This window comes from Sarcophilus harrisii, chromosome 3 (genome assembly GCF_902635505.1).
Source record: "Sarcophilus harrisii chromosome 3, mSarHar1.11, whole genome shotgun sequence".
Classification (NCBI taxonomy): domain Eukaryota; kingdom Metazoa; phylum Chordata; class Mammalia; order Dasyuromorphia; family Dasyuridae; genus Sarcophilus; species Sarcophilus harrisii.
Genome location: NC_045428.1, coordinates 571,548,745 through 571,690,682, shown reverse-complemented (window position 1 = coordinate 571,690,682; position 141,938 = coordinate 571,548,745). Strand labels below are relative to the sequence as shown.

The window sequence follows — 141,938 nt, the reverse complement described above, 5'->3', positions numbered from 1 at the left end:
ATGTAACTCCTTGAGAGGCTATTTTTATCTTTGTATCTCTAGTGCTTAGCACATGGTTGATTCTCCATAAATGTTTACTGAATTGAACACAGAGAATTTTATATTCACTGATTCCAAACAACCCAGTTAAACAGGTCTTGCAAGTATCATTAGCATAATTTTATAGACAAGAATCCAAAGATCGTGAGATAAAGCTATAGCCTTGGTGAAAGTAGGTTACCTGGAAACTGTTTTCCAACACCATGTTGATTTATATTGTTTGCTATTCCGCTACTTGCGTGTACAATTCATGTTTGTTACACCACATCGAGCCTGCACTGACTGAGGGGAGGGTCATCCCTAATAGCCTCTGCGTTATTGCTATGTGCTTGTGTAATACCTCCCATGCTGATGGGTTTGTGCATAATAAGACCCTTCAGCCCAGAAACCCGCTAGCAACCCCCATTTCCCTTTGGTGCTTTTCATCTCCCTCCCTGAGATGTCAGGTAGGGCGTGATCATCTATCTCCTTTTTAGTGCTTTCACCTCCTTCCCTGAGAAGTTAGGGAGGCTGTGATCACCTCCCCTTGGGGGCTCTGACCTCCCTGAGGAGTCAGGGATGGCATGACCACCGGTGTTCTAAAATAAAAGAAAGCGGGAAATGTAATGGGCTGAGGTTTGAGCTGATGCACTGAGGTCCCAAGTACATGAGGCTAGATAGTAATTGGGCTATACTCTATTAATATACATGATTGGATAAAGAATGGTCCCTGCCCACTCTCCGTGCAAGTCCTGATGTGTTGTATAGGAAATGACGATTTTGGTGGGTGGAGGCAGAGAGAGAGAGAGGAAGAGAAGCTGGGGGAGATTGGGCTGGGTTCGAGACTCCGAGCTGCTGGTTGTGTGGCTGCTGGTCGAGCTAGCTTCTTGACTCAGCTGCACACATTGCTATCGCCGATTCTCTTCCACCTCCGATCCTTCTTCACTGAGAATAAAGACTGACGATTTTCCCCTAACCTGCATTCCTGTCTCGTGCTGATCTTAAAATACACGATCTTCACAGGAAAGTAGTTGGGGGAAAACAGGAAAGTCTTCCTGTAGAAAATGACACCTGAGATGCACCTTGAAATAAGTAAGGGATTTTACAGCAGCCATTTCTGATTCTTTTTCTCATAGGTCATTGGTTAGAAGCAATAAGTATTCCTAAAGACAAGTTCTTCTTCGCCAGGTCTTGCTATATGCTGTAATCACGGGATAACAATTTCCAAGAGAGATCTTCACTTTTCATCTATAGTTTAAAGCTGTTAGGTAAAAATTTGGAAGTAAATGAACAACCATATCATTAAAAATTGTTAGCCAAAAATATGCAAGTAATGTATTATACCACAAAGCCCCACAAGAGAGTCCTAAGAAGAAAGCGCTGCCTTGTCTTGGGAAATGGGAGGTTCATCACTAAGGTCTTTATGAAGAGATTAGATGACCCAGACCTGAAACTCAGAATAGTGAATATAATAATAGAGTAGCAAATACAAAATGAATCCACAATTAATACTATCTCCATTTGACTTGATGAGGCATCAAGGGATTAAAAGATTTACCCAAGTTCTAGGTCTCTTTCTATTGCACATTTAAAAGTTTCTCAGATCTAATATCCTATTTTCTTTCATTATGTATTATTTCAAGGCTCCTCTTAGATCTGGCATTCTGTGTTCTAAGGTCTTCTTCCAGCTCTAAAAACCTATGTTCTAAGGGCTCTTCCCAGCATTTAATAAGCCTATGAATTTCTAGATTGTTTCTCCCTCAAAGAGGGGGAAAAATCTCTAAATTTCTCAAGACTTAATCCTCAGTTTTGGTCATTGGGCTCCATAGCTAGAGTTTAGGGAGTAATAGAAGCTGCCTGAGTATTGCATATTTTCTACAAGTCTCAGATGCTGGAGAAATCCAATTAACAAAAGCCTCTTTGTTCTGCTTAAACAAGAGAAAATGGGAGAGAGAAAAAGCTCTTCTCAGAGCTAACATATTTTTCCCAAGATTCTATGTTCTAAGGTCATTTCAGCTCTGACATTGTGTTCTGAGGGCTATATGTGATACTTATAGGGTATCAAAGGTTATATCTGACCCCTTCCAAATAAAGTTGAGAGGCACCTGACAGACCTTCTCCCCATTTAGATGCTTCAAATTGAGAGTTTCACAGCTGTTTTTATACTTTGAGAACTAGAATTCCCTTTATAATCCAAATTCTATGATTCTGGGATAACATTCTGATAATGTCAATGGGAGCTTTGTTCTTCAAATTAGGCTTATAGAACATACTTGTAACATTAGAAGCTAGACTCATATGGCTGACAGGTTTCAAAGAACAATGTCCAAGTTCTTTAGAAAAAAATTTCTTAGAAAATTTCAGTCCCTAGGACAGGGGTGGGGAATCTTTTTTTCTGCCAATGACTATTTGGATATTTATAACATCATTCAAGGGCAAGACAAAACTATCAGCTTATAGGACTCGAGCAATGAGAGTTGTACCTAGCTTTCAGCTCAACATCACCTTCGGTTGCCTTAACAAATAATTTCCTGGGCCTTAAACAGCCATGGGCAGGACATTTTCCCCATTCCTGCTCTAAGAGCTAAAAGGGACCTTTGGCACTGGATGTCAGAGCTGGGAAGGACCTTTTAAAAAGAGATCACTTATTAGGCCCCTTAAAACAAGATTCTAGAGCTAAGAGTTTAACAGATCGAAAAGCTGGGAAATGCCTTAATGTTAATACTAAAAAAGATCTTTAAAAAATTATGGCTAAAAGGAACCTAAGTTCGAGCTGGAAGGGATCTCTGCTAAAAAGCTTTTCCTTTGACAGGTTCAACTTAAGTATTGTTTATCATTCAACAAACACTTAAGAACTTTGGAACCAATTGGAAGACATGGGAGATACTGGCACAGGACCACCATGATGTACCCACATCAGAGAAGGCACTGTGCTCTATGAGCAAACCAGAGCTGCAGGAGCTTAAAAGAATTGTGAGACTTACAAATTTAAGAGACTTCTCCAGTCCAAATGTTCATGTGGACCACCTGTGGTAGAATCTTCTGAGCTTGTATGGTTTAATCAGTCAGACATACTGAACTCCAACATAATAATGTCATTTTAATTCACTTTAACAATGAAGGACGACAACTCTACTAACCAACCATTAAACACCTACTATATGCCAGGTACTATGCTTGATCTTGGGAATATAAACACAAAAATTAAACTGTCTCAAGTCCTCAAGGTGCTTCCATTCCATCAGAGGAGATGTGTCCATATAAAAATACATACAAAATCAACACAACTTGGAGGAGGCACTAGTAGCTGGTGTTCAAGAGGGGACAGGTGGGAGAAGTCACGGAAGCTTTATGGATGAATCGGCATCTGAGCCATCTTAAAGCCTTCTCAAAGCCTTAAAGGAAGGGAATTCAATAAGCAGAGATGCTGGTAGTACTAGAAATGGGATAACAGAGAAACACAGATTTTAAAATTGGAAGACACTTTAGAAGTCACCTAATACAACCCCCTCATCTTATGGATAAGAAACTGAAGCCTAGAGGATTGAACTAACTTGTTAAATAGTAGATCCAAGGCTCAGTTGCAGGCCCTCCTATGTCAAATCCAGAAATCTTTCCACTGTATTATGCTTCATGCAAGGGTGGGAGAGTAGAGCCCAAAACGAGGAATGGCAAGTACACAGGTTTGGCTAGAACCAAACATGAAGGGGAGAGAATGGAAAATGGCTGGAAGATTGCCCCAGTATTAAAAACTCCATAGTTGGGTCTAACTTGCATTTTGTTCACTAAGCAATATAGGCCTGGAGTTTTCCCAGCAGGAAAGGTGATCAGAACTGTGCATTTAGCTTACTCTGAACAAGTTGCAAAAATATAAATTTAAGAGGGTACTAGAAGCAATTGTGTGGCTCCTGCCTTATTTCAAGTGAGAGCTGAAGATTTGAAATGAAAATTGAAGTTGGGGACTATTGAATATGTTGCCATTGACTTAGAACTGAGGGATTTATAGACAAGGAAACTAACGCATGGCGAAGTGAATCTGCTTAGGGCCACAAAGATAGCAAGTAGTTTTGATATCCCATCACTTTTCCTCTTCTAAGACCTCCCTCCTCTCCCCACTAGGGCTACAGTGTCATTACTTAGGGAGGCAGTTGTAAAACAGTGGGGTAAGGCTGGATATAGTCAGAGGACCTAGACTTGAACCCTCGTGCTGCCTCCTAACTCAGGCAGACTATTTTATCCCTTTTTGTCGCAGTTCCTCATCTGTCAAATCATTAAGCTAGATTAGGTCCAAATATCAAGTCTCCTACATTTCAAATATCTGTATGGAAACTTGCAAATATCCAAATTTACTGTAGTTTTATTGATTCACCATATACCCAATGGTACTTCTATGCCCAAGATTTAGAGGGACATAGATTTCCTCTCCTTGAACAAGTTGTAATCTATTTGAATCAAGAGAAGGCAAACAAAATGATCAAATTAGAGGTTTGGGTTTGAAGCCACTTATGTGGCTTGCCTAGGTCTGTTTTTACTTGTAAAATGCAGGTGTTGGAAGATTGAGAACAAGAAGGGTCCTTCCTCAAAGGTCATCTAGTCCTTATTTACAAGTGAAGGAACTGAGGCCCAAGAAGGGTAAATGAGCTGCCCAAGATCACACTGAAAATAAATGTGATTCAAGAATTTATTAAGCTTACTAGGAGACACGCACCTGACTTCAGATCTAATCCGTTTCTAAGCAATGTCCAAATTTTGCAGGAACAGGCCTGGGATGGGCTTTTTCTGACACTTTATACTTGAGAACTGCATTTATAGTGGACCAGATTCTTCTCCTGTTAAGTAGAAGCCTATCTGGGAATGGAGAAGTAACTGAAAACAGATCATTTTTCCTGGGCACTCCTGGTGAGCGACTCAAATCCCATTTCTTGAGTATCTCAGAATTTGGGGTCACTGAAAAGATGCCTGCTAGAGTCTCACACGCACGCAGAGAGAACCAGTGTGACATTGGACAGCACACAGCAAACTATGACCCTGTATGCCATGATCCTCTGGGCCTCGGGTGTCTCACCTGTAAAGTGGGGATTCGGATGAGCCCACTCACCTTACAGGGCTATAGGGAAGATTGAGATAATGTATCCCAACTGCTTAGCCAATCTGTATCGTATTGGTATGGTATTAAAAAGGGAACTGGGTGCTCTCTCTACACCCATTCTGATAACAATAACTGGAAACGGGACTGGGCTCCTCCCAGAAGACTCTGGATGCGTTTGTTTTGGCCAGCCGTGGTGACTTGCACAAAGTTTCATTCATCCAGGCTAACCAGGAAATACAAAAATCAAAGCGCTCATCAGGGCTGACCAACCACAACCAAAGGGCCTACTTCTGATTGGGAAGGGGCCTAGCCCACTTAGGAAGGAACTGAGACTAGCCTACCCACTTGTTGGAAGGTGTTGTTCAGTATACTTTGGACAGTGAGGGGAAGTGACAAGACTTTAAGACAGGTGCTATTCACACACAAAACGTGACACCATACATATCTGAAAGGTATTTATTCAAAAACAAAACAAAAAAGCTTTGGTATCTGAAAACTCAACAATCATCGGTCACTAGAAAGCCAATACTCCCCCTCCCAAGCCCATCCCCAAACAGCCAGAAAATACAAAAACACACAAATCTCTGTAGGCTAAGAAAGTTAGCATTCCAAATCTAATCCAGTAATGCCACATCTTCCAAGCAGGCTGTGTGGCCCCTTCTGCCTGGACCCTGAATGAACCATGCTAGCAACATACAGCCAAGCTTTCTAATGGTCAAACAGCTCCAAAATCATTTCAGTGATCTGCTATCTAAAGTGGAGGCTGAAACATCCAAAATTTCCAGGCAAAAATAAATTAAAAGTTCACTCAAGGAAAAAGACATTAAATTAGGAAAAAGTAATTTTTCTAGCTGAGATTTCCAAAAAGGAGAATAGGATAAGGAGATGGGAGAGGAAGATAGAAAAGGGGGAAATCTGAAGGTCAATTTCAAGTAATTTCCAAATAGGTTCACTTTATTAAGGTGGAAGTTTACAAAACATCAAAACGGCCTCTCTCCCTTCCTTATCCCCAAAGTGACACGCATTCATTCCAATGTAAAATTCCTGAACGGCCACAAACACTTCCGAGTCACTGGTTTTCCCCCAACAAGGCACAATAGGGTTGTTGCTTTCAAAGGGTCCCTTGTTCGCAGCAGCAGGACTTTTCGGGTGCTGGGTGTCTTGTGCAAATGGAGGCTGAAAGCGGTACTGTTAATTCACTCAGACACTGGGATCTTCCTGTTCAATCAATAAAACAAGGTGTTACTGTTCGCCGCCAACTCCTGGTCACAGCTACAGAACTATTAAGGCAGGATACTGATCAGAGCTCTGAGTAGCAGCTAACCCTGGCTTGGATTCAACCTTGCAACTAGCTACCAGCCTAGTATAGCAGTGCCAGAGGAATGATGAAAAAGGGCACTGCCGGCCACCAAGCCGTGGATTGAGAAATGCAGGTCAAGAGGGTATTTTGGTGGCCCGGGAAATGGGCGCCTGCAAGAATGGGCAAAGAGAGATTTAAAAAAAAAAAAAAAAAAAAAAAAAACCTAACCTAGTAACTTAAGCCGCTGATCCTGACTTGGTTGCATGGAGCCCAGGTGTAGGTGTGGGGCAGAACAGCCCTAGCTGGTTTAGGCAGGGCTGACGCCAAGTAATGTATGAACACCTGCTCCCACAACCGGAGGAGGCCTTCTATATACTACTTTCCAAGCTGCTCTCCTATCATGAGAGACAGGGATGGTTTCCAAGTGCCTGATGCCTCCTCTTCCATTTTTGCAGTAAAGGAGCTATTTCTTTCTCTACCCTCACACATGAGTTGGCCATTAAGCAAGTCACTCTTTTAGAGGCTACAGTGATGTTTTCTCCTTTTCCAGCACCATTAAGCAAGTTCTGCTGAGGCCTTTCTGGGTCCCCTAAGGCTACCCCATTATTAGTACTCATGGAAAAATTTGTATTGCAGCTTGATCCAAAAGAATAGCTAGTTTTGTGGCATATTCTTCCCTGCCAATGGGAGAAGGCAAGACACTTAGCTTCTCTATCACTAAGTTTGCATCTCAGGACAGAACAGAGGAAGCAATTTGTAGCTCAGGTCCCACCAACCACATTCAATTGTTTATAGGTTATAGTCCTCGCTACACTAATCCCTTAGGCCCATCCCAGTCCTTTAGCAGCCCAAGGGACTCTTCCTAGGGCCCTGCTACAGGGTAGCTACACAAGACTAACACTCCACCACCATCCCCCCAAAAAGGGGGCCATTTTATGGGACAGTCATCCAGGAACAAAGGAGCTAAATTCCCTGGCGGTCCTTGCTATGACAGGACCAGATGCTCAGAGGTGGTCAAGGACTCCTGACAGGCAGTAAGATGCTATCCTTGTTCTGACCATGGGTATCACAATGGTCTGGAGGTGGGTGCCACCATCAAATAAAAACCAAGGGAAGGAAACACCCAAGCTACTGGGAAGCCTCCAAGGTCCACTGCTCTCCTAACTACCCAGCACCTGGGAGGTGGACTGCCATCTCTCTGCCCTTCCTGCCAGCTGCTGAGAGCCCTTTGGTCTGCAGCAAGTGAGGAAGCCATCACCGCCCCACTCCTTTGGCCTTCCCAGCACAGGAAGCACAAGGACTACTTGAAGAAAGAAGGTATCATCATGCTTCCGGATGTGCCCCACCCTCAGAGCTAGGATCACCCTGGGCACAGAACAAGCCCAAAGAGCAGCTAGCGGCAGCAGCTTTATTATACCTTACTCCTGAAGAGCGACTTGGCTCCGGGCCCACAGTATTCATTGTAGATGAGTTTGAACAGAAAAAGGTGGAACAATGTGATGAGGGAGGCCACACTGAACCAGAAGAGGAAGGGTAGGCCGGGGTACTGTTTGGCCATGTGCTCCTCGTGGGCCAGAATTGCTTTCAGGTGCAGAGTGTGCCTCAGATCTTGCAAATGTAACAGATCTGTGGAGATGTAGAGGAGGGGGGTGATCGGCTGGGTCACCATGACAGGGAAAGTGTGACCTTGGGGCTCTGAGGTCAGTTCCACAGGCTCGTTCAGGCACCCAGCCTCACAGGCATAGATCTTGACCGGTGGGCTGTGGGGTTTGACAGACACATGCAGGAATGGCTTTCCCTCTCCATCAAGAAGGACAGCCAAGTTGATATGATCAGTCTTGTAGTGAATTCCATGTAAGATGTAGCTGTTGTGGAGCACATCAGGATCTGCCTGGAACTGAAGGTGGTTTTCTGTGAACTGCAGACCCCCAAAACTGAGCACCATTCCTTGCATAATCCCAGGGGCCCCCACCTTCACCAAACCCTTGCACCCCCGTTTCTGGAGTGTTAACTTCCACACATCAGAGAGCTGTAGGATCTGGAGAACACTGGACAACTTTTCTGGCCAAAGGTTCTCTGCATGCATGGTTGCATGACCACTGAAGCAGTGGTCCTCATAATTCAGAGTTGACTCCATCTGGTCTCGTTCCCATCGGCTTAGGGTAGGACTCAGCAGTGGTGCTGGTGAGCAGGACAGCATGTAATACAGTGTCAAGTTGACAGTCAGGCTAGATGGTGTGTGAGCATCATTGATTTTCTTCATTTCAACCCCTGTAACAATAACAGAAGGAAATAAGCTATGAATGGAGAAACAAAGGGGTTTTCACTTGGGGATGGAGAAAACTGAAAAAATCTCAGAGGCCACCTAACTGGATCAACAGACAAGAATCCTCTCTATTACATCTATGCTGTCATGTAAGCTCTACCATACTGCCACCAATGATGAGAAACTTGTTTGCTAGCTTTCAAGTTCAGTCCTTTCTGAGCATCATCTCATCTCCTCCTCACAAAATATTCCAAGTTCCTTTAACTGATACTCATATGGCATTCATCCTGGATGCCCTCCTGCTTTTTTCAATGTTCTTACTAAAATTCAATGCCTAAGCCTTAAAAAATAGTCCAAATATGGCCTGACCTGAGTAGACTCCATCACACCATATTCTAAACACTCTGGTTCTTTTAATGCAGCCTAAAATCACATTAGCTTTCTAGGCCTTAGTTCTGAACTCATACTGAACTTGCAATCTACTAAATGCCCCAAATTTTCTTTCAAGAGCAAAAGACATTTAGCCAGCAGGCCTTGGTTTGATCCACCCAGTACTAGTGGTATTCCAGTACTTATCCAACCACCTTGGAGAGCAATTTGGAATGATGCCCAAAGGGCTATCAAACTGCATACCCTTTGATCCAGCAGTGTCTTTACTGGGCCTGTAACCCAAAGAGGTCATTAAAAAGGGAAAAGAATGTGCAAAAATGTTTGTGGCAGCCTTGTAAGACAAGGAAGTATTAAGTGAGTGGGTACTCACCAGTTGGGGAATGGCTGAGAAAGTTATGGTATGTGAAAATAATGGAATGTTCTATAAGAAACAATCAGCAGGCTGATTTCAGAAAGGCCTGGAGAGACTTAGATGAACTGATGTTAAATGAAGTGAGTAGAACCAAAAGAACATCGTACAAAGCAACAAGATTATGTGATGATCAATTCTGATGGACGGGTCACTTTTCAACAATGAGGTGATTCAGGCCAGTTCCAACAAACTTATGATGGAGAGAGCCTCTGCATGCAGAGAGAGAGAACTATGGGGACTGAATGTGGATCTTTCTCATTTTTTTTTGGCAGTACGATAAACGTGGAAATACGTATAGAAGAATTGCACATGTTTAACATATACCGAATTATCTGTTATCTAGGGGAGGAGGGGAGGGGAAAGGAAGGAGAAATATTTGGAACACAAGGTTTTCCTGATACCAGAGAGTAAGCTTTTTAAAAAACTGCTTCAGAGCAGATCCACACTTCTTCCTACCCTGTTTACAGCTCCAAAAAAGACAACCAAAATTCATCCCAAACATCCCATTCCACATAAAAGACTTCAAATGACTGGTCTGCTACACCACAAATCTTGCTCTTCTATTTTAGGAAGTATCCCATTTTAAAGCATCCAAATAAAGCAGATGACTTACAAGAATATATAGAATGAAGAGAAAACCCACTTTTCCTCTGATTTGCTGACTTTTTACCATGGAGTGGCAGCGATTCAGGCACGGGGAAGTAAGGGTCACGACCCCCGCAGCATCAAGGACACCCACGCCCACCGCCGGGCTCTGACTGGCCTGATCTCTCCCCACCCCTTCCTACCCGCAGCTCCCGCAGCAGGTCCCCGGCCCGTACCCGAGGCAAAGAGCTGGGCCCAGAGCTGCTGGTGGTCCAGGAGCAGATCGGCCACGGGGACCTCCATGAGCTCCAAAATCTCCTTTCGGGCCATGTCCTGCAGGGCCTTCAGTTCCTTCATCTCTTTGGCGCCCTTGGCCTTCAGCGCCCGCAGCTCCAGGGGCTCCGAGATGTAGACCACCCACAGCACGGCCTCGTCCAGCAGCGACCTGGGGGCCACCTGCAGCAGGTCCACCAGCTTCTTGGCGGCCACCACCACCAGGTTGACCTTGCCGTTGGGCAGGGGAGGCGAGTGTCCCGAGTGCAGCAGGAACTGGTGGTCGCCGGCCTTCTCCAGCGAGCTGGTGAAGGTCCTGAGGGGAGGCCTGGGAGTGGGCCCGACGGTCCAGAGCGCTGCCACGCGCTCGGTGGGGTTGTGGATGTGGATGCGCTGCACGTAGAGGTGCGGCCGCGCCCGGTGCGCCAGGAAGTCCTCCTGCAGCAGCACGCACTGGGCCCCGGCCCCCGCCGGCGCCGCCGGGCCCCCGAGCCCCGCCGCCCCCCCGGCCGCGGCCCCGGGCGGCGGCTCAGACGGCTGCAGGCAGCGCACGCGGCGCACCAGGCCCTGGCGCAGGAGCAGCGCGGAGGCGCCCGCCTCGGCCTGCGCGCTCAGCGGCCGCAGCTGCACGAAGGGCGCCAGCTCCGGGGCCACGGGCGGCTGCCGCTCGCCGGGCGTCACCCACAGCCGGTTGCGGCTCACGTCCAGGGCCAGGAAGCCGTTGCCCACCAGCGCGGGCGGCTCGGCCGAGGGCAACTCCGGGGCCGCGGCGCCGTCAGAGGCCCGGGAGCTCAGCGGCACCGCCTCGCCGCGCTCCTGCAGCGCCCGCCACGCGCGAGTGGCCGCCTCCACGCAGGCCTGGGGCGCCGCGGCGCGGGGCTCGCCGGGGCCCGAGTTCCAGGGCAGCAGATGCAGGCCCGGCCCGGTCCCGGGACCCGTCCGCCTCGCCCGCCCGCCCAAGTACCACGAGAGCAGCAGCAAGAAGCCGAGTAACCCTAGCACGCGGCGGGCCCAGCTACTGGACAGCAGCCCCGGCAGCCCCTTGAGCCGCTGCTGCAGCCACATCGGGCCGCCGCCGGGCCGCTCCGGCCACTGCCGCCGCCGCCGCCGCCGCCGCCACCACCACCACTATTCCCAGCTTCCGCTCGACACTCTGCGCAGGCGCTGTCAACGCCTTCAGTTTCCGCCCGTCGCCCTGCGCAGCCGCCGCTGTTCCCTTCAGCTTCCGCCTGCCGCTCTGCGCAGCCGCCGAAGTCCTCTTCAGCTTCCGCTCGACTTTCTGCGCAACCGTCACCTTTCCCTTCAGCTTCCGCTCGCTGTTGTGCGCAGTCGCCGATGCCTCCAGCTCGTCAGAGAGGGCCTGGGCCTAGCCCGGCCCGCCCCCCACCGGAAAGCGCCACCAGAAGATGTCCTGAAGCCGAACATTTTGCGACGGATTGGGAAAACTTGAGGGCAAGGGAGGGAGGGTTCAGGGAAAGTAGATGGATTCGAGGAGAGAGGAAGAGGAGGGGCCAGAGAAAAGAAAGCAAATCGGCGAGCCCGAAAGGAGGGGGAGAAGCCAAAGGGGAAAAGTGAGGAGTCAGAGGAGAGAGGGAGGGGCTGCGGACGGTAGTGCTAGAAAAGGAGAGGGGCGGAGCCAGAGAGGATGGAAGGAGGGATCAGAACGGAGGAGGAGACACCTGAGAGGAGGGAGAGGAGTCAGAGGAGAAATGAAGAGCTGGGAAAAAAAGGGAGGGAAGGAAAGATCCGAGAGGAGGGAAGGGAGGAGTCAGGGAGGGGCGGGAGGGGGTAGAGCCAGAGAGGAGTGATGGGAAGGGCCATAGAAGGAGAGGGGAGGGGCCAAAGAGGAAAAGGGGAGGGGCCAGAGAGGAGAAAGGTAAGGGCTGGAGGGGGCGGAGAGGAGGGAAGGGAAATATTAGGTAGGGAAGGGTAAGGGAAAAAAAATAGCCAGAGATGAGAGGTTGGGGGGTGGGGGTGGGAAGAGAACAAACAAAACAAGGAAGGGAGGGGTAAAGAAAATGGGGAGTTTGATAAGTGAGTGGAAGAGAAAGAGGAAGACCTAGAAGAGCAATTAATTGTGCAGTTTGACAATAGGAAGAGACCTGAAAGACCGTACAATCCACCCGTTTCTGAAAATGAATCCCTTCTACAACATCCCACCCCTGCTAGAAAACTTCCAGTTTGGGCTCTCTCATGGGCAGACCACTTTATCTCCGGATATCCTTAGGAATGGTTCCCCTCCCACTCTCCGCCCCCCTACTTTTCACTGCTCCTTCCTCTGCTCTCTGAGCTCCTGCAGATCTTGGCTAGTTTCTCCCCCATCTGACAGCCCTTAGAAGACCTGAGGTCTGCTCTCTAGTTCCCGATCAGCCTTCTCTTCTCCGGGCTAGACGGCACAATTGCTCTCACTTGTTCCTGGTATGTCTTGGTTTTCAATTTTTTCATTATCATGGTCACCCTTCTTTTTACACACCCAGTGCTTAGCTCAGTGCCTGGCATATAGTAGGTGCTTAATAAATGTTCACTGATAGATTGGTTGAGCCTTCTTTGAATGATCTCCACCTTGTCAATGTGTTCCCTAAAATGTGATTCCCAGTACTGAACGCAGTACTCTGGATGTAGTCTAAGCAAGAGGATTGTTGCCTCTATCACCATCACTACCAGCTCCCCCACTGCCCGGTTGTCATCACCCTAAGACAAACCTTGTAAGAATTATAGTACTCTCTCAACCAGTTTCTCTAGAATTCTATAACTTCTTCAAATAGAAGAATTGGAAACAATCTGCAGGGCCATCTAATCCAGATGGTATGGTGCATAGATCTCTCAACATGGAATCAGGAAGACCTGAGTTCAAATCGTGATTCAAACATTTACTAGCTGTGTAATCATTCTATTTCTGAGTGGTCAACCAATACCTTCAGAAAGAAAGAAGATCAGAAAACAAAAGAGGAAGAAGAAATGGAAGGGGATGATAGAATTTCAAGCTATCCACCAGCTCCTTCCCTATTGTGTATTTTCAAATCAGGTGAGACTCCCTACCAAAAGGAGCTCTTGCTTTGGACTCTGGGGTTCAGTCTGACAGGGGTCTGATCCCAAAGGGAGAAAATGAGACGTTTCTCAAACTCTGCTTCATTATGTCCCTATTTAGAAATTCCTGGGAGAGTGTCTACAGCAGAGTTTAACTATGGTTCATGTCTTGGGTCGGTATTAAAAGAGAATCTCTTCCAGAAAAGATACTCATTTTACAAAGCACATAGTAGGTATAGAACTTACTCAATCAGAACAGAAGTACTTAAAATACAAAGGACTCATAATTGTACATTATCAAATAGTTGAAAATAATAATACCCCATTAAACCTATATAGGAGGTAAGAAATACTTTGGAGTACAATGGAGTACAATGAGCAAAATCCACATCTTCTGGCTAGCCAGAAGTTATGGATTATCTTAGTCTTTTTAGCACCAGTATTCTCCTGGAGTGGTCATTTCCTCCAGGAAGTAGTGTAATTACAAGACACACCTGTTATTAGGCAAATACAGTCAACCCAGGAACTCCCAGAACTCTGAAATTACCAGTAAGGTTGGAAACATTAGGATATCACTATTTAATGACTGGTGCTCAAGGAAAGAAACTAAGACTAGGCTGTCAGAGACTTGAGATCCAACCTCAGGCTAACCAAAGTTAGCACATGTTCTCAAATCCTCCTTTCTCTCCCCAGTTGAAAATTCAAAGAGGTAACCTTAATCCCAAGAAACATGCTCAAAATAGGGGGACAGCTTAGGTACCAGTCATCTTCCACACAACACCCTAATCATGATGACCAAGGGGTCAATCAGAAATGAACTTTAGCAAGGACACAAGTACATTTTTTAACAAAATGGATCAGAGCAAATATCCAAATCTTTCTTCGAATGGGTTCAGTTTATCCCTCCCACCGTATTTTTTTCCTTTTCAAATATTTACTTCCAATTATTTATAAAGACAATTTTAAAGAATTTTTTGGTTAGAGAAGAAAGATGAGACTGGTGACTTTTTTCCACTTGGCACTAACATCAAATCATAGTCTGCTTACTGACACCTTATGTAATTGTCAATAACATAAGCATTTAAATAAAATATGACTTAAACTTTTGGAAAAAAAATTTTTGAGTTCCACATTTTCTCTTCTATAAGACAGTAAGGAATTTAATATAGGTTCTATATGTGCAATTGTGTAAAACATATTTCCAGATTCATTAGTTGTGAAAGAAGAAACAAACCAAAAGAAAAAACACAAAAAGAAAGTGAAAATAGTGTGTTTTGATCTGCATTCAGATTCCATCAGTTCTTTCTCTAGATATGAATGGCATTTTCCAACATGAGTCCTTTGAAATTGATAAGAAAAACAAAGCATCATAGTTATTCTTCACACAACATTGCTGTTACTGTGTATTTGGTTCTAATCACTTTGCATTGCTTTCATGTACATCTTTTCCGGTTTTTCTGAAATCTACTTATCTTTTTTTAAAGAGTACAATAATATTCAATCGCAATCACAAATTGTTCAGCCATTTCCCAATGAATGGGCATCCCCTCAATTTTCAATTCTTTGCCATTACAAAAAGAAATACTATGAATATTTTTGTACATGTCGGTCCCTTTCTCTTTTCTATGACCTCTTTGGGACACAGACTACTTCACTTGAACCAATTATTACCACTCAACTACCATCCTACAACTCTTCCCTTTCTGAGTCAATCTCCTAGAAAAAGCCATCTAAACCCCTTGCCTCTGAATGCATGATAAAACTATTTTCTCTCTCTACAAAATAAGACCTGGGAACTATCTTTATATTTAATGACAACCTCCTTCTGGCTTCTGGTTTTGTTTATTGCACTGAAGAACTCATTGTCTTGTAAGGAAACCCATTCTACTTTTAGATGGCTTCTCTTATTATTAAAAATCTGGTGGGGCTGTCCCTCCTATCTTGCATGCTTTGTTCTTCCTCCTCAGTCTCTTCAAGTTTCACTGCTAGGCACATAGTAAGCACTCAGTAAATACTGGTAGACTGACTTTAGATAATATTTGACAGATACCCTCTTGGAATTTACCCTAATTCAGACTACCAGTAAAGAGAATCAATCAAAGGAAAGGAGGAATGTAGATTAGCACGTTTCAGAATGAGTTCAGCCAATCGAGCGAGCTCTAAGAGCTCCTCTTTTGAAATCCCAAGAAAGCCGGTGCCTGTGCCTTTAAACTGCTGGCAAGCTTGAGGACAGAAGGAGCACGTGTTGCACGTACTGGTAGTAACATCTGGGTTGGCAACAGCTGCTTCTTAAAAAGGCAGACCTTGAGTCTGAATGAAGTTTGGGTGAAGTCCAGGATTCAGAACTTTGGAGAAGGCAGGAAGATGAAATCACTGCCTGGGGGGATGGGAGGGAAAACTGTAGTGAGAAGAAGCAACCGAGCTTTCTGAAACTGTGCTGGAGACAAACCAACTGGACTGAACCAAAATCCAAAACAAGACAAAAACAAAAAAACCCCTTAGATTCCCAGGATGAATTGATTGTTTACCAGTCACTGCCTCAGTGGCTACTGTCCTAAGAAGCCACTTTCCTGGGAAGATTTTGTAGGATCTTCCCTGGACTTTCTAAAATTTGACATATCCTGCTCCCTGCATTCCCTCCCCTCTACATCTGGCATCCTTTTCTGGCTCCTTCCTGCTGTGGGAGCTGTATTCACATCAAATTGTTTATGAAGAAGTACTTAGAGATAGGAAGGAGAAAATGTCATTGTGGTGATCTTAATACCTGCTTGTACCTCCCCTAGTTGCCTTATGTCTGTTTTATATGTATTCTATAGCTATTTTATGCGTGTGCATGTTTCCCTCTTTAGAATGTAAGCCAATGTAAGGCAGATACTGTTTCAAACTTTTTTCTTTGTATCTCTGGTATCTAGTTTACTGCTTGTGCATTGTAGGCACTTAGTGCTTGTTGCTTGCTTGCTTAATTTCAATCCTTAAAAGAATGCAAACTTCTTGTGGGAGGACCTGGCTTTTTTTTTTTTTTAAATCTTTGTATCCCCAGGGGCAGCTAGGTGGTACAGTAGACAGGGTGCTGGATCTGGAGTCAGAAAGACTCATCTTCCTGAGTTCAAATATGACCTCAGACACTTACTAGCTGTGTGACCCTGGGCAAGCCACTTAATCTCAGTTTAAATGAGGTGGGGAAGGAAATGATAAACCACTTCAAAACCCCAAATGGAACCACGAAGAATCAGATGGGTTTAACAATCCCAAGCCCCTAGTACAATGTTTTGAATGAATTGAGGTTAGAATTTATGGTCTCTCCAATGAAGGAAATTCCCTTCATGCAAAAGACCAGCACTTTATTGACTATATATTGCCTTTCATGAATGTTTGTTAAATTGAATGAACTTTGAGACACTCGGGAGAAAAGAAGCAATTTCCCTGGAGATGGAAGGAGATGCTGGCCAGTTTCAGTTGGGCAATGTAGCTCCTTGCTTTCTTTCCCTCTGTTCTGTGCACATAGGGAATCATATCCTAATTTCTGGTACTCTGCTGAAAAGAATACAAATTTTGATCACTGAAACCTAACAAGATATAACAATTTATAGGCTAGATTTCCTTTTTATGGATCATGGCTTAAACCCAAATCACACTGGCTTTTATTGATTGGTCAGCGATAGGTCTCAGCCCAAGACTCCCTAGGTCATTGTTTGGATTCTAATGGCTCAGTGAGTGTATATAGCAATTATTTCTGTTTTAGTCAGAAATCCTAAGGCTCTACCTCTTCCAGAATGATTTTTTTAATTAGGTAAAAAAAATCATTCTTTGTCATATTTTTATCTAGACTTGATCACTGATGTTGCCTCAGACAAACTGAGGATTGGGAAAGACTTAGCTCAAAAAGGCCAGTGCCTCCCATTGCATCCACTGCATCTGTGGTCATCCTGATCTATATCTTGCCACTGGACTCCCATGACTCTGGAAGAGAAAGTGAGACTAGTGCCTCTGCACAGCCCTCCCTCACTTCAATCTGATTCACTTGACACGAGATCTTCCTAATGTCATGGACCTCTTCAAGAAGGAAGGACAAGTGTCTATTCTGTGCAGAATGAATGAAAAAAAAACAAAAAACATTAAGTTGCTTACTATGAACCTGGCACCGTGATAACAAATTTGTTGGGAAAGATGTTTTGGCTAGAGAAGGCCTAGGAATTTTTCCTAGACAATTTTTCCAGAAAGGTAGTGCTGATTTTATTTCTGCAAGAGAGATAAAGTTTGAATAAGACAGCCCTGTCCTTTCAAGGATTTAGCCAGGATGAGCAATGGGATCAGATCTCTACAATTCTCAAAATTAGGGAAATGGCTTCCATTGGAGAACTGCCCACAGCTGATTTCAAGGGAAAATAAAACTAGATTTGGAGTCAGAGGACGTGATCTGGCTCTTGGCAGCTTGGACAAATCACTTCTCCTCCTCCTCCGGAGCCTCAGTTTCTCCAATTGTAAAGTGGAGGGGGCTTGGCTAGAAAGGCCACTAAAGCCCCTCCCGGTTCTGACTCTGCACACCTGGCACAGTGCTAACGTGGTGGGCTAAGTGGGAAAGGGGAGGGGGTGACTGAGGCTCTTTGGCCAACCCGGCCCCTCCTGCAGTACCCCAATTCCCCGTCCACGCCCCGAGCCCCTCCCCGGGTCCGTTCGGGGCGGGGCGGGGCGGAGCTGGCGGGTTCCTTGCGTGGCAGACCGAGGCCGGCCGAAGTTTCCAGCAATCTCTGCCGCTGTCCCTCCCAGCTTTGTCCGCTGCAGCCAGCGGTTCGGGCTCCCCGCTGAGCGAGCCCCCAAGCAGCAGTCCCCGGCTCCCCTACCCGGGCTGCGAGCCCTCCGACCGCCGGGATGCGGCCCCTGCTGCTGGGGCCGCTGCTGGCCTCCGTCTGCTGGCTCATGCTGGCCGAAGCCAAGAGCGACCAGAAGCCAGAGGGTAAGGGGCTTGGGAGGTGTGTGTGTGTGTGTGGGGGGGGGGTGATCGAGGGGCCTGGAGGCAGGGGCCTGTCCCCTCCCCCGGGAGCCTCAGCCTTCCCAGCCTGAAGTCGGCGCTGGGGCACTCATTGGGTGGGAGTCGGGGGCGGGGAGCAGATGAGCAGGGTGGGAGGCGGCTATTGGCTGCCCTGGCGGCCTTAGGGCATGGAGCTCTGGACTCTGACCCCGACCCCCGGTGGGCATCAAGCCCAGGCATGGCCAGGGCTGCCCCGTGGTCTCCAGCCCTGTGACAGCGTGTGGAAACAAGCCCGTTCCGGTCATCGTCGGCCCTGCCCTGACACTTAGCTGCTGGGTGATCTTGGGCCGGGCATTCATTTCCTCTCCCGGGGGCCAAGTCGCCTCATCTCTAAAACGAGGGGCTTGCACTCGAGGCTGTCGCTGGAAGGCCCTTGGGGTCCCGGGATTCTCCTCGGTGACTCCTGAACCTCCTGGAGCCCTTTGCCACTCCGCCTCCTGGGAGAGGCGGAGCTACCTCCGTGCTGGGCTTGGAGGCTCTCCGAAGTGCCCAGAAATCCCCTGCCCGAGGGAGGGAGCCGAACTCCGCGGCCCTACCCCGGCCGGTCCCAGCACGCCGGCCTCCCTCGGGCTCTTTGGGCCGTCCTTGGCTTGAAATGAGGGCTGCCGGTTTAGGCGTGGAGAAAGGAGAGAGCCACTGCAGCCAGTTTAAATGGCTTTGAAGAAGTTAGGGGTTCGAGCCCACACTCCTTAAACCTGGGGCGCAACTAGCAACCCCCCAGTTAACAGGCATGTATTTGGCACAGTCTGTGTGCCAGGGTGAATTGAGGAGGGTTAGGTGGTGGGCAAAGGGAGAGCAGGAGAGAGAGAAGGGTGGGGGGAGAAAAAGAGAAGGAGGGGAGAGAAGAGGAAGAGAGAGGATGGAAAGGGGAGAGGGGAGGGAAGAATCGGGCATAAGAGAGAGAAATCTCTGCAAAGGAACAGTGGTGGGAGATGGAAAGCAATGTAGTCAACAATTAATGCACAAGCAGGCTCACACCTTTGCACATACACACACCTCTTGCCAGGTGCCAAGGTTACAACTTGGCTGAAAATAATGTGCTATGTGACCTTCAACTAATTATTTCCTCTTTCCTCCTGGACCAGATGGTTGCTTCCAACTCTGAGATGCTGGGTACCGAGGGCCCTCCCAGCTTTGACATACTGGGTTCTAAGGACTCTCCCAGCTCTGACATTCTGTGTTCTAAGGCCCTTCCCAGCTCTGACATTCTGGGTTCTAAGGCCCTTCCCAGATCTGACATTCTGGGTTCTAAGGGCCCTCCCAGTCATTCTGGGTTTTAAGGGCTCTTCCAGCCATCCTGGATTCTGAGGGCCCTCCCAGCTCTGACACTCTATGTTCTAAGGCCCTTCCCAGCTCTAAGATTATGGGTTCCAACGACCCTCTGAGCTCTGACATTCTGGGTACTAATAGTCTTCCCAACTCCGAGATTATGAGTACCAAGGGCCCTCTCAGTTAACATTCTGGATTCCAAGGGCCCTCCCAGCTCTGACATCTTGGGTTCTAAGGACCCAGCTCTGAGATTATGAGTACTAAGGCCCCTCCCAGCTTTGAGATCCTGGATTCTAAGGCCCCTCCCAGCTTTGAGATCCTGGATTCTAAGGGCCCTCCCAGCTCTGATATTCTCTGTTCTAAGGTTCCACCCATTCACTCTTCTGAGCTCTCCCTTCTCTGTGTTCTAAAAACTTTGCTAATTCTACCATTATTCATTCTACGGTCTTTAGCAGCTCTGGCAGTCTATTGTAAGACCCTTCCCAGTCCTGACATTCTCTGCTCTAGTTGGTTGTGTAGATGGGGTCCTTTAGCTTCTGTGTCCAAAGCATCCTCTTGGGCTGTTAGCCTCCCAGGCTTTTTCTTCAGCTCATGTCTCCCTTCTGCAGGAGGTTTTTCCTGCTCCCTCTTGCTATTGGGACTTTCCTCAGGTTATCTGCCAATTTCCTGGTCTTATCTTGTATGTGCCCAGTAGCCTGCAAATTTCCACATTCAAATGCAGGCTCCTTGAGGGCCCAGGCAGCTTCTTCCTTCCCCTGTATTCCCAATGCCTAGCACAGTGTCTAGCATATCTGATAACTGCTTCTTGACTGACTGTAGCTTTTCATCAAAGACCCAGCAGTGGAGCAACCATTTCTTATTCATTTGAGCCCTAGAGTTGCCTAATGAATAACTCCTTGTATTTCTTAAGTCATCCAACTTACCCTCACCCCCCACTCCCACCGCAACATGATCTCACTCATCTTCAGACTGTCTTTTGGGAGACAGGGAGGAAGGAAAGGGAGGGGACAGACACTGACCATCAGCCCCGTACACCGAGACACAGAGATTTAGTGACTAATCCCATATTGGAGCCCAGATATTTGTTCATTCATTCATTCATTCATTCATTCATCTATCCATCCCTTCATTCATTAATTTATTCATGGCACACTCATTTTCTAATAGTTACAAGACTTATCACGTGGTTGGCTGCATGGCGCTGAAATTTTTGGCCACGGCCTGTCTTAGAGACCATCCCTTTGGTTAAAGGGGGTTATCTACCTGAGGAGGAAAGACTACCCACACCAAAAAAAATTACAGATCCCTGAAGTTTTGCTTGCATTACTCCTTTTTATATATTAATATATGTAATATATGTAAAATATCTTTGATATATAAATATATGTGTATATTTAAGTATACATATTTATAGATTTTATGCTGCTTTATGTTTTTAAATCAGAGATTTCCTAATATCTCTCTCCAATCCCATCCAATGATCCTTCCCTTGTTGCAAAGGACAATTAAACAAAAACAATGACATAGTGGCTTTGATTGCATTGTGTACCTGTAGGGCTCTAAAAGGGGGAATTACATTTTTAAAAATCTTTTTTCTAGCACCAAGATTAGCTATTACAATTCCACATATTTCTTTATGAATTAATTTTTTGATGTCTTTTTTCAGTCATTCAAATTTCCATATATCTCTTGTAACAAAAATGAAAAATGAAAGAGGAAAAAAAACCCAAGCAGCAAAAGTAACCAACATCTCCGTTGAGTCTCACAGTGTTTGCAGTATTCCATAACCATTGCCTCTTACTTTTACAAAGAAGAGAGGGAAGTATTCTTCCTCCTTTCCTATTCAGGCCACACTCAGACATAATCATTACATGCACAGTTTGTATGTGTTATTTTTTAAGACAAGAATATTTGCAAAGGTCTAGAACAGGGGTCCTCAAACTACAGCCTGCGGGCCAGATGCGGCAGCTGAGGACAATTATCCCTCTCACTCAGGGCTATGAAGTTTCTTTATTGAAAGGCCCACAAAACAAAGTTTTTGTTTTTACTATAGTCTTGGACTCCAACAGTCTGAGGGACAGTGAACTGGCCCCCTATTTAAAAAGTTTGAGGACCCCTGGTCTAGAAGCTAGTGAGGAATGTGGAGAAGCACTGGTCTCCACCTTCATGGACTTTACCATTTGGCAAAATAAAATAACATTATTGAAGGAAGAATGAAGTGAGTCACAAGGGAGAAAGGGACGTTCATTTGGGAAATAGTTTTCTGTCTTTGTCTTTGGAGTCACAAAAATTGGCCTCCAAGTCTCGACTTGGACACGTACTGGTTTTGTGATGGTGAGCATGTCACTTGCCTCCCAGGTACCTCTCTAAGACTGTTTTGTTCTTGAATGAGCTTTTTTGTTTGCTTCTGTGTTTTCATTTCAGTCTGTCTATTAGAGTGACTCAAATGCAGACAAATAACAGTATAAAACAAATATACAAGACAGATTAGCCAGGTAGACAAAGTTCCAGATCTGAAGTCAGAAAGGTTCTTTCTAAATTCAAATCTGGCCTCAGATACTAAATGTATGACTCTGGCCAAGTCACTTCACCCTGTTTTCTCAGTTTCCTCATCTGTAAAATGAGCTGGAGAAGGAGATAGCAAACCATTCTAGTATTTTTGCCAAGAAAACCCCTTGGTCCTTGGAGTCATGAAGAGTCAGACACAACTCAACAACAATAATAACATATATGCATATGTATATACATCTAGGTATATATGTGTATACATCTAAATATGTAAATGTATATACATCTAGATATATATATGTATAAGTATATATATATGTGTGTGTGTATGTAAATGTATACATATAATATATAATACATGTATATATGTGTACTTATACACACACACACACACATATAAGTAGCTCCCCTCCTTTCTACATCTCTCTGTTGGCTAAAACTATAAGAGTCTCCATCTGGGGAACCCGCCAGGCTGATGAAATTTCAGAGCCAAACCATTTCTTATCTTGCCCGGGTCACTCAGCCGGTCGGCAATGTAGCCAGGGACTCAAGTCCAGGATCTCTGTGTCTGAGCTTCCCAGACAAAGGCCCACTTGCCCGACCAGCTGGGCTCAGAGAAGTCCTTTGTCTGCCTTTGGTTAAAAAAAATAAACTGGATTATTGGCACCTGCACAAGCAGACCTGGTGTCTGCTGCTCATCTGAGAATCCGCAGCTTCCTCCCTCTGGCTCTACTTCCCTAAGGGTCATTTCAGGACCCTGCTTCCCTCTCCTTCCAGAGAGCCCATCTTCTGGTCTTCCTTCCTCTTTGGTGGTCCTCAGGGACAGAGGCCAGCTTGGCTTCAGGACTTAGCCACAGTCCCCTGTGTATTCCTCCTCTCCTGCCGGCCCAGAGCAGGCCCCATCACTGCAGTCATTTCCCACTGGAAATGGGTTACCTGAAGCTAAACGGGCAATAACATGGGCCCACTCTCACCCTCAGATCCAGCCGAAGGCTCAGGGTCAGGATAAATGGGGCTTATGAGCATTTACCTGAAAGAAAATGAACAGAGATAGTCTCATGCTCCTGGTAGTGTAGAGCAGGGTCCACAGCAAAGACCAGTAACTACTGGTGGGTGATCGTGTGTCCCCTCTGGGGACCTCACTGTTAGGCTTTCAGCCTAAAAACGTTGTGGGCAGAGCCTGGATTGCACACAGTGGATATGGAGGGAAGAAACACATTCCCTGTCTCTGGGGAGCCCATAGTCTGATAAAGGAGGCCCCCCCCATCCCAACCTGAAGTCTGGGGACAGGACATACAAAAGCGACCTAAGTTTCACATCCACTCTGTGAGGTAGTTATTGTCCCTATTATCACCCCTATTATACAGATGAGGAAACTGAGGCCCAGACAAATAAAGGGACTTGCCCAGAGTCCCTCATAACACGCAGGACTCAAACCCGTGCCTCTTGTTCCTTTGCCCCCTTGATGTTGTTTATCCCATTACATCAGAAGATTCCTGGTGAAGCACTTTGGCAGTGCCAGTTGTAAACATTAAGTGCCTACTATCAGCACATTAGCATAGCTAGTTCTCTTAAGGGGCTACTCAAGGTGCTAAAGCCACTTAGAGCAAAGGCAAAGAGCCTCTAGTTTGGGAGTTTGTTCTTAATTGTTACTTATTTAGATTTAAGGGTAGAAAGTCATCAAGGCACTTGAGGTACCAACCTCCAGTAGAAATGGGAGCCACTCACCCACACTTTCAGATCCCAAATGGGCTGCAAATGATTTAATTTTAAAATAGATCTATTTTGTTGTATTTTTATCCATTTTGTTAAATATTTCCCAATTACATTTTAATCCTACTTGGGCTAGACTTGGGAGTATCACAAGCTACTTGTGACCCATTGGCTTTGTGTTTAACACTTCTGATCCAGTCCACCACTTTCCTTTTTATATTCCAGAGGAAGGAAAATGACTTCTTCAGTGTCACACAGTCAGTAAGGATTCAAGCTGGGATTAGAATCTGGATCCTTTGAGTCTAAATTTAGCATTTTTCCTCTTATGCTGGGGGATCCCTTCAGTGATCCCCAAGAGAGTGTAGATGGTGTCCTCCCTCCCTAGCCCCCAGGCTCCTGCCAGCACCATGATGACTAGCCTGCCATCTCTTACTCTCACCCCACCATCCTATTATCCCAGAACCCCCCAAAAGCCTAGACTGAGTGTCAGATAAATATCAAACATCCTGATATTAGTGAGGCATCTAACTGTTAAATGTCTCGACAGATAGATCCAGCTGGAGGTCCAGGGATTCCCTGCAGGTAGTGAGTGCTAGGGCAATAGTGGCTCCCACTATGAAATGCTGGCTCTGGCCCCCTTGGGAATGCTGTGGTTGCCGGAGCCAGCTGGGACAGAGAAGGAGACTGCACTTGGCCGGACTAGCCCGAGGGTAAAGGCCAAGTTTTGGAAGGTTGGCAGTGATGGAGGGGCCTGGCTGGCTTTGGGAACAGAATTCTCTTCCATGATTGCAGACCCAGAAGGCACATTCCTCCCCTAGCTGGGCCGGAAGGGCCCAAGGGAATGAGAGAAGACACTAGATTTGGAAGGAGCACTGAGAGGATTCAGGACTGAGGAGTGAGAAGAAAGGGCAGTACAGTGGTTAGAGTAGCAGTTTGGTTAGTGTAGCAGCTGAAAATGAGCAAGTCTGTGCCCTTGGCAAAAAAGCAGGTCTGGAAGTTTAATAGAATATTTTGTAAATCTCTGTGTGTCAGGATCCGGAGTGTTTCCAGATTTTATCTCCTGTGATCCTCTCAATACCCCTGAGAGGTAGGTGCTATTATTACCCTCATTCTACACATGGGGAAACTGAGGAAGCGAGAGTTAAGTGATTCACCTAGAATTACACAGCCAGTAAGTGGCTGAGGGCAGATTTGAATCCAGCTCTTCCTGACTCCTTTCTGGCTCCATTTTGCGAAAAACTATCTGTGAAGAAACCTTCACAGATTTCTAATTCAAGGCCAAAAAAAAGGGAGGCCTGTCTTTTCTATGCTGGCTTCTCACTGCCCAGCCCGGTGAGACTATTTCCCAGACAAACGAGGGGGGCAGCGGGGAAGGGGGCAGTGAGGCAGGGTCTCGTGTCATATTCCAGTACTTTGGGAAAAAGGGCTGTTTGTTCTTTCCTTTTAACCCTCGAAGCACGAGCTCCAGAGAGGAGCTGGGTGGGTTCCTGGCCCAGCTCTGGGCTCTCAAATTCCTGTGTGCAGACACAAACACCTTTCTTTGTCCTTTTCCATCTCAGAAACCCGACGCTCCTTCCTGTGCTCCCCAGGGCCCCGTCCCGCCAGAAGGGCCCCAAGCTTGTGGCACTTTGCTGGTTTCCTTTAGGCTGGGAGAGTAATCTTCCCTCCAGTGATCCCCAAGGGGGATGTAGACTGTGTCCCTCCTCCCTAGGCCCGGCTCCTAGCAGCACCATGAGAGCCAGTCTGCCCAGCTGTCTCCCGTACCCTCACCACGACAGCCTACTGCCCAGAGCCCCGAAGCCTCAGCCAAGCTTCCTGTTCCCTGAAGCATCTGGATCAACTTAATGCTCCGACCTCTTCAGATCCAGCAGACTGCAGCCATCTGCCGAGTAGCTACCAGTCTGGTTGGCTGCCCTCACTCCTGAGGCTATCCCCACTCAGATGGGCAGGGTCCACCCCTTTCACAGTACAGTGACTCACACGGTAGGATGGACAATGGAGCCGGCTTTGAATTCTGCTTAGATTCTGGCTCAGTGATTCTGAGCAAGGTTCTTAACCCACCTGAGTCTCACCTGCCATGTAGGGTTCTTGAGAGGCTCAAATAAGGTCCTGGATATAAAGCACTAAGGTATTACACCCACAAAACAAATATTTATTATTATTATTATTAAATTATCTATTATTATTGCTATTAATCTGGGGTTTTTGTTCAGTTTTTCAGTAGAGTCTAACTCTTCATGATCCCATTTGAGGCTTTCTTGGGGAGTGGTTTATCATTTCTTTCTCCAGCTCATTTTACAGATAAGGAAAATGAGACAGGCAACTTTAAATGTCTTACTTAGGGTGGTGGTAGTTTGCCCCCCCCTTTTTTTTTTTCCTGCTGTGCAATTCAGATTAACTGATTTGTCTAGGGTCACATAGCTAGTAAGTGTTAAGTGTCTGAGGCCTCCAGGGCCAGTGCTCTATCCACTGTGCCATCTAGCTGCCCCTTGTCCTTCATTCTTTTTTTTTTCTTAGTATATTTATTTATTTTTAATACGCATTGCTTTATGAATCATGCTGGGAGAGAAAAATCAGAGCAAAAGGGAAAAACCATGGGAGAAAGAAAAAAAACAGAAAAAAAGGAGTGAACATAACAGGTGTTGATCTATATTCAGTCTCCTTAGTTCTTTTTCTGGATGCAGATGGCATTTTCTGTCCGAAGTCTATTGGGATTGCTTTGGATCATGGAACCACTGAGAAGCACCAAGTCTTTCATGTTGATTATCACATATTCTTGCTGTTCTTGCTATTCTTGCTTCTATTTGCTCAGATCCAGTACCAGTTCATGTAAATCCTTCCAGATCTTTCTAAAATCAGCTTTTCATTATTTTTAATAAAATAATAATATTCCATTACCTTCATATACCACAACTTATTCAGCCATTCCCTGATTGATGGGCATCCACTTCTCTTCCAATTCTTTTTTACCATAAAAAGGGCTGCTACAAATATTTTTACACATGGGCGTCTTTTTCCGTTTTATAATCCCTTTGGGATACAGGCCCAGGAGAGATACTGCTGGGTCAAAGGGTGTACATAGTTTGATAGCCCTTTGGGCATAGTTCCAACTTGCTCTCCAAAATGGTTGGATCATTTCACAACTCCACCAACAATGCATCAGTGTCCCAGTTTTCCCACATCCCCTCCAACTTTTATCACTATCTTTTTCTGTCACCTTACCAATCTGAGAGGTGAGAGATTTGTCTTTCATTCTTGAAAAGGACCATGGAATCAGGGAGGGGAATGCCATGACATGCAAGTAAGTTGGATTTCAATGAGGGAGGGCTGGGCAAGGTCACCTGCCTCACTTTCCCCTCCAGAGCCCTCTGGGTCCAGTGGCCTGACATAAATCAGGACGCCATAGATCCTAAGTGTCCAAGGTCAGATTTGAACTCATGAAGTTCGGTCTTCCTGACAGGAGGCTGGCACTCTGTGCCCTCTGGCACCCTCTGGTGGCTCTGGGGAGTTCTGCCCACATGGATAACTCATGATTAATTTCTATATAGAGATTGGCCCAGACTTGGAAACTCTCACACCCATCCCTTTTTCTCTCATCAGCAGCCAGCATCCTCCATCAGGCCCTCATCATCACTCCCCAGGGGGCCTCCTAATTGTGGTCTCCCAGCCTCCAGGCTCCATACCCTGACAAACGCAGATTTAGCCCCAGCTATCCCTCTCTTACTCAGAGAACCCCGTGGTTCCGCTTACCCCCAGGATCAAACGTCAGTTCTTTTGTTTGGCCCTTAAGCTCTCTATAACCCTGCTAGCCTAATTACACATTGCTGTCCTTCACTCCCACTGTGATCTGAGCAGGCTTTATTCTTCCTTCTACATGCACAGGACTGTGTTTCCGCTCTCCTTGCATTTGCACAGGCTGTGTCCCTCCCCCGAGTGCCCTCCCTCTTTCATTCTACCTCTTAAAATCTCTAGTTTCCTTCAAAGTTCTGCTTCAATTCTACCTCCTGTAGGAAGCTTTTCCTCATCTCGTCATCTACTAATCCTTTACCCCAAAATCATCCTTTATCTCTCCAAGAGGGAGCCAGGAGACCTGGGTTAGAATCCTGTCTCAGACACATTAGCCATGTGCTATTGAGCAGCTCACTTAACTTGTGCCTATTTCAGTTTCCTTATCTGTGAAATGGGGATAATGTGTGACTGGGGTGGTGATAGTGAGGATCAGATGAGTTAATATCTGTAAAACTTAGGCAAACCATAATACTCTATATAAGGCTTGATAATGATGGTGAAATGTCTACATCTTCACAAGGGAAGGGACTGCTTAATTTTTGTTTTGAATGCCTAGCACTCAGCATAGTATTTGGTCATAGTAGGTGCTTAATAAATGCATGTCACTTGAATCAAGTGAATCAAGTAATTCCAATTGTGTGATTTAGTTACATTATTCTTCACTTTGATGGGATCCCAGATGGCACACATAGTGTCTGGCAGACAACAGGTGCTTAATAAATGCATGTTAATTGATTCTAACTCTGTGATATGGTTATGTTATTTTTCACTTTGATGGGCTCCCAGATGGTGAAATGATATGCTCATATTTATCTCTGGATCCTTCCTCTCCTCTTTTCTCCTCTCCCCTTACCCTCTCTCACATTTCTACCCTGACCCTCTCCTGCCATTCCCACCCCTCTATCTCCCAGATAACCTGTTGGTTCTCACGGTGGCCACCAAGGAGACGGAGGGATTCCGGCGCTTCAAGAGGTCAGCCCAGTTCTTCAACTATAAAGTCCAGGTGAGAAGTCTTTCATCATAGGCTGGAGAACTATAGCCCTCTGGACTAAAGGGTATCGGGAAGGAATCGGAGGGAACTAAAGAAAGGACCTATTATTCCCTCAACATCTGCTCTAACCAAAATGGGTCTGAACATTAATCTGGGGGTAGGAGGAAAGAGGGCAAAATCTTTACTCAAAGAAACCCCAGAGTAGAATTAATAATTAATAAAAGAGGAACAGAAAGAGGGCCCAATGGGAATTCCTACTTTTGCGCCCTGACCATTTGCCATACATGGACGCTGAGGAGTGGTTGTGTAATTAGTGTTACATCCTGTCTGAGTTACAAAATCTTTACAAAATCTTTCTCTCTTTCTCTCTCTCATTCTGCTTCCTTCCCACAATGTCCATCCAAATGGGTAGAACCAGGCCTCAGGGTATTCACTCTCCCTCTTTAAAGAAACATATCCAACTGTCTAGTTAGCCAAGAAAGTGTATTGCACACTCCATGTGTGCAGAGTATTGTGCTGGGGACTGTGGGGAGAGATTAAAGAAATAGGAAGTTCTCAGTCCCTGGAGAAACTCATCACGTTTGCAGAGCGCTTTATCCATGACATCTTCAACTGTCCTGTCTGTAGCTTGTTTGTACTGACTGAGATGATTATTTCTCCTTATAGGAATAGCTTATTATTGAATCAGGACCAAAGTTTTTCTCCTTTTCTACTTCCTCATCTAGAACTCAATCAGTGTGGGAAATCTTACTGAAATACTTACGCAGGCTACAATCTAACCACGGCAGTAAAAGAAACTCCAAGTTTAGGTTAACGGGGAGGATTTTTGCTTATTGTATTTGCTCAGACGGGGCTGGGTAAATATGGATTATCCCTTTTCTCAGATAGGTGATATGGAAATTGATTAGTCTCTTGGACTAAGACTTGGGTGATCTAAGTGCCCCCAAGATTCTCCTTGGAATATTGTCCAGTCCCTCATTGGAATATTCACTCTCATTAATTGTTAACCAATCAGAGTTGATTGCCACCCTTAGGAATACCCACTCATTCAAGGGCATGTAATTTGTGAACCCATAACCATGAGGGGTCATTAGCATTCGAAAGTGCTACTGACATCATTTTGTTAATAAACATGCTAGCCTTATTAATAAAATGATTGAATTACCCAGAAATTATGTGTTTCGAACTTTTGTTTTTGTTTTTGTTTTTGTTGAGGCAAATGAGGTTAAGTGATTTGCTCAGGGTCACACAGCCAGGAAGTGTTAAAGTGTCTGAGGTTAGATTTGAACTCAGGTCCTCCTGACTTCAGGGCTGGTGCTCTATCCACTGCATCAACTTGCTGCCTCCGTGTTTTGAACTTTTTAAACAACAGTATATAGTTGTTTGAATATTGTTTCCCCTTGGACTGAAATCCTCCAGAGTAGCTCAATATTTAGCACAGTATCTGGCACACAGTAGGTAACTTAATGAATACTTGACTGACTGATTGATCCTCACAATAAATCTGTGAGGTGGATGCTATTATTATTATTATTGTTTTATTCAAAAGACAATATTAAGGGTCAGAGGTGTTCTGTGACTTACCTGAGGTCAGACAATTAGTTTGTCAGAGGCAGAATTCGAATCTGGATCTTCATAAAGGTCCAGTGCTATGGTCACTGCCGAACAAGAGGCTTTGTAGGCTAAGTGGGAAATTTATTTTAATTTAAAATTATTATTTTTAATGGGAGTTATTTTATTCCATTTTATATGGAATTTTCAGGATTTATAAAGCGATCATCTGAGGCAAGTAACTTGAGGATTACTTTACTTATTTTATAAATGAGGAGTCTAAACCCTAAAGAAAGAAAAAGGTATTCTCATCTGCCTGTAGTCAGAAAGTTAGAGGCAGAGTTAGGATTTCAATCTAGAGTTCCTTTTTAGGAGTCAGGGGTCTGAGTTCAAATCTTCTCTCTAATACAAACTAGTGATCTTGAGCAAGTGCCCTGAACCACACAGGTTTTATTTTCCTTATGTGTTAAATGAGTCTCCAGCACTATGAGCCCAAGATCTTTGCTGCCTTTTAATTTGGTCTTTCCTAATCTTCCCACACTTGTGCCTCTCCTTCCCAAATTATCTTGTATTATTACCCCATCCCCTTTCCAAACCTTCCCAAGCTTCCATAAAGAATCGGCTCAAATCTCACTGGAAGCAGGAAGCCTGTTTACCATTCTCAGCCCTTGTCCCATCTCCACCTGCCTCAGACATTCTCTTCTGTCTACACTACCTGCATCTTGCACAGGCATAGTTATTTACACTTTGGATCTCTTTTTTGGCAGTTTTTCTTTTGTATCTGCCTTAATACAGTCCATGGCATATAGTACTTAATATCATCACTTAATAACTTAATAACATCACTTACTCAGTACTTGTTGACTTTCTGACTAGTACAGATCTGGGGTAGCTGCTAAAAGCATGAATCACGAATGTGTTCAGCATCAATACTTATAAAATGTTTAAGATGTTCACTCAAACTATCATCTTTTAAAGAAATATTCTTAAGCTTGGGGCCAGGATTTTAACAGCAAGCACTGAGAAACCACTTAAAGCATTTCAGCTACACAAGTTGTTTTGGTTGTTGTTGTTTTTCAATTCCCTGGAAATGCCTGTGGCTGGCTGTCTTGTGAAAGCAAAATTCACTAAAAAAGCTTCCCCACCTACCCTTCTCCCTACCAATTAAAAAGAAAAATATAAGACAGATTGATGCTATTATACTATGGTGAATTGCTCCAAAAATATAATTGTTAGTTTAATGATCTGTTTTGCAACTAGCTATGTGACCTTGGGCAACCCTGATGATTTTTCAAAACAATACTAATGAGGAAGGTGGGGCAAATATTTTCCCATTTTGTGGATGGGGAAAACACGCAAATGATGTGCCCAAGTCAAGCAAGTCAGTGGTAAAGGGAAAAGGAATATGTTTTAATAAGATCCCTTTCCAGGGCTTTTAAAATATCATGTTATTCAGTCATTTTTTCCCAGTCATGGCTGACTCTTAGTGAATTTGGGGTTTTCTTGGGAGAGATAGAGACATTAACTTCTTCAGCTAATTTTACAGATGAGGGAACTGAAATAAACAGGGTTTATTTCAGGCAAACGTGATTTGCCTAGGGTCACAGAGTTAGGAAGTATCTGAGGTTATATTTGGGTCTCCCTGATTCCAATCTCAGCACTCTATCTACTGCACCATCTAGCAGCCCTTAAAATATCATACTATCTGCCAGAGGGCTAAGATTACATGCTTTGAAATTTTATATTATGGCACTATGTAATTTGTGTAGTTTTTATATCTCACTGTCAGCACGTTTTGTTATTTTCAGAAAATCCTTGGAAGGATCAAGACCTGTCCTCTATAGAAAAAGGCATTTGGGGAACTAAAAGTGCTGTCTTAGCAGTTGACATGACTAACTCCATTTTAGCCTGTATTTGCCCTTTTTTGTGGCTATGTTAGGTCTCAGCAGGCTGTTTCCTTTTCGATCTTCCTCCTAATCATTTTATGATTACAAAAATGGGCTCTAGAAACTGAAATAGCTCTAAAAACTTGTCTGATTTTCTTTATCTGATAAAACAGTAGATTTTAAACAAATATCAGCTGATTAACAACTAAGAAAGTTGTTCATTGCCTTTGGTCTATTGTAAATGGCTATAATGAGACTACTTTATTTCCTTTATAAAAAACATTCACTTTTGTTGTGCTAAGGTGTTTTGGATAGCCTAGGACCTGTGGTGTGAAGACTTTGCCTACCTTGCTCCTCCAACTTGGTGTCTACCTAACTCCTAAAAGCTATAGCAAGTGAGGCAGCTATACCCCAATAAACTCTCCTGGGCAGATGGGCTAAACCAGGCTGAGGATAACTGAAGGGTCTCACATCCATTAGTGAATTAGGGGGCATCTATCTCAACATAGAAAACTTTCCTTGGCACAAAGGGTGGAGAACAATTTTTTCCAATGGCCATGAAGGCTGCTGACTTTGGAGCGCTTAGAGCTTGGTCAGACATCTGAGAGATCGTGGTCATCCATTGTATCACAGGCCATTGCCAAACATCCTGATTTGTCTCGCCATTGGATTTTTGATCATTTTGGAAGAGAGAGTAAGGCTGATGACTTGGTGCAACTCTGCCTCTCTTAAATCCAATTTACCTATGAGCTAAGACATCATCTTATGATGTCATAATTCTCTTTGAAAACCAAGGAAGAGTAACAATTTATCACTTTACATATATATTCTGTGTGTATATATGTATATATATTTATGTATATATGTATCTATCAATCCGTTCTCTCTCTCTCTCTCTCTCTCTCTCTCTCTCTCTCTCTCTCTCTCTCTCTCTCTCCTCCACGTTGTCTCTATTAAAATGATAGTTCTTTGTTAGTGCAGATTAGTTGTTTAGTCTACCAGAATTTATTAAGTACCTCATCTATATTAAGCACCTCACCTGTTAGATACTGAAATTCAAAAGTCAAAGTGAAATGATAGTCCCTTCTGCCCTCAAGGAGCTAAGAAGATTCTATTGGGAAAAACGACTGTGCAGATCGATTAGTAAATACAAAATGATAGAAAGTTTTTCAATAATATGCCTTATTAAAAAAGAAAGACAGTATTGTTGCTGGGAGGTGCTGAGCTTAATCTTGGATCTTTCACTTTCCCAGTAGTCCTACTTTCCCCTTTCTCAGTTATTAGTACTTCTTGAAATGAAATTGGATTTACTTTGTATCTTTTGTATCAGTTATACATGTTGCTTCCTTCTAGTATAATGTGAACTCCTTGAAGGTATGAGTTATTTCAGTGTTTTCATTGTATCCCTGATTCTTAGCTTAGTACCTGTTCCTTAGTAGGCACTTGATATAGAATTGAACTAAATTGAACTGAATCTTAAACTCCCAGAACTTCACTTTATCCATTTGTAAAGTAGGGATGAACTTTAAATAGCATTGATTAAGCACCTCCTCTCTGCTAGGCAGCTGTGCTAAGTGCTAGTGATACAAAGAAAAAAACTAAAACAGTCCTTGTCTCAGGAGCTTATGTTCTATTGGAGGAAAGCAATATGCGCAGATATACAAAATATATTCAAGGTATCTCAAAAGTGACCTGAGAGGGAAAGGCATTAGCTGCTGGACATATTGACCAAGGTATTCTGCCCGAAATGACACTAGAGATGAGATCTGAAGGATGCTGGGGATTCTGGTACAGTGGTAAGAAGGAACATCATTCCAGGTACAGAGGGCAGCTAGGGCAAATGCCCAGAGACTGGAAACACCATGTATGAGGAAAAGTAGGCTTGGTATGGTTATATTGAAGAAACCTGGAGGGAAGGAGAGAATAATGTTAGAAGACTAGAAAGATAGAAAGAAAGTTTATAAGCCAGACAGCGGACTTTAAATTGAATCCTAGAAGTAACCAAGAGCCATTGAAGTTTGGAATAGGAGGGTGATGTATTAGACCTGTGTTTGAGAAGATTACTTTGGCAGTTGAGTAGAGGATGAATTGAAGAGGGGAGAGAATCGAGACAGAGAGAACAGTTAGGAGATGATTGTGATAGTTCTGGAATAATATGAAGAAGGCCTAAACATTCCTGGTGCCCGTGTAAGTGGAGGGAAGAGGGAGATTTGAGAGGTTTTGTAGAGATAAAAACAAGATTTGACAACTGATTGGCTCTAGGAGGTGAGTAAGAGAGAGATGCTGAGGATGATACCAATGTCACATATCCGGTGACTGGGGTGACCTCTCAATAGAAATAGGTTATTTAGGAAAGGGGAGTGGGTGTATTGGGGTGTGTGAAAAGATGATTCTTCTTTGGACATGTTGACTTTCTATGGGATATCTAGTTTCAGGTGTCCAAAAGGCAATTGGTCATATGAAAGATCAGTTTGAAGGAGGAAGCCCATAGGCTTCCCCAGGCTGCCCCCAAAGTCCAAGACATAACAAAGGATCCCTAATAATCCAGGTGGGAGGCTGGGCTGGTAAAAAGTCTTTCTTAGTGTTGTGGTTTTAATTTGTTTGTATCTCCAAGTCTGTGCTAAAGGTACCTTTCTTTGGCAGGTCCTCGGCCTTGGAGAGGACTGGCAAGGTGGGGAGAAGGAAATTACCTTGGGAGGTGGCCAGAAAGTCCGGCTCCTGAAAACTGCTCTGGAGAAGTATGCAGATAAGGAAGACCAGGTCATCCTCTTCACAGACAGGTGAGATGTCCCCACGTAGCTTGGCTTGTCATGGAAGGGTTGAAGAACTCAGTCTTCCCTGGGGGGAAATGAGCACTCAGCAGGACTTCCAGTGGTGCCCAGGGAGTGCTGAACTGATTTTTAAGGACTTATTTTTATTTTCATTGCTATCTTTTATTTTTAAAATCATTTTCATCTTCAGATGTAGTCTTCCCTCTTCTCTTACCATTCCTTGTAACAAAGAACAAAAAAAGGAAGGAAGGATGGAAAGAAGGAAGGAAGGAAAGAAGGAAGGAAGGAAGGAAGGAAGGGAGGGAAGGAGGGAGGGAGGAAAAATGGAAGGAAGGAAGGAAGAAAGGAAGGAAAGAAGGAAGGGAGGAAGGGAGAGAGGGAGGGAGAGAGGAAGGGAGAGAGGGAAGGAGAAAAAAGGGAGGAAAAGAAGAAAGGAAGGATGGGAGAGCAAGGGAGAAAGAGAGACAGATGGGGAATGAGAAATAAAGAGAGGGGAAGAGACAGAGACAGACAGAGAGAGAGATAGAGACAGACAGATAGAGAGAGAGAGAGAGAGAGAGAGAATTAATCAGTTATATGCAATCAACCAACACATCACAAATACTCCAGCTCTCCTGCCCCCTTGTTGGTCCCCATCAAGGCAGAAAAGGGCTGATGCATTTTCTTAACTTTTATCTAGTTGATAATTACTCAGGTTTGAGTCTGTTTGTTGGTTTGAGTTGTTGTCATTGTGTCTAGTGTTTTTCTGTTTCTGTTTTCTGATTCATGAATCTGCTTTTCCTAAGAAAGGCCTCTGAAAGGAGGGAGGGATACAGGCCCAGCCAGACTCTGGCTTTGAGTTAAGGGCATGGTGGGGTTGGAAGGAAATCTAGGCAAGACATATCTAAACAGATCTGCATTAAGGCCCAGTGGAGAGAGTCCTGGGCCTGGAGTCAGGAGGACCTGAGTTCAAATTTGGCCTTAGATATTCACTTGCTGTATGACTTGGGCATTTTCCTCAGCTTCTTCATTTGTAAGATGAGGATAATAATAGCACCTGCCTTCCAAGGTTGTTATGAGGATCACATGAGTTAATAATTGTAAAGCAAAGGGAAGCTAGGCAGTTCAGTGGTTAGAGCAATGACACGAAGTCAGGATCACCGGAGTTCAAATCCAGCCTCAGAAACTTGGCCCTTACTAGCTATGTGACCCTGGCAAGTTACTTAACTCCAATGGCCTCACCAAAAAATAATAATTGGAAAGCACTCGCACTGTGTAACTATCAGCTATTATAATTAAGTATGGCCCTTCTTGTTCAGGACCATCCAAGAGACTCCCATGACACAAGTTGGCCCAGGCCATATGCCTCTTAAGCTGAGATGGCTGCTGGGTTATCACAGATTATAAATTACCTCTGGACATGAAGGACCCCAAGGTCAGGCTATGAGAAGTGATGGAAGGAATGAGAGATGAGAAGACTTGGGAGAGGGGACATGTTAAGTGTCATTTCTTTCTCTAGCTCATTTCTCTAGCTCATTTTACAGATGAGGAAACTGAGGCGCAAATTTACACAGTGACTTGTCTAGGATCACACAGATAGGAAGTGTCCATGTCTCCTAATTCCAGGTCCAGCACTCCATGCACTGATCCACTAGCTGCTTCTAGCACTTAGCAGGAGCTATATAAATACCTATTCCCTCTCTCCATTTTGTCTTCTATTTGTCCCTAGGAATCAGAACCAGGGACAGCAGGTAGAAGCTGCAGAAGTGCAAACTTAGGCATCTTATGGGGAAATTTTTTGTAAAATATAATATATACATATATAATAACCATTATAGATGTCCAAAGGTGCCACTGAGCTGCCTCAGAAGGTGGCGGGCTCCTCCTTCTTCATTGAGATTTTCCAGGAGAGGCTAGATGACCACTTGTTACTCAGCTGGTTGACTTAGTTGTAATGAGTTAAGAGAGGGTTACCCATGATTAGTTACCCATGAGCCTGTTAGCGCCACATCAAGGAAAACTTGACTTCCATGGAAAGGAGCATGGTGACATTGTCTATAGAGCCTTGACCTTGAATTCAGGTATCCCTTCTTTGATGCTATCTTGCTGAGAAAGCAGTTTACATCTCTAAGCCTCAGTTCCCTCATCTGTAAAATGGGGATAATGGTACTTATAAGAGGAACCTCACAGGGTGGTTGTGAAACTTGAATAAGATAGGATGTGAACAAACGTGAAAGCGCCAGATGGTTCACCATTATTCTTCTTATTACCAATCTTGGTATGGCCCTAACTGGTCAAACCTCTAAGAGATGGTGGCTAAGGAGAGGGGCCATCTTCAGAGAGAGGGTAGATGCTTTGCTGCAGCTCATGTCCACCAGAGAGAGAACTCAATATGTGTCCAGTACAGCCCAAGTAGCCCCGTCTCTGAAGATGGAGGCTCTGTCACTGTAGGACTTTGAACAAGGTGTTCATCTTCTGTGTGTGGGTCTCAGTTTCCTCATCTGCAAAACAAGGTCGTTTAGGTCTCTTCTAACTCTAGAGCTATCCTATAAGATACTATCTGATAGTATCTTATATCCTATAAGACATAAGATAATATCCTATAGTATCACGTTCTCTAAGACACTATCTGACCCTCAGTTTCCCCATCTGTAATAGTAACAGCTTATATATAGTCTTTTAAGGTTGTATAAAGCACTTTACCAGTTTCTCTCATTTGATCTTTGCAACAACCTTTGGAAGTAGGTGCATTTTACAGATTAAAAAAAAAAACCCAGCCTGAGAGCCATTAAATGAGAACGAGATGGCTTTTGAGATCCCTTCCACTCTAAATCTATGATTCCATGATCCTCCAGGTCACTTTGCCTCTCTGAGCTTCGATTTCCTCATTAGGGAAATGAGGGGATTGGACTAGTTGCCTCTGGGATCTAGCTCTAGGATTTCATGACTGATGGGCAAAGTCATTTCTTTGTGAAAGATGTGCTGATGCTGTCTTTGTTTTCTTGTGTTCCTCTTAGAGATGAGTGGAGTTAGCTAGTCAGAAATCAGCAGATCTGTGAGTGCTCTCTATTTCTTTTTAAGGCCGTAATGTCCTATTATTAACCTTTCTGGGCCTCAGTTTCCCCATCAGTAATAATAGCTAAGATTGACATATAACCCTTTAAGGTTTATAAGGAGGGAAGTCCTGATGAATCCCCCTCTTGTTTTTCTCTGGCCTGTCTCCACCACAGGCCTCGGATCCCCACCTCTTATCCCTCTCCAGTCTCTCAGACCCCGCTCCTCCAGCCCATACCCCATTGTCTCCTTCTCCCCTCACAGCTATGATGTGGTGTTCGCCTCTGGCCCCAGAGAACTCCTGAAGAAGTTCCGACAGGCCAAGAGCCGGGTGGTCTTCTCAGCTGAGGAGCTCATCTATCCTGACCGGAGGCTAGAGGTCAAGTATCCCCAGGTCCATGATGGGAAGAGATTCTTAGGCTCTGGAGGTAAGGGACAAGGGAGTCCTTCTGCTGGTGATGATCACAAACTGGGCCATGTCCTAACAGTTTATGGGATTGGAGCCCTGGACTGGGAATCAGGAAACCTGAGTTTGAATCCTGCCTCGGAGACTCTCTATGACCTTTGGCATTTTTCCAGCCCTGAGTTTCCTCATCTGTAAAATGCATGATGTGCTCTGTGGGGTCTGGCTCTGGGATCTTATGAGGTGGCCCCAGTCAGATTATGTCTAAGGCTATTTTAGGGCACAGTAATAGAGCTCAGGAGCCCAGGATGAGAACAGTAACAGGCTCACTATACTCTATTCCAAGATACTGATAAGCTTGTGTGCTGTAGGAGAGCCCCTGGGACCAGAGTGGGCCTCGAGTCCCTCTCCCATAAGGATCAATAGAAAGAACTCAGAATACTGAGTTTGTAGAAGAAAAGGCATAGAATGGACACAATTGGTGCCCTCAAGTTTTAAGGCTGCTCTGTGGGAGGGGGATAACCCTTGTCCAGTGGGGCCCCAGGGGGTGGAGGCTGCAAAGGGGCAGATTTGGGTATGTCAAGTCACACTGCCTAAGACTGAGAGTTTTCCCAAAGAGGCGGTGGGCCCTCCCTCACTGGAAGGCTCCGAGCAGAGATGGCAGGATCACTTTTTGGGGATGCCGGAGATGGCACTGGTGGGGCTCAATGGTCCTTGGCATTGCTGCCAGCTCTGGGGCTCTCTGAGGGTTTTCTGAACCAATTGGGCACTTTGGGAAGTGGGTAAAAAAGGAACGTTATCAGACATAGAGTATTCCTACACGAGGTGAGCTGACCGGGGAGGAAAGAGGTTGGGTCTCCATCCGCCCCTTTTCCCCCTTGTTTCCCTCCCAGGCTTCATTGGCTACGCCCCAAACTTGAGCAAGATGGTGGCCAGCTGGGATGGCCAGGACAGTGACAGTGACCAGCTCTTTTACACCAAGATCTTCTTAGACCCAGAACAGAGGGTAAGAGAACATTGGGGAAGGAAGCTGTCCTTGCTGGATTCTCAAGGGGAGGTCGCTTTGGGCCAGTACCCTGGACCCTCGGGTCTCATTACAGGACTGCCACTCCAGGCAGCCCTGTGCCAGTCACTTCCTCGGTGGGGAGGACAAGAATGGGAGATGCTGGGCCAGTGGGGGGGGGGGGTCCTGGGATGCTGGCTAGCTTGGTTTTCCCTCTTCTGAAGGCGAAGATCAACATCACCCTGGACCATCGCTGCCGAATCTTCCAGAACCTGGATGGAGCCTTAGGTGATTGAATGGGGCAGGGTGGAAGGTGATCCTGCAGGACCCCTTACCCCTGGAGGGAAGGAGGGAAATAAGGATATATATATACAGAAACACACACACACACACACACACACACACACACACACTACACAACGCATCCCTGCACTTTGAAAGTCTTCTCAACAGGGAGAAAGTGCTGGGTCCAGAGTTAAGAAGATCTGAGTTCAAATATTGGCTTAGATACTTTGTACCTGTGAGCGAATCAGCAATCATTTAGCTTCCCTGAGCCTGTTTCTTCATCTGTAAAATGGGATAATAATAGTAATAACACATCCCTCACAGGGTGGTTGGGAGGATTCAGTGAGATAATAAATCTAGACTTCTTTGTAGCTTTAAAGCACTCTATACAGGCTAGCTATTTTTACTCTTGTTATTCTTTATTTATTCTTATTATTTATAATTATAATAATAATATAAATATAATTATTCTTATTATCATTATTATCCTTGTTAAAGAGTGAATACTATAGTTGAAATGAATAGATTTCCAGCTCTACTATTCTATTAACTATGTGATTTGGAGCCAACCACATCATGCCTGTGAGGCTCCCTTAAAGTGATTTTTAAACTTTAAAGTATTACGTAAATGCTAAAGGACTGAGCCTCCCAGGGAAGGAAACTCCCTCCACCAACACAGGTTGGCATTTTCTCTATAACTTATAGGCTTAAAGAGTTAACTAGAGCATTGGATGGTTAAATGATTTACCCAAGTTCACACAGCCAGGATGAGTCAGAAGCAGGACTAGAATCCAGATCTTCCTACCTGGCAGACTCTATATGTACTAACCATGCTGCTTTTCATAGAAATGGTAGGAATCATCATCACCATCATTTCCATAAAGTGGAAATCAGCAGCTTGGCTTCCTAGGTAGCTGGCCTTAAACTAATTAAATCGCAGGTGCATTTCCAATCCCAGTCTTAAAGTAGAGATTATAAGAATTTGAGCTCATGTAATTCCATGAGGTTTACAAGGATCTCTCCTCCCAACAGCCCAGTGACAGGGAGCAGTAGTTTAGTGATGAACCAACTAAGATTCAGATCAAATTACAGATCTATGAGCATATGGTTACTAAATGTAAGAGGCAAGATTTGAATCCAGGATTTTTATTGGACTTAAGCCTGGTTTCTAATATAAAATGGGGTCTTTGGTGATATTTATCACTCCCTTTATAGGATTATTGAGAGGAAATATAAATGAATAGACTAAGACTTAGATCAAATTACTGACTTGTGATCACATGGTTATTAAGTACAAGAGGCAAGTTTTGAATCCAGGACTTTTCAACCTCAGGTCCTGTTTATAGTACAAAATAGGATCCTCAGTAATAGTTATCACTCCCTTTATAGGATTATTGAGAGGAAATATAAATGAGTAGACTAAGATTTAGATCAAATTACTGACCTATGATCACATGATTATTAAGTATAAGAGAGAGGTTTTTAAATCCCAGACTTTTTTAACCTCAGGTCCTGTTTATAGTACAAAATAGGATGCTCAGTAATATTTATCCCTCCATTTATAGGGTTATTGAGAGGAAAATGCTTTGTCACCTTGAAAGTGATGTATAAATAATTTTTTTAGATTTTTATTATTATTTTTAACAGAGAGGTCCTGGGGCACAGATTAGAATACTTTGTGTGTATAGAACATAAAAACTTCATAATTTTTATCGCATGTTTACACACTTTAGTTCTTGAATCCCCAAATCTCTGAGATGGTAGTGAGAGGAGCATTGCTCTCACTTGACAGATGAGGAAATTGAAGCTCAGGAAAGCAGCATGCTTTTCCCAGTGTCCCACAGTGAGTGGAAGGACATGATGTGGGATCTGGGTACACTGAATTCTGAATGGCCCTGGGAACCAAGAGAGTAGCAATACCCTTCCTCCGGGGCTTCCGCTCTGGCTTCCCGAGAAGATCCGGAAGCCCCCAGTGCTCTCCCCAGGACCACAAGCAGACAATAACCTGGGCTGTGATTTCTAGATGAGGTGGTCCTCAAATTTGAGACGGCTCAAGTCCGGGCGAGGAACCTGGAGTACGACACCCTGCCCGTCCTGATACACGGCAATGGGCCCACCAAGGTAGGACGTCCCTGGCCTGGGGCAGACCAAGATTCTGCCCTTCCTCTCTCCTGTGCTTGGAGCTGCCATGTGTGTTTAGTCTGTGCTTTTCGTGTTTCATCTTCTGTCTCCATTCTGCCATCTTGCCTTGGCTGGGGAAATGAACCTTACTGAGGGTGGGGAATTCACGCCCTATCTGCACGTGAAGGACCTCACAGTCACAGAGAAAAAGCTCCTAGGGCTCATACCCGGGCTCCAGGCTGTTTATTCTGCAGCAGAGACAGCCTGCACAGTGTTTTTCCAGTCCGCCGGGCCTGGCACAGAGTGAGCATTTAATAAATGCTGGCTGACTTATTAACTCTGTATTCTTTCATCCATTGACCTGCCATTGAGATCTCCTGTATGCATTCTCTCCACCTAAGTTAGAATGTGAGCTTTTGGAGGGCAGGGACCTTCGTGCTTTTCTGTTTCAGTACTTCTCAGAGTGCTTTCTGCAGTGTAAATGCTGATTAATCCATTCATTCTCCCCCTCATTCCTTCATTCATCCATCCATCCATTCATTCTCTGCCTCCATCAAACAAAAGCTTCTGGGATAAAGTGACTTAGAGCGATGGAGGATAAAGAGAGTATCTGGGGAAAAGGAAATCTAATTAGTGACAGGAGAATGAAATCCTTTCGAGAGCAGTTTGCAGATTCACCGAGCAGGAGATGGTCCATTTCTAGAGCAGAGAATCCCAGCCCATTTCGGGTATCTTCATTTATCTCAAAGGCTTGGGGTCAGATTTTGCCAGAAATCCTACAAATAGCATTATTTTGAAGGGTGGAGACAGAAGGATAGTAACTCAACTATATATTATCAGAGAGATGTGACTCCTACATAGGGATTTTTTTAAGCAAATGATCTCATTTTTATTGAGGGCAGCTAGGTAGTACAATGGATAATGTGCTGGGTCTGGAGTTAGGAAGACCTGAGTTCAAAGTCAGTTTTCCTAGCTGTGTGACCCTAAACTGCTATCTGCCTCAGTTTCCTCAACTATAAAATGGGGATGATAATATTTATTATTTATTTATTATGTTATTTATATTGTTATAAGGATTAAATAAGATAATATTTATGAAGTTTCCAGCACAATCTTTGACATATAATAGATGCTTTATAAAAGCTTAACTCTCTTCACACATGCTTTTTTTAAATTTTTGCATATGGCCCTCCTCTTTCCCCAGTGCAATGAGCATCCTTTGTAACAAACAAATAAATAAATTTAAAAGAAAGAGAAAAAATAATTGAGTGAAGCTAGCTAGCGTATTGGTTGCCCAGATTTGTGTTTATTTATGAAGGTGGGGAAGAAGAGAGAGAAAGAGGATGGGGGAGAGGGATGCTGAGCCCCCTTCTGTTTTGTAGCTCCAGTTGAATTATCTGGGGAACTACATCCCTCGATTCTGGACTTTCGAGACGGGCTGCACCGTGTGTGATGAGGGCCTGCGGAGCCTGAAAGCCATTGGGGTAAGACACCTAGACACTGGGTAAAGGGGGCTCCCTCTGGGGTTAGAAGGGGCTTTGGGGCCAGGAAGCAGATCTGGGGTTCAAGCCTTAGGAGGTAAGCAGGTTTCCTTGGTGCTGAGGCAAGCTGTAGGACAGTCAGGTCTTTAGGATACCAGATGGAGAAGTCTCTACAGAGACAGCGGTCCCCAGGACAAGGTTCTGGCTTGCAGAGATGCTGTGTGAAGTGCACAGACAAGAGGGGAAGTGGCCCCTGACCCTATGAAGTGGGGACTGCTTCAGTTCATATCCATAATGTATTCTGGGGTGGGGGAATGCTGCTGGTTGGGGTATGCAGGGATGTTGGGATGGACACTGCTGCGGGGAGCCAGGAGACCTGGGTTCCAGACCTGTGCCTTCTAATAACTCACTGTGGGACCCTAGCCAAGATCTTTCCCTTCTCTGAGCCTCAGTTTCCCCAACTATAAAAGAAAGTTTGATTTGATTTGATTCAAGGGGCACTTCCCGCTCTCTCTTTGTTGCCTTTTAGGAAAAGGCCAGAGGACCGGCAGGTGGTCCCAGTGACTCAGTTACCCCATACTCATGTACAGCCATAGCCCAGGCTTTTCTGGGAGCTGAAGCTCCTGGGTTCTTCCTCCGGCTTCCCCCATCGCCCATCTGGCCTTTGAAGCCAGGTGGGTCCCCCCATTCCCGCTGTGTGAGGGTCTCCCTCTCCATGCATGGCTCAGAGAAGCTGGGTATTAGGGTTTGCAGAACCCTCTTGTCTTGGTGCTCACAGCCTCTTCCTCCTCCTACAGGATGAAGCTCTGCCCTCAGTCCTCATCGGAATTTTCATAGAACAGCCGACTCCGTTCCTCTCCCTGTTCTTCAAGAGGCTTCTGAACCTCCGGTACCCCCGGAAACGGCTTCGACTCTTCATACACAATCACGTGAGCAGTGGGCTCCAGGTGGATGCATCCGGGGCATCCATGGCAGCAGATCCCTGCCAGGGGCACAAGGGAGGGCCTGGGAATGAGCTCCTGAGGGCTTGTGCTCTTTCCTGAGTCAGACTGTTAATGCCCCCGTCTGGGTGCCTGGATGCACAAGGCTGGGCTCACCAAGTGCTCTGTGGGTCTCATCCGGTGCTCTGTGGGTCCCATCCCTCCTCATCCCTCATGTCCCCTACCCTGCAACCTCCTGCCACCCAACAGAATGCCTTCCATTGTGTCTGATGGGGCAGGGGGATTGAACCCCTTCCCCCCATCCCAGCCCCTCCCTCTCCCTTCCAGGAGGAGCACCACGAAGACCAGGTGGAGCAGTTCATAGCAGACCATGGCAGTGAGTACCACATGGTCAAGCTAGTAGGCCCGGAGCAGCGTGTGAGAGGTGCCGACGCCCGGAACATGGGCGCGTGAGTCTGGGAAGGGAGGCGGGACTGGGCAGCGGCTTCTCGGCTTCCTGAACGTAGACCAGCCTGAGTCTGGTGCATAAAGCACCACATTTGGGCTTAAAGGGTTCAGATCCTAGCTTTGTCACTTACTCCTTGTGTGACTGTAGTTCCCTAGGCCTTAGGCTCCCCATCTAGAAAATGGGTATAATCCCTGACCTCCTTACAGGGGTATCATGAGATGATTTGAAAAAGCATAAAATGAAAAAAAAAAAAAAAAAGAAAGAAAGAAAAGAAAAAGCATAAAACAACTCATGGGTACCAAACATTATTATTGATTAGGAATTGGTGACCTTGCTGAGCCCAGCAGGTACCTGGGCCGACTTATAAAGGGAGACATTTTCCTCCCTACATTCATGTATTTGAATGCTGTCAGCAATCACAGTAACACAGGATGGCACCCCTAAGGCTATCAAGTGGGGTTTTACAGATAAGGAAACTAAAGCTGAGAGAAATAGAGAGAAAATGATTCCCCCAGAATCACCCAGCTAATAAGGGTCTGAGGTAGGATTTGAATCCAGGATTCCCTGATCCAATTAAATAATGAACGTAGTATCAAAAGATATAGATCTATGGGGGAGCTGAAATGTGATTTGTTGACTAATGTCTCTACTAAAGAACAGATCTTAGAAACAGTATCTCATGTCTTTAAAAATAACAACACCAGAAATAACAATCTAGCAAAAGTAGTCAAGCAAATAGTTGTCAGAGCTAAGGCAGGGAAGTGAATTTATATTCCTGAAAAAAAGGAAGAGAAAAACAGTCAGAAAATGAAAGGGAGTAGGCAAGAAGAGAAGAAAAAAAGGCAAAAAAAAAAAAAAAGCAATTTAAGGTTAGAAGAGACCTGAGAGGTCTTGTAGTCCAATACCCCCATTTTACAGATGAAGAAACTGAGTCCCAGGGAAGTTGTGACTTGCTCAGGGTTAAACAGCTAGTAAGTAGCATAGCCAGCAAGTTTAAGGAAAAAGATAGAAGGAAAAATGAAATAAGTAGAAAAGATAGAAAAAAAAGAAAAAGGAAGTAGAGAAGATGGAAGAAAAAGACAAAAGAGCAAAAAAAGAAGAAAAATGAGAGAACTAGAAAAGATTCTAGAAAAAAGGAAAGAAAAAAGATAAAAGTGGAGAAGCTAGAAGAAAGAAAAAATATAAATAGAGAAGAGGGAAAAAAAAGAAAAAAGTAGAAAAGATTCTAGAAAAAAAGAAAAGAAAAAAGATAAAAGTGGTGAAGATAGAAGAAAGAAAAAAATGTAAATAGAGAAGATGGAAAAGAAAGAAAAAAGAAGTAGAAAATATAGAAAGTAAAATATAAATAAAAAATGAAAGAAAGAAAATAGAAGTAGAGAAGATAAAAGAAGAGGAAGAAAAAAGTAAAAGCGATAGAATAAAAAAGATAGAAGTAGAGAACTTGGAAAGAAGGAAAGAAAATACAGGGTCTCTGGAGGATGCCCATAGCAGGTCTTACTGGTCAGCAGGTCTGGGCTAGATGGGCACTAGGGCACCAAGGACAGTGGCTCTCTTAGGGCATGGAAGGAAGGGAGTCTTGGTTTTCCCCACCCTGACCCCTGCCTTCTCTCTCTCCCCATAGGGACCTATGTCGTCAGGATCGAGACTGTACCTATTACCTGAGCATGGATGCTGAGGTGGCCCTGACCAACCCAGATGCCCTCCGTCTTCTGATCGAGCAGAACAAGTGAGAGGCCCCTTCCCCTTTTTTCCCCCCTGCCCCTGCCCTTAGAGGGACAGGGGGAGATAGCAGCACCCCATCCTCCCGAACATGGCCCCCTTCCTACTCCCCTGGTGCCTGCCTTCGGCAGGTCTCTGAAGTCCTGATCCGTGCTGGTAAAAGGAGTTTCCTCTGCACCAATGAAATCCCAAACCATCTCTAGCCTTTATATTTTAACTTCTGTACATGTTGTTTCCTCCATTGGAATGTAAGCCTCTTGTGTCATTTATGTTCTTGTATCCCCATCACCTTGGCTGGCAGGTGCTTAAATGCTTATTGATGGGTTGTAAGCATTTATTAAATACCTACTTTATGGCATCCATTGTATAAAGTAATTTTCAGAGGGGGATAACTCCCATGGGGGAGTATCAGGGAAGGCTTTCTGGAGGAAGTAGCACTAGAACTGAACTTTATAGATTAGAAAGCAACTTAGCAGCTCAGAGTAGTCTAGACTAAGCAGATCGGATGTCCACACTAAATCCAACATTGTTATAGTGAATCCCCCAGAAGCAGGGAAGACTACCAGGTCTCCTAAAGAGGGATGGACCAGCTCAGGTTGATGGTGGGCTAGGTTTAGGCTCTCCTGACAATCAGACTGGGGTCAGACCTGTGAGTCAAATACAGCCCAGGATCAAATACAAATTGAGGCTTTGGGGGGAAAATGTCTGGAGAACTGGGAGATGAAACAATTCTAGAGGGATCTCAGGTCATATTCTCCAGAAATGTAAAATATTGATATTCTTATAGGAATATAACCCTATTAAATAAATCACTATTAATTTGCATTTATGGTAGAAGAGTTGCCAAATGTCTTTATGGATATTTGTCACTCTATGACTTATCTCGACATCACCACCCATTCAAAGCCCAGACTGACCTAAATTATTGCTTGCCCTAAGTGTTTTGGTGCTTAGAGATCCCTGGCTGGGAAAGGCCTCTGGGTCCCTTGGCATTGGCCCTGTGGGAGGTGATGGAGGGACCATGATGCCTTAGTCATTGTGCTGCTGGTGATTTGAGCCCGGGATGCACCCCCTTATCTCTCTTGGAAGGTTGCTTCAGCCCCTCACAGAGATGGAGTGGGGGGCTTTGTTTCCTCCCTGCACACTGATCTGTTGACTTTCCCCCCTTTCCCCTTTGCCTAGAGCTGTCATCGCTCCCTTGGTGATCCGGGCGGGAAGGCTGTGGTCCAATTTCTGGGGGGCCTTGAGTGCTGATGGTTTCTACGCCCGCTCCGAAGACTACGTGGATATTGTCCAAGGGCGACGTGTGTGAGTGTCTGCCTCCTGAACTGTTCTCTCAGTGGGAGAAAGCAGTCTTTTATTTGAGGGGCTAAGGGGCTGTGGCCACCAAAAGGCCCTCAAGTCTCCATTAACCTTGTTGCATTTAGCAGTGCTTTGGCAAGAGAGAATTCAGTGTACAGAGAAGAAGTAGTCCAGCAGAAAATGCACTGGGTCCATCTTATCTGAGAGAATGACCCTGTGACCCTATAGGTGCTATTATAATTCCCATTTTACAGATAAGGAAACTGAGACTTGGCCAAGATCACACAGCTAGTGAAAATCTGAGGGAGCGTTTGAACTCACTGACTGCAAATCTAATTTTCTGTCCCCTCTAGGCTGGGATGAGAGGTCAGAATGTGGAGAATCTTAATCCAGGCCTAGAGGTCACTCAGTTTTTAAATAGTGGGTTCCAGAGGAAGGGAGTAAAGTAGGCAGACTGGAGACAGGGAACCCCCAGCTGGTTTGGGGGGGTCATGGCCCCAGATTGGAAACTGTGGCTTTGTGAGTGATTGCGTCCCCCACCTCCCCTTCTCCTGCCCCCCTGCTTTGTCTCCTAGTGGTGTCTGGAACGTCCCCTACATCTCCAACATCTACCTGATCAAAGGCAGCACCTTGCGGGGCGACCTGCAGCAGAAGGACCTCTTTCACAGCAGCAAGCTGGACGCTGACATGGCTTTCTGCTCCAATGTCCGTGAGCAGGTCAGTGTATAATATGGTAGAACAGACAGAACGCTGGGCTCGGAGCTAGGAAAATCTGGGTTTGGATCCTGCCCCTGGCACTTACCAGCTGCGTGACTCCAGGCAAGCTTCTCCAAGACTTGGTTTTCTCATCTATTAAAAGGGAATAATAATAGTACCTACCCTACAGGGTTGTGAGGATGCAATCCAGTAAACATTTATTAAGTGCCTACTATGTTCTGGGAACTGCGCTAAGTGCTGGGGAGAAATTAATAAAGAGAAAGACGGTCCCTGATCTCAAGAAATTTTTAATCTAAGGGAGAAACAATGCAAAAAAGGAGGCAGGATCAGAGTTGGGAGGGATGCAGGGAAACTAGAGGTACCCAGGGAGGAGGTACCTTGTTCTGTGGAGTTGAACCAGGCAGAGCTGCAGGTGCGAAAAGTCCAATTTCTGCGCTCTCTAAAGGAAGGCATTGGGAGAAGTTTGGTACTGAGCCCTCCAGACAGGAGACGGAGTAGTTAGGAGTGTACCTGGTAGTACAGTTTGGGGGTGGAGGGAGGCAGTCATCAAGGCTTGAGTTAGCTGCTTGGTGGTGAGTTCAGAAGGGATGAGCTGGTCCAGGCAGGGTAGTAGGTGCAAAGAGGGGAGAGGATGAGCGGGGATAACTTATTTAGCCATATTCTACGGGAATCAAGACGGTTACAGCCGGCAACCGGCCTGAGTGCCGGACGAAGCAGTGAGCGAAATAAAAATAAGTGGGACCAGGCGAGTTCAAGCTCACATCTCGAAATGACATATTTTTCTTTGTTATATATTATAGAAGTGCCAGAAAACCACAGAAAGTATAACTAAGACCATGCCATTTCCTTGTTCCATTAGTCAAAGTCCATCCTGTTATTTATTTTCATTTTTTAAAGCACCCAGTTTAAACTGTCAGGAAATAATCCAAAAGAGCTCAGATAGGAGTTATCAGCTAGGAAACCGGCCTTGCCAAGTCTCCTAACGTCCTCCAAGAGCCTCGCCTTGTTTCGGCCTAACAATGACTTACGGCAAGGTCCCCAAGGTTATGGAGGAGGTGCCTTCCTGTAATGATAAAAGGAATATTTTCATTTGGAAGTTCTTTATTCCAGTGAGATCCCAGGTCCAGGTCCTCTCCCCATGTAAATATAAATTATTATTCTTATTTCAGGGTTGTAAATATGAGTTGTTGTTCTTAGTTTAGGATGGTTGTTAGAACCCAGAATAGTACAAGCAATATGTAAAACCTTCCTACATAAATGTCAGCTATAATCATGACTGTTCTGTGAGTCTTAGTCCAGAATTCTAAAGCCATCATTGTAACTCACATTGACAGGGGGCTTGGAAGCTTGCAAAGTATTTTTACGGATTAAATGATTGGCCCCGCATAACAACCCTTCGGAGCAGGGGCCAGAGCACACTAGACAGATGAGGGATTATTGAGTGTGCACTCTGTGCCAGGAACTTTGCTAAGTGCTGGGGACCCAAAACAAGTTTCTGCTTCAAGAAACTCATGTTCCAAAAGGGGGACACAATACCAAAGAGGACCAGGAAGGGAATGGTACCTGGGTTATGGCGGGGAGGGGAAATGGTCAGAAAGTAGCCTGGATGCCCTTTTCTAAGCAAGATGAGATAGAAGCCTGCCTAGAGAAGTCCTGGGGATTAGGAGCTAAGTCCAGGGGCTAGGGAGGCAGGATGAGGACAGTGGCTGGGGAGAAGCTATGAGAAGGGACTTTAGAAGTCATGCCGACCAGGGAAACCTATTGTGCAGCTAGCTGGAACAGTGGATAGAGTGCCGGGTCTGGAGTCAAGAGGACGCCTCTTCCCGAGTTCAAATACAGCCTCAGATTCTTACTAGGGGTGTGACCCTGGGCAAGCCACTTCCCCCGTCTGCCTCAGTTTCCTCATCTGTCAAATGAAGGAAATGGCCAACTCCTCCGGGCTCTCTGCCAAGAAAACCCCAAATGGGATCATGGAAAATCAGGCACAAGTAAAAATGCCTGAACAACCGTGGCCACCTATTTATCCTGGGGCAAAGGGCTCACTTCTTTCTTTTCCATCCTGCAGAATGTTTTCTTGTTTGTGACCAACCGGCATTCCTTCGGCCGCCTGCTGTCTGTAGACAATTACCAAACAACTCACCTGCACAATGACCTCTGGGAGATCTTCAACAATCCAGAGGTAAGAAAAGGATCAGAACAGGGTCAAAAAGAGAGACGCATAGGTTTGGACCCCTCTCCCATTACACACCTCCAGGGCCCACTTTCCTCATCTCTAAAAATGAAAGGGCTGCCCTGGGATAACCTGGTTTTCCTTCTGGTTTTCATGGGGCTTGGACAGAGAAGAGGAGGCAGAGAGCGGGCAGTCACCATTTGTGGGTCAGGGAGACAGCCTGCTCAGCTTCTGAGGAAGGGCCAGCGTTAAACGTCTTACCTGGGAGATACCCAGCCTTTATCAAGCACATTCTCTGTGCCGGGCATGAGGGGCAAAAAACAGTTCCCACCCTCAAGGAGCTCACAAACTAGTGGTGTGGACAAACAAATCACATCCAGAATAATTAGGGAACCGTTATGGGATGGAAGAATGAAGGAGGAGGAGAAAGATTTCCAGTAGAGGCCAGGAGGAGAGATGATGTAGAGGGAGAGCATCCCTATGCAGCTAGAGAAGAGGCCCAGAGCATCCGCCAAGAGGCAGATCTTGTTCAAGCCAGGAGGCCATTGTTACTTGTTGGCTGTGAGGTTTAAGAATGGGAAGGTATTAGGAGGGAGCTGGGTTAGGGAAGGCTTTGAATGTCAAGCCGAGGATTTTGTATTTCCTTCCAGATGGGACAGGGGCCCACTGGCATTTGTTGAGTAGGGAGGTGACGTGCTCAGTCCTGTACTTTAGGAAAATTGCTTTGGTGGCTGAATGGAGGATGGAAAGACCTGAGGCAAGTGGGAGTCGTGGGGACCCAAACTAAGGGTAACTGAAGAGTGAGAAAGGGAAGGGCAGGAGAGCCACTATGGGTCCAGAAATGACAAGATTAAAAATAGGGGTGAGGGAGAGGGAGGAGCCCAGGTCACCCTTAACCTTGGTGTCTAGTGCTGATTATCTCCCATTAATCCCATGTGTGTCATCTTGTACGAGTCTTGCTGCTCTGAGCCCCAGGGACAAAACTATGTCGCTAAGCGCGGAAGCTTGCTAGGGACGCCTCGGCCTAAGATCGAGTCCTGCGGCCCTTGATCCCAGGTCCTTCCCACAGATTTCCAGAAGCTTTTAAGTGTCACAATCGGAACAGAACGACCTTTGGCAGGGTCCACACATGGGTGGGGGCTTTGGACTGGGCTCATTGCTGTGGATAGGGATGTAAGGTGGCCACCCTAACCAGGAGGGGAAGGCGGCTTTTGGGGGGTCCTCCACAAGATCAGAGGCCAGACTTGGTTTGGGGAAGTTTCCTGCCCTGTCTGCCTTCTGTCGATGGCAGGGTCCCGCTGGTTGATCCGTCCCCTTCTCCTGGCCGGGAGATGAGCCTCCTCTGGGATATTTTTCATTTGATCTTAAACAACACTTGCAGAGCTGTGTGAAGTGAGCCCTGGATTTCCCCGGCCTGATTCTTGGATAGACTCCTTGGGCACACAGTGTTGTCCACAGATATGCTTCCCATCGCACCCAATGAGTAACCAAAGCAATTTTGTTAATTGGGTGTTAAACACAGTCTGTGCCATTGGCGCAGGAAATTATAGGATAGTCCCTCATGTATTATTTGTTAGCAGCCAAAACAAAACATAGTTGTTTGCATGGCTCCCCCATTTGACCGGGAGCTTCTTGAGGCTGGGACTTATTATTTTCTTTGTACTCCCAGTTCTTAACACACAGCTAACAAGTTGACCAATTTATATAAAAAAAATAAGAGCCACGCCCTGTTTGATAAATGATCAAAAGATATGATCTGTGCCCAAAGGGCTGCAAATTCATGCATATCCTTGACCTACAACCCCACCATTAGGGATGAATATCAAGAGATTTGGAAAAAATGGGGGAAAAAAGGAAAATGACCTATTTGTACAAAAATATTCATAGTAGCTCTCTTCTCAGGATACAAAAATTAAAAATCGAAGGGATGCCCATCAATTGAGGAATGGCTCAATAAACCGTGGTGTGTGTTTGTGATGGAATATTGTTCTCTGGGAAATGATGAGCAGGAGACTCTCAGAAAAAAAAAACAAACAACATGGAAAATCCTCCATGAACAAAGTGAAATACTATAGACAAAATAACAGCAATGTGCTGTGATGACCAGCTGTAAATAAAAGTTGACTGACTGATTGACCAAGGCCAGGGTAACAGGCTTTGGAAGAAGGGTGGGCATAAGTTGGGCTAACAGCGGGCATAAGTTGGGCTATTTGTGAGATGCCTTCTGATACCACGATTCTGTGAGTTGGGAAAGTGCTCCATTAAAAACCCTGGGCTTTTTTGCACAGGACTGGAAGGAGAAATACATCCATGAGAACTACACAGAAGCCCTCAAGGGGAAGCTGGTGGAGACGGTGAGTTAGCCCCGCTGTGAGGGTGAGCAGCTGTGCAGCAGGGGGAGGACAGGAGGGAGGGGGGGGCCCGGAGCTGGGGAGCTATTTTGGGCTCCAAGCCGGCACAGATGTGCCTTCCTGCTGTGTCCTGGCGGGGAGCCCACTGCTGCAGGTCAGAAAAAAGCAGGATCCGGTCATGAGGGTGGCTGTCCCCAGCCGTGGCCTGCTGATGGGGCTGGGATAAACGGGACAAGCTTCTGAGTCTGTAGAGGTCAGTCCCATTCCCCTCTCCGGCCTGTCCTGGACAGTCCAGACTGGACAGGTGTCCCCATCGCCTCACCAGGAGCTTTCTGGACATGGGTTCTGAGCAGAGTCATTAGGGCAGAATGGGTGGCCATGGTGGGGTTTGGGGAATAAGTGGGAGCCAGGTGTTCACTGGGAAGGAACTAGATCCTTTCCTGATCAGTGTAGACCTCCCCAAAGGGTCCTTCCTCCTTGCCACAGCTCCATGGGAAGCTTGAGACTTAGTAAAGCCATGTTCTTGGGCAGAGGGAGGCAAGGTGACTGGCAGATTTAGGCACAGGCAGTGGAGTGTGGGGGTGGGGATGAGCAATAAAGGATGGAAAAAAGGAAGAAAGCCAGTTTACCAAATCCTCTCTTCCTGTTCCCTCCCTCCACCCAGACATTCCATTCCCAAATCCTTTTCTTTCCCCTCTCTTCCTCTGTCCCTGTCTCCCTTTCTCTCTTTCCCCATCTCTCTCATCCTTTTCCTTCCTCTTTCTTTTTCCCTCCTCCTCCTCCTCCTCTCTCTCCCTCTCTTTCTCCCTCACTCTTTCCTTCTCTACTTCTCTATATTTTTCTCTCTCTCTTTCCTGTCTTTTCCTCTATTTTTTTGTCCCTTTCTCCCTCTCTTACCCAGTCTTCAGGCTCTGCCCACACTCATCCCTAACTTTTGGATCTATTCATATGACCTCTTCTGCCCAAGAATCCTCAATGGCTCCCTTAATCTTTCTGTGTAAAATTCAGATTCTTCTGCCTCACACTGAAGTCCTTTCATAATCTGGCCCCGTTACCTCCTATCACATTACCCCCCAACTCCCTTGTCCCCACACATGCTCCGGGCTCTGCCTTCACGCCCCATCTCCTGTGCCTAGAATCCCTGGCTCTCCTGCCCGGTGCACGTGCCAGATGCCCCCCCGCCTGGCCTAGTAACCCTTCCCAGACCCTCCCCCAGCCCTCTCTGAAGCACCCAGATTACATGACCTGCATAGAGCCTTGTGCACCCTTTCCATTACTGAACTGAGTTCCCAGAGAGCGGAGCCAGCATCTGAACTAAACCCCATATATCCCTGACAGCCCAGCCCAGGGCTCTGCCCCCAAAGACGCTTAGTAAATGATTGTGGTTGGGGGTCCTGTCTCCCTAGCCCTGTCCGGATGTGTACTGGTTTCCCATCTTCACGGAGACAGCCTGCGATGAGCTGGTGGAGGAAATGGAACACTTTGGCCAGTGGTCGGCTGGCGACAACAAGGTGAGGGGGACCTCTTCTCCATTCTAGGTCCCTGAGTCAGCACAGATCCCAAGAGGGCAACCGTGGGAAGTGAGCAGGGGCGGATGTCTGGGACCATTGATGAAATGGAGCAAGAGCCATGGGCCTGACAGGGAGGGACAGGTGGAATAGGTCTCTAGCCTCAGTTTCTAGCCTTCTTGTTTCCACAGCAAATTGGGCCCTCTTTCCCTGGCTCTGGGAACAGCCTTATTTAAAAAGGCTATTGATGTTTTTTACTTTCATTTGCTCATTTTGCTTTTTTTTTGTTTGTTTGTTTCATTTTCAAATATATCCTTCTTTCCTCCCTGCTAGCCCTCTTTAAATATAGATGACTGCTCTGGGTTTTCGGAAGGATAGTTCCCTCACTTTGGGGTGGAGGGCTCATAATCTGGACACCTGCATTTCTTTTCCAGTCTGCTAATGACTGACACCATTGCTTAAATCACTCTATGTGTTCATATTGGACTGGAAGAAGCCTCAGCACATAGAGAGCTTGTTCTGGGAAGGAATATGACTTGTCAGAGATGAGAAAGTCCTTTTTGTTCAGTCATTTCAGACATCTGACTCTGTTTCCCCATTTGGAGTTTCTTGGCAGAGATACTGGAGTGGTTTAATATTTCCTCCACCTCATTTTACAGATAGAGAAACTGAGGCAAACATGGTGAGGTGACTCACACAGCTAATAAGATTTGAACTCAGGAAGATGAGTCTTCCTGATTGTCCTGACACTCCATCCACTGGGTCACCTACCTAAAAAATAGATCTAATCTGATCATCGTAGTTTATTTTTTTCAAACAAAATTCAAAAAAAAAAAAGAAAGAAAGAAAGAAAGAAAAGATCATGAATATGATTTAGAGGAATATGTGAGAAGAGAAATAGCTAAGCAATGGCAAATGAAATATTTGTGATTAAGGCCAGGGGTTCTTAATCTGGGGGTTGGTGAACTTATTTTTTTAATTTTGAAAAGTGAATTTCAAAAATGATTTCCTTTGTTATATATGTATTCATTTAAAAACTTTTTTTGAGAAAGGACCAATAGACTTCACTGGATATTACCAAAATGGGCCATTGCACCCACACAAAAAAGATTCCGATCTCGTTTTAAACAGATTTAAATATCCTTCACTTTGAAGTCTGAGGATCTGAGTTCAAGTTCAGTCTTTGCCATTTAGTATTTGTATAAATTTGAATAAGTTACTTAACTTCTGTTGGCCTCAATTCCCTTCCATTTCTACATGTATGATCCTACTCAGAAACCTGATTATTTCCATTCTGAAAGATTTTCAATCCAAGAAACAATTGGGGTATAATAATTAATCATTATAACTAGCATTTCTATAGCAATTTAAGGTATGCAGAGCTCCTTCATTTACTCTCATTGGCTCCTTAAAAAATCCTGGGAAGTAAATGCTATTATTCCCCCCATTTAATAGATCAAGGAACTGATCCTTAAGAGGGATGAAGTGATGTGTTCGGAGACATTCAGGTAGTGAGTGTCCAAAGCAGGATTTGAATTCAGGTCTTCCTGATTTCAGATTCAAGGCTCTATCCACGGCTACCAGCTTGCTACTTATAGTTAGATATGGTGGAACCCCACCACAAGCAAAGACACTCAAGCGGGGAAAAAAAAAAAAAAAAAAAAAACCAGAAAATGATTTTAATAATTTTTTTTAACATCACCATAGTTTCCTCTCCCCACCATCCCTCCCTCTATTCTTCCCTAGAACCATCCTATATATGGTATTTTTAAAGACAAATAGTAATAGTATTTTAAAGACAAAATAGAACTTTTTAAGGCAAAAAGTCTCAGTATTTTTAAAAAAATATAGTATTTTTAAGACAAAGGAAGGAGGAAAGAAAAGAAGGAAGGAAGAAAGGAGGAGAAAAGGAAAGGAAGGAAGAAAGAAGAGGAAGGTGTAACATCTTTACAGGAAGGAAGGGAGAGAGAGAGAGAAGAAAGGAGGGAAGAGAGAAGGAAGGAAGGAGGAAAGGAAGGAAAGAAGGAGAAAAGAAAGGAAGGGAGGGAGGGAGGGGAAAAAGGTAGAGGGAAGGAAGGAGGGAAGGAAATAAAGAAAGAAGGAAGGAAAGAAGAGAAAAGAAAAACACTTGCATGCTCTAATCTCTGTTTTTTCAAGCCAGAATTTTTGCAACATTTACTTTTGATTGCTTTTTGGGCACGGTTCTCTCCATTTACATTTCTGCAGGCAGTGTGTCTATTGTTTTCTAAGCTTTCCACACTTCTCTGTATTCATCACCTACTGAATTTCTTAGAACACTCTGATGAATATTCCATTACATTCATGTACCACAAATTGGCTTAGTCACTGTCCAACTGTTGGGCCTTCACTTGTTTCCAGTTAAAAGTGCTGCTGTAAATATTTTGATGTAGTGTATGGGGACTTTCTTTTTATCAATGGCCTCCCTGGGGAGGATGTTTCATTATGGAAGTCCCCACCATGCCTCCTAAGTGACTTTCCTCTCCAAGGAGGGACCACACAGGAAGGAATGTAGCACAGTGAGGTCTCTTCATCCATGACGACACAATACAGCCAATTCCCCACCAGTCACATTTCAATGAAATCAAAAGCTCAAATAGCTGACCATGTTTTGAGGCAGCGATTTGGCATAGTGGGCAGAGCCCTAGAACTTGGAGTCAGAATAGACTGAATTCAAATCCACTTTCATTCTCTTCCTAGCTATGTGGTTCAAAGCAAGTTGCTTAATTTCTCCTACCCTCAATTTCCTGATCTATAAAATGGAGATGGATAATACCATTTATCTCACAGGGTTATTATGTTTTGGGTTTTTTTTGGTTTGTTTTGTTTTGCTGAAACAATTGGGGTTAAGTGACTTGCCCAGGATCACACAGCTAGGAAGTGTTAAGTGTGTGAGGCCAGATTTGAACTCAGGTCCTCCTGACTCCACTCTTGGCACTCTAACCACTGCACTACCTCAATATCTTAGAGTCAGATTCTTACATTTATCTTGCAGAGGAGAAAAGTTTTTTTTTTTTTTTTTTTTTTTTTTTTTGAGCAAAAAACAACAAACAACAGGTTCCATTCTCAAAGTACAAGGAGCAGTGGGATATCACATGGACCACTCTCAAAGTACAGGGGGCAGTAGGGTATCTCATGCTCCACTCTCCAAGAACAAGGGGCAGTGGGGTATCTCATGCTCCACTCTCCAAGAACAAGGGGCAATGGGGTATCTCATGCTCCATTCTCCAAGAACAAGGGGCAGTGGGGTATCTCATGCTCCACTCTCCAAGAACGAGGGGCAATGGGGTATCTCATGCTCCACTCTCAAACTACAGGGGGCAGTGGTTCTGTTTCAGTCAGACTAACTGGTATTCTCTGGGAATTGGTTTCTAGGACACCCGAATTCAGGGCGGCTATGAAAACGTCCCGACGATTGACATCCACATGAATCAGATAAAGTTTGAGAGGGAATGGCACAAGTTCCTGGTGGAATACATCGCTCCCATGACCGAAAAGCTCTACCCAGGATACTACACTAGGGTAAGAAAACCAAGAAAGACCACCCCCTCCGGGGCTCGGGAAGCTGGCTCATTTGCCCAAGGGAGAACTCCAGGGATTTGGGGAGAGGGCTGGTATTGTCTATCCGGCGGGACCCAGGCCAAACAATGGGAAGAGAAGCGGCCCCTGATGTTCCTTTCTTCCAGGAAAGCAAAAGCAAGTCAGCTCTTCTACTAGTCTGGTGACTGCAAAGACTATGGGTGACAACAAAGGCTCCCGAGTTTCCCCTTCAGGGTGGGGATGCCCAACAACTGGCTCAGCAGTGAGTCCGAGAACAGTTATTTGAAAAGCCCCATTCCCTTGAAGTAGCTCTAAAATCAATCTGAGCATCTTCTCAACCAGATAACTAAATACCATTTCCCCTAAAAGTTTTCTTAATACATTTCTAAAGCAATCATTTTCTAGTTCTGGACACATGATCCTGTAACAGGATACAGAAGACCTGTACTTTTGGAGATTTTTTTACAATATGATCAAAGCAAGACATAAATAGTTTAAAACAAGAACAAATAACATCAGTAGTGAATCAAGGCCTTGGGACCTCACAGAGCCACCAGTGCTAAGTGCTGAATGAGTTCTTTAAACAGGTACCTTGAATTTGAAAAGGGGGTGATTTTTTTCATCCCATTTCCCCCCAGATCTCATAATGGATTGATTTAATCAAAGATTTTTTAAAATTATAAACACAGCATATAAAAAGTTTTTAATAAATGTGCTGAATTTCTAAAAGGAGGGGAATAGCCTGAATGACATCAGAGGTCCAGTTCTAAATCTTCCTGTGAATTGAATTGGCTTGAATGGAATATTCCATTTGTACAACCGCATCTCTTGGGCTACTACTTATTTGCAAGGCTGAGACATTGTCCATAGTATAGAAGGAAGGAGAGCATGACAGCCTCCTGAGGAGAATACTGCCTTGCTAGCTGCCTGGGACCTGTGTGAAGAGGTGAAGTGGAAAAGGGTGAGACTTGCTCAGTAGCATGCTGTCTCACAGCAGGAAATCAGCAATACTGGGCAGAATTAGGCAACCACCCTCTGTGCAATTCAGTTTAGCAAATGGTTATTTTTTTTTTTTTTTTGGCTTATTTGTTTTAAGCATTACCTAAATTTTCCTCAGTCTCTGTCTTCTTCCCTTGTTTCATATGGCAAAGAATATATATATTTTTAATTTGTCTTTGATTTGCAAGGGAATTGGTGTCTTCTTCTTCCCTTTTTTCCATATGGTAAAGAATATATTTTTTAAATTTTTGTTTTTGTTTTACAAAGCAATTGGGGTTAAATGACTTGCCCCAGGTCATACAGCAAGGAAACATTAAGTTTCAGAGGCTGAATTTGAACTCAGATCCTCCCATTGCACCATTCATCACGGTTACCCAACAACAATAATTGCTGCAAAGGCAGCAAGAGGAGAGCACTCTGGAGGGGCAGGCTGTCACCTAGTCAGGTCTGTCCTTCCGAAGAGCCAAAGCTTTGTCTACAGCCATTCCCCTCCAGGTTCTCCTGAGTCCCATGCAGAGGGCCAGCACGGGACTGCCACACCCTTGTTGGCAGCAGCTCCCAGGGTCCATTTGGAAGAAAGTGGATCCGTCCTTCCCCCCAGCTCAGAGGAACCTTACTCTGAGCTTCCTTTGAGAAATGGTGTAGGCTTTCTGCAGTCTGTTTCTGTCTCCAAAGTCACAGCCTTGGGGGCCAGAATGCCTTGTTATTTGGGAGAAGCGCGCATTTTTGGTATTTGTCTGAGAGCTAATTTTTCCTGAATTTTATTTCCTGAATGCTGGTATTTGGAGCATTCCCCAGGCCATGGCCCTGGGCACCAGCACTCAGGACTCCTGAAAGCTCAGCCATTATTGATCTTACCAGATAAAAGGTTCCTCTTTACAGGGAGGGACTGTTTGAATTTTTCCCCAGTACATTGAGAATACCAGGCACATTGGTTGACATTATTGCAAGGATTTGTACAGATGCTACAGAGGAGAGCCCCTGTCTCTGCTCTCTTCCCTCCCTCCTACAGAGCCCCCACCAGAAATGTCGGTTGCCTGAACTAGAACATGTTCACCACCACCACCACCCCCCACCCTCCCCAAGTCACATAACCCAGGGTTTTGGTTACTGTGCCTAGGACTGGGTCAGCGATCACTGCTTTCTGTCCTCTCCCTCCCTCCAGGCCCAGTTTGACCTGGCCTTCGTGGTCCGCTACAAGCCGGACGAACAGCCCTCCCTAATGCCGCACCACGACGCCTCCACCTTCACCATCAACATCGCCCTTAATAGGGTGGGCGTGGATTATGAGGTGAGAGCCCCTCCTGGGAGGTCCAGCCAGAGGAGCTTTGGAGATCCTGGGAAAGCTGTGCCAGAGAAGGGCTGAGATGGTAGCTTTGGGGGGAGGAACCAGGGAGGAAAGGGGGCTAACCTTGGAGCAGCAAGTCCTGTCCATGGCCCCTGCCAGCTGGGCGGCCTGTGGGCAGTGAGGGCCCAGGAGGGGAAGCCAGAAAGACCCACATTTAAATCCTTCCTAAGACCTTTACCTGTAGGACTCTGTGCCAGCTGGGCGGCCCTGCAGGAAGCGAGGGTCCAGGCACATTTAAATCCTTCCAAAGACCCTTACCTATAGGACTGTGCCAGCTGGGCGGCCTGTGGGCAGCGAGGGCCCAGGAGGGGAAGCCAGGAAGACCCAAGTTTAAATACTTCCAAAGACTTACCTGTAGGACTCTGTATCTTTCCTGCAAAATGGGCGTGCTAGCAGCACCTGCCTCCCGGGATGGCTATGAGCCCCAAATCCATGACCATACATGGAGCTCTTTGCACGCCTTGAAATGCTGTCTAAAATTGAGTTATTACTGTCGTCATTCAGTAACGACTACTACTTAATCTCTCGGTGCCCTTGGTAGTTCTCTTAAGACTAAATTACAGGGGAGCTGTCCAGCTGCCCCCAGTGGGAGTTCTCCATCTCAGTGGAACGGCAGGTCAAGATCCCCCCAGAAAAAGCCCTACCAGGGCTTTCTAGAGGGAGGAGGTAAAAGAAGGGGTTTAGAGGGAGAGAGCTGGGAAATCAGGGAAGCCCATGGGTTGGGAGGAGAGATCAGAGTCCAGAACAAAGGGTCTGAGTCCCCCGTGCTTCTGAGGATCTCTGGAGCAGTCCCTTGCTGCAATTAGTTACGCTGGGTAGTGTATGAAGATATAAGCAAAGGCTGTGGGATCTCAGGGAGGGAGCGCTGGGCTGGTGAGGTTCTGGGGGACTTCTTTCCCCACTGATCCCCGTCTTGTGTATCCCAGGGAGGAGGCTGCCGGTTCATCCGCTACAACTGTTCCATCAGAGCCCCCCGAAAAGGGTGGACCCTCATGCATCCGGGCCGACTCACCCATTACCACGAGGGGCTCCCGACCACCAGAGGAACTCGATACATAGCCGTCTCCTTTGTTGACCCTTAGGAGCCCAAGCTTCGTCCCCATGGACCTTTCCCCTTTTCTGAGCCTCCAGGACTGACCCTTGGCTGCCTTCAGCCGAGCCTCAGGGGGCTTCTTGTCCCTCTTTGAGAGCTCAGGATGGGAATCGGAACGGATTGCCCCCGAGATGGTGCTCACCTTATTTCTCACAAGGCTGCAGCCTGCTGGCTCCGGGAGACACCCTTGGCCTTAGGAACCGAGTGTCCCCCACTTTCTGCGGGGCACCCTGTGGAGCTGTGTAGACTCCAAGAAGTGGGGGGGGGGCAGCTGGGTGATGCAATGGATAGAGCACCCGAGTCAAATCCAGCTTCAGACACTTGAAAGTTAATAGCTGTGTGGTCCTGGGCAAGTCACTTAACCCCGACTGTCCCTTTGCCAAAAAATAAAAACAAAAGAAGTCGGCCCCAGTGCTGAGCTAAGGCTGATGAGGGAGCCCCCGGATGCAGACTGAACCTTGGACCCCACCTGGCACACTAGCTCCTCACGTCCTCCCTCCCAGGTCCATCAGCCCTTTCCTTCCTGTCCCTGCTTCCCCTTGTCTGAGGAGGGGCCTACGTGTGCAAGGAGACAGGCAAGCCATCTATTTATGTTTCAGATCAGTCCCTGCATTGGCTGGTCAGCCCCTGAAGAATGGGGCACTGGGGCTGATATTCACCCACACACACACCACTCTTTGGACAGTTTGAAACAAGAATGTTTAACATTAAAACTTAACAAAACAACAAACAGAGATCTGAGAGTGTGTGTGTTGGGAGCGTTACTTTTTTTTTTTTTTTTAATAGCCTTTTATTTACAGGTTATATGTATGGGTAACTTTACAGCATTAACAATTGCCAAACCTCTTGTTCCAATTTTTCACCTCTTACCCCCCACCCCCTCCCCCAGATGGCAGGATGACCAGTAGATGTTAAATATATTAAAATATAAATTAGATACACAATAAGTATACATGACCAAACTGTTATTTTGCTGTACAAAAAGAATCAGACTCTGAAATATTGTACAATTAGCTTGTGAATGAAATCAAAAATGCAGGTGGGCAAAAATATAGGGATTGGGAATTCAATGTAATGGTTTTTAGTCATCTCCCAGAGTTCTTTCTCTGGGCGTAGCTGGTTCAGTTAGCATTATACCAATCAGACTCCCAAAAAACTATTTTAATGACCTAGAAAAAATAACAACAAAATCTCCCTGCTTTAAATGTGTTTCTTATAAACAACATATTGTAGGGTTCTGACTTTTGATCCAGTCTGCTAGCTGCCTCCTCTTTATGGGGGAGTTCATCCCATTCACATTTACGGTTAGAATTACTAATTCTCTGTATTTCCTGCCATCCTAATAACCCCCAGATTATGCTTTACTTTTTGCCTCCCCCAACCCTCTTTCCCCTTTTTGAACTTATGTACCCCACTTGTATCACGATGCTTACCCTCTTTAGAATTCCCTCCCTCCCCCCCTTTGAATCTTTTCCCCTTCCTTCCCTTATTACTCTTTTTCTTTTCCCTTTTCCTCTCCCTTTTTTAAATGAGTGAAATTTTCTCTAAAACAAATATCAATTATTTTCTCTTTGAGCCAACTCTGATGGAAGTAAGATTCACACAATGTTCCTCCCTCTCTAAATTCCCTCAGATATGATAAGTTTCCTTTGCCTCTTCGTGGGATGTGGTTTCCCTCTTTTTATCTCTCCTTCCCACCTTATTCTGCCATCATCCCTTTTCCATATCTACTTCCCTTTTTTATGTTATATCAGTACCATCCAATTATACATGTATTCTTTTTGTATATCCACAACAGAAATACAATTCTCAAGAGTTATTTTTACCTTTTCTGCATCTCTTGAGTCTTATGGTTGGAGATCAAATTTTTTGTTTAGTTCTGGTTTTTTCCTTAGAAACAAATGGAATTCATTTGTTTCATTAAGTGTCTATCTTCTTCCCTGGAAGAAAATGCTCAGCTTAGCTGGGTAGTTAATTTTTGGCTGCATTCCAAGTTCTTTTGTCTTTCAGAATATCAGATTCCAGGCCCTTCGATCCTTTAATGTGGAGGCAGCCAGATCTTGGGTGATCCTTATTGTGGCACCTCGGTATTTAAATTTTTTTTTTTTTTTGGCTGCTTGTAAAATTTTTTCCTTAATCTGATAGTTCTGAAATTTGGCCACAATATTCCTTGGGATTTTTATTTTAGGGTCTCTTTCAGAAGGTGTTCGATGAATTCTTTCAATGCCTATTTTACCTTCTGATTCTATTACATCTGGGCAGTTCTCTTTGATGATTTCTTGTAAAATAGTATCTAGGCTCTTTTTTTCATCATAATTTTTGGAAAGTCCAATAATCCTCAGATTATCTCTCCTAGATCTATTTTCCAAGTCTGTCATTTTTGCAAGTAGATAATTCATGGTTTTTTCCAGTTTGTCATTTTTTTGGTTTTGCTTGACTGATTCTTGCTGTCTCAATGAATCATTAGTTTCTATTTGTTCAGTTCTAATTTTTAAAGAATTATTTTCTTCATTAGCTTTTTTACTTCTTTCTGTATATGTCCAATTGAGTTTTTAAATGAATTGTTTTGCTCTATGGAATTTTTTTCCATTTCACTAATTTTTTTTTAGTGAATTATTTTCTTTTTCCAATTCACAGATCCTACTTTCTTGCGAGTTCTTTGTCTTTTCCAATTCACAAATCCTACTTTCTAGTGAATTCTTTATTTTTTCCAATTCACAATTCTTACTTTCCTGAGATTTTTTTACTTTTTCCAATTCACAAATTTTGTTTCCCTGCACTTCCTGGGAATTTTTTATCTTTTCCAATTCGTATTTCAGGAAGTTGTTGCTCTCTTGTAAGGCTTCTCTTTCCTTTCCCCATTTATCTTCTAACTCTCTTTTGAAACTTTTAATGGTCTCTTCTATGAGAGCATCATGTAAAAGGGGACAGGGGACATTCCCCTTTGGGGTATTGTCTGGTGCATGTTTGCTATTAGTCTCTTCAGGTTTGCTGACCTGCTCTTTTTCTGCATAGAAGCTGTTGATCGGTCTTTTCATCTTTTTATTCATGTTTTAAAGCCTTTAGGGTATGCCTCCTAGGCAAGGGGGTTACCAGCTTCCTCTGCAAAACAGGGGAGATGTAAACCGGTTTCTGGCTCCGAGGTATGGGAGTGCTCTGAGTGAGAGTTTTCCCTTCCCCCAACAGGAGGTGGATCCAGCACTGGCCGAGCTAGCTATCGAAGTGCCCAGTTGGGCTGTGTGGTTTAGCGACTGCCCTAGGCTATCACTAAGCGGTGAAAGTGTCACTGCCCCAGGCCAGAGCTCCTTGTGGGGCTGTGGGTATTAGCAGCTGACCGAAGATAGCCGGCTCTACCGGAAGTCTCTGCCCATGCAAATCGGCCCTGGGAAAGCTCTATGGCCCCAAGCCGAGCCCCTCACTGCGCAGACTGGAGGCTAACCCGGACTGTGTCCTCCTGCCCTGCAGGATCGCAACTGCCCCAAGGAAAAGCCCCTTACTACGGTTTGGGGCTGCGCGCTTGTGCTGAGAACTGTGCTCTCACTTCCGGTTTGAGGTTCTTCCCACTCTCCCAGCTTGCGCCGATCTCCCCCTCGGCCCCGGGACAAACCTTTTTTTGGCGAGACTGCAGATTTTCTTCTGCTGGTGAGTTGTTAGACTTCTTATCTTTATGAATTGTAGCAGTCAAGACTATTTTTGAGGCTCGATATAATATTGATAAAGAGGGTAAGAGAAGAGCTTAGAAAGTCGCGTGTGTCTTCTCCGCCATCTTGGCTCCACCCCCGGGGGCGTTACTTTTACAAGTCCCTTAGGCAGCTGGTTAAAAAGCAGAGGTTGCTGTGATGGGGAGCCAGGGACTTTCAGGGGACGCCTTTAGTCCCTCAAGGTCGACCTCAGGGAATGCAGCCATCCCCAAACAATCCTTGTCCCTCGCACCAGAGACAGGATGTTACTGCACTGACCGAATAATTAAATTCAGCTAATACTAAAGCGACATCTGTTAGTTTCCTTATCTGTAAAGTGGGGGGGGGAGGGGGACTAGACGGCCCCCAAGGTCCCGGACAACTTCACTTCTAGGAAGCTGTAAACCCACATCTGTCATCTGCAAAATATAATAAAAAGGGCGTTTGTGCAGCGTCTGCCAAGCTCCAGGCACTGTATTCAGCACCTTGTGAGAGTTTCACGACCATTGGAGGGAGGTGCTAAAGTTGAGGAAAACGAGGCAAACAGAGAAAAAATTACTTGTCCCTGTGACAGAGCGTTTAAGTGACAGAGGCTGGACTTGAACTCGGGGCCTGAGCTCTCAGATAGTCCAGCTTTGGCCCCTCTGATGCTGTCCCTGATCTTCCCTGTAACTCGGTTTCCTCACTTGCAAAACGGAGGGATTGGATCGGTGTCTGAGGCCGTTCCTGGCCGCGGGAGGATACCGCGATCCATCTTGTGGGCCTGGTGCCCGCACCGCGCTGATGCTGGGGAGGGAATGCAACATCTCCGGGTCGGAAGGCGGACCGCGGCGCTTCCCCGCATGGGCCCAGTCCGGCTCTCGGCCGCCTCCGCTCCTCGTCCCTCCTCCGGCTGACACCCCCGGGAAGGCCCTCCCCGGAACCGCCGCCCCCGTCCCTCCCAGCCGCGTGAGGAGAGAGGGGCATCCGGGCATCTCCCGGCTCCTAGGAGACCCCCGGCGCGCGCGAGTCTGCCCCGACTCAGCGGCGACTCTGGGGAGGGGAGGGAAACTCTGGCATTCGGGACGCCGGCCCTGAGCGCCGCTCTGCCGGAGCCTTCTGAAACGAGAAGGGGTGGGGGCGGGCGGGTGCTGGGCTCGGCCTCCATCCGGGCCCGCGCCGGCGGGAAAGCCCAGCCCCGCTCAGCATCCTCGGCTCGGCAGGGCCCGTTATCTCCTATTTGGGGCCGCCGATTCCTAGCGGCGGCAAGCCCCAAGGCCCGATTGTGTGGGTTATATAACGTGTTCGGGGCAAATAGCGTCATCCTCATTCTGAGCAGCCGCCTCCGAGCTCCAGGGGCCAAAGTCACCCCTGCGGGGGTGAGGGACGCAGTCCGGCTGGAGCCGGGCCCTCAGCTCCGCCAACCGGGTTGCACGCTTCCTACGCGCGGGATGATTGACAGCAGACTTCTCCCTCCCTCCCAGGGCGGCCTCGCCCTCGACATTCCGAGCACCGCCCAGGGCCCCGCCCCTCGAGCAGGGACGCCCTACTCCGTTTAGAACTACGATTTCCAGGGGGCATAGCGGCCGCGCTAGTGACGTCAGATTCCAGCGCCCAAGCGGGGCCGCAGGGCTCGGACGAGAAGCTGCGCCCCGCGCGTGCCGGGGTCACTCTGAGCCTTTTCGGTGCTCGTGGAGAGCTTCCGGTCAGTTCCTGCGTCCGCCTCCGGAGAGGGAAGCGAGGGAGCGTGTGGTGGGGGCGGGGAGCGGACGCTGCGCCCCTCCCCTCCACGGCCTGACGCGGTCTGATGATGTCACGGCGCATCATGGCGGTGGCGGCGGCTCGGAGAAGGTGAAGGTGAGTGAGCGCGGGTGGTGGCGGCGGCGGCGCTCCGGGGGAAGGCCGCGGGAATTGGCCGGCGCTGGCGGGCGGAGAGCCGAGCTGAGCCTCCAAGCCCCCGCTCGCATCCCCCAGCCCCGGCCTCACGCCCCTCCCCCATCCGGGCCTGCGCCCCCTCCACGCCTGCGGCTTCCCTCGGGCTGGACCCTCCTCACCTCCATTCCCGCCCCCGTGACAACTTGTGTCCCCGGGCCGGGCCCCGCTCCCCCCCGTGTCAGTGCCGGTCCCCCTCCCCTCCCCCCGTGTGAGCCTCCCCCCTCCGTGCCAGCTTGTTCCTTCCTGGGCACACGGCCTGCACCCGTGCCCAGGTTGTTGTGATGCCCCGGGGTTAGTCCCTGCCCTTGCTCTCCTCCCCGCTGGTTGGCAGGAGGCCTCTGGGAGCCGCCCGAGCGCGGGGCCGGTTTCTGCTTAGAGAGCCGGTGACAGCTCCCCTTTCCTTCTGACAGCTGTGGGGCCGCCGACCTGCGAGGGGAAGTGCCCGCACCCTTCCCTTCTTCTCCAGGCCCGCGGAGTGGATGATGCCAGCCTTGTGAACACCTCCCACCTCTGGAAAAGTAAGTCTGGGGTCTGCGGGCTGGTGGGGGAGCAGCCGGGGCTGGCGCTGAGCAAGTTCCGGCGGAGCCCCCTCGGCGGAGAGTGATTCCCCGCCCGAACCCTCCCCGTGCGGGTCAGAGCTCCTGTCCGTGGCCCACGGCAAGTGCTGGTATCGGGGCATCCAAGGGGAACGATTTAATGTGCTGAGAAAAAGGAAAGTGACCGTCTGAGTCCAAAATAAATACTCTTTGGCAAATGTCTCTCCCTTCTCTGCAGTGCTGTGGTTCTTCATCTTCTCCATATTGTTCTTTCCTGACTTTGGCTGGAAAAACTCTCCTTCATCTCCATTCTTTTCATTTTTTTCCGTTTTAATTTCTCAGCTTCTCCTTCTCTGTATCAGTTACATTGGTGGACGGTCCTGTGGATCCTTTTTTTCCCTTTTCCTGCTAGAAGTTGCTCTGCATAAAATTGGGTAAGAAAATGGTGTGAATTCAGGCATTGCATTCCACACCCAAAGGCACATGAGAGATTTTTGCTTCATTCTCCTTCCTACATCCCCTACACCTAACTGACTTCCATTAGACTCCGGTATGAGCTAGCCTGATGAGTACCTGGAAGTAGATCCTACTAGTGGCAACAGAAACGTAGACTTTTGGCTTTGTTTCTGGGTTCAGACGGAGCAAGACATTAACGGTTCTGATAATCAAGCCATCTTCAAGGGAAGCCGGAATGACCGTGAATCAGGATTTCAGACAGAACTTTTTTATCTAAACAATGTGGCAACCCTGTTCCATGGGAGTAGCAATTACTTAGCATTATGAACAGATCCGAGCCATCCATGACGAGATATTCCCTAGAAACTGGCCTGATGCACGTGGATATTAAATGATTCACCCAGATCCACACAATTAGGTTCCAGTGGCAGAATTTGAATTCAGGTCTTTCTGACTCCAAACCTAGCTTATTATCTGCTATTCTCAGACTATCTCTACCTCTTGAAGTTTTATGACTGTTTTTTGCTCTATTCCCAAGAGAAAGGCCCCACTTGCTTAAAGCCTTCTTGGAAGTGGGAAACTCAGGACCTCCCAAAAGAGTTAAAGGGGTTATATGGAAGGAAACCAGGTTGTAGAGTTTCAAGACTAAGGAAGGGAAATTGCGTACTTCTGTATATTCTGCCACAGTTTTGGCTTCCTTTTTTGTATTGTAGAATAAATTGTAGAAATGCAAAAGGGCCATTTTAGCTCTTGCTTGAGATCCCAAGTCCCAAATGTTAGGTGATACATTAAAGTCAAGCTAGTGATTCATTGTCATCGTAAGAAATTGGGTCATATCTCCCACAGATGATAGGCTTATGAGGCTGTTATGCTTGACTACAATTTCCTTTGGTGTGTTGTTAGTGACTGGAACACAGTAGGTACTTAAGTGTTTTTTGACTGACTACAGATTCCAGAGGGCACACAGCAGAATAAAATGGAGCCAGTTAGAATAGCGGGATTGAGGAAGTCTGATTTAGGAGAATGAATTTGTGGCAGATCAGGGGCTTGATTGGGTTGGCTTAGATGATCAAGGGAGCAGGAAGCCACTTCCTATCCCAGATGTTTCCAAGTCCAGTTGAGGGCAGCAGGGAGCACCTGGAGGGCATTCACTGCTGAGGAGTTAAAACTTGAGCAGTTTTAAGGTTTTCTTCAATCCCTTTACATCTAAGAATTTTACATTTTCACTAAATTGCTTTCATTTCATTTCCTTGGATAACTCATCTGCCTTTAACTTGTCACTTGCTTTATAATAATGCTTCTGCTTTCAAGTTCTTTAGTCTCACAAATAATCACCTAAAGTTAAAAAAAAACTCATTATAATATGCTGACTAGTTTTCAGGTAACCCTTTTGTGAATGTAGTTTGTTCTCTGTCCTGGGCAAATAAGTATTTAGTTCCTATAGGGAAAGTTGTCTTATTACAGGACTCCGACTTCAGGGATTTAACTCTGGGCCAAGTATTGGGTCAGTGGAGACTGGGAAGAAATATATTTTGATACTCTGGAATTTGGGTAGTAAAAAAAACTAGGGAAAAGCCCTCTCTCATTCTTCATATGGGCCTGTTCCTCAGTTGTATGGCTCTGCCCTGCTTGCTTAATTTTTCCTACAGCATGGGTGTGGTCCACTCAGCCCATGTAGAGCTGGGAATAGAGCTGCTGTGGGCTAAGGAATTCCATTCTGTGAGACTGATTATACATCAGGCCTTTGGCCTGAAGTGGAAGAGCAAGGCCTTATTGTATTTCCAGTTGTCTCTTTTCAGCATGTCACTGGTTTTCTCCTTGTGCAGTCTCCCCTGGGTGACTTCTTAAGGAAAGGAAAGTAGTTCCATAGCCATAGGAAACCCCTAGACAAGATATGACAATGGCAAGTGAAGTGGGGTCAGTCATATCCCCTCCGGTTGTCCAGTCTGCTGCCCCTTCTTTCCCGAAGTCAGGTGTTTCCACTTCTCTTCACACGGCTTTGGTCTTTCCCCTTTGTTCTTCTGTTTTGATTTTGGCCAACGTTTGTCATCCACTCTTCCTAGATATTCTTTCTGGAAGAGTTTCTTACAGATGCTAATGAGCATCTCTGATGGCTTTTGCTGCTGTAGTTACCTCCACCCCCTCCTTGGGCATGCTTCATACTATATTTCCCTTTCCCCTGCAAAGTTGAGAGCTGAATGGGCAAGTGGTGCAGCTGGCAGACATTAGATTGGCAGAGGCAGGGACATCTTGGTAAGAGGTGAAATTAACCTCTGGGTATCAGAGGCAAAAGGGTATGGTGTCTGCAGTGGTTATCAGTGGGTCCTATCCCCCTCATTCCCTATTCTTAGTTCTAATTGGGCCTTGCGTGTCCATGTTGTGGTAGCTGAATCATAAAAAGATGAATCTCTTTATAAAGAGATTCTCTTTATAAAGAGATTCTCTTTATAAAGAGATTCAGTTCAATGAACATTGATTGCCCTCTACCTTGTACAAAGCATTACTTAGATGATTGGAAAACGGGCAAACTGGAGAGTTCTCACTTTCAGCGGTTTAGTTCAATCAGGAGAGTACAGCATGGGTAAATATACGACAATTGAAGATGGGAAAGGAGCTAAAAACTGGAGAGATGAAGGAAGGATTTGTGTAGAAGGGGACATCCAAATGAACCTGAAGCACTGGGAATTCTTTTTTTTTTTTTTTTTTTTTTATTTAATAGCCTTTAATTTACAGGATATATACATGGGTAACTTTACAGCATTAACAATTGCCAAACCTCTTGTTCCAATTTTTCACCTCTTACCCCCCCCCCCCCCTCCCTAGATGGCAGGATGACCAGTAGATGTTAAATATATTAAAATATAACTTAGATACACAATAAGTATACATGACCAAAACATTATTTTGCTGTACAAAAAGAATCAGACTCTGAATTATTGTACAATTAGCTTGTGAAGGAAATCAAAGATGCAGGTGTGCATAAATATAGGGACTAGAATTCAATGTAATGGTTTTAGTCATCTCCCAGAGTTCTTTTCTGGGTATAGTTAGTTCAGTTCATTACTGCTCCATTAGAAATGATTTGGTTGATCTTGTTGCTGAGGATGGCCTGATCCATCAGGACTAGTCATCATCTAGTATTGTTGTTGAAGTATATAATGATCTCCTGGTCCTGCTCATTTCACTCAGCATCAGTTAGTGTAAGTCTCTCAGGCCTTTCTGAAATCATCCTGTTGGTCATTTCTTACAGAACAGTAATATTCCATAATTTTCATATACCACAATTTATTCAGCCATTCTCCAACTGATGGACATCCATTCAGTTTCAGTTTCTACCACTACAAAAGGGCTGTCACAAACATTCGTGCACATACAGGTCCCTTTCCCTTCTTTATAATCTCTTTGGGATATAATCCCAGTAGTAACACTGCTGGATCAAAGGTATGCACAGTTTGATAACTTTTTGAGCATAGTTCAAACTACTCTCCAAAATGGTTGGATTGTTCACAACTCCACCAACAATGAATCAATGTCCCAGTTTTCCACATCCCCTCCAACAATCATCATTATTTTTCCTGTCATCTTAGCCAATCTGACAGGTGTGTAGTGGTATCTTAGAGTTGTCTTAATTTGCATTTCTCTGATTAATAATGACTTGGAGCATCTTTTCATATGACTAGAAATAGTTTCAATTTCTTCATCTGAGAATTGTCTGTTCATATCCTTTGACCATTTTTCAATTGGAGAATGGCTTGATTTTTTATAAATTAGAGTTAATTCTCTATATATTTTGGAAATGAGGCCTTTATCAGAACCTTTGACTGTAAAAATATTTTCAGCACTGGGAATTCTTAAGAGGGAAATCTTAAGAGGGTGAATTGTTATACTTATTGGGGGTAGTTATGCAGGAGCATGGGGATGAAACTGTGAATTCAGGCAGTATCTTTTAGGAGTTTGACAGGTGTGGATTGGACTCAGATTTTGTGGGATAGAGAGCTCACTTAGCATGTTTGCAATTCCTAGACTCTGGATCCATAGAATCTTAGAGCTGGATCTGGCCTCACAGGTTCCCTGGCTATCCTTTATTGGCATCAGGAAGCCCTGCATGACCTGCCTATCAAAGCATCTTCCAATTTTTACATGAAGTGCTCCGGTGATGGGAAAATCTATCTCTTGAGGCTCCCATTTGGATAGCTCCACTAGGAAGTTTTCTTTTTTGTCTCTGGTGAAATATGCTTTTCATCCACTGGACCTAGTTCTGTCTTCTGGCACTAAAAAAGCAAGTCAGTTTCCTCATGGTGATCCCTTGAAAGGTGACAGACAGTAATTTAGGTTCCCCTATGTCTTCTTTTTAGGCTGAACCTCTTTCAGTTCATCTTCACCTGGCCCGAGTCTCCTCGATCTCACGGCTGGTGCTCTATCTTGCACGTTCAGAGCCACCATTTCCTAAAGTACTTCACATAGAGGCTGATCAAGGTCTAGAGTGCCCTGAGATCGACCTAGCTCTCGTTCTGGGTATTAGGTTTCTTTTAAGGCAAGCTGGAATCAGGTTGGGTTTTTCAGTTGGCACATCACACTTTGATGCCCATTGAGCTTTGAGGCATGAAAACTCTTTCACATCCATCTGCGAGCATTTCCAAAGCAGTTTCTATATGCCAGGCACTCTGCTAGATGTTTGGGGCACAGATACAGTCCCCTTTCTGGAGCAGCCTATGTTCTAACAAGGGAGACACCCCCCATTCTGTACTTGGCGGTTTCTTTGGAACCCCGGCACACGATTTTACGGCTTTCTTATTGCCTTTAGCCCATCTTTCTGTTGATCTGTTTTTGCCTCCCACTGCTGATCGTGTCGCATGCTGGAGGCCATCCTGGTTGTCACAAGCTCCGACATTGGGCAGAACGGCCTCTGAGGTACATTCTCTGTCCCTGGGACACTGAGTAGGCACGGCCAGGCTGGGGGCCCAGCCAACCTTGGGCTCCTTTGGCCGGGCGCCGGCCCTCTGCCCAGAGGAACGGGGCCGGTTTCATTGGTACCGGATCATCTCCGTGTGCTTAGAGAAGGCAGCTCTTCTCTCTCTCATGTGACTGAACCTCTCTCGGAGGAGCTCGTGACCTGCTCACAATGCCTCCCCGAGCCCGGCCGTCTCCACGGTCCTTTGCTCAGGTCTCGGCTGTGACCTCTGATCTTCCCTTTCCCATGTTCTTTTCACAGTGCTCTGTGTCTTTGGGTGATGGCTAGGGGCAAGCAATCGGAGGCTAATTTTACTCTCTGCTTTATGTAAAAAGAGCAAAGAGCAGTCTGATCCAGGAAATAGCTATTTAGCTCTCCTTCCTCCAATTCAGAAAAAACCCACCAACGCTAGTTTATGTAGTGCGCCCTGTGGGGCAGTGGAAGGAGACTGGACTTGGGAGTCCCTGGACAGGAGCTCAGATCCTACGCGCCCCCCCCCCCCCCCCAGGGACTTTGCGCAGCTCCCTTCCCATCCGGGGTCCCAGCTGGTTCTTCTGTAAAACTAGGGATGGGCCTCTGAGGCCCTTCCAGGAGCGCAGGCACCTCTGGCCTGTCGGCCTCACAAACGCTGCTTTTCTCTACAGCGCAATGTCCCTGATCTTCTCTCACTGCAACCCCATTGTTTCAATCAAGAAGGACAAAAGACACATGGCCGAGGTGAATGCGTCTCCACTCAAGCACTTTGTCACTGCCAAGAAGAAGATCAATGGCATTTTTGAGCAACTGGGGGCATATATTCAGGAGAGTGCGACGTTCCTAGAGGGTAAGTGGGGATCTGACACAGTGCTGGGCATCTTAGTCAGCTCCCCCAGGAGGTCTGGTGCCTTTGTGAGTCACAGCGCCCCACTGGGGGGCTCATCCCCACACGAGGTCCTAATTAAGGAGGGTGGAAGTGCTGCTTCTGTCACAGGTCCCTGGGCCTGTTGCTGCGCTTGAGATTCCATAGGAAACAGTGATCGGGGATCCCAGCAGATCTCAGCATTAAGAATTGGGGGGAGGGGGAAAGTCCAGCCCCTTCATTGGACAGGTAACAAAGGTGAAGGTCATACAGCTGGTAAACAGACCTGGATCCGGATCCAGTGTTATGCTTGGCCAGTGACTGAGCTTGAGCTTACAGGCTAACTTCTAAACAGGGACAATTCAGCTTCCTCTGGGCCTGGGGATGGATTTGAACTGGGGCAGTTACTGCTTCTGAGCTGCTCTACACCCCCTGGCTCCTGCTCCTGGTGCCCCTGCTGTTAATGATGATCATCACAGGAAGTTCTAGACTCTAAACCCTCTGGCTTTGGAGGACCCTGGAGGGTAGACTAGCGCCTTTAGTCCTGGAGGACCTGGGAGGTTCTTGGCTCTGGTGGATCCTAGGTTCAGGCACATTGTGTCTTACCTGTTGGGGCCACCTAAGTAGTAACTACTCAAGGGAGGATTTGAAGCCAGGTCCCTGGACCCCAGACTTGCGCTTCTGCCTCCTCCTACCATGTGTGCAATGGAAAGAGTTTTAAGCTTGCCCCATTTCTCTAAATCAGCCGTGTTTTCCTCATGATCACGGTTGCACTGTGTGAAGTCTTGCAGGTCAGTGGCTAAATCTGTCTTCGCTGCCTTCCCTGGGAAAGGAGAGGGCTGGGCTGCAGGGCAGGTGGCAACATTTAGAGAGCAGTTCTGTGGGCCAGGCACTAGCATATGTACATATAAGCCCTTGGGGAGCGTCTGGTCTAACGAGGGAAGGGAACCAGAAAAAGGGGGTCCTTGCATGAGGGGAAGGAGACAAAATTAGAGCAGACCAGGATGGGCAGTGAAGGCTGGAGGAGTCACCAGGAGGAGAACCCGGGGTGTTCTGGGGCTGATGGCAGCACGCAGGGTCTCCCACAGTCTTTTCAGCTTTGCCATTCTAGGATTGCTTTGGATGAGAGACTAGAACAGAGCTAAGTTTAGAACCAGAGAGCTTGCAGTCCAGGCCACTGGTATTTACAAGCTCTATGATCTTTTACCTCTGGCCTAAAGAGAGGAAGGCGGGGCTGGCAGTGACCTCTGAGCTCCTTTTGGCTCTGGGCAGGTGCTCCGGGCCGGCACCCACACGTGGCAAGTATCCAGGGTCAGCCCTTCAGTCCAGCTCACAGGCCTGCAGTGAGGGCTCCACAGGGGCTGTCAAACCCAGGAGGAGCCTTGCCCCCCTTGTCTGAATTTCTTGTGAATTCTGGGAACCCCCAGGCTGTCTTCCACTCCCCTCCTACTACAGGACTGGTCCTCCCCTCCCCCCCTTTCTGGTCGGCCTAAAGTTTTGTCCAGGCCTCAGATTTCACTGGAGTAAGAAACTTCCAAGGGGAGCGGCCTCTCCTTTGTACCTTAATAGGCTTAAGACTGCTCAGGCTGCTGAGCCAGAAGGTAAAAGCCTTTGGTGTGGTCACTCCCTCAGCATGAAACCCAAGCAGGGGTGAGCCTGTGAGCCAGGAAAAGTGTGGGTTCCAGTCCCACTTCAGATCCCTATTAGACATGTTGTCTTGAATTAGACATGTCTTGAAAAAGGCACGTCTCTCTGAGCTTCCATTTTCTCATCTGTGAAATGGGCACAAAACTTGATAGTCCCTCCTTCAGAGGATTACTAAGAAACTTAAACGAGATGATGTGGTGAAAGGATTCCTAAACTTGAAAGTGCTGTGTGGCTAGTGAAGGATATCACTTGTACAAGCCACTTTGTGGACATAAATTGTTGGGCATAAGCTATGGCTGACTCACATCCACTCCGGCTTTCTGCTGCCCTTCAGATCTCCTGAAGTTTTGAGTTGAATCCTATTTTTCCATGACTTGTAGCCACTTAGCATCCCAGGGGGAATATTGGTCTGTAAAAGATGGCAGAGAAAGTTTGTGTGATTTGCAAAGAATCGTCCGGCCTGCTGTTCTGCTGTTTACTTTTGGGCCCAGCTGACAAAAGCTACTGGGCATTTGATGAAGGCTTTTGGATTGTGCCTCTAGGGATGGGGCCTTCCTGTTTGTCTTCTCTGATAGCACGGAGTGTTCTCAGTGGGAGGGGCTGGCGGAAGAGCTGAGCTTCCCAGGCCCTTTGGTCCCCAGATTATCCTGGATTAATAGCAGCGTGGGGGAGGTGCAATTGGATTGGTCATTGCTTTTGTGAGTTTGTTTTAATACAGCAGCTAATGTCCAGCCAGAAGGGCTCCCACTCGTCACTTAGACATTCCAGATGCTCCAGTCACCGCCGTCACATCAAGGCAGAAGTATCTGACCTTGGGCACGTGGGCCAGGAGACAGCCGGGCTTTCTAGCTTCTGCCGTGGCCTGCTCAGCATTAGCAGCGAGTCGGGTTAGGGCCGTGTGCTTTACAGGTGCCAGTGAGCATGTCTCAGAGGCTTCAGAACGGGCAAGGAATTGGGGGCGTGTCCCAATGGTCTCTCAGAATTTGCCAGGAGGCTTACAAGATTACTGAACTCTCCTATCTTACCACTGCTATCTCACTCCAGTGCAAGTCTGGAGTCCAAGGACCTGACTTCAGATCCTCCCTCTAGTAGTTACTACCTAGGTGGCCCCAGTTAAGTAAGACACAATGTGCCTGAACCCTGGGGTCCTCCAGAGCCAGAAGGGTTAGAGTCTAGAACCTCCCAGGTCCTCCAGACTGCAGTCTGCTGAGAATCCCACAAGACCCGGTTCTTTTCCCACACAAACCATTGCCTTGTTTTCTCTGTCTAGAAAGTTGGGCTTATATCTCTTTTCGAGGATGCCTCATTGCTTCAGGGTATCATTCAGGTTTTTCTTCTGGAATTGTTTTGACCACCTGACTCTTTGTGTCATTTATTAATAAAAATGTCCTATCAAACTTGAAACTTCATAGACCCAGAACTAGGAAGAATCTCAGTGGCCGCTGGGCTTCTTTTGCAGAAAGCAACTGCTTACATGGAGGCCTGAGGAAGTCAGGTGATTGGCCCAAAAGCTCCATTTTTTTGTAAACACACATAAGGATAGTTTTTAACACTCATTTTTAATGAGATTTTGAGTCCTCAGGGTTTTTTTTCTTCCCTAGATGACGAGCAGTCTGATGTAGGCTATACATGTGCAATCATGTTAAACACATTTCCACATTAGTCATGTTGTAAAAGAAGAAACAGAATAAAGGGAAAACCATGGGAAAAAAAAAAAAACCCTAGAATGATATTAGACTGCTTTCATCTGCATTCAAATTTCGTAGTTCTTTCTCTGGATGTGGATGGCATTTCCCATCGATTCTTTTGGAATTGTCTTGAATCATTGTATTGTTGAGAAGATCACAGGCTCAGGTTAACAAAAGTTAGAGGCAGAATTTGAACCCGGCTTCTCTGATTCCAGAGCCTTTTCATTTTGCCACCGTCTCTCCTGTATGTCTGACTGTTTGACTTCATTATGTTCCCCCCTCCCTCCCCAGATACTCACAGAAATGTGGAGCTTGATCCTGTCACCACCGAAGAGCAGGTGCTGGAGGTCAAGGCCTATTTGGCCAAGGTGAAGGGCATCAGTGAGGTCCTGGCCCGGCGGCACATGAAGGTGGCCTTTTTTGGCAGGTGAGACTCCAGCCTCCTCGGCTCCGTCCCTTGTGGATCTGAGGGTCCACACTGGCAGCAAACATGGCTTGTCTTGTTCTTCCTGTGTTGGAGCCCAGAGATCCTCTTAAAATAAAAGCTGCTGACGCTGAGTGGGGCTCAGCATGCAGACTGAGCCCACAGGGATGGGCTGGGAACTGTGAGGGAGGTGGCTTGGTTTCTATTGTTTGGAGAGCTGGGCAATGAGGAATCTAGCTCTTCAGCCCCTCAATGCGGGTTAATAGCATGGCATTTTTTTAGACATTTGACTTATCCATAAACATTATTAAGCACCTACTTTATACAAAGCCCAGGGCAGCAAGTGCTTGAAGAAGAGAGAGTGTAAATGAGACATAATCCCTGTCCTCAGGGCACTGACCTCCCTGGTTTGGAGAATAGGAACCCAACACATAACAACAGTACATAGTATTCTCTCATAAAAACCAGTAAAACAAGATCTTATGATCTTATTAGAATGAAGAGAAAGTTGTTGACACTTGTAAATGCCGTGAAAAGGGAGAGGAAAAAAGAGAGGGGGAAAGGGAGAGGTTGGGAGGAGGTGGAAGCCAAAGCTGAATGAGTCAGCAAGATCGAGCTATTTTTAAAAGGACTTTGTATCCTGGGATATACCAAGTTGGGTTAAAGCTCGGACTACTGGCTTCCCTGGTTGTTGTGAGGAGAGACCTTGTAAACCACAAACCACCACTCTCAGAGCATATGGGAGAGCCCTTCATTCTTCCCTCTGCGTCCCTCTTCCCTGAAGAGTGACCTTTGGGTGAGAGGGAGGAGCTCTGTGTTTTCAGAGGGGCATTAAAAACAAAATAAATAAATATATGAAGGTTTATTTGTTAGCATCTCCCTCCTTCCCCCTCCTCCTCACCTTATTTCCCTTTAATAAAATGAGAAAGTATTTGGGGTGATTGAGTTTTGAAAAGAGAAGAAGTTGTAGGCCCAGAAGAGCCCTTCCAGACCCAGAAGCCCCTTTGTGGGCTGCCTATGCGACAGTCTGCACTTAGCCGGACAGCGTCCTTGTAGGTGGCTGCTGATGGCCGTGACTCTCTTCCAGGACAAGCAATGGAAAAAGCACCGTGATCAATGCTATGCTCTGGGACAAAGTCCTGCCCTCGGGGATTGGCCACACCACCAACTGTTTCCTCCGAGTGGAGGGGACAGATGGCCACGAGGCCTTCCTGCTCACCGAGGGCTCCGAAGAGAAGAAGAGTGTCAAGGTAACGAGAGCCGAGGGCCTGGGAGGCCTCAGGGGCCTGGTCAGGAGGGCCCAGGGGCAGGTGGCTTAGAGCAGGCACCAAGCCCTCTGGAGACCTCCTGAGCACAGACGCCTTGTTTCCGGCATTGTTCTCCAGAGTGTGAAGGGGCAGGTAGATTGCTAAGGGTCCGGATCCCCTTGTGTGGTCCTGCCGAGGGTCTGGATCCCTCTCGTGTGGCCCTGGACTTGTCATTTGATGTACTTGGTTAGAGGAAGGGCAATCTTTGCTTGGTCTCGGGGTCCCGTTAGAAGTCCGAGGAGATCTCTGTCTCACAATGGGGCTTGGTTCTCAGGGAGGTGCTGCGGGTTGGAGAGGGGCCTGATGCCCTGATTTTCAAAAGAGGGAAGGGAACGGCCTCTTTAAACTGCCCACCCTTGACTTCACTTCCATGTACTGTTGAGGGGATGAAAAGGGGACATCTCTGTGTGGAAGGGAGGACCCGTGGGCACAGTAAGAGGCCTGGGGTCGGGCCCAAAAGCGCAGATGGTCCGGTGGTAGTTGGCCCCGGTCAGACTGGATCCTCTGGGTGCCAGATTTAGAAGGATATCTGGGAGAGGGTCATCCAAGACGGCCCCAGAGACCACGCCGTGCTGTGCAGAGGGACCAGCTAGGGATGAGAAGGGACTGGCTGTCAGTAAAGGGGGGGGGGGGGCAGCGAGGGGCAGAAGAGTGGGCCCGTGTGGCTGGGACAGGCTGGGGACAGGCCCTGGAAAGCAGGAGGCGCCTCTTCAGTTAGCACTGCCTCAGGAGTTGGGGCATCCCCGTGTGTGAGTCTGTTCTGGCCCTGGTTCTGGAGCTCTAGGGTTTCACTCTGAGGTGCAGTTGGCTGGTCCCTCAGGAGGCAGCTCCCAAATCTGCCACCATCTTCCTTCCCCTCTCCCCACAGACAGTAAACCAGCTGGCCCACGCCCTCCACCAAGATGAGCTCCTGAATGCTGGCAGCCTGGTGAGCGTGATGTGGCCCAATTCCAAGTGCTCTCTTCTGAAAGATGACTTGGTGCTGATGGACAGGTGAGTGAGAACATGGGGCCGGGGGCTTCCCGGGGCAGAGGAGAAAAGCAGGGAGACCGAGTGGCTGCGGAGCTGGGTTGGCCGCGCCTGGGCCGCCCTCTGTCACTGGCGTGCCGAGTTCCGTCAGAGCTCCAGGCTGTTAGTGCTCGGCGGCGATGAGCTGCCGGCCTTCACGTGCACATTTGCTGAGACGGGTTTTTCACTTGCAGCCAGCCGGCCTTCAAGGATCAGCCTGATTTTTCTAGCTCTGTGGGCTCATGCTTCAGATGTGGGGGTGGTGTAGAACCTTCTAATTTTTCCACAGGGGAAGAAACAAGTTCCTCCTTTCCTCTCTTTGTAACGATGGCATGCTTTTTTTCCTTTCGTGACCTTTAGCCCTGGGATTGATGTCACTACGGAACTGGACAGCTGGATTGATAAGTTCTGCCTAGATGCTGATGTGTTTGTACTGGTGGCCAACTCAGAGTCCACACTGATGCAGACGGTAACCCCTCCCTCCTCCTTCTCCTCCTCTCCTTCCTTCCTCCTTCCTCCTTCCTCCTCCCTCTCTGTCCTCCCCCTATTCCTCCCACCATGGCCAAGACTCCCCTGAGATAGGGCTTCTTTGTTTACAGGAGAAGCAGTTCTTCCACAAGGTGAGCGAACGCCTTTCTCGCCCCAACATCTTTATCCTCAACAACCGCTGGGATGCCTCTGCCTCGGAGCCGGAGTACATGGAGGAGGTGGGTGGGTCGCTGTCTGTGTTTCCCCGGAAGGTGCTCCGGGTGCTCCCCACCATAAATGTGCTTTCAGACTGCCTTGGTATTGGAGGAAGGAATCCAGCAAATGAGAGGAAGCCCAGACTCGGGACAGCTTTTCCTTCCCCCATACCCCTCCCTTCCCTTGGGATCTCCCCTCGGCATCACAGAATGTCTGAGCTGATGGCACCTAGAGCTGAGAAGGCCTGTCGGTCACCTGGCCCAACTCGGCCATTTTACAGAGAAAGGCCTTGTGGATTGGCCCCAAGGAGTGAGTGCTGGAGGAAGCGCCTGTCAGACGGCAGTCATTGCTCTCCGGCTTGGTGCAGGTCCACCCGCCACCTCTCCTTTTTCTCATGCACAAGTAGCAGAAAAGGGGCCGCCTGGTGGTTTCCCTCTGGGGGCAGGAGCTGCCCGGGGGTGGTGCCCGGGAGGGCAGGCTGGCTCAGCTGGCACACGCCTCACTTTTCCTGGCCTTGGGCCCCTTCCAGGTCCGCAGGCAGCACATGGAGCGCTGTACCAGCTTCCTGGTGGATGAGCTGGGAGTGGTGGATCGGGCGCAAGCGGGAGACCGCATCTTCTTCGTGTCTGCCAAGGAGGTGGTCAACGCCAGGATCCAGAAGGCGCAGGGGATGCCAGAAGGAGGTAATGGCGCCCTCGTTCATCTCTGTAGTCACGGGGACGCCAAGAAATCCAGCAGTGCTCCCTCGCTCTGTTAATGGAGCAGGCGAGGAGCTCTCGGTACAGTGGCTTCCTTTCCCTGCCCATGTTCTGGGCACAGCATGAGTGGTTCAGGGGTGGCGGGGGGACCCATACGGGCCTGGTGCTGAAGCCTCTCCCGCTAACGCTGGCCTGCTCCCCTAGGAGGCGCTCTGGCCGAAGGATTCCAAGTGAGAATGTTTGAGTTTCAGAACTTTGAGCGGAGGTTTGAGGTGAGCCCTCCCCCGTCCCGCCCTCCCCCACCCCCTGCCCGACAGCCAGCCGCTCACAGGCCCTTCTCCCCCAGGAGTGCATCTCGCAGTCGGCTGTGAAGACCAAGTTTGAGCAGCACACGGTGCGAGCCAAGCAGATGGTGGAGGATGCCCGCCTCATCATGGATTCTCTTCACGTGGCGGCACAGGAGCAGCGGTGAGAAGGGGAGGAAGGTGGGGCCTGCACTGCCCCCGGGCCCCCATCACTGCAGTCTGCTCACCCACTCCGGGTCACTTCTCCAGGGCCTCCCCTGCTTCTCTGAGTTCTGTGCATTCTCCTTTTGTTCTCCTTTTTTCAAAGCATCACGGATGCTGTTCCATGACATGCTTGTACCACAGCTTCTCCAACTACTCCCCACTTCATGGACAGCTTCCTTTCTAGGTTTTCCTCCCATAGAAATGATTGCTGGGAGTATTTTGACCTACATCAGGACTCTGTCTCAGGCAAGCTGGGGGATGTGGCCAGGAGTGGGAAGGTGGAGTCAATGACTGCACAGTTCCTTCGCTTTTCTTGCATTATTCCAAATTGTTTTCCAGACTAGTTGGACGATTGGCCCTCCAGGAGCCCCTCATTTGACTATCCCATCATTTTTTATTTTTGTCAAGTGAATAATTGAATTTTAGGGATAAAATTCCCTTAAAATGTTTCTAAGCAATTATGCAAGCCACTGTAGAAGAGGCCCCAGTGGCCATCAAGTCTACCAGCCTTATAAAGAAGGCTGGGACCCTGGAGGTAGTGACTTGCTCAAGACCCCGCAGTGCTTTGAGAGTTGGGACTGTGCAGAGTGTCTGGAGCCTGACATCATGCTCTCGGATGACAACATATCAAGCCTTCTTAACATTCCCATTGGCTTGTGGGTATGGAACTTACTCCCACTAATCTCAGTAACTGTGAGGCGGCTCATTTTAAAAAGACCATCCTGTTTTGAGCAGCAGCTCTGGCCGGCCAGTGGTGGGAGTTAAGAATGGACCCTGGGGAAGCTTAGGAGAAGACTGGTCGTAAACCTCTTAGGGTTCCTGCCTGCCTGACCCTTACCCTCTCTGGTGCCAGGTGGGCAGTGAGAGGCTCCAGAGCTTGTGGGGCCGTGGGTGGAATTCTGGGCCTCAGGTCAGGAAGATGCCAGTTCAGATGTTACCTCAGCTTCTTGCTAGCCATGTGATTGTGGGCAAGTCATTTAGCTTCTGTTGGCTTCAGTTTCTTCAACTATAAAATGAACATAAAACCAGCATCTCCCTCTTGGGGTTGTTTTTTATGAAGGTCTTAACAAATGCCTGGCACATAGTGGGAGCTTAATAAATTCTTGTTCCCTTCCTTCTTCCCTTCCCTGTCTTTATCTACAGGTAGGATTTGAGAGGCCAGTAATTAGGATAAAAACTTGTGAGTTCTGAAAAGACTCACTCATTTGTTCTTTGAAGTGAGCAGGACAGTTAACTGTCAGAACTCCCAAATTTCTGTTTTTGCTCTGATCTTCCCATTTTGCTCCAACTGGCTCATGGAAGTAGGTTTTCTAATTGACACCTTCTTTCTGCAGAGTTTACTGCCAGGAGACACGAGAAGAGAGACAGGACAGGCTGGGGTTCATTGACAAGCAGTTAGAGCTCCTCACTCAGGACTTCAAAGTTCGGATTAAGCAGATCACCGAGGAGGTGGAAAGGCAGGTGAGCTCTGCCTGCGCATTAGAGCTGGGGCCCTGCCTGCTGCATATGCACTCGGCTTCAAGCTGCAATGTTAGAGGTGCTTCGCAGTGTTTTTTTTTTTTTTTTTTTTTTTCTGTATTTCCCAATTTTGTTTTCATTTGATGTGAGCTTTCAGTACTCTGGGGTGTCTTAGCTCATGTTTGACCCCTCTGTGCTAAAAGACCTTGGGGAGAGGGGGGAGAGGATGAAGCCCCAGGCCAAGGGCATGGCAGCCGGGGCATGCTCATTGCGCAGCCTGGTGCTGCTGTCATCCTGCTGGGCCTGAGCTCTGGCTCCAAGGGGGCAGTTCATTTCCTCCCATCTACCCAACTAGAAGGGGTGGACCTGCAGCTCTCCTGACCCTTCCTTTTAGTTCTCAGAAGTGAGCTGGCTGGGGGGTCTCAGTCCATCTGCCCAGCACTGGAGATAGCTCCCAGCATCAGTGTGTTTTTGGTGGGGTTTTGTTTCCTGTAGGTATCTAACGCCATGGCTGAAGAGATCAGGCGCCTCTCGGTGCTGGTGGATGAGTACCAGATGGACTTTCACCCCTCTCCTGTGGTTCTCAAGGTTTATAAGAATGTGAGTCATGAAACAGTTTCTAAACCTCCAGCCCTCAGAGCCCTTGGTCCCGACCGGTGACTCAGCCCCAGCTGCTCGGGCAGATCCTCAGGCTAAGTCTGACCCTGGGTCCCCGGCTTCATAAGTAGTCATGTGTGTCTGCAGCAGATTCCCGGGAACACAGCTTCTCGGAAATGGCTTTTCCAGATTCCAGGGCTCCCTCCTTAGGGACGCTATTGTTGATAACAATAGCTAGTGTTTGTGCTCTGGAGGTTGTCAGGCTTTCGACACACATTAATCTGTGCCACGGGGATCTTGTCTCCCCTGTAGGAGTTACATCGCCACATCGAGGAGGGGCTGGGTCGCAACCTCTCCGACCGCTGCTCCAATGCCATCACCGGGTCCCTGAAGACCATGCAGCAGGACATGATAGGTTAGTGTCCGGGGGGCTTGGGACTGGGGGGAAGGAAACCAGGCTGCCCTGGGGCTCCCAACGGGGGGTGTGCTGTGGAGCCCTGCCTGCCTGTGCTACTTCCTCATGACAGAGCGAGGGATCCACATGTCACAGCTTCCCTTTGAGCAAAGCCTGCCTGACCCCTTCTGTTAACACCTCGGCACCCCGAGAGGCTGATGGCTTCCACTACTATGAAGCTACTGAGGGGTCCACGGGATAGAATGTTAAGACTTAAAATCGAGGGAGAGTGTTGGAAGCCAGCCAACCCCGGAGTTAAAGACATCCACCACTCTGGGAGCGTATTAAGAGCGGTGTGGACATGGGCAGCTTCTTCTGCCCAGGAGGGCGGTGCTTATCATCCCATCAGATTCTAATGCTTCTCCTTGCCTTTGAGCTGCTACATCAAAAAAAAGTTAACCCTCCTTTGGCCAGCCTCCTGGTGGCCCCCAGCTCTCCCTTGACCTAGTATGTCCATGAAGATTTGAAGGAGGATTTCAGCGGAGGACAGTAACCTATGGTCTGTTAGGGTGACAGTGAAGATGATTGGGGATAGAATTTACCTCTGCAAATGTACAAAGTTGACATCTTTAAGTATAGGAAAGCTGAATAGAAATCACATAATGATAGCCAGGATATCTAGATGTGTATCTCTACTTCTTTATGGTTTACAAAGCACTCTGTGTGTTACCTAATTTGACCATCACAGCAAAACTGGAAAGTAGGTGCTATTATTAACTGCTGCTATGAGATATTAAGTGATTTACCCAGATTATCCCCCTCAGATCTGAGGCAGAATTTGAAGTCGGGATCTCCCGATTTTAAGTCTTAACATTCTATCCCGTGGACCCCTCAGTAGCTTCATAGTAGTAGAAGTATTAGGTGAATTTAAATAGCATCAGAGTAATAACATTATTATTAGAATATTATTAGATATTAAATTTCAAATAATTATATTAACTTTATTAGAATAATATTCTAATACAGAATCCACTGTTGAATCTTGTCTGCCTTTGGATTAGTTAAGATGTTCATTTGGCTCATGGAACCAATAGAATTTCAAATGTTCTTTTCAGAGCTCTCTAAAATTGTTATGGTGGCTCCCATTTGCTTACCCTAGCATCAGTTGCAGAGGTTTATGATTTGGTAAATTCTGACTCTTTTCTTCCTGTTTCTGATTTGTACCAGATGGCTTAAGACCTCTCCTTCCTGTAGCCCTGCGGGGTCAGATAGACATGCTGGTCCCACGACAGTGCTTCTCACTTAGTTATGACCTCAACTGTGACAAGCTCTGTGCTGACTTTCAGGAAGACATCGAGTTCCACTTTTCTCTTGGGTGGACTATGCTTGTGAATAGGTTTCTAGGACCAAAGAATAGCCGCCGGGCCTTGATGGGCTATAATGACCAGGTGAGCGACCTTCTAGCAGGCACAGGCTCCCCATTGGGGAAAGGAACTAGGAGCACACCCCCCCCACCCCCCCCAAGCTTAGAGAAAGGCCCTCAGTGGACACAAAGGCTGGCTCAGCCCCAGGGAGGCAGGCAGGAGACTCTGTGACCAACAGTGGCATCCACTCTGACAGTTCTGCGGATGAGAAGCCCTCCCCCCACTTTGGGACACTGTTTGTCCAGCCTCAGGCCAGAATGTTCCTCCAGGTGTCTGGCTCCCAGTCTTCCTGCCCCATCTGCCTTTGTGGTTGGACTCGCCCTCCTCCACCAGCGTCAGGAAGCATGTTCTGGACTTGGGAGGGATTTCTCGTGGCAGGGACCCCAGGGCTGGATGTCAATTGGTTCTTTTTTCCTTTCTCTCCATCCAGATCCAGCGTCCTATACCTTTAACTCCAGCAAACCCCAGCATGCCTCCCTTGCCTCAGAACTCTCTCTCGCAGGAAGAGCTCATGGTGTCAATGGTCACCGGCCTGGCCTCCCTGACCTCCAGAACCTCCATGGGAATCCTCGTCGTTGGTGGAGTGGTGAGTAGGGGAGCGGGACGTGGGGCTTTCGGGCCTCTGCTGCGACCTGACCGGGAGTGTGCTGTGGCCAATTAGAGAGGAGTCTCTAGGCGCCGTGGCCCAGCTCCCAAACTGCCCCATCGTGGGGGAACCCTGGCAATGGGGCCCTGCCAGAAGTCAGAGCCTCAGATAGAGAGGACCCTGTGAGGCTCTTGTCTGGCAGACAAGCTGAGAGGAGGCAGCCCAGGCAGGGAAGGAGGCAGCTGTGGGGAACACCAGCATTGGCCTCGTCTCCCTCCTGCACCCATGGCTGCCACAGCTGACTGGGCGAGGGCAAGGCCGCTTTTCTTTGGGGCTTCCACCATCCTGCACTCTGTTCTTGTTCCTGTGTTTTCCTCCCAGTCCAGCCAGTCCCTCCACAGCACCCGGCATCTGGGCCAGGCCCATTTCACCTCTTTCTTAGACTTCCCAGCAGATCCTCAAAGAATTGGATTCCTTTTGTTTTGTTTCTCTCGTGTCCCATCCTATCAGTGGGGCCGGGGGCCCAGGGTGTCTGTTGTGATCACACCTTCTCAGTGGGATTTCACATGCGCGCCTTCATGTCAGCTGCGGTACCTTGGCTCCTACAGAGCCACATTCTCGGTTAGCTGGCCAAGCCCCCATCTGTCCTCTAAGAAGACTTGAAGTGATGGGTAGGCTCGTGGCCCAAACCCAAGAACCCCATTCTCTTATCTGAAAGGGCCAGGGCCGGGCAGGGCTGCCTGAGAGCTCTGGGCTTCATCCTCACTGTTGTACACTTGACCTTCCTTGTTGCCCTCTTTGACCTTCCTTGTTGCCCTCTTCTGCCCTCAGTGTCCACAGACGTGCCAACTGCTCAGGCTGCACAAGGGGAAGAACACAAGGGCGCTTGCTATCAGAGGGGCCTTCGGCTGAGCAGCACCTTTGCCTTCCCTGGGCAAAGGGGGAGAGCTTTGGCCATGTCTGGCCCTTCTCGGGAGCTTAGTGAGCTGGGCTTGGATTCAGGCCGAGCTCAATGGGCTCAGCCATGTCCTAGCGTGGGACCTGTGTCAGGCTTCCTTCCTCATCTCTAAAGTGAGAAGGCTAGACCCGGCCCCTGGGGTCCCCTTTTGCTCTACTTCTTTGGTTCTTTGGGTCTCTGAATCTGATACTAATGGCAGGGCCCAGCATTCAGTGTCTGCTCCATGCTAGGCAGCCTCTGACCCCACCACTGCCCTTGATGTAGGCACTTTTCTCAGTCCTTTTGAGGAAATGGAAGCAAAAAGAGGTGAAGGGGCTTGTTTTAAGTCTGGGGCAGGGTTTGAATTTAGGTCTTTTGGCTCCAGGCTTAGAGCTCTGTCCATCTAAAAATAAGCAGAAGCTGCCTTGAGATCCCAGAGGCCCTTGTTTAACATGGGATTCAGCCAAGCTTGATCACCTGGTTTCTCATCCAGGGCAGGGCGGCCACAACTGGCCTGACAGGCCGGCAGGAGTCTAGTTAAGAAGCAGGTCCTGAAGATGTTATGACCTCACTTGGTGCTCAGCATGATCCAGGCTTGTGGAGGAAGAAGTTGTGGGGGGGGAGGAGCGTTCCAAGAAAATTCCAGCAGACACTCATTGAGTGTGTGTGAATGTGAGACCCCAAGCTCTGTGGGGGGATAGAAATATTGCATCTGTAGTTCCACTTCCCCCAGACGTGCCGAGGGTGTGGGTAAGGAGCTCCTGCTGGCGGGGGGCCAAGCCAGGGATCGGGGGCATGCCGCAGTGCCAGATTCTTTGAGACTCGTGGCCAGCCTTCCTCCTCACACTTCCATTGTCTGCAGGGCACTGCCCACCAGAAGAGTGGTTGGAGAGGACACCTGGGGAGGGCATTCACCTTTTAATAGGAAAGCCGCCATGTGGACTTAGCCTGTTTCCATGGAGTAAGTTGGGCTCTAGTCAAGCCCAGGATGAGTCCAGCAGCCAGAGTCCTAGCATGGATCTCTGTGAAATCGCTGAGACCTTGGTATGCCGCTGGGTTTTTTAGCTTCCTGTCACCTCAGTTTCCTCATCTGTGAAAGTGTTAGGGGTTGGACTGAGTGACTGCTAGGGTCCCTCCTAGCTCTCGATGTTGTAACCTTTGGAGAGCAATAAGACCTCCTGCCCTGCCTGCATCCTTAGGGCTGTTGTGAGGTCGTGCTGACACGCGGACTTGCAAACACTTGGGGAAACGATGAGAACTCAGTGGCATGTAGTTAAGTGCTCTGTTGAGCTGCTCTCTGCCTGAGCAGAAGAACGGCTCCTCTGGTCTCCTTGGCCCAGACACCTCCACCTCTCCTCAGAGTTGCTAATGTTTGCTTTGGCTCATTTTGTTTTTTCTTCTTTAAGTAATTCATTATTCTACTGGATAACTGTGGAAGGGGAAGAATATGGAGAGAAATCCAGCAGATATGACAAAAGCTATCAGCAAACATTTATTTTTTAAAGTGCTGAACTCGAAAGTGTTAGGGGTTGGACTGGGTGACTGCTAGGGTCCCTTCTAGCTCTCGATGCTGTAACCTTTGGAGAGCGATTAGACCCCCTGCCCTTCCTGCATCCTTAGGGCTGTTGTGAGGTCGTGCTGACACATGGACTTCGTGAGCATGATCCATTGTGTGCGCTGGGAGCACAGAGCCTTGCACAGCACTGCCGCCAGCCTTCCAGGAATCTCCCAACGAGGTACCCCAGAGCAGGGGAGTGAGGCGTATTTGCCAGTTTGCTTTTCTTCATTTCCCAGTGAAGGGAACTGGACCTTCATCTTTGATTTTATTAATTGAAAAATAAATCTTCTAAAGTGAAGCCGAATCATTATGTGATGGTTCTTGGCTAACAAAGTCCCTTCACTCTGTCAGACCTCTTCTCACAGCATTACAGGTGATTATCTTGGTTTTATAAATGAAGAAACTGTCTCAGACAAGGGACTTCACAAGGTCACGCAGACAGTAAACAGCAAAGTCTGGGCTTGAACTTAGCACTCAGATCTCGAGTTCAGCACTTTAAAAAATAAATGTTTGCTGATAGCTTTTGTCATATCTGCTGGATTTCTCTCCATATTCTTCCCCTTCCAGTTATCCAGTAGAATAATGAATTGATTAAAGAAGAAGAAGAAAAAAAATGAGCAAAGCAAACATTAGCAACTCTGAGGAGAGGTGGAGGTGGCTGGACCAAGGATACCAGAGGAGCCGTCCTAATGCTCAGGGCCAGGCTCCTGAGGGCCCCTCAGGGTGGTGTGGAGCGCTGCTTGCGTTTTATATTCCCGGTTCTACATCAGTCCACATGGACATGTCTGTGCTTTTCCAGATTCATCACATGCGTACTTTCTTTTTTTTTTTTTTTTTTAAATAGCCTTTTATTTACAGGTTATATGCATGGGTAACTTTACAGCATTAACAATTACCAAACCTCTTGTTCCAATTTTTTACCTCTTATCCCCCCACCCTCTCCCCCAGATGGCAGGATGACCAGTAGATGTTAAATATATTAAAATATAAATTAGATACACAATAAGTATACATGACCAAACCGTTATTTTGCTGTACAAAAAGAATCAGACTCTGAAATGTTGTACAATTAGCTTGTGAAGGAAATCAAAAATGCAGGTGGGCCTAAATATAGGGATTGGGAGTTCAATGTAAAGGTTTTTAGTCATCACCCAGAGTTCTTTCTCTGGGTGTAGCTGGTTCAGTTCATTACTGCTCCATTGGAAATGATTTGGTTGATCTCCTTGCTGAGGATGGCCAGGTCCATCAGAACTGGTCATCATATAGTATTGTTGTTGAAGTATATAATGATCTCCTGGTCCTGCTCATTTCACTCAGCATCATTTCGTGTAAGTCTCTCCAGGCCTTTCTGAAATCATCCTGTTGGTCATTTCTTACAGAACAATAATATCCCATAACATTCATATACTATAACTTATTCAGCCATTCTCCAACTGATGGGCATCCATTCAGTTTCCAGTTTCTAGCCACTACAAAGAGGACATGCATACTTTCTTACAGCCTACTCTAATCCTCACCCACCCAACAAGTGTCCATGTGTTCCCAGGCCTTTGTTACCCCAAAAGGTGCCATTTGGTGCTTTTCAGCTCCTTGCACATTGTATCTATCTGCCAGCCATTGCTGGGCTTCTCTAAAAAGACAGTGCCGGGCTCTGGTTCTGGCTCTGACTGTGCTCTGGCTCTCCAGGTCTGGAAGGCAGTGGGCTGGAGGCTGATCGCCCTTTCTTTGGGACTCTATGGCCTCCTCTACGTCTATGAGCGCGTGACATGGACCACCAGAGCCAAGGAGAGAGCCTTCAAGCGCCAGTTTGTGGAGTATGCCAGTGAGAAGCTGCAGCTCATCATTAGCTACACTGGCTCCAACTGCAGCCACCAGGTCCAACAGTGAGTAGCTCTTCCTTCCCCCTTTGGTCCCAAGGCCTGTCCAGGGTTCAGAGGCCTTGCTCCAAGATGGAGCAGACTGGACAGATCTCTCTGTTAGCGCCCCTGACCCTGAGGCCTAAGGGAACAGGGGCATATATATACTCCTGTGACTTGGGGGCACAGCCCACGAGAGGTAAGGGCGGAGAGGGGGAGAGGCAGGGAGGTAGGCTGCTTGGCTTCTGGTCAGACCAGTCAAGGGCCGATGTTTCCCTGGACCCGAGCAAAGTCAGGAGCAGCTCTCTCTTTCAGAGCTCTCTGGTTTTGGAAAATTGGGCATAAACATTTACTGATGACTCTTCCCATGTCTGGAAAATTAAGTGGGAATGATTCTTATAGATTAGCTCTAATGTAAATCTAATCTAATCTAATTGGCAGTGCAGGTAGAAATCGTGGGAGATACTGAGGACACTGAGCATGTGGCATATGTTGGGGACTGGCTGCACTAGTGCTTGGGACTTGAAGGGGCTCAGGATCCAGAGCCATCTGTCCCCATGGGTGCTCACCATCACAAGCCTAAATGTCTGCACTTCCTAATGATCCGGCCTCTCCCTCTAGGGAGCTGTCTGGGACCTTTGCTCACCTGTGTCAACAAGTAGATGTGACTCGAGAGACTTTGGAACAAGAGATTGCTGCCCTAAATAAAAAAATCGAAGTTCTGGATTCATTACAGAGCAAAGCCAAACTCCTCAGGTGAGTGGGCTGCTGGTGGCCCCAAAGAAGCCAGCTGCTGCATTCGGTTCTTCCCAGATTCGCTAGTCACCTTAGCGGCAAACTGCTACACACCGCGGGGAGCTGGTCAGGCCCAGTGTGGGTGAGGGAACAGCGCGAGAGGCCCAGGGTCTAGCTGTAGCTCTGGCTGATTAGCAGTGTCACCAAGCAGGTCCCACCTTAGTTCTTCATTTGCTCGGTGGGATAATTCCCACCTAGCCTTTCTCACAGGTTGATTATGAGGATCCAATAAGGTGTGTTTAAATGTATTTGAGGAAAAAGAAACAACAGAATTGAAAATTAGGTTTTTTCTGCCTACTTTCCTTATCTGCAAAATGGGTGTAGTAATACCGGTGTGCAGAGTTGTTGTGAGGATCAACTAAGTCTAGATAAAGTGCTTTGCAAACTTTAATATTTTATATAAATGTTTATTGTGATGATGATCAGCTCAGGCTTCCTTACATATGTAACAGGCACTTTGAATTCAGATTGAATCTATATGACGACTATTTTCTTTTCAGGAATAAGGCAGGTTGGCTGGATAGCGAACTCAACATGTTCACCCATCAGTACCTACAGCCGAGCAGATAGTGTGGGAAGCTGGGAGCTCCAGGAGGTGTGAAGAATGGGTGTTGGAGCCCGGACGGAGGCGGGACAGTGGCAAGGGCCTCAGGCCGAGACACGGACGCCAATCCTTGTGGTAGTAGCCACATAAATGATAGCACCCCAATTTCTGATAGGGCGTTGAGCCTTTAAACGCTAGTTATTTATTACCCTTCCTTTGCCTGCTGTTGAGATGAGGTGGTTTGCAGGAAGAATGTCTGTCTCCATATGCTTACAGAAGAATTTTTCTTGTAAAGATAACTGTGGATGGTACTGAACTTTCTTTAAATTTTGTCATTTCTAAACTTTATCAAGTTCTAATTGATTCAGTCTTTTGATTATTTGGTAAATGATTTGTTAGAATGATTCTCCTGATCTCAGAATTGGCCAAAGCCCATATTAAGAGTATTGGAGAAACTCAGTGCTCAAACAGAGACCCCTGTTTCCCACTTTCCCTCCCTCCTCCTGTGGTATTCACACTAGCCTGTGTAAACCCACAATCCTCTGCTCTTCTTCAGCTGAAATACAACAGTAGAGAATAGCCCCTCTTGTGAGTGCTTGTATTTGCTTCTCAGATACAAATGTTTGTTTGAAATAGCTACAGTAAGTCAGGAGTCATAGCCAGCCCCAGCCTAGGAAGAAGTCTTACTTGGGTTAATTTGGTTTGATCACATTTAATCCTTTCCCTTTTATAGCACTTGAGTCATTCTTCCAGACAGTGCTTTGACACATGAAATGGCTGGGCCAGAGGCTAAACCAACTGAGAATTGTTTGGGACTTGAAGAACTGCTGCAAATGGAAACTTAGGTGACAAAAATCGCTTAGAGAGAATAGTCAGCAGTAGGTCAGTACGTGAGGAATGAAGTGCATGTGTGTGGTGTTCACTTTCAAAAGGGTGGCATTCTGCCATTCTCTTCCCACTGCGTAGCTGGTTCAAGTCCTTGGTTTCTATAGTGCATTTGTGTGAGTTCTCACTTTATGAAAGATAAGTAGGTTTAAGGAAAGGAAGGAAGCTGGTGAAGGAAGATAAGGCAGAAATGGCTTGGGAACAGAGAATAAACATGGGCAGCAAGCATAGATTACGATGCCTTCCTGCAGGACATCTGTGAGCACAGTGAAAGAGCAGCTCAGATGATGTTATCAAGCTAGTTTTCATTTGTGCCTGAAGTAGGCCTTCCTCCTCACCCAGCTTAGACGTGCCATGTTTTGCTTTGCATCTTCCTCCTGACAAATGAAATCACCAGTTTCAGACAGCCTGCCACCCGCACCCCCCCCCCCCCCCCCCCCCCCCCCCCATCCCCGCCTGTCTGTCCTAAAGAATCTGTTCCATGTTATTGCAGCTGTTCCTCGCTCAGCATTCAGTGCCAGTGACTCTTGGGAATCTTTTGACAGAGAATTTGGAAAAATCCAACCCTCCCCTGTTCATGTCCCACTATCTATCCCCATTAGTTTCAGTCTGAGACACACCTTGGCAACTTGAGCCCACCGAAGACTATTTTCTATCATTAAGTTTTGGGATGATTTTCATCGGCGGTAGATGAGCTCCTGCCTTCTTTGGCTTCTTCTCTTATCCCAGGAAGAGCCTGGGAAAAGCTGTGTCTAGCTTGCAGAATCTTGAAGCCCTAGAGAACAGGACAGCAATTTTGCTGGTGACTGACTGATCATTGGGAGATGGGATGGTCCCAAAGGAAACAGCTTGCCTGGGAGGCAGGGACCCCAGAACTCAGCATACTCCCCTCAGCTGGCCATACAATGGAGCTTTTTTCTCCTTGCTTCTGCATCTTGCTGCCATTTCATCTTCCTGGGCTTGGTAGTTTACATATTTTGTATTCTAGTTTCCATTCACAGCCCGGTAAGCAGGTAGTTAGGTTGGAAAGCAATTTGAGTTCAGACTGACCCCTCTGTAACTTAGATCCCACTACCGAGTTTTCAGTGGTTGGTGACTGAGCTGCAGCTATAATAGGGGTGAAGGAAAATCCCTCAAGATAATGCTATTGGTCAGGAACTTAGGTGGTATTCATGTATCTACTTGTTCCCCTATCCCATTGGCATGAAAACAGAAGGATGGATACATAGTAGGTCTTTGCTGAGATTGAAACATGGTTAGAAGATATTTTTGATATTTTGCCAGGACTGACCAGTGGTAGCCTCAAAGATTGATTTAAAAATCACTGTAACAAAGTACAGTTGTCAATGAATTTTGTCATATTTGTGGGAAGTTTTTTTTTTTAATCTAAATTTAAAAAGAAAACATCTCTTAATGTCTTGAATGTAACTCTGGGGAGAAAATGGGAATTTTAAGATTCTTATGTGATAAATTGGTAAAATTTAATTTGTGACAATGAAGAAAGACCCTTTACTAAAAGAAGTTTGGCAAATTGCACTTTATTTTAATGCTGCTAACTTTTTGCTCTTTTTTTTTTTGGATCTGTGTGTGTGTGTGTTTTAAGTTGTTGGGTTACCAAGACCTAAGCTTGATAAATGAATTCTCTCTGTTGTATTTAAGGTGATAGATTTTCCTGAATTAGCCCTCTATCATTGCTGAGAATATTGGAAACTGAAATAAAAAGCTGTTGGGAAATGCTTTGAGCTTGCATTTCATCTCTTTAAAGTCATTGTGAAACCTTGAGAATCACTCTGATTAAAAGGGTAGCTGAGCACAGAAATTATACCATTATGTATTGGAAGCAAAGCCTTTTAATAAAATATGCCTGATAAGAGGCCCAGGCATTCTGAAGTGGGGCTTGCAGGGCCTTAAGAGATCAAAAACATTTTAAGGAAACCAACAAACTTGAATTTTTTTAGTAACCCCAAATCATGGAATTTCTTAAAGGTAGAGGAATTCAAACCTGGCCTAATCATTCGGAGAGTTTACTGTCTGTGATCTTTTTCAAAGCAAATGGAGTTCTCAAGAACTACTTATCGTGATTATTCTGAGCACAGACCCACATGGTTGGTTGCTGGCACAACGGACCCAGATGCAGCATATGCCGTGTGTGTGATCCCCCAGTTTAGGCCTGTTTGTAAGTTTCCTCACACACAGGATATGTAGAATGGAGTTAGTTAGAATCCCAGCATCGCAGACTGAGCATAAAGTGGTCTTAAAGGTTCCCTCCCCCAATATCATTTTATAGATGAGGAAACGAGTCCAGAAGAGCTAACATGACTTTCCTAAGGTTACCAAGGTTACAGAAGTGATGGAGCCAATGTTAGAAACCCCAAAGCCACCTCACTTCAGACCCTTCCTGGGCCCAACTTTCTTCTTCTCTTAAATGAGAGTTGGCTAAATGATCTCCGAGACCCCTCTCAGTCCTCAGCTCCTATTGTGTGTGATCCTGTAATCATTATTAGTCAGGGTACTTGCACCATAACGAGCACTCGGCTGTGTGTACTGTCTGTTCATTTCTAACTGATTGGAAAAAAAACCTAGTCTGAGAGATTATCAAGCTCATTAGGCTGTGAGATTTCTGGGTGGAAGCTGACTCCCCTCTTGGTCATTGTCTTTTTCTGTGAAGTTATACTTTATCCTTTGAAAAGTCCTTGTAAGCTTTAAAATACTTTACAGACAAGAAGTGGGCAAGTCATTTAACCTCTGAGTCTCAAGTGATTCATCTATAAAATGGGGGTGAAAATACCCTCAGAATAACTTCTTCACAAATGAAAGTGAAGATCATAGATTTATAGCTGAAAGAAACCTGAGGCCACTGACCCCCTGGTTTTACAGAAGAAGAAGCTAAGCTCAGAGAGGTGGGGATTTTTGTCCAGCCCTCCACTGATGGTAAGTGTCGAGACAGGTTTTGAATTTGAATCTTCCCAACTCTGAAGGTAGTGCTCTGTCCACCACACCATCTAGCTGCCTCTATCAAATGAGATTGTACGTAAAGCACTTTGTAAGCCTAAATTGCTGAATAAATATAATTTTATTCTGCTGTGTAGTCACGTCTAGGAATTCTTAACCCTTGAGTTCTTATATGTACTTTAGAATACATTTTCATAATGAGGCTAATAAGGAAAAACAAATGATTTTAAAGTATTTAAAGAACTATCATTTTAAAGAGACATGGGCCCCAGAACTATCATTTTAAAGAAACATGGACCCCAAGGGAAGAGCTAAGAGAAAGAAGTAGAATTTATAAGAGCAGAATTAAATTACCTGTAAAAAAAACCTTCCTGATCAGAACTGTCCCAAAGCAGGAAGGTAGTAGGCTCTCCCCTCTCACTAGTAGTCTTGAGGCTACTTTCATAGAAGAGTGGGCTGAGACCCTAACCTGCCATCTCCTAGCATTATGATAATAAATACTAATTTGTAATATATCGGAAGGCAAAGGAGTTAGGATCACAACCAAGAATTACCTATCCAGCAAAACTGAATAATCTTTGGGGGAGGGGGAGATGGATATTTAACAAAAAAGATCTTTCAAGCCTCCCTACCTAATTAAAAGACCAGAGCTGGATAAAAAATTTGATTTCCAAATAATCAAGGGAAACAAAAATGTAAAGAAACAAGAAAGAAAACATAAGAAATCCAGTAAGGTTAAACTTTTATCTTTTGATATAGCAAGATAATATAATTTAACTTTTATTATAAGAGCAATTATTAAGATTATATATCGACAAGGTGTGGAAATAAAATGACATTGAGGAGATGAAACAAAAAAAAAAAGGGATGAGAAAGAAAATCATTCTGGAAGAAGGGAGACTGAACAGGGTAAATTATTCTACATAAAAGAGGCATGAAAGGAGAGAAAGATTGATGAGGGTGGTGGGCAAAACTTAGCCCTTATTTAAATCAACATTGGCTCAAAGAGGGAATAATATACACACTCAGTTTGACAGTTATCCCATAAAAAGGGACAAGGATAATAAAAGGAGGAAGGGGGCTGATAAGATGAAGGGTAGATTGGGAAAGACAGTGCTCAAAAGTAAAACACATGAGGAGAAAAAGAATGGTAGGTAAGAGAAGGGGATAAAAAACAAAACAAAACAAAACAAAAAAAAAAAAACCAAGGGAAAAAAGCATGGAGGGAAATAGTTAAATTATAAATGTGAATGATGAACTCAATCTATAAAATAGAAGTTTATAGAAGAATGGATTAAAGACCCAAATCCTACAGCATATTTACAAGAAACATCACTCTGGATTAGAGAATGCAAAACAAAACAATTCTGAGATGCCACCTCATACCTATTAGATTAACTAATATGACCAAAAAAAAAAAAAAAAAAAAGGAAAACATGGAATGTTGGAAGGGGTGTGGAAATTTAATGCATTGATGGTGGAGTTGTGAACTGATCCAACCATTCTTGATAGCAATTTGAAACTATGTCTCTTTATAAAACTGTATGCACTTTGATCCAGCAATACCACTCCTTTGTACGTATCCCAAAAATGTCCAAAAAAAGAAGGGGGAAAGGATCTATTTCTACAAAAACTTTTTGTGGTGGCTAAGAATTGGGATCAAAGGGATATCCATTCATTGCAGAATGGCTAAATAAGCTGTAGCACATGATTGTAATGTGCTACAAGAAATAATGAGCAGAATGATTTCAGAAAGACTTGTAAAAGTCTTACATGAACTGATGCATGGTGAATAGGAAAACAACGTATACAGTAAGAGCAACAATGTATACAGTAACAGCAACACTGTTTGATGAACTGTGAATGACTTGGTAATTCTCAGCAACACAATCAGAGGGGCTCATTGTCATGGGAGCCACCTGCTGGTGGCTGCTGGGGACCTACTGACCAGCAGAATAGATCATGTCATGTGGGAGGATGATAATGATACAAAGAGACTAAGAGGCAGTTGCATTGTCTGACCTCTCTGCTCATCCCTCTGCCTCCAATTTATTTCATTCTCAATCCATAAGCAACATCTGTGTCAGTAAAGGCTGATTCGCAATTCCTTCATGGATGTTAGGATTCCCAGTTGTGGGGGCTTTTGGAGAACTGACCTGCCCCTTCACACTTTGGCATAGTCCTCAACTGCTAATTCTGAAGCAGAGAAGGAAGAACTAGTATTTTTTAATACAAACTGAATATTCACTTTCTTTCATTTTTATACATAATGTTTTACATAATTGTGTAGTGTTCTCTGGTTCGGTTTTCTTGGGGTCTCTGGGAGCAGCTTTCATTTCAATTTAGTAATCACCTCGAGAGTAGCCAGGGGTTAATTTAAAGTCCAAATCCTTTATTATCTCTTTCCTGGGGCCGAGCTGCTTTCCGGAGAGCCTTTCAAACCAGCCTTGCTCTCAGTGGGGGAAATGCAAGAGGCCAGACCAGCCACCAAGAGCCTGACTAAAAGTGAAATGAATCTCTGTCTCCTTGGCTCTGAGAGCTTCTAGTGTCCTTGTCTTCTGTAGCTCTCAGTTCCTGCTTATATGCTCCACACTGAGTGTAAACCAATCATTATATCTCTAGGAAACCATTACTTGTAAGATTAATCATACTGAATCATGTTAAACTAAATAACTATTGTCTCATCAATTCCACTTAGTACTTTGTAAGCATCCTTGTTTCAAGTTCAGAGTTCTGGCCCATAACATAATTGAACATGTATAACCTTAAAAAAAAAAAAAAAAAAGTCTAATGCTACAGAGAGAAAAACAAATACACCTTTAATGAAATACAGAATTTCCAAACTTTCCTGTTGAAAAGACTAGAGAAAAATAAAAATATCAAAGTTTAAAAAAAAAAAAAAAAAGATAAAATTGAGGCCATTCTTTTTTATTAGTTCCTCATCTCTTTATTTCTCAAATGTCTTTTGCCCTTTTGTCCTACAATTGTCTCATACAGAGAAATGGCTTTACTCCTTACCAAGGCAATCCCTTCTTCCTGCACAAGCAATCTTATTCAATGGTGTCTCATCTAACAAACTGTGCCCATCATCCCTCCTCTTAGCACTTATTTTCAATCTTTCTATTGTTTGCTCCACTTCCTATAAACATGCCTATGTTAAAAAAATCCTCAATGCCATTCCTGCTAACTACCGAAAAAGTGACAATAATGACCCAGCAATCCCTTACCAGACATATACTCAAAGACCAAAAGGTGCAATATGGACCAAAATATTCATTGTGGTGTTTTTTGTAGTAACAAAAAAAATCAGAAACCAAGGTGCTGACTGGGGTTCATGTGGGTTGAGAAAATTAGTATGCCACAAGAAACAAGATATATGAGGAATTAAGAAAAATATGGGATGATTTGTATGAACTGATGAAGCTGAAGAAAGCAGAACCTGGAGAACAACATACACCACTAATGATAATGGTATATATACTCTATCACTTGTTCTTCACAATAAAATTTAATTCTCTTTTATTTTACTGAGGCAGAGGTTAAGTGACTTATTCATGTCAGATGAGGCTGGTTTTGAATTCAGATCTTCCTAATGAGGCCCAGGACTCTCTGTCCCCTGCACCATCTAGCTGTTTGACTAGAATAACATCAATGAAAATAAAACATAAAACAGACCTCAAATCAGATACAATGATATTGTGTTATAGTGCCAACTACCATATAATTGCAGAAATTGTACATACAAGGACTTGCATTTCGTAAATTATATCAAGATGGGGCTTTCCTCCTTCCTCAGATCTCGGTGGAATTCATGCTGATTTCAGACAGATGCAGTGCTCTGAATTTTTCATTTTTAAGTGTAGAACTCTAGGCCTTAAGTAACTTAATTTTGTTTTCAGGGAATTCAAGGGACTTGCTAAATCATGTGCCATCGCAGGGAAATGAGTGCAAGTTTCTCAATAGCAGGAACATGTTATCCTGAGCTTGGAGCCCAGAGGCACTCTCATGGCAAGTCTTAATAGGCAAATATTTATTGAATGTAAGGATCCTTGCAACATCCTGGTGAGGTCCTTGTTTTTTTTTTTTTACAAGGCTTAGAGATAATTCTTTTGTCCAGGATCACAATGTTAAAGGCCAGACTTGAACCCAAGTAGATCTTCCTCACTCCCTTCATTAACCACTGTTGCCTCTCTGATCAGTTCATACTGGACCACACTCCCACCATCAGTTGTGGCAGCATCAGCCACATTGCTTAACTCCCATCATCTTCCTCATAAGCTGACATGTATACAGTACCTACTATGTGCCAGGTACCAAGTTCTTTACAAAAATTATCTTCTTTGTCAAAATGGTCCTAGGAGGTAGGGGTTATATTATTATCCCTGTTTTATAGTTTAAGAAACTGAGGCAGAGAGGTTAAGTGACTCATCCAAACGAACAAAGATTTATGGTTGGATCTGAACTCAGTTCTTCCTGACCACTGAGCCTCTGTGTGTGTGTACTATACAATATACGCACACACATGCATATACACACAACGTGCAGTATTTATGTGCATATGAACATGTTTGTAAACACATAAAGAAATGCGCATGTGCAAACACAGTACAATACAGTATCTTTGGTGTGTCACCCCACAGGATACAAACACGCATGGGTGCATATGTACATGCACACACCTACCCCTTGCACTTCCTTCTCCAGCTCCTTTTACAGATGAGGAAACTGAGGTAAACAAGCTCAAGTGAGTGCCCCACTTCCAGGCAGCGGCCGAGGCCCCGTTCTCTGCCCCCCCACCCCCCCCCCCACTTGCGCATATACGTCTAGTGCGCACATGTGGCTTTCCACCTGGGGGACACGCATGCGTGGTGCTGCGGGCGCGGGAGCCGCCTTCGGGCGGGGGATGAGGAAGCCGGAGGGGGGATCGGGCGCAGTGGGGCAGGCGGGCGGACAGGCGGGGGCGGGGCTGCCCGCTGGGCCGCTGACACCTCAGCCGGACGGTGACCCGTCTCCTCGCGCTGTCGCACGTTATTTGACGCCTGAAAGCCTGATGCTCAGGACGTGGGGCGCACTGACGGAGCTTGATGCAGCCCGCGGGGGGCGGAGCGGGGGGGGGGGGCGGAGCGGCCGCTTCCCCGAGGGCTAGCGCTGGCTGCCGCTGTCTCTGAGCTGGGCCGGGTGGGCACTGCGGGGGGGGCAATGCTGAATAAAGGCTGTTTGATGATGAGCCCAAAGCCTCCCCCCGGCAGTCGGCGGTTTCCAAGGTAGCCCGGGATTGGGAAAGGACCGGGAGCCGAGGCGGGGCTTCAGGGTCATGTGACTATGACGTCACCGCCCCGGGAGTAGTGATCAGAGGCCTACTGTGTGCCCGAAAGAGCCGTTTTCTGCCAGCCGAGAGCACGTGGTCCCTGCCCTCCAGGCGCCTCCAGTCTAGTCGGGGAGACTCGGTAGGGGGCAGCCCGGCACGGAGGGCGCTTTGGCGGGGAGGGCGTGCGTGCTGGGGGGAGAAGGAAACCGCGCCGGCCTTCGCCGGGAGGCACATGCTTCCCGCTCTCCTCCTCCCCAGACTCAGTTTCTTGAGGTGGGTGAACCGGGCCTGGCTGGCTCTTCCGGAGGGCGCCCCTTCTCTCCCCCTGGTCCGGGGGGGCGGAGATGGGGGTGGGGAAGGAAAGAGAGAGGGGGAGCGCAAGGCCGCCTTCCCTGCCTCCGCTCCCGCCTCCGAACGGTCTCGGGGCGCTTTCGGGGGGGTGGTTTTGTTATTCCCCGCCCCCCTGTGCCGGAAGCCCCGCCCCTCCAGGTTTCGCGTCCCGCCAATGGGACGCCCAGGTCGCGCTCTGCGCCCCGCCCCTGCCCCGCCCCCGGCGTCTTACCCGGGAGTGGGCGGCTGCCCCCCTTTGTCCCGGGAAGCGGGGTCCGGGGTCGGGCGGTCGGAGGGGGGCGGGGGATGGGCTTATTGGGGGCAGGGAAGGGCAGACATTATGGAGGAGGGTGCTTGTGGGGCCTACAAGACTACGCTCTTTCCCCGCGGGCCGGTGAGTGGCGCGCGCCTCCCGTCCACGTGCGCTCCGCCGGCCCCTCCCTCCCCTCGGCTTCCACGTGACTCCAGCCCCGGCGTCCCAGCCCTTCGGTTGGCCGGGCTCCCCATTTTACAGACCGGCAAACCGAGGCCTGCTTAAAAAAAAAATCAAAACCGAACCACCAACCCAGGGTGCTGCTGCAGAAGCGGGCCGGACAGCCCGGCCAGAGCGGGCCTGCGGGAGCTCCGGGCGGGAGGGGACCCCCTCCTCTCACGCGGGAGGCTGAGACCCCCCCGGGCTGAGTCTGTGGCCCCCACGCCTGAGGGGGGGAGGGGGGGAAGCTCCCCCAGAAGGGCGGGGGGGGGGTCCCCTAGGCGCAGGCCGACCCGCCCCCTTCCCCCCATCTTTCACCAATGAGGAAACGAAGCTAAAACAGCCCCTCGGGCCGGGGGGCCCCGCAGGGAGGGGCAGACAGAGCCTTAGAGCTCGGGGTTTGCCTGGAGTCCGGGAGATGGGAAGGGGCTCTGAACCTTCCATCCCTGGAAAGGAGTTCAGTGACGGCCTCTGCCCCCTCTGTGGGGGGCAGGAAACAGGCGGTACCTCGTCCCTGTCCCCAGCGCATCTCACCCATTAGTCCGGCCTTTGTCGCGAGGTGAGAAGGAAAGAGGTCTCATAACGGGGGCGTCTGGGAATGCCCCCCACCCCCCTGTGTCCCCCCATGGGCCTTCTGCGCCCGCCCGCGCGGTTTGCGTAATGGACGGTTCCTGCCTCGGGCGGGGCCTCCCCGCGGGGTCCGGCCGGAGCACTGACCGGGAACTCTCGCAGGTGGCCCAGAGCCCCCAAGCCGCTCTCCCGCCTTCCTCCCCGGGGGCGCCGCTCTCCAGGCCCCTCGATTCCCCTGCAGAAGCCCCGGACAGCGCCTTCCAGATGCCCGAGTCGGAGGACTTGAGCCAGCTGCGCCGGATGAACCTGGAGCTTCTGCGGCAGCTGCGGGTGGGGCAGGAGGAGATCCGCAAGTCTGTGGCCTGGGCCAAGGGGGCAGCCCAGCTGTTCCCAAAGCTCCGGATCAGGGAGGTGGGTGCTTTCGCCGGCCCGGGCTCCTTACCTGGGGGGGGAGGGCAGGCCCGAGAAAGGGACGGGGGAGGGGCCTGAAGCGGAATTCCCTTCTCTGCAGGGGAGCAGCCTCCAGGTGCCCGAGGCCTGGTGCGGCCAAGAGGAAGAGGCCCTAGTGTCCAGCGCGCCCCGACGCCACGTGGGCCGCCGCCCAGCCCTTAGTGCGGCCACCGGGGACGGAGAAGCCTCCGAGCAGGAGCACAAAGGCAGGAGCCAGGAGACGGCCCTGAAGAGCCTCCTGGGCAGCAGCAAGACTGTGCAGAGCTTGTCTCTCGCCAAGTCCCCGCCCTTCAACCAGCCCCAGGGGCAGGAGCCCAAGGACTTCCAGAGGCCCAGTTCCAGACTCAGTTCAGCAATCTTGCCGTCTTCCCCCAAGGCCTTGGACTTGGGGCCCACAATCGATCCCCTGAACTTTGGGGTCCAGAGGCCATTCCGTGAAACAGAAAGCCTGGGAGACCTCAGCTCCATCCAGCAATGGCAGAACTTCGAGGTAGGTGCGGTGGGCGGTGCGTCAGGCGGGGCAGAGCCACCATCCACTTCTGGGCCCTCTTCTGTCTCAGAGGGACCCCTGCCCACTTCTTGCCAAGAGGGCCTCCTCTGTCCTCATAGCCCGTGTACGTGGGAGCCTGTGGGGGCCCGCGGCCACGTGGGGGGCTGAAGGTAGTGGGTGAGACTGTCCCGAGGCCCTCTGGCAGCCGTCGGAATTAGCTTGGGCCCCCCACCCTGCCCCTTCTTCCAGAGAAAGGCTCTGGCTGTCCCCTCCGTGCCCTGTTCTTACTGGGGGTGACAACTCCATGAACATTTGTGGAGGGCTGGTCCTGTGGCAGGGCTCAAGTGTCCTGCAGAGCCAGGTCAGCCGCAGTCCCGCCCTCTGCGGGCCTCACAAGGGAAGAGCAGGAGGTGACAGCTGCTCTGTCCTCTCAGGTGCCTCCCTGGTTCGGTTCTCAGTCCATCCAGCCACAGTTGCGCTGGGTCCCCACCTCTTCGGCCCTGCCTGGAGAACAATTGCCCTATTATCCCCAACATAAAGATTTTCTGGTTCCTGATGAGAGCTGGCGTACAAAGCCTTATTTAGGTTATGATGTGATCGCAGGTGAGTTGTCTTCTGTCACACACACACACACACACACACACACACACACTGATGGAACAGCTTTGGCCAGTGGGTGAAAACCAAGACTGGGTATAAAAGTAGGTCCAGGCCAGATCACAGGGACACAAGGGGAAAGGTCCTGGCCTGAGGAAGGTCCCAGATTTACTGCTTAACTCCATCCATAATCATTCATTGGATACTAGGTGCTATGTGTGCCAGGAGCTGGGGACCCCCAGACAAAATGGAGCAATCCCTGCCCTCGCAGCTCACATTCAGGGGTATAAAGTGCAGCCTGTGAATGTAAAATCAGCGTATAAATGAAAGCGCATATGGACACACAAAGTGATTTTAGGAGGGGAAGAGGGTCCCTGTGTTCAGACCACGGGCAGTGTTGGCCGTCGTAGGGCCATACGTTTAAGTCCGGACCTCCTTGAGCTCCTTCCTAAAGAGAGCTGAGCATTCTGGGCAGGGGGCACAGCCTGGGCTGAGACACAAAGACGGGATGTGGAATATCCTGTTGAGGACAGAAGCTACACGGCTGCGATGGAGACTTGGGGAAAGTAGTAATTCCTGGTCAGGATGGCTGTTGGGCAGAAGCTCCCAACACTTACCTTTCTCACTAATATTTGACCCCAGGCTCCTTAGCTCTTTTCCAGTTCAAACCCATATACTAAGCACCTGTTGTATGCTAGGCTCCAACTCAAAGATACAAGACTTGGGGGGAAACAGTCCCTGTCCTCTGGGAGTTTTCATTGGCCCAACAAGCTACCAGGGCAGGGCAGACTCTGAAATGAGTGGAGAAGGTGAAGGAGCCCCTTGTGTAGCATGAGCGGGGAGAGACTCTTGGAAATTGCCTAGGCCGGCACAGCAGGATTAGCACTCAGGGCCTCTCCGAAGCTTGTGCTTGCTGCACCAGATCCTGAGGAGCCTCAGGTCTCTTTGTGGCTATGGAGGGACTCTATGGCTGCCTCCCGGCCCCAGAGCCTGGACCAGAGGCTGGGCTTGGGGGCCATCCCTACAGCAGGAGAAAACCGAGGCCCCCGACTAAGGCCGGTGCGCAGGTGGTCCCGGCCATAGGCTTGTGCTGGGCTTCGGGCCTGCGGTCTGCTCCTGCTGACTCTCGGCTTCTTCTCAGTGACCCTCACTGCCCTTCCTGCCTCTCCTTTCCCGCTCTAGGGTTGCTGGACACGGCATCTCCTGTCATCCATAAGTCTGAAAACTACTACTCGGAACTTCAGGATTTTCGGAAGGCTAATAAGGAAGAATGTATTTCCAGATACCCAGAGTGAGCAGAGCAAGATGGGGAGGGTAGGCCGTGGTCGGGGGCGGCCTGAGGAGGGGACGCCTGGGCTTTCTCACACCTGTCCCCTCTCTCACCCCCAGGCTGGATCCTCTGGACTTGCCCTCTTCTAGAAACAAGGGAACTCCAGATTCCCATCAGTGTAAGTCATGGCCAGGGTGCCGTCCAAGGGGTGTTCCCTCGCCTTCCTGCCTCAGCCCAGGTCCAAAGCAGCTCAAAGACTGGGGAGGCTGTTTTTGGGATGCCCGGGCCAGCTGGCTCAGAGACTCAGCGCCCCCTCAGCTGCTGCTGGCCCCAAATCTACCCTTTGGGGGGACAGTGAAGACCTGCCCTCTGGGAGCTTGTGTTCTGAGCAAGGATGTGGGAGGGACAAAGAGCCAGGCAGAGAGCTGGGAGAAAGCAGGAGCCACCTTCATCTGGTGTGTCTCATGCATTTGTAGTGAGCGTGTTGGGGTGTGCTGGGAAAAGCCGGCCTCCCCTCCTCTAAGGTACCACGTTGCACCCTTGGGCTGAGCCAGCCAATCATCCCAGGCTGCCTGCTGTGGGCCCCCATCCCTGTGTGGCGCCCTGCCATGCTCAGCCCCCACTCCTTGCCACACATACAGCCCCCCACTCCCTGCTGCACACAGCCCCACAACCCTCCTTGTTGCCTGCCGTGTGCCCCTTTCCTTGGCTCCCACATGGCAGTCTAGCTCTGCTTTTGAGCCAAACTCCCCTTTTCCCCATTGCCCAGTTCTGGCTGTTTGTATGGAATGCTCTCTGACCTCTGTGCTCCCCTAGGCTGGTGCTCCCCCCCCCAACCCAAAGCCTCTCCTGACCCCCCCCTCCCGGTAGCTTGTGTTTGGTGCCCACATTTTGTTTGCTGGGCCCAGAGCTGGAAGGAGCCTCAGGGCAGCAGGGAGAGTCCAGGGACAGAGCGTCCCTCAAAGGGGACTGAAATCTGGGGGGTTAATGGCATGGTCAGCACCCAGGGTGGGCACCTGGGAGACACAGCTCCATGCTAGGGGGTGAACTGAGAGGAGCTGGTACCCCAGTCACAGGCCGAAGGCGGAAGGGAGGGACTTGGGGGCGGGGAGACTGGCCATCACAAGGGTCTTTATGCCAGCAGGGTTCAGTGGGCGTGAGGCAGGGAGTCTCCCAGCAGCAGGGGGCAGCAATCGGAGATGGGCCTGGCCAGCTGCTTCCTCCCTTTTTGGGCCTTTGAAGGCCAGCCCCCGCCCTGGCTGGGGATGGGGGGAGAGTGGGCAGAAAGCAGGGGCCGAAAGCTGGGCAAGGGGGCACTGGAGCGATTTTGAATATTCCCTTTCAGGTTTACATTGTTACCGAGTGAACCAGCGTCTGTTTACAGTTCCCCTGGATCCACTGGCCACCTGCCCTGTGTGCAAGACCTCCCGTGGCCAGAAGGGCCGGGAGACCCTAGATCACCCTACCCAAATCAGGTGTCTAGGGGGAGGGCGTGGCAGGGACGCGGACCAGGAGGGAAGGGGCCGCAAATCTCCTCGTCTCCTTTGGGACCCTTTAGCCAAGTCGGCAGGAGGTTGTTCACAAAGCTGCCAGGGCTGTAGATGTGATCTGGGCCAGCTTCTCTGCCCCTTTAGGGGGAAATGGAGGTTTAGGGCTGATGAAAGAGAAGTCAATGTCCAGAGAGATGCCTCCTCCCTTCCCGTGTTCTAGGGGCCCTGGGCATCCCCTAGAGACCTTCAGAGGAGGGTCTCTGCCCGATTGCTGCCCTCCCTGCACATTGGGGCGGTATGCATCATGAGCAGGGTTTTCTCTGGCATCTCCCTGTCTCAGGTTGTACCCACGAGCTGGGCATCTGGGCTCTGCTGCTCCCCTGCTATGAGTCCATGGACACCTTGCCCACCCCTCCCTGAGAGGGCTGGACTGACCTGGGAGGTTCCTTCTGGCCTATGACCTCTGGCCTCCCAGGTGTAAACGGTCAGCTCTCCGTTATCTGTGCTAAGGAAGTGAGGGAGCCAGGGCCCCCTGCAGGTGGGGCATGCTGCCCTGCTTTGGGCACCCACCATGGCAGCCCCTAGAGTGACCCCTGACCTCTAAAGCCCAGCCCAGACTGTGGGTCCTGACAATGGGGTTCATGAAATTATGACTCATGAGCAGATGTTTGACTTTTACACCTGCTTTATATGTCTGTATCCCCAAGGTCACATAAAATTTCCACCTCAGTGGAGAAAGTTTAGGAAGTGATGCTAAAGGGCCCAGGGTGCAGGGTGGGAGAAGGGCTGCTGGGCCTGGCGAATCCCACAGGCCCCCCCGGAGGCCCCTCTGGGTTCTTTCACCTCAGTGGGCCTTCGGGGCAAGGATGGGACTGAGGTCTCCCTTCTCCCTGCAGAGTGAGCGTCCCCTTGTCAACCTTCCTGCCCCCCCACCAGTACCCCATTCATCGACGCAAAAGCTTCGACACCTCCGACACCATGGCTTTGCCCCGGGTGAGTGACCGGCTGCCCAGCCCCCCTCCCACCCTCTTGTCCTTTGGCTTTCCAGCCACCAAAGCCACATGAAGTGTCCTTTGGGCACGTTTCAGCACTAGGAGCCAGGCTGGATGAGCTAGAGCTGGGCGGGGGGGTGGGGGGCACAGGAGGAGGAGCTGTTGGTGACCTCATCAGGCTTCCTGCAGGGGGCTCCTTTGACATTTGTTCTCTCCCCTCCCCCTCACAGCACTGCCTCATGGGCTGGGACAACATCCCCATGCCGGCATCCAGCAGCTCTGCCCTGAGCAGTCTGGACCTCAGGACCTCCTTGGACCCTGGTGCTCAGCGGGCAGAGCTCTTAGACCACTACCGCTCGGTAAGTGCCCTGGAAGAGGAACGCAGGGAGCCCCAAGGGGCCGAGGGAGCGGGAGGGCCTGGGAGAGCCGAGGGGCTGGAGGAGTCTGTGCTGCCCAGAGGAGGGGTCTGCTTGCATCCTTGGCCTCTTCACATGCAGCCCCTGGAAGCAGCAGCTGGTTCCTTCCCTTCCCGCCCCAGCCCTAACTCCGCTTCTCACTTCTAGTCATCTAGGACTTCCAGCTGGTGCTGGTCCGACCCGCTGCTCTCCATGTCGCGAGCCACACAGTTCCAGCTGAGCAACATTTCTGAGCGCTACTGGTCGGGTGGCAGGCGCTTCCCCCGGCCGTGAGGGCCCGTCCCATCCCCAGCCCCCTCTGTTGGTGGGAAAGGCCCAGGCCCCTAAGAGGGAAAGGCCGAGATTCCCCCCGGCTATCCCTGCAACAGGGGCTCGTTCTCCTTTGGGCCAGACTTCCAGGTTGGAATTATCCAGAGGCGTCTACACGCTGCGGAATACCACTGTGGTGTCCACCGTCCCCTGGCCCCCACCCCTCAGGGAAGGAGCTGGGAGACAAGGGCATGGGCTTGGGGCTCGGGCCCAGGCACCCCTGGGTCCTGTGCGCAGTGATTGCCATGAGGACAGAGGCAGCTGTTTGTGCCTTTTTAAAAATAAAGCTGAGCTCTCTCAGGAGCCTGGGCCTCCCTGCTTCCTGCAGAGAAGTTACAGGACTTGCCTTAAGTCAGGGACTCACCCATGGCGGGTGTGGGGGCCCGTGAAGGCGAGCCCGAGCCCAGGGCAGCTCCAGGAACGAGGAGCCGAGAGCCCTGGTTCACAAGGGGCGCCCTGACTGCCGGAGCTTGCACGCTGAACACAGAATAGCAAGGAAAGCCGTTTATCCAAGTTAGCACCCCAATGGAAACCAAGGAAAGTATAGGGGGGAAAAGGTGGCAATCACAGTGAAGGAGCCCTCCTTCTGGGAGGGAAGGGCTCAGAGCCCACCCAGAACCAGTCTCTTGAGTAGCAGGCTGGGGAGGGGGCCTGGACCCAGCGGGAAGTGGGCTTGGCTTCCATAATCCAGCAGTGGCTGAGGGGCTGGGCACCTGAGAAAGGGGGAGCTTGGGCCAGTCCCGAGGGGGACGCAGGCCAGGACTTGGAGTTCTCGTCTCGCCAGCCAGCAGAGTCCTGTCCCACTGGGCTTGGATGCAGAGGTTACGTTTTGTATTGACTTCTCTGTGTCCACATCCCCCACCCCTATCACAGTTTAAGCTCCTTGGGGTCGGGACTGTTTTTCCTTTTTGGAATATTGGGTGTAAGTGACTTTTCGGGTCACACGAATCTGAGGGTGGATTTGAACTCGGGTCCTCCTGCTGCAGGGTCTGTGCTCCATCCACTATAGCACCATCTAGCTGCCCCTGATTTATGGCTTCCCATGCCCAGAGGCTGTCCATTAGCCTATTGAACTGAGGGGCTCATTTCATGGTCCCTTCCTCCAGACCATAGACTCCTCCCCTTGTTCTTCAGTGGCTCCTCATCTTTTCTAAAAACCCACCCGGATTCTTCCTGCACCATGACACCCTATAGAGCCCCAGACCCCGGGACCTGAGCAAATCCTAGTCCTAGTCAGGAGCCTTGGGGGCAAGCTGAGCTGGGGTGGGGGGGAGTCAACAAGCCTCTTGGTCAAAGACATGGAAGACGAGAAGTTGCCTGGGACTAGACTTTACAAAAACGGGAGAGGGAAGAGCACAAGAGTGCAGTTGGGGGCAGCCCGGGACTTCTGACTGTGCTGCTGAGAACTAACTCTGTGCCGGGATCTATCCCAAGGTCCCCGGACCTTGGATGAAGGGGACCCCGCTGGGGGAAGTAACCTGGACCCCTTGGAAGGGGAAGCAGCCAGAACCAAGCCGTTTAAGGTCTGCTGCTGCTTGAACTCCAAGCCTGGGAGCCCTCAAAGTGACGGCGGTTTTCCCAGACAACCCTGGGGTGGGGGTGGGAGGTGGAGGCTTTCCAGGAAGTCCCAGCTAAGGGCGCCTGCCACCCTGTCCACACATCCCCTTAGCAGCCCCTGTGCTGACAGGAGCAAGCTCCCCCATGCCTGAGGTGTCGGGGGGGGGGGAACCTCATTCTGGGAGCACCTCCAGAGCCCCAGCTCTTGTTTTCCTTGGCTGGACTCGCACAGGATCTTGGGGACTGCCTTGCCCCCCTCAGCCAGATTTTTTTTTTTTAATTAAAGCTTTTTATTTACAAGATACATGCATGGGTAATTTTTCAGCACTGACCCTCCCAAAACTTTCTATTCCAACTTTTCCCATCCTTTCCCCCACCCCCTTCCCTAGATGGCAGGTAGTCCCCTACATGTTAAATGTGTTAGAGTATATGTTAAATATAATATATGTATACATGTCCATAGTTATTTTTCAGCCAGATTTCTTTAGAAAATGTGGGGGAACCAAGAATGATGGGTACTTCCTAAGGGCTTGGGTCAAAGTATGAAGTGATCGAGACAGCGATTGAACCTGTACTTGGAAGGACTGACAATCTAGAGGTACAAATAAAAAATGTCAGAGCCAGGGGAGCTTAGAACACAGGGTGTCAGAGCTGAAGGCCCTTAGAACCCAGGAGGTCAGAGCCTAGAGAACACTTAGAATATGGTGTCAGAGCTGGGAAGGCCCTTATAACATGGATGGCAAAGCTAAGAAAGTCCTTGGAACCCAGGATATCAGACCTGGGAGGGCCCTTAGAACATGGAAAGTCAGAGCTGGGAGGGCCCTTAGAACCCAGAAGGTCAGAGTTGGGAGGGCCCTTAGAACCCAAGAGGGTCAGAGCTTGGATTTCTAGGTGTTAAGGTGTAACACTGACCAAGCGATAAAGTGGGCTATGATGGTGGAGGATCTACTGACCAGTGCACTTAGGAACTCAGTCCTGGCCAGGGGGATCTGTTTTCTGGGATTTTTATATATTGTGGCTGAAAAATACTTGAGAAATTCCATAAATGCTTGTTCTCTGGATCATATTGGAGTTGTGGGTACTGGACTTGAAGACCCAAGTTCAAATACAGCCTCTGACACTTGGTAGCAGTAGCCGTGTGATCCTGGACAAGTCGCTTCACCCTGTTTTCCTCAGTTTCTTCATCTGTAAAAGGAGTTGATGGAAATGGCCCAACCACTCTAGTATCTGTCAGAAAAACTCCATGGACAGAAATTTGTGAGGGCACCCCGAGTCAGCCATTATTGAACATGGATTCTATTGTCCTAACAGGACAGGGAGAATCATATGGAGATTCTCAACTCTCCGTCAGTCTTTGTGGGGGAAAACCAGGGTATAGAGGACGCCAAACAGCAGTTGGGCCAAGAACAAGTCCCACAAATAAGAGATGGATTTGCTTTTTGACACAACATATGCTAGTTATATCTAACGACCTGGGAATTCAGAATAGTTCCATTCATTCAATGACGTGTGAGGCAGCTGGAGAAATTTGCTGTGTCCAGAACGGCACGAGGACTTGTCATAGAAGGACTTTGCTCCCTAACATGAAGCATTCTGTCACTGGAGGCCTGTGCCGAGCTTTAGTCCAAATGCCTATTTAGCTTCCTGACCTCCCTCTTCCTTTCCAGTCCCCTTCATGCTACAGCTAGTATAGCATTGCCTCCCAGACTGATGTCAAACCCCTTCCTAAGTAGCCCTTCCTCTCTTTTTTCCAGCTCCAATCCAGCCTTCTCTTTTTTATAAAAGTTTTATTGGTAGCTTTTTGTTTTTACATCACCATTCTTTCCAAAATATACCTAACCTTTCCCCTCTTCCCCAGCAAGCCATTGTTTGGATTCTTTTAAAAAGAAAAATAGTTTTTTCAACTAATGAAATTTTTTTTCTCCCAACTTTTCCACTTCAGTTAAAAACTAGAAAAGAAAAACAAAATGTCACTAATATTAATAGTCAAGTAAAACAAATTCCTACCTTGGCCATGTCCAAAAAAGGAACGTCTCATTATGCGTCTTGAATCCATCCCCTTTCTGTCAGAGGGTAGGTAACATGTTTAATCATGAATCCTCTGGAATCATGACTCATCACCGAATTGATTAGACTTGGGAAGATCCTTTAAAGCTTTTGTCTTTACGGTGTTGATATAATGTAAATTATTCTGGTTCTGTTTACTGTCTCTGTGCCAATTCACACAAGTCTTCTCAAGTTTTACAAAACTTTTAATTATTTCTTAGAGGACAATAAGGTTCTATTTTGTTCACCTACCATAACTTGTTTAGCCATTCCCCAACTGATAATAGACCATCCATTGGTGGGTTTTTTTTTTTAATTTTCATCTGTTGTGAAGAAGATGAAGAAAGGAGAAGGAAAAGGAGGAGAAGAAAGAGAAGAAAAAGAAAGGAGAAAAGAAACGAAAAGGAAGAATTATAAAAAAGCAGAGGGGAAACAGTTCAGAAAAACCAACCAATGTATCAGTTGTGTCTGACAGACTAACCAATTTTTTTTTTTTTTTTTTTTTTTACAACCAAAGTTCCCACTTCTATAAAATATGTAGGACAGTTCCTTTTCTCAACTTTTTTTCTGAGGCCAGACTTGGTCATTACAATTATATGGCACTCAGTCTGGAGTTTGCCTTTGTGCTTTTAATTTGCCCATTTTGGTCATCATGAATATTGTTTTCCTGGTTCTACTTCCTTCACTCTGCATTGCTTCATCTAAGACTTTTCATGTTTTTCTGAATCCTTCATAATCACCATTTCTTACAAAAGAGTAATGTTCCATTTTGTTTAGCTGTTTCCCAGGAAATAAGCACATTTTGCCATCTCTCTAGGATGTGTCATTCCTGAAGAATAGGGAAGAAATGAGGAAAGAGGCTTTTAATAGTTGGGTATAAAAGACCTTCCCTTCTACCTCCCATTCCTCTAGTGGCTCAGAGTAAATGGAGATGGCCACAACATCCAGGTGAGAATTTAGTAGATGATATGAAAAAGAAGAAAGGAGGTAGCTAGGTGGCGCCATAGTGCATAAAGTGCTGGGTCTGGAGTCCCGAGGACTTAACTTTCTTCTGTTAAATAAGGCTTCAGATTCTTCCTAGCTGTGTGACCCTGGGGAAATCTCTTACCCGGCTTGCCTCAGTTTCCTCATCTTTAAAATGAACTGGAAAAGGAAATGGTAAATTATTCCAGTATCTCTGCTAAGAAAACCCTGAAGGAAATCACAAAGTCTGACTGAAGAAGAAAAAAAAAATGAAAAAGAAAGTAATGATATTAATCAGCCACCGAAATTTATTTTTTCCCATGGGAAAACTGGCCCCTAACTGTGGTTGATCTAAGAGGCTTGTGTAATTAAAAAAAAGCTTGTGACCAGGAAGCCAGCTGAGGGGAAATCCAGAGGAGGAGAGCTGGGAATGTGATCCGTACCTAAAGTCCCATCCAACCTAGAGGGAAATGGGAGTCCTTCTGGGATTAAGTGAGATGGGATGCTACTACCTGTTCTAGGAAAGAATGGAGGGTGGCCAATGGAGGTACCCCTTGTGGTTGACCCCATCACTGATAGAACTGGTAAAAGCAACCCCATATTTTATGAGTAGCAACAGTTGTCATCTGGCTGATGATTTGAGGGAAGCTCTGACTTCCCTTCACCCTCCATTTCCCACTATTTCTGAAGCTCACGGCTTGGTAAAGAAGCCCTGAAGAAATTACAGAGCTAATAATAATAGCCAGCACTTTAAGGTAGATAAAGAGTTTTATACAAAGTTCATTTTGAGAACTAGGTGCTATTATTTTCATTTTACATATGGGGAAACTGAGGCTGAGAAGCTATTAACTTGCTTACTTAAATACCTAAATCAGAATTTGAACTCAGGTTTTAATGGCTCTAGTTCCACTCTATCTTCATTGTCATCTTGCTGCCTATGAGACATAAGTCTTGGCTTCTAGCTCCCAGTGATAGGGATCTACCCTATCTTAGTGGTAGGCTTTTGTGAAAGAAAATGTCCATCCTCAACTAGTCATTGAAAGAAGATGGAGGATTCTTAAATTGTCTGCCTTTCTTCTAATCCGCAGCCTCGGAGGGGTTCTTAGGAATTGCTCTTGAGAGCACTGGGACTGGAAAACCCCAATGAAATCTAGCCTGGTGTCCAATTCTTGTGAAAAAGGTATAACTCTCTTTTCACACTAGTCTGTTCTGCTCTGTTGATTACATCTTATTTGTCTTACATGTCCCTAGTTGACATGTCACCTCCCCATTAGATTGTGAGCTCCTTTAAGTCAGGGACCGACTTTTTTTTTAATAACTTTTTATTGACAGAACCCATGCCAGGGTAACTTTTACAACATTATCCCTTGCACTCACTTCTGTTCCAATTTTTCCCCTCCCTCCCTCCACCCTCTCCCCCAGATGGCAAGCAGTCCTATACATGTTAAATAGATTACAGTAGATCTTGGATACAATATATGTGTGCAGAACCGAACAGTTTTCTTGTTGCTCAGGGAGAATTGGATTTAGAAGGTATAAATAACCTGGGAAGAAGAACAAAAATGCAAGCAGTTTACATTCATTTCCCAGTGTTCTTTCTTTGGGTGTAGCTGCTTCTGTCCATCCTTGATCAATTGAAACTAAGTTAGATTTTGTCTTTGTTGAAGAAATCCACTTCCATCAGATTACATCTTCATACAGTATCGCTGTTGAGGTATATAATGATTTCCTGGTTCTGCTCATTTCACTTAGCATCAGTTCATGTAAGTCTCTCCACGCCTCTCTGTATTCGTCTTGCTGATCGTTTCTTACAGAACAATAATATTCCATAACATTCATATACCACAATTAACCCAACCATTCTCCAATTGATGGGCATCCATTCATTTTCCAGCTTCTGGCCACTACAAACAGGGCTGCCACAAACATTTTGGCACATACAGGTCCCTTTCCCTTTTTTAGTATCTCTTTGGGGTATAAGCCCAGTAGAGACACTGCTGGATCAAAGGGTATGCACAGTTTGATAACTTTTGGGGCATAGTTCCAAATTGTTCTCCAGAATGGCTGGATGTATTCACAATTCTACCAACAATGTATCAGTGAGGGACCGACTTTTGCTCTTTAACTGTATCCCCAGCACTTAGCACAATGTCTGGCTCACCTCTAATTTAAACTGGGAAGGAATCTGAAGTCACAGGGTCCAACAGTCTCATTGTGCAGATAAGAAAGACTATGCAGATAAGGAAGGCAAGTGAAATTGTATATGATCACACAAGGAGTTGGCAATAAAGCTGGGTTTGAAACAGCTTCTCTGACTCCTAATACAGCAATTTTGCCACTGAACCAAAATTTCTGAATGCAATGAAACGGAGCTGTGTAAAATGTACTCCACATGTCTGTGTCCATAATTGAAAAGGAATGAATGGATTCAAGTTAAATGAAAACAGAATGTGGACTAACGTGGATTCAATTTTTTTCAAGCTCTCTTAATTCATGCCATTTATCTCTGAATCATGGTTATTTCTAGGGAAGTTCTCCTGTACTCCAGACTGAACCTTTTCTTTGAAAAACAAAGACAATTAAAATATCCAGTGTACTGACTACACATGAACACGTATACAATATTTTGATAGTGGTCCTTTGCCATTTTGTTGTTGTTCAATGACTCCATGATCCCATGTGGAGTTTTCTTGGCAAAGATACTGCAGTAATTTGCCATTTCCTTCTCTAGGTCATTTTACAGAAACTGAGGCAAAAGTGAATCACAGAACTAGTAATATCTGAGACTGTATTTGAATTCAGGTTTTTCTGACTTCAAGTCCAGCATCTTATCTGCTGTGCCTCCTAGTAAATAATTAAAAAAAGTAAAGCACTTTTAAGGTTTGCAAAGTGCTTTATAAATATTAAAAATTCTATCCACTTTGACACTTAGTTACCACTAACAGGATTCTTTGTTTCATTCAGAGTTTTAACTTTCTTTTCATGACCTTTTCATTTATACTCTTGTAGTTATCATGTTTATTACATTCTGTTCGTTCTGTGTATTTTGCTCTGAATCAGTCCATACCAATCTTCCTATATTTCTCTGGATCCCTCATATTCATAGGATCACTGGAAAAGGCTTCCCAGATATACCTCCCAGAGATCACTAGGTACAATCCCTTTTTTTCATGTATAAGTAAACATTCGTTAAAGTGCCTACTGTGTGTCAGGTGCTGGTGACACAAAAACCACAAATGAAAGAATTCTTCTTTTCCTGAAATTTTACCTCTTGTCAGGGTGACAGCAGGTACATATTTATTATGTATATGTGTACATATATGCATATGTGTATGTATACACACGTGTGTGTTGTTTGTATGCATACATATAAAGAAGTAAGTCCTGGAGAGGTTATATGATGGTCGCGTATAGGATTTGACTCCAGGCCTTCTGATTGTATAGTCAATGCTCTTTCCACCATATCAAGTAGCCCGTCATTTCATCTTTTCTTCTTCCTCAGTAATAGGCCATTCTGTCCACAAACCATAGTTCTTTTCATTTTTCTTCCCAAATTTTGTCACCCAATTTGTTATTGACATGGGTTTACATCATAGCTCTTCCAGTGACCAATCACATGTCTCTTGAGTCCACTGGTTTCCTTATCTCTAAAATGAGAGGCTTGAACTGGCTGATCTCTAAGGGCCTTTTCAGCTCCGATCTGTTAATAATTGGACACATTGATGATTAGAACAATAATTATAACCTCTGTACCTGGGGCTGGTCAGGGCCACATATGAGTTGGTTTTAAGACATTAGTCATGAAGGTTGAGAGCTCAAGAACTTGTTTCAATAGTCAGGAAAGGCCTGCTTAAGCAAGGTGATGATTGAACTTGGATCCCAGAGCAAATAGTGTGGTGCTGTACCAAGGTGACAGCATCAGGCTTTGGAGTTCATTTTATCAGTCACAGCATCAGCCTCAGGAGCTCTTACACTAGAGATGGCAAATGGGTCAGACAACTGGTCAGAAGGAGACTACGGGGGACCCTTTGTGGTGCCAGAGCTAAAAGAAGCTTTTGCAGCTGCAGGGATGGAGTGCAGAGGCCATGATCACAGGTCCGGGGTGGAGAAAAGTGCTTATGATCATTCGCAGACCAGACCACAGGCCAAGAAAGAAGTGACCACCCCTCTCAGATCATACCGCCTTGGAAGAACCAAAAACTTACAGACCACCAGAGCTAGCTCTGAAGACAGAAACCTAATTCCTAATATAAAAATGAAAAAAGTGAATTCACCACTGATGAAGAGAAAATTATTAGGAGCTATTTGGCCCAATTACACATGGCTAAGTCTGATAATTCAAAAGAAATGAAAGAATATTTATGAAAATATACTGCCCAGATTAACAGAAAAGGAAATAGAATACTTAAATAATTCTATCTTGGGAAAAAAAATTGAACAAATCAGCAGTGAGCACCCAGAGCACCCAAAGAAAAAATTCCCCAGGAGAGCTAATGGATTGAATTCCACCAAATATTTTAAGAATATTTAATTCCAATATGGGCAAAAAAGGAATCATTGCCAATTTTTTTTTTACAACACAAATGTAGTACTGACATCTAAGCCAGGAAGAAAAACAGACTAAAAAACTATAGCCCAATTTTCCTAATGAATACTGATGCAAGAAATTTTAAATAAAACACCAGCAAAGAGACTATAGCAATATATCATAAATATCCCACGCTAAGATCAGGTGGGATTTATGCCAAGAATGCAATGCTAGTTCAGTATTAGGAAAACTGTCAGAATAATTGACCATAAGTGATAACAAAACCGACAGAAATCTTATGATTATCTCAATAGATGCAGAAAATGCTTTTGACAAAATACAACATTCATTTTTATTTTTAAAAAATCCCCTAGAAAACATAAGAAAAACTGAACTTTCTTTAAAATAAGTAATAAATAAATTAGGATAATAAGTAGTATCTTAACTTGTGAGAAAGCATTATTTATAGTAAGGATAAGCTAGAAACCTCAATAAAACCAGGAGTAAAGCAAGGATGTCCAGTTTCATAATTCTGTTGCTGCATTCTATATTGTACCAAAAATGCTGGTTATAATAACAAAAAAGAAATTAAAGGAATTAGAAGAAGCAGTGAAAAAACAAAACAAAACTATTACTCTTTGGAAATAATATGGTGGTTTACTTAGAAAGTCCTAGAGAATCAGCTAAAAGACTAGTTGAATAATTGGCAACTTCAAAAAAGTTGCAGGATATAAAATAAACCCACATAAATCATCAGTATTTCTATATATTGCCAACAAAATCTAGCAGCAAGAGGTGGAGAGAAAAATTCCATTTAAAATACCACAATTACAAAACACTTTTCCAACAAATAATGTCAGTTCTAAACAACTGGAGAAATATTAATTGCTCATGGATAAACCAAGCTTAATATAATTAATTTACTTATTCAGTACAATACCAATAAAGCTACCAAAAAATAACATACAGGCCTAGAAAAAAAAATTGTATTCATCTGGAAGAACAACCGGGCAAGAATATCAAAGGAATCAATGAAGAAACATATAAAGGATGTCATGACCTAGTACCATGTCTCAAACTATACAAAGTGATAATCCTCAAAACAATCTGGTACCCCCTAAGAAATAATAGTAATGGATCAGTGGAATTGATTAGGTACACAATACATAGTAGGAAAGTGACATAGTAATTTAATGTTTAATAAACCCAAAGATTTAAGCTTTGGGGACAGGAACTCACTATCTGACAAAAATTGCTGGGAAAATTGTGAAGCAGTTTCACAAAAACTAGACATAGACTAATATCTCACACCACATACCAAGATAAGGTCAAAATGTGTACATGATTTAGACAGAGAGGGTGGAATAGTTTACCCATCAGATCTATGGATAAGGGAAGAATTTATGATGAAACAAGCAATAGAGCATTATTTTTTTTTGATCATATTAAATTAAAAAGGTTTTGCACAAGCAAATCCAATGCAGCCACAATTATAAAGAAAATAGAAAATGGGGGGGGGTGAATTTTTTATTGCAAGTTTCTCTGGTAGAGCCCCCATTTCTCAAATATATAAAGAACTGAGTCAGCTTTATAAATTTATGAGTCATTTTCCAATTTCTAAATGGTCAAAGAATAGAACTGATAGTTTTCAGAAGAAATCACAGCTATCTACAGTATATGAAAAAATGCTCTAAATCACAATTGATTGGAGAAATGCAAATTAAAACAACTCTAAGATACCACCTTACACCTATAAGATTAAGTAATATGACAGAAAAGTAAAATAATATATGTTAAAAGGGACACAGAAAAATTGGGACACTAATGCATTGTTAATGGAATTGTGAACTAACCCAATCATTCTGGAAAGCAATTTGGAACTATGTCCAAAGGGCCATGAAACTGTTTCTAGCCTTTGATCCAGTAATACAATTACTAGGTCTGTATCCCAAAGGGAAAAAAAAAAGAAAAAAATCTATGTATACAAAAATATTTCTAGCGGCTCTTTTTATTATGACAAAAAATTGGAAATTGAAGGGATGCCTTTCAATTGGCTAAATAAGTTGTGGTATATGATTGTGATGGAATACTAGTCCACAGAAACCAATAATCAGAAAGAAAATCAAGAAAGATTGTGATGGAATACTAATCCACAGATACCAATAATCAGAAAGAAAATCAAAAAAGAAAAGAGTATGTATAAAGCTGTTTCTGCATTGGTGGCATCCAGCATTAGCCCCAAGAACTGAACTTGCTCGTCTGGCACAGATTCAGTGGTGGAAACATCTAGGAGAGAAGCACATACAAGATGATTTATTCTCAAGTTTCAGCTATTCTACTTATTTCCCAAAGTACCTTTAATCTAAAAACTCAAATGTAAATCCCAATAAATCACAAAAGGTGGCCTTATCTTTCCAATGAACAAGTTCATTTTTCATTATCAGTAATAAAATTACACATTTCATGAATTATATTCATTTAAATGCATATCACTGAGCCATTAGTATTATTTGATGTGTATTTTAGGCATCAGTTTGAACAAATACATCAAGGATTATAAGATCAAATGTGATTAGATATGTAAAGTACTTAGCAAATTTTTTGATGTGCATATGAAGTAGTTATAATTGACTCGTGAAAGTCAGAGCAGTGATCTGTAACTATAGTATAAACTGACTAAACTAAAGATGGTGATTTATATTTTTAAAATGAAAAGTGAAGTGAGTGCAATCAGAACACTGTACACAATAAAAACATCATGTGATGATTAACTATGAATGACTTAGCTTATTCTCAGAAATATAATGATCCAAGACAAGTCCAAAGGTCTTAGGATGGAAAATTCTATCCACCCTCAGAGAAAGAACTGATGGAATCTGAAAGCAGATGAAAGCATATTTTAAAAAATCATCTTTTTTCAGTATATGTTTTCTTTGGCAACATGAGTAATATGGAAATATGTTTTACATGACTGCATGTGTATAATATATATCAAATTGCTTTCCTTCTCAAAAGCTTCTTTTTGTTTCTTTTTAGTATGTTTTCTTTAGCAACATAGTTAAATATGGAAATATGTTTTGCATGTCTGCACATATATTACATATGATATGTATAATATATATTAAATTGCTTTTCTTCTCAATGAGGGAGAGAAGGGAGGAAGGGAAAGAATTTGAAACTCAAAAAAATATTTAAAATCCTTTTTATGTGTAATTGAAAAATATAAAAATGAAATGAAATATAGTCAATAAGCATTTTCTGGGCACTGTGCTAAGCTCTGTAAATACAAATACAACCAGAAAGCTAGTTTCTGCCCTCAAGGAGCTTATATTCAAATGGAGGAAGACAACACATAAAAGGGAAGTGGGAAGAAGTCTAAAATAAAGATATTCTATGGAAAGGCATTGTAGAGAAAATCCAGAAGGAGAGTCAGCAATACAACCTGCAGAGGAGTGAAAACATGGGTAGCCTGGACAGTTCTCTTAAAATGGAGATTCTGGATGGAACCAAACAAAGTAGGTGTTTCCAATTTGTGAAGTCTAGGTCTAGTGAGAGCTTCGAAGGTGAAAACTTTTCTGGGACATAATAGAGAAAGTCTAGGAGGAGAATCAAAAGTGAATGAAGTGTGGAGAAGAACAATAAATGAAAGGAATAGAGAATCTCAGAAATAACTTATATGAACTGATACAGAGCAAAGTAAGTAATACCAGGGGAATGACATACATAATCCGAAGGAACTGTAAAGAAAGCAACCCAAAAAGGCAAACAGACTCAGAATCAATGCAATGACCAGTAACAAATCTAGACATCTGATGAGCACTATGTTGTTGTTTGTCCTTCTTTCTGGAAAAGGACCATGAAATCAGGGAGGTAAGGCCAGCAAAGCCCAAAATATTTTTGAGGTTACAGCAATCAAAACAATTGGACCAACAAAGATGCTATAATGATCAGTTTCTCTTTGTTGCAAGGGAGGATTAGGAGTAGAGCAAGGAAGGAATATATAAAGAAGTACTTGGGATATAAAAAGCATGAGACATTAACAAAGTTTTTATTTTTGTTTTTTCCCTTCCTCCCTCTCTTCCTCTCTCCCTCATTCCCTTCCTTCCTTCCTTTCTCTTTCCTCCTTCCTTCCTTTCTCTTTCCCCCTTCCTTCCTTCCTCCCTCTTTCTCCCTTCCTTCCTTCCTCCCTCTTTCTCCCTTCCTTCCTTCCTCCCTCTTTCTCCCTTCCTTCCTTCCTCCCTCTTTCTCCCTTCCTTCCTTCCTCCCTCTTTCCCTCTTCCTTCCTTCCTTCCTCCCTTCCTCCCTTCCTCTCTTCCTCCCTCCCTTCCTTCCTTCCTTTCCCAGGATCACACAACTAATAAATGGATTTGAGTCCAGTCCTTCCTGATTCCAGGCCCAGTTCATAGTGCCATTTAGCTACAAAGAGTCCAATGCAGGCCTGCAGGTCTGACAATTAAATTGGTCAAAAAGCGTAGCCAGCTGAATTCAACTAGTGCTGGGGCTAAGACTATGTAGTTGCTGAGGTCCCTTCCTCCTCTCCAATTGTGTGGTGCTTGGAGGCAGTCAGGATTGAGTGAAGGTCCCCTTCCTCCCTCTCCCCCCATTTCCTCTGATGTCACTCTTGGCGCTCTCCTTACGCTTCCTTTCACCCCATGGGACTATAGGAACATGAAGTGTAGGAATAAACAAGAGGAGGAAAAAGCAACCTTCTTTCTCTCCCCCACCTCCAAATGATCTTTATTGAAAGAAAACCCTGCTCCTTCCCAGATGGCCCATTTCAATCAGGAGAAACTTTGTTGTTTAGAAAGTTTTTCCTTAGAAAAGTTGTCCCACTCTGAGGTACCACTACACACCTCTAAGATTGGCTAGAATGCCAGGAAAAGATAATAAAGATTGGAGGGGATGTGGGAAAACTGGGACTAATGCACTGTTGGTGGAATTGTGAACTGATGCAACCATTCTGGAGAGCAATTTGGAACTATGCCCAAAGGGCTATAAAACTGCATACCCTTTGATCCAGCAGTTTCTATTCTAGGTCTGTATCCCAAAAAGATCATAAAAAAGGGAAAAGACCCTGCAAAAATGTTTGTGGCAGTCCTTTTTGCAGTGGCCAAAAACTGGAAACTGAGTGGATGCCCATCAATTGGAGAATGGTTGGGTAAACTGTGGTATATGAATGTTATGGAATATTATTGTTCTGTAAGAAATGACCAGCAGAATGATTTCAGAAAGGCCTGGAGAGACTTACATGGACTGATGCTGAGTGAAATGAGCAGAACTAGGAGAAGATTGTATATAGTAATAGCAAGATTCTGTGATGATCAACTATGATGGCCTTGGCTCTTCTCAGCAATGTCTCCAGACAATTCCAATAGACTTGGGATGGAAAATGCCATTTGCATCCAGAGAGAGAACTATGGAGACTGAATATAGATCAAAGCAGAGTATTCTCACCTTTTTTGTTTGCTTTTTCTTTCTCATGGTTTTTCCCTTTTGATATGATTCTTTTTCCTGGACAACATGATAAATAAGGAAATACATTTAAAAAGATTGTACATATTTAACTTATATCAGATTTTTTGCTGTCTTTGGGGGAGGGAAAGGTAAAGGAGGGAGGGAAAAAATTTTGGAAAACAAAATCTCACAAAAATGAATATTAGAAACTATATGTGTATTTGGAAGAATAAAATACTATTGAAGGAAAAAAGGAAAAAATTTTCCAAAAATTTTGGTGTAGTTTTAAGCTTTAACAGCTTGAAAAGAGATAGAAGTGGCAAAGAAGTAGGGGAATGTGTGAGATTGTGATTCTAACTAGATTTGTTCAACTTTTATGGCTTATTGGATGTACCAGATTGCTTTATGTCAAATATTATTTATTTTCTCTTCAAAGTAATTTTAAAAAGCCCCATTAGAATCCAGATCTTTGTCCAAGGTTTTTTTTTTTTTGTTGTTGTTGTTTGTTTTTTTGTTTTAAATTTCCTGAACCTGTGCTTAAACATAGTAAGACCTATGTTTTTACCTCTATAATTTCCTTATTGTGGTAGATTTATTCAGCAACAGTAACTTGTCATAGGAAGTGGGAAAGGATGGACATATCTCTATTTCATTCCCCTCTTGGTTCTGCTCTTGATTTCCTTTTCCTGTAACATCCCAGAAGCCTTCTCACCCTCAATGATGATTTACCCTTTTCTATCCTTTCTATCAGAAAGTTCAGTTCCTCTCAGCATTTCATTTCAAGAACGAGCGCATTGACAGGCTCCATCTCTTCTCCATCTACACCCCCCCCAATACTTTTTAGCTTCCTTTTAGATGTTATCTTCTCTCCTCCTCCCCCTTTAAATTGTAAGCTCCATGAAGACAGGGGTTCTCACTCTCTTTTTGCTTGGTTTCAGCATTTAGCAACTGGAACATTTTTGTTATTCAGTCATTTTAATATTTGAAGTCACTCCTGGTGACTCTGGGGTTTTCTCAGCAAAGATGCAAGAGCTGTTTGTAATTTCCCTCTCTAGCTCATTTGACAGATGAGGAAACTGAGGCAAAGAGAATACGGTGATTTGCCCAGGATCACACAGTTGGGTTTGAGCTCAGATCTTTTTGATTCCAGGCCTGGCACTTGATCCATTAGAGTACATAGGAAGCACTTCATAAATCAAGAAGAAAGATTAAGGTCAAATGGCTAGGGCCCTTTACAAACATTAATTTCCCACTCATCAGCTAATTCAAAGGTCCCTCTTCATCCCACAATAACAGCACAGGAAAGATCACGAACTTCCAGAAACAGGCTTGAGAAACTGGCTTTTTGCCTTTTTTGACAGCAACCCCAGTGCTTAGCACAGTGCTGGGTCCATAATAAGCACTCAATGCTAGCTGATTGATTGATGGAGTGGGTGATAGAGACAGGTAGAGCTGGCTACACACATTACTCAGGATGGGGCAGTCATGGGTCAGACCTTGTAAGAGATGATCTTCTTAAGAGCTTCATTGGCAAAATGAGAAAGTTGAACCTCTAAGGTCTTTTCTTGTACTCTCAGAGTCTGGCACATAGTAGGCACTTTATAAATGTTGGGTTAAATTTGTTGAATTGAAAAGAGTTACTTAGACCACAGCTTTACTGAATTTAATTCAATTCAACCAGCCTTAATTAAAGGCTACCTTGTGTGAGAAATAGCAATAGGCTATAGGGGAAAGAAAACCCAAAGAGGTTCTGCTTAGGGAGTTAAATCGTGTCCTGTGGGAGCTTATATTTTGCCAAGTGGAGTTCTGATTCAGAGCATGCTCTGACCTGGCTAAGAAGCAGCTGGGTGGCTCAGTGGGCAGAATGCTGGCTCTGGAGTTGGGGACACCTGAGTTCCAATCTGGCCCTTTTAGTTGTGGGAACTTGGACTCATCACTGAATCTATTTGTCTTAGGAGCCGGAAATGACCTGTCACTCCAGGATCTTTGCTGAGAAAACCCCACAGACAGCATTGGAGTGCTATAATCCAGGGGATCACGGAGAATCGGACCCCAGTGAACAGCAATGTTCCATTATGATGGGAGAGGGAGGGATCGGTGTAACTGCACTGGGCCCATTTTACAGATGAACAGACTGAGGTTTGGGGAAGGGAAGGGATGAGGTTAGTTTCAGGGGTAAGGGATGACTAGTTTGGGGGAGTGGGAAGCTCTCTGGTCCTCACTTTGCTCATTCTGCAGTTTTATCAGATGCTGACGGGGAGCTGGTGTGGACCGCCCCAGGGAGGAGCCGTCTCCTCCAAGCTGGTCACACGTGACCTCTCTCCTTTTCTACCAGCCTCCTAGTAGTTTGCCGTTTCCTTCTCCACGAAGGCAGATTTTCCTGGATGACATCCTCTGAGACAGCCAGCAGGCACAAAGGACAGAACGGAGGCTTGTGTTCAAATCCATCCTCAGATTCTTACGCGCTGGGTGAGCCCGGGTACTTCATCTCTCTGTCTGCCTCAGTTTCCCCAACTGTGAGGTGGGAATGACGACAGCAGCTACCTCTCCAGTTTGTTGTAAGTCTCCAATAAAAGATTTGTAACCCGTGGTTGTTGCTACTAGATGGCGCTCAAGGTCTGGAGTCAAGAAGCCCTGAGTTCGAGTTCTCTTCTTAATTTCTAGTCATGGCACTCTGCCTCAGTTTCCTTTTCTGTAAAATGAACTAGAGAAGTGTCTCTGCCAAGAAAACCCCAGATGGGTCCTGTTCAGTTGGACCGGACCACAGCAAGAAGCACAGATAATATCTAGAAGGGCCATAAAGGGGAAACTGAAAAGGCAGAGGAGAGGCGGATAATGAGGGAAGGGGCGAGTCCTGAGCTGCATCCTCACGGTCTCCGCCTCCCCCCGGAGTCTCAGCAGGGGCTGCCAGGGGAGGGGTTGCCAGGGGAGGGGTTGCCAGGGGAGGAGCTTCCCGGGGAGGGGCTGCCAGGGGAGGGGTTGCCAGGGGAGGGGTTGCCAGGGGAGGAGCTTCCCGGGGAGGGGCTGCCAGGGGAGGGGCTTAGGCAGACTGAGACCTGAAAGATCTTGGCTTAAAATGCCAAGGTCTCCCCCTACACCTCGGACATCTCTATCTGGCCCCTGGACCCAGATGGCTCTGGAGGGGAAAGTGAGGCGGGGGGGGGCTTTGCACAGCTCCCCATCCCCCAAATCCAACTCGCTTGTGTGTCGTGGCGGCTCCTCCCTGAGGTCACGGACCTCTTTGAGAACGAAGGACAAATCACCAGTGCGGGTGGAGGGAAGATCAGAGGACCGAGCGTCAGTTGAAGTTCCCAGGGAGCCCGAGCAGAGGGGGGAGGGGTGGGGGGGGGGTGGGGGGAGGGGCGGCCTCTCGGCCCGGGGCTTAGTCATGGGGGCCGTTGGCTGGCTCGGGTTTCTTTCATGGAAGTCAGAAGTCGCCTTTTCCTCTGCCTCAACCTTCTCACCCGTCCTCTCAGTCTCGGTTCTCAGTCTGACTTGGAGGACTTTTCTTTCTTTCTCCCTTGCTTCCTCTGAGCCCTTGGCGCTCGCCGCGTGTCTTTCTCAGTCTCTGTCCACTTTCTGCTCGCTGGCTTTTTCTCTCTGGCTCTTTTGTTATCTCACTTTTCTTTGTTTCTCGGTTTTGAATGAACCAACCGCGCCCCTCTCTCCCCTCCCCTCCCCCCAACCCCAGGCGTCCTCCGAAGACCACTTATTTCTCACTTTCGAAAGGCGCTCGTTGGGGAAGAGTCAAGTCATTACTTCTCTATTTGTCATCCCTCAGTTTAGCTCGCGATGGGCAGGCCCAGAACCTTCGAGGACTGAGAGCTCGTCCGAGTGAATGGGGTGGGGGCCGCTGGCCGAGCCGGGGAGACTCTGAGAGCCCAGGATGTCAGAGCTGGGAGAAGGCTTGGAACAGACAATGTCAGAGCTAGAAGGACCTTAGAACTGTGAATGGCAGGGCTGGGAGGGCCTTAGAACTAACTGTGAATGTCAGAGCTGGGAAAACCTTAGAACAGAGAATATAAGAGCTAGGAGGGCCCTTAGAACCCAGAATGTCAGGGCTGGGAGGGCCCTTAGAACCCAGAATGTCAGGGCTGGGAGGGCCCTTAGAACATGAGATATCAGAGCCGGGAAGGCCCTTAGAACAGAGCTTAGAACAGGATCTTAAAACAGAGGATGCTTCAGTTGAGAGAAACCTTAGGATAGAGGAATTCCGAGCTGGAAAAGTCTTTAGATCAGATCTGAGCTAGAAGGATCCTTTGAAAACCTGGTCAGAACTGGGAGGGACCTTGAAGCAAAGATTTTCTAATTTTTTGGTCCCACTATCCCTTTACACCTTTTTTTCCCCTGAGGCAATTGGGGTTAAGTGACTTGCCCAGGGTCACACAGTTAGGAAGTGTTAAGTATCTGAGGTCACATTTGAACTCAGGTCCTTCTGACTTCAGGGCAGGTACTCTGTCCCCGGTGCCATCTAGCTGCCGCTCCCTTTACACCCTTAAAATATCATTGAAGCTCATTCTCTAGAGGTCTTTTGTTCATGTGAGTTATACCTGTCAATATCTGTCATATTAGAAATTAAAGCATCTTAGTAATATTTAAATCGTTTTGACCTTTCAGACCCCTTGAAGGGATATTGGGGAGCCATAAGATTTCCTGGACCACAGCTCCTGAATTGTTACTTGGGAGTGTAGAATATAAGGGCCACAGACGTCACCTTGGAACGGGCCTTCTCACAGCTAGAAGGTACTTTAGTGGCCATATAGCACAATGTGTACCAGTAAGTATTTTACCAAAGCGGGGTTCTGGGGAACAGCCATTTCTAAGCTAGACCGAGATTCCCAGCAGATAGTAGGGCATAGACCACAGCCATACTCCCTAGTGCAACCCTCCTTTCCCCATTCAAGGACTTTACTGTCATTCACGCCCACCTATGATCTCAGGGCTTCTTGGAAATGAAAAGTAGCTCTTTCTTCCCAAAATGAGTGTTGCCTCTGACCCAGTCCAATCTTCTAGGTTAACAAATTAAGAAAACTGGGAGGGAGGAAGTGACTTGTCCAAGTAATAATTAATTAGTAGCAGATTTGAAACTAGAATTTAGATTTCCGGAATAAATTAATCAATCATGAAGCATTTATTGAGTATCTATTATATGCCGTGTACTGTACTTGATAAGCACTGGAGATGACAAAAGGGAGACAGTTCCCGCCTTCAAGTTCTACTTTAGAACTGTGCTCTTTCTACTACACAACATTGTTATTTGAAGAGCAGGAAATAGTGTGTTCATATCAATGGTTCTCAATGGATCTGAGGTTTTATTTTATTCAAGTACTTCCTCCAATTTTGCAAATTTATTATGGTCATTATTAATAAAAAAAATGAATGCAATAATCAGACATGAGAATCACACATCTCTCCTAAAACAATTATTTAATTAAATCAACAATCAAGAAAATAATTAATTTTACACTCAGAAATAGTTTATTATTTCATGAAGAAGAAATGACTTCATCAATGTGCACATATCAAGAATCTATCATGTACAAAATATGGAAAGTGAAGCCCAGAAAAGCTAATTGTTATAACTCACTCAATAAGTATTTATTATATACGATAGAATTAGGATTATATAATAAACATATTTGCTTCAATGGTGTTTTCCATTATATTATTAAAGTTGTTGTCTGAAATTGTCCTACTGATCTGATAAGTGCCTTCTTTGTCTAAAATTTATGCTATGGATGAAAATGTTGGGTTTGATTCCTGGCTCTTACTTTTGTATGATGGTTGGGCAAATAATTTAAACTCTCTAGACCTCTCAGTTTCTTTGTCTAAAATGGAGCAGAACTAGGTATCTAGAATCCTATCTTGAACAGCATAGAACCAAGGACAAGTCCCCAAGGACCTTCACTGTAGATCTTCCAACTTTACATTGACTCTTTGGGTCTAGTCAATCGATCTGTTCAAAATTTGTATATTGTTATTCAATCATTTTTCAGTCAGGTCCAAATCTTTGTGACCCCATTTGGGATTTTCTTAGCAATGATACTAGATTGCTTTGACATTCCCTTCTTCAGCTCATTTTACAGATGAGAAAACTGAGGCAAGCAAGGTACAGTGCCTTGCCCAGGGTCACACAGCTACTAAGTGCCTGAGGCCTGATTTGAACTCAGGAAGATGAATCTGAGCCCCTCATTCCAATCCCAATAGTCTATATTGCCTAGCTGCCCAATAAGCATACAATATGGTATTTATTATATATTATCTAATTTACATTATATAATAAGTATATTATATTAGGATTTATTATATATCATTTGCATGTTATATAAATTATATAAATTTAGAATATTATGTCAGACCCTCTGCTAAATGTTGGGACTATGAAGCTAGGCAAAAACATGACTTCTGACTTCAAGGAACTCTCAGTCTAATGGGGGAGTGGGGAACCCGTGTACACAGCTGTCTATACAGAGTGGGTGGAAGGAGCCCCAGAGGGATGGCCCAAAGAGTAGGATGAGGATAAGGCAGAACTGTGAAAGGTCTCCTTCCCAAAAATGGATTTGAGCTTGTGAGGGATGTAGAAGACCCTTACCCAAAATGACTACTCAGAGATCACTCAGTAGAAGGCAGAAAAGTTGTTTATTGAAAACCTCCGGAGGATGAGCCGTCCCATCGTGAGATAAGAAAGAGAAAGCTCATGGTAGGAGGGCTAAAGAAGTAGTAAAGATCCACAGCTTTTATACAAGAAATTACATCACAAGTAAGAGAGCATTGAGAAGGGGAGGGGGAGGCATCTAATTGATTGTTGCTATTTGGGGAGATTGGAATGGAAGGTTTCTGTTTCCCCAAAATCTCCTGATTTCAAGGAAACAGAAAGTCAGGCCTTCAGGCTTAATCAAACAGACAGTGGTCCAGCTAATAGACTAAATATCAATAAATGTCAAATACCAATAAATGTCATCAGCTCAAGTTAAGTAAATATGTTTCTAACTGGCCAAGACTCAAGTAGATATGAGCCTGCACATATTATACAGGTCATAGGGGAAACACAGAAATAATGAAAATAAAATACAGAAAAAGAATTCATACATCCCTGTAAGTTCTTCACCTTATCTCTCTCTATTCCATACAAGCTGAACCTTGAAGGAAGCTAAGACAGTGAGGAGGTGGTTGTGATGGGGAAGAAAAACATTCTAGACATGAGGGAAGTGAGCACAACCTCCCCATTTCTGAAGATTCATCTTATATGAGATTTAGCTGCATTCTGCTGGACTCTGGAGGGTGGAACCAGGACCCACAGGTGGAACATAGGACTCGACATAAGGAAAGATTCCTAATAATGAGACCTGTCCTTGAGGGTAGGTATAGGCAGGAACTGTGATGGTTGATGATCGTTTGTCCATTTGATTGAAGTCAACAAGTGTTTATTATTATCAAGGTGTAATGGAAGGAATTTCCAGCTGGACTGAATAGCCTCAAAAACCCCTTTTACCTTTGAGATGTAGAGATCTTTTCTCAAAGCTGATTTTTGTTAGCATTCAGTACTTACTTGTGGGGTTGTTATTTGGTTATGGTTTCTAGAGTCCTGTGCCAAAATCTGACCCATTTTAATTCCCCAAACACACAGTGTGACTTTCCAAAGTTATACCAGATCTACAACTAACATTTTTTTGCATTAGGGGCAAATTGCAATGGTAGTAGTTGAGGTGAGATTGCAGCCTTCTGGGCAGAGGAAGAAAGGATATCTTTGGGTTTCTGAAATGTTGATGGAAAAGGAGAAAGAAGAAGAAAAGAAGGAGGAGGAAAAGAAAAAAAGAAAGAGGAGGAGGAAAAGGAGAAGAAGGAGAAGGAAAGCAAGTACTAGGATAAGGTCTCAGAATCAGAAGAAGTAGGGAAAGAGATGTGACTTGGGATAATGCTGTTAATGTCCTCTAAATTTTCTGCCATAAGGCAACATTCCCATAGCCCATAAGCCTCAGTCTCATAAAGAGTTACTGACAGAGCTAAGTCTAGAAACTAGGCCTCCTGACCCCACTTTTTCTTTTTTTTTTTTAGCACTCTTTCCCATTCACTAAGCTATTTCCTTACCAAAGCTTGACCCAGGGGAACTATCCATAAGACTTCAGGCAGAGGCTGGACATCATTGACTCCCACTCCATGCTTCAGATGAGGAAAGCTCAGAAGACTCCAAAATGTCATCTCGATTGGGTTGATGCAAAGACTTTTGGGGCAGAAGAGCTAGGTTCAAACACTGCCCCTGTTATCTGCAACCTGTGTGACCTTGGCCACATCACTTAAAATTCCCAGGCCTGAGTAATCTCTGAAGTCTCTTCCAGCTGTAGATATGTATGATTATTTGTAGATGGTTTCTGTCATTTTAGAAACACTGTTATTTTAAAAATGATTTTAAAAAAATTCTGAAAGTCAGGTTCTGGGCAAGAGCATCTGTTAACACAGCCTAGTGACCAGAAATATCATTCTTCTTCCTCTTATTTTTTTTAATAGCATGTTTCAGTCTTTATTCAAACAATATCAGTTCTTTCTGTGGAGGCGGATGGTGTGCTTCATCATCGAGGCCTCTGGGATTTTCTTGAAAATCATTCTTATTGAAATGTTTTTCACAATATTTGTTGGTGATAGTAAAAAGGGGTGGGGATGAAGAGAAATTGTTTTCACGTCTGATGCAGTCCCTCTGTGTACCCATTTGGACATGTGCAGCCCAATGGAGCTTTCTTTGTTTCACCAGGTCATTCTGAAAAAGGCCAACCAATCCAGTCAAAGGAGGTGATGGGGGTAGGGAGAGGCAGGAGCTCAGAGCTGAGAAACGAGGACTCAGAAGTGGGGACTGAGATGACTCACCTCTGGATATTTATTCCCTTTGTGGTTTTTCACGTTCTGATTTTGCTGAGCGCTGCCCAGTCTTGGCAGGAAAGTCACGGTACTCTCACCCTGTTCAGCAACTGTCACCCAAAGCTTGACTATTCCTCTCAGCCTCAGAGAACCCCTGGCTTTCGGGTGACTGACTGCTGTGACCCATCTGGGAAACAGAGCTAAGGATGACTGGCAGTCAGTGGGGTGGCCAGCCCTCAATGACAGGTCATCCAGTAAGCAGTTATTAAGCACCTACTATGAGCCAGGAGCTGCTGGGGACACAGACAGAAATGAAATCATTCCTGTCCCAAGTAATGTGGGATGTATAAATATATACAAAATAGAAGGGAAAGCATACTGGCTTTGAATTTAAATCCCAGTTGCAATATTTGTGATCATCTATGTATACTGGCTTGTGTAAGTGACTTCAGCTGCTTTGTGCCTCAGTTTCCTCATCTGTCAAACAATGTGATTGGACCAGAATGAACTCTAATGTATCTCCAAGCTGTTAATCTATGATGTTAAGAGAAGTTTTCTCATCTATCCATCCATCAATCAAGTATTTATTAAGTACCTACTGAATAAGGGGCTAACAGTTTATTGAATATTTCTGCCTTCCTGAAATGTGTGTTGGCTAGACAGTGCATAGAATGCTGGATCTGAATTCAGGAAGCTCCGAGTTACAATCTAGCCTTAGATATTTACTGGCTGTGTGACTTTGGGCAAATTATTTGATTTTTCTAAGTCTCAGTTTCCTCATCTGTAAAATGAGGATGATAGCATTTATCTCCCAGAGTTGTTGTAGGATAAAATGTAAAATTTGAAGTATTTCATAAATGTTATGCCACTATTGAGGAGAGGATCCTGGGAAGGCAATGCCCTCTGAAGAGGGTGAGATGATTACTTGGAAATAGACTTAAATCCTGGGGGAATCAGGAGACCAAGTTCTAGTCAATGAAGTCATAGAACATCAATACATCAGAACTGGAAAACACCAGATCAGAAAACACCAAATCCAATTGTCTCCTTTTGTAACTAAATATAATGGGGTCCAGAAAAAGGAAATTACTTTTTTTTGGTTTTTTTTATTATAATAACTTTTTATTGACAGAACCCATGCCAGGGTAATTTTTTTTTACAACATTATCCCTTGCACTCACTTCTGTTCCGATTTTTCCCTCCCACCTTTTATCCCCTCCCCTAGATGGCAAGCAGGCCTATATATGTTGAATATGCCATAGTATATCCTAGATACAATGTATGTGTGCAGATCCAAACAGCTCTCTTGTTGCATAGGGAGAATTGGATTCAGAAGGTGAAAATAACCCGGAAAGAAAAACAAAAATGCAGTTTACATTCATTTCCCAGTGTTTTTTCTTTGGGAGTAGCTGCTTCTGTCCATCATTGATCAATTGAAACTGAATTAAGTCTCTTTGTCAAAGAAATCCACTTCCATCAGATTACATCTTCATACAGTATCGTTGTTGACGTATATAATGATCTCTTGGTTCTGCTCATTTCACTTAGCATCAGTTCATATAAGTCTCTCCAAGCCTCTCTGTATTCATCCTGCTGGTCATTTCTTACAGAACAATAATATACCATAACATTCATATACCACAATTTATTCAGCCATTCTCCAATTGATGGACATCCATTCATTTTCCAGTTTCTAGCCACTACAAACAGGGCTGCCACAAACATTTTGGCACACACAGGTCCCTTTCCCTTCTTTAGTATCTCCTTGGGGTATAAGCCCAGTAGAAACACTGCTGGATCAAAGGGCATGCACAGTTTGATAACTTTCTGGGCATAATTCCAGATTGCTCTCCAGAATGGTTGGATTCGTTCACAACTCCACCAACAATGTATCAGTGTCCCAGTTTTCCCGCATCCCCTCCAACAATCATCATTATTTTCTCCTGTCATCTTAGCCAATCTGATAGGTAGTATCTCAGAGTTGTCTTAATTTTCATTTCGCTGATTAATAATGATTTGGAACACTCTTTCATATGAGTCGTAATAATTTCAATTTCATCATCTGAAAACTGTCTATTCATATCGAAAGGAAATTATTTTGTCCAAGAGAGGGACAGGTCCAGGTTTGAAAGCTAGGTACTCAGATTCCTAATCTGGTCTTCTTCCAAGTTCATCTTGTTGAGACTCAGTTTCTCAGTAAAATGAGAGAGTTCTACATGATCTTTTGGTCCTCTCTAAACTCTTTTTTTGACATTTATACAATAACTTTATTATATATTTAAAAGGAATAGCTAGTTATATATAACAGATTTGCAGTTTTGGGTGCAATCATTTTTTTCAATTATATTTATGCTATGGAAATGCTTGTTTTATTCCCCCATGTAACTTTTAAAACCAGTTGAGGACACTCCTCTTGCCAACTCAGGAGATTGTCTGAGGATCACAGAATGAGGAGGCTGGATGTCCTTCCAAGTCTGTATCCCATTATGCTTTGAGTTTGTCTCTTCCCAGGGTCTATTAACTATGAAACTAAAATTTCATTCTTGGTCCAGATCAAAAATTGATACTACACTTCAAGGCTAATTAGAAATGACTGGGAGATTGGGTGGTCCACTCATCTTTATTAACATAAATCACCCAAAGTAGTGATGGCAATGACATGAACTAGATGGTCACAGATGTCCTTGAAAGAGCAATGGATTTTGGAGTCGAGAAGACCCTGACTTTGAATTCCAGTTCTGTTACTTAGCCTAGACCTCTCTAGGTTTTAGTTTCTTTATCTGAAAAATGAAAGGACTGGAATAGATGTTGACTAGATATACTGCTAAATCTAGGATTCTATGAACTCTGAAATTTTAGTTTTATAGTAAATAGATCCTGGTAAGAAACAAACTCAAAGCATAATGGGATATAGAGTTGGACATAATAATAGACACAGACATGGCCATGGCCATGGACATGGACACACTTATAGAGACATAGACAAAGACACTATCATAAACAAAGACAAAGAAACTGTCACAAAGATATTATAGACATGGACATAGACACAGTCATAGAGACATAGGCAAAGATGTAAACATAGACATAGACATTATCGTAAACAAAGATGTAGATACTGTTACAAAGACATAGATACAGACATAGACATGGACATACACAGTTTCATAGACATAGATACAGACATGTAGATATAGATATAGACATAGACATAGACACTGTCACAAAGACATAGATACTGATATAGTAATAGACACAGACATAGGCATATATATATATAGAGAGAGAGAGACAAAGACATACACATGAACATAGGCAATGCCATTTACATACACACACACATATAGAAATTCACATAAATCTAAGAGGCAGTCTGGTCCTGAATATATAGAAAATATGCTGAATTTGAAAGAAAAGGAACAGAGTTGAAGTCTTGACTCTTTGGGGGTTTTTTGTTATTGTTGTTTTGCCTGTAACCTGGTTCAAGTTACATAATCTTTCTGGGTCTCAGTTATCTATGAAACTGGAAAGTTGGAGTAGATTGCCTTCTAGGTTCCTGTCAACTCCAGAACAATGACCTTCCTTTTTAAAAAATAACTTTTTATTGACAGTACATAAGCATGGGTAATTTTTTACAACATTCTCCCTTGCACTCACTTCTGTTCTGACTTTTCCCTTCCCTCCTTTCATCCCCTCCTCTAGATGGCAGGCAGTGTTATACATGTTAAATCTGTTATAGTATAACCTAGATACAGTACATGTGTGCAGAACCGAACAGTTCTCTTGTTCCACTGGAAGAATTTGATTCAGAAGGTAAAAATAACCTGGGAAGAAAAACAAAAATGCAAACAGTAATGACCTTCCTTCAAAAATTCTTTCAATCCATTTTGTTTTGACACCACAAACATCCAAACAAAACCTCTTACTGGACACATTGCCTTCAAACCAACTAACCAGTTATTTGGAATATTAATGAAAAGGAAAGATGGATTCTTTTGCTTTGACAAGGGAACTTTAAAATGGACTCCTGAAATCAAAGTTGTTGTTTTTTTGTACCTTGACTATTTGTAGTCTCTACAATTTCCCTCTCTCACATAGACCCTGAACATAGGAATTTAATATATGTTGAATTGAATTTCTAAGATCCTTACCAGTGGTTCATCAACCACATCCCTTTCCCCTAACTTCTTTGGAAGCTTCTGGTAATAATCACGAGAATCCCATCCAATCTAAAGATTGTTTCTTATTTCTCCCTGTCTGGGGACCAAGAGAAGGAAAATGGATTAGAGGAAGAGATCAAAGGACTGGATTGATATTCTTGGCACCCACTCAGTCAATGTTAGCTTATATTGTTCTTTTGTTGTTTTGACTGAATGAAATCATGGGTATAGAAAATTTCCAGTGAGGAAATCCTTTCTACCAATTCAGATAATCTCTACTACTTATGGTCACAGAGATTTGCGTGGGAGTTTTGAAAGGTTTAGGGACTGGTACAAGATCCCTTAACTAAGGTAGATCTTGAGCCCATCTGTCTTTTCTGAAGCTAATCCTCTCTCTTAAAGAATGAATAAATGAACAAGTATTTATTAAGCACTAAATATGTGTCAAGAACTATCTAATAGTCCCTCTGGGAATAAAACAAAAAAAAATTGAGACAAGCCTCTGGATATATGTAGGAGGGTTCATCTGTAGGGTGATTGGAAAGGCCCATATTACTAAAAGAATTATGGTTGGTGATTCATTGCTTATTGAAGAAATGAATGTCCATTTCCAAGCCAAAGCTTGAAGTTCTAGACCCTAGGGAAAAAAGAGAATGAGCCTTCATAATTAAAGTACAGCAGGCATTCCTATGGGATTAGAGGTAGGTGGACAGATAGAGCTGGTAGGGTTAAAGTTAAGAGTTGGGACCCTGGAAGAAAAGTTAAACCATGTTTTGCCTTGGTTTTTTTCCAATAATGTAAAGGAGGAAGCAAAGTGACCTGCTTTCCCTCTTCCTTACTGGAGACAACAAGCCCCTTTAGAAGGAAACTGTTCTTTTTCTGAACAAGCTTGAATTAATATAAAGAAAGGTCGATAAAAGCCTCAATTGCTGAAAATGGCCTTACTGATTCCTATCTGATCATGCCATGATATATCTAGGGTAGAAAAAAATCCCAAAGGCCAGTTAATTCAAAACCCTTTCATTACAGATGAGGAAATTCAGGCCTAAAGAGATAAAGTGGCCTTCCCAAGGTTCAGAATCTCTGACTGTAGAACCAGTATTCATTTAAAAAAAAAATTCCTTCCCCTAACTGCAAAGGGAAAAAGAAAAATCCTATAACAAATAAGTCTAATAAAGCAAAATAAATTCTCATATTTACCATGTCCATGTCCAAAAATGTGTGTCTCATCCTATTGGCCTAATGGCCTATATTAGGCCATTATATATATATGATGTGTGTGTGTGTATATACACATACACACATGTAATTTTTTTCCAGTTACATGCCAAACACTTTTTATTATTTACTTTTTTCTATTTTTAATTTTTTTAAATAGCTTTTTATTTTCAAAATACATGCAAAGTTAGTTTTCAACATTCACACTTGCAAAACCTTGTGCTCCAAATTTCTCCCTCCCTTCCCCCACCCCTCCCCAGTCAGTAAGTAATCCAATATATTTGCATTTGTTTTTAAAACGATGAGTTCCAAGTTCTCTTCCTGTCTTCCCTCCTCTTCCTCTCCTTCCTCCCCACAATTGAGAAGGCACATGTGACAGGTTAGGGTTAGGGTTAGGATTAACCCACTATCTCTTGACCAAGATGTGGATGGTATGTTTCACCAATTAATAAATCAATAAATATTTACTATGTGCCAGGTGCTGTGCAGAATGCTAGGGTTACAAATTCAAAAAAGAAAGGTGGTAAACTGTCTGCAAACTGTCTGCTCATGATCTAATGAGGGAAGACAGCACTTAAAAAGAAGCTAGTAATGTGAGGGAGAAAGAAGGTACTCAAGGTAAGGGCACGGTCATTCGGAGAAGTCCAAAGTAACGCAGCTAGATGAGAAATGACATCCTCTAGAATGCTGGCTGAACATAATGTTGAATAGAGTCCTTAAGCCTTTCAAAATTGTTCATTTTTATAATGTGGTTGTTAAAGTAATTATTTCTCTGGTTCTGCTCACTTTACTTTGCATCAATTCATAAAACCATCCCCTTCATCACTTCACAGCACAACAGAATTTCATGACATCCATAAATTGTAAAACTTCAGCTGTTTCCCAGTTTTTCTGTTCTTTGTCCCCACAAAAGGAGTTGCTTTAAATATCTTTGAATAGGATACCATGTGCTTATTATACAAAAGGCAATCATGGATATCAAAGAAACAACACAAAGCAAAAAAGTATGGGGAAGCCAGACTGGTTCATATTGTTGTTGATCGTTTCAGTTGTCTCTTTGTGACCCCATTTGGGATTTTCTTGGCAAAGGCACTGGAATAATTTGACATTTCTTTGTCCATCTCATTTCACAAAGGGGAAACTGAGGCAAACAGAGTAACACAACTAGGAAATGTCTGAGACTGGATGAATTCAGGTCTTCCTGATTCCAGGTTCATAGGCAATAGAAGCCACAATTGGGTGCCTTGGGATCCAAGTGTGAAATGAAATCTCATAACAGCCAAGAAGCAAATATTCTTGCCCAATGAATTCACACTTAGCAGTCTCTAGAGGTACAAAGGTCATGTTGAGGTGCTTACTTTTCCCCACATGTCTGTAGTTCTGAGAGTTCTCCCTTTTGCTGCTCAAAGTTTGTGCTTCTTGCCCTTTCTGTCTGTCTCTTTATCTCATCCCCCTCTTCCCTCTTTTCTTTCTGTCCTTTCTGTCTCTATCTCTCCATGTCTGTCTCTGTGTGTGTCTCTTTGTGTCTGTTTCACTGCCTCTGTGTTTCTCTCTGTCTCTCGGTCTCTAGGTCTCTCTTTCTCTGTCTATTTGTGTGTGTGGTCTGTCTCTGTCTGTCTGTCTCTCCCTCTTCACCTTTTCCCATCTCCTCTCTTTTTCTTCTTCTTAAAGGTCTCTTATTAATCATTAACCACATTTATCTTCATGGAAGGAGCATTACAGAGCTGTCCTTCAAAGTCCCTATGTTAAGTGTAGGGATGGAGTAGTTTTCTTAAATTATTTGGAACCATAGATTTGGAGCTAAAAGAATCCTAGAATTTGTTTCATTCAAAGTGAATGTTCAGCCTCTGTGATCATTTCTCTCTCTCTCTCTCTCTCTCTCTCTCTCTCTCTCTCTCTCTCTCTGTGTGTGTGTGTGTGTGTGTTTCTGCCTTTGTCTCTGTCTCTCTTTGTCTCTCTCTCCCCTCTTTCCCCCTTTTTTCATTTCTTGACAAACACATGATTAGGACCTATGGGTTATCTCTGCTAAATCAGAGAAGGTGAGGGAGAAAGATTCCCAAGTCACTGTGTGTCAGAATAACTTATTCTCCTAACCATTCTATTCCTCCAACTGAAGAATAGGGGGCAAAGAATGGTGGAAATAGCCTGGATTTGGAGGCAAAGATGCAGATTCAAATTCTGATATTGCTTCACTTACTTTTTTCAAGACCTTAGGCAAGTCATTGGTGAATTAAATAGAAATGCTTTGGCTTTGTCTCCTGGCTGACTTCAAAAGAAATGGGAGTAGATAGAATATGATGTAAATAAGTTCTTTAGCTTATTTTTTAAAATTAAATTTTATGTAATGTTCAAGTGAAGATCCACGTTCTCTTCTTTCCAGCTCTATCACTGTAGTAAAAGCAGCTAAATGATGCTGTGGATAGTGTACCAAACCTGAGTTCAAATTCATCTCCAGAGACTCAGTTGTGTGGCCTAACCAAGTCACTTAGCCTCTGTTTCTCTCAATTTCCTCAACTGTAAAATAGAAATAAGTCTATTGAAATTGCCTTGAATTACCGCATTATTGAAAAGAGTCAAGTCCATCAGAGTTGCTTGTAAAGCATATTGTAGGATTCTGGCTTTTAACCCAATCTACTGTCTGCTTCTGTTGTATGGGAGAATTCATCCTATTCATATTCACAGTCAAGATTACTAACTCTATTTCCTGCCACTCTCTTTTCCCCAACTTATGCTTTTCTCATTCCTTTCACCCTGCCCCTCTACACCAGTGTTTTGTTCTGTCAATCACCTCCCTAAATCTGCCCTTCCTTTTATCAGCCTCCCCTTTTCTTTTCCCTTTTCCCTTCTACTTCTGCCCTCCCTTCTATTCACGTCCACCTTTTCTTTTCCCTTTCTCCTCCTACTTCCTTATAGTATGAAACAAATTTCTACACCAAACTAAGTATGTATGTTATCCCCTCCCTGAGCCAAATCCCAGGAGATTAAAGTTCATAATACTCATCCCCTTCCTTTCTTTCCCTCAACTGTAATAGGTCTCTTGTGTGACTTCATATGATATTATTTACCTCATTTTACTTCCCTTTTCCTCTTCTCCCAGTACAATCCTTTTTTTTTTTTACCTCTAATTTCTTTTTTATATCATCACATTAAGGGCAGTTTTTACCTAACACCATCTAAAGATACCCCTTCTAATTGCTCTGACAAAGATACAGTATGAGATAATATTTGTAAAATGCTTAACACACTACCTGATATAGTAGGCACTATATAAATGTTAGTTACTATTAATCAGGACTGATGAGGACCTCTTCTTGTTAGCCCTGAAATGAGCTACCTAAGGCCTTGTCTTGAAGAATTTCTAGCCCATAGACATTCTGTTTTTTTTCTCATCTGTCTGTGTTTAATGTCTTTCCCAGTCTGATTTATATCAGACACCCTTAATCTGAGGCTTCAAAAAAACACCTAGTTCTGTGATTCAGATTTGGAACTGCAATGAATAATGGACATTAGCAAGTCAGTAAGTTTCTTGGAACTGGGTTTGACTCATTCTTACTACTTGCAGAAATGAGGAGGTTAGGAAGATGTTAGAGATGTTGAAGAAGCAAAGGCAAGGCCACCTCAAATCTAACAGAGAGAGCATTTGAAGGCAGTGTCCTTTTTTTTTTTTATCACTACTTGACTATATGGACTTAGATTGTCACACAAGAAAATTATGAGGCTTAAAGAGGGATCTGGCCTCCAGGAATTTTTTATTTCTTGGAAGCCCAGTGCACATAAATCAACTCTTCAAGTTTGTCGGCTTCCATCTACTCGGACACATCCTTAAGTAACTTGCTTTAGGAAAAAACAAGTGAGTTACTTGGATTAAAGAATTTGAGAGGCAGAGAGGCAAGATCAAATAGCCTCTCTCAAACAGCATTTGTGTCCCTGCCAAGGCCATGGGGCAAGACTAGCTTCTAAGGCATCAAGTCACAGCTGTTCTTTCCCTCTGGGTGAAAAAAAACTCACATAAACTGCATCTAGGGGATTTCTGACATGGCTGAGAAGTAGTCAGAAATGGATAGCCAATGGGAGAATGGTGGAGAGGAGATGGAAACTAAATAGAAAATAATTCTCTATAAACTAGGAGTTGGGGAAAAACCATTAATTCTCCATGTTAAGAAAGAGATTCTTCAAGCCATTCTCCAATTGATAAATGGTCAAAGGATACGAACAGACAATTTTCAGACGATGAAACTGAAACTATTTCCACTCATATGAACTAGTGTTCCAAATCATTATTTATCAGAGAAATGCCAATTAAGACAACTCTGAGATACCACTACACACCTATCAGATTGGCTAAGATGACAGAAAAAGATAATGACAAATGTTGGAGGGGATGCGGGAAAACTGGGACACTGATACATTGTTGGTGGAGTTGTAAATGGATCCAACCATTCTGGAGAGAGATTTGGAACTATGCTCAAAAAGTTATCAAACTGTCCATACCCTTTGATCCAGCAGTGTTACTACCCCTGGGCTTATACCCCAAAGAGATCTTAAAGAAGGGAAAGAGACCTGTATGTGCAAAAAATGTTGTGGCAGCCCTTTTCATAATGGCAAGAAACTGGAAATTGAATGGATGCCCATCAGTTGGAGAATGGCTGAATAAATTGTGGTATATGAGTGTTATGGAATATTATTGTTCTGTAAGAAATGACCAGCAGGATGAATACAGGGAGGCTTGGAGAGACTTACATGAACTGATGCTGAGTGAAATGAGCAGGACCAGGAGATCGTTGTACACTTCAAT

The 141,938-nt window shown here is 45.7% G+C and overlaps 4 protein-coding genes across 6 annotated transcripts; 3 read left to right on the top strand and 1 right to left on the bottom strand.

Moving 5' to 3' along the window:
- Positions 1-5,547: 5,547 nt before the first annotated feature.
- KIAA2013 (KIAA2013 ortholog) lies at positions 5,548-11,454 on the bottom strand. Its single transcript, XM_031962849.1, has 3 exons — positions 10,297-11,454; positions 7,825-8,678; positions 5,548-6,325 (listed from the first exon to the last, which is right to left on the bottom strand). Exons 1-3 carry the CDS (start codon positions 11,396-11,398, stop codon positions 6,308-6,310), a joined length of 1,974 nt encoding a protein of 657 aa, XP_031818709.1. The 5' UTR covers positions 11,399-11,454; the 3' UTR covers positions 5,548-6,307.
- A 6,587-nt stretch (positions 11,455-18,041) lies between these two features.
- PLOD1 (procollagen-lysine,2-oxoglutarate 5-dioxygenase 1) lies at positions 18,042-62,077 on the top strand. Its single transcript, XM_031962848.1, has 19 exons — positions 18,042-18,314; positions 28,580-28,671; positions 34,740-34,876; positions 38,165-38,328; positions 39,197-39,309; positions 39,531-39,594; positions 41,615-41,712; positions 43,095-43,196; positions 43,991-44,122; positions 44,462-44,583; positions 46,204-46,308; positions 47,484-47,609; positions 48,179-48,320; positions 50,386-50,499; positions 52,779-52,844; positions 54,248-54,352; positions 57,743-57,889; positions 60,072-60,197; positions 61,181-62,077. The coding sequence occupies exons 1-19, from the start codon at positions 18,230-18,232 to the stop codon at positions 61,334-61,336; spliced, it is 2,196 nt and encodes a 731-aa protein (XP_031818708.1). The 5' UTR covers positions 18,042-18,229; the 3' UTR covers positions 61,337-62,077.
- A 4,531-nt stretch (positions 62,078-66,608) lies between these two features.
- Positions 66,609-94,458, top strand: MFN2 (mitofusin 2). 2 transcript variants are annotated; one of them, XM_031962847.1, is made up of 20 exons: positions 66,609-66,863; positions 67,352-67,459; positions 67,820-67,911; positions 73,529-73,707; positions 77,349-77,484; positions 78,569-78,731; positions 79,657-79,781; positions 80,157-80,265; positions 80,396-80,503; positions 81,010-81,163; positions 81,383-81,450; positions 81,525-81,646; positions 83,022-83,148; positions 83,641-83,745; positions 84,055-84,157; positions 85,364-85,584; positions 85,991-86,146; positions 90,328-90,524; positions 91,119-91,253; positions 91,793-94,458. In XM_031962847.1, exons 4-20 carry the CDS (start codon positions 73,533-73,535, stop codon positions 91,860-91,862), a joined length of 2,274 nt encoding a protein of 757 aa, XP_031818707.1. In that variant the 5' UTR covers positions 66,609-66,863; positions 67,352-67,459; positions 67,820-67,911; positions 73,529-73,532; the 3' UTR covers positions 91,863-94,458. The 2 variants fall into 2 exon arrangements, with proteins under 2 accessions (XP_031818707.1, XP_031818706.1); XM_031962846.1 differs by lacking the exon at positions 67,820-67,911.
- Positions 94,459-101,311: 6,853 nt separating this feature from the next.
- MIIP (migration and invasion inhibitory protein) lies at positions 101,312-108,670 on the top strand. 2 transcript variants are annotated; one of them, XM_031962844.1, is made up of 10 exons: positions 101,312-101,705; positions 102,575-102,764; positions 102,865-103,293; positions 103,728-103,896; positions 105,073-105,181; positions 105,280-105,338; positions 106,506-106,635; positions 107,547-107,643; positions 107,873-108,001; positions 108,206-108,670. In XM_031962844.1, exons 1-10 carry the CDS (start codon positions 101,326-101,328, stop codon positions 108,329-108,331), a joined length of 1,818 nt encoding a protein of 605 aa, XP_031818704.1. In that variant the 5' UTR covers positions 101,312-101,325; the 3' UTR covers positions 108,332-108,670. The 2 variants fall into 2 exon arrangements, with proteins under 2 accessions (XP_031818704.1, XP_031818705.1); XM_031962845.1 differs by having other exon boundaries at positions 101,577-101,705; positions 102,516-102,764.
- Positions 108,671-141,938: the final 33,268 nt, after the last annotated feature.

Coding starts and splice junctions, on each gene's coding strand:
- KIAA2013 (XM_031962849.1), bottom strand. CDS start 11,398: ATGTGGCTGCAGCAGCGGCTCAAGGGGCTGCCGGGGCTGCTGTCCAGT. Junction 8,679..10,296: donor GGCCCAGCTCTTTGCCTCGG/GTACGGGCCGGG, acceptor TTATTGTTACAG/GGGTTGAAATGAAGAAAATC.
- MIIP (XM_031962844.1), top strand. CDS start 101,326: ATGGGGGTGGGGAAGGAAAGAGAGAGGGGGAGCGCAAGGCCGCCTTCC. Junction 103,897..105,072: donor AGGTTATGATGTGATCGCAG/GTGAGTTGTCTT, acceptor TTCCCGCTCTAG/GGTTGCTGGACACGGCATCT. Junction 105,182..105,279: donor TGTATTTCCAGATACCCAGA/GTGAGCAGAGCA, acceptor TCTCACCCCCAG/GCTGGATCCTCTGGACTTGC.
- PLOD1 (XM_031962848.1), top strand. CDS start 18,230: ATGCGGCCCCTGCTGCTGGGGCCGCTGCTGGCCTCCGTCTGCTGGCTC. Junction 44,123..44,461: donor GACTCTTCATACACAATCAC/GTGAGCAGTGGG, acceptor TCTCCCTTCCAG/GAGGAGCACCACGAAGACCA. Junction 46,309..47,483: donor CTTCTGATCGAGCAGAACAA/GTGAGAGGCCCC, acceptor CCCTTTGCCTAG/AGCTGTCATCGCTCCCTTGG.
- MFN2 (XM_031962846.1), top strand. CDS start 73,533: ATGTCCCTGATCTTCTCTCACTGCAACCCCATTGTTTCAATCAAGAAG. Junction 73,708..77,348: donor GAGTGCGACGTTCCTAGAGG/GTAAGTGGGGAT, acceptor CTCCCTCCCCAG/ATACTCACAGAAATGTGGAG. Junction 86,147..90,327: donor TCCTCGTCGTTGGTGGAGTG/GTGAGTAGGGGA, acceptor CTGGCTCTCCAG/GTCTGGAAGGCAGTGGGCTG.